This window comes from Clarias gariepinus, chromosome 4, assembly GCF_024256425.1.
Source record: "Clarias gariepinus isolate MV-2021 ecotype Netherlands chromosome 4, CGAR_prim_01v2, whole genome shotgun sequence".
Lineage (NCBI taxonomy): Eukaryota > Metazoa > Chordata > Actinopteri > Siluriformes > Clariidae > Clarias > Clarias gariepinus.
Window position 1 is genome coordinate 28,875,976 of NC_071103.1, and position 144,179 is coordinate 29,020,154.

The window sequence follows — 144,179 nt, forward strand, 5'->3', positions numbered from 1 at the left end:
GAGACTGAGACTGATATGGATGATGCAACATTTCCCGTTGTTCAAATTTAATTATTTGTCATAAGCAGATCAGGCTATAAATATAGAAGCAGGTGGGCTAATAATTATACAGTACCTTGCAAGAGTATTCCTACCCCTAGAACTTTTCCACATTTTTTCACGTTACAATCACAAAAGTACACTTTTCATATTTTTATTTGTAAAAATAAATAAATAAACAAATGAATAAATTTAAAAACCATGTATCATTTCCCTTCCACTTTACAATTATGTGCCACATTGTATTGGAGGCATCACATAAGGTCCTAATAAAATTAATATTGTAAAACAAGTGCAAAACAATATTAAATTGCAATTTGGAACAGGTGCTGACATAATCTAAGTTGCTGTACACGAGTCACATTCACTGAGATGCCCCAAGTCTAGTTTCCTTTATGTTTCTGGTGTTTGCAATATAGGGAAGCATTTATGTTGTTTTATTGGTTTTCATGCACAATATACTCACAGAATGATTGATAATAATGTGGTAGTTTGTGCACATGTGCACATATGTTTATATGTATGTAACATGGTTATATGATGTGCACAAGAGGCTCAGAAGATTTTCCCAGTGATGAGGCTTGGGCAAAGGACAAAAAAAAACCCCTTAATAAATAATCCATGAGCTCAAGCATAATGAGGGTGACATCTTGTCTGAAACATACACACCGGACAAGGGACACAATAACGATATTATGGAAGGCTTATTCCTTTGTATTTAAAAAGAAACTGGTATTCTTCCTTGAACCCATAGTCATATGTTCAAAAAGAAAAGATACAAAGAGTGCAAAGTGAATACATGTGCACACTTTTATCCTTCCTTCTCAGATTATGCTTGTTCAAGTCTTACATTGTTGTAAAAATAAATAAATAAATAAATAAAAACAGCGCTAGTATGACTGACATAGCCTGACACAGACTTCATGATGACAGACTCACTGGAGTCTGGCAGGGTCTGGCAGAGATTGGCTTTTTTATATAGAGCAGCTTTAATATGATAAGCCTCCTACAGCCATCCTGGGACTAGAGAAATCCTGTCAGCACACATCATGCAGGAAGTTGGCCATTTCCAAAAGAACAAGGAGCTGGGAGAGGTTTGAACTACAGGGTGACATTCATCTGAAGCCCAGAAAATCAAACCCAAAGCTAGGCAAAGTGTCTGCTTGAGTAAAAGCAACCCTAGGGCATTTTGAGAAGCCCCAGGCTGGGTGAAGGATACTAGAGGATGCAGGGTGGCAATAAAGGTGGGGTGTGTGGGAAGGTACATTATTGTCACTGGCCTCAGTGATGTACTGTAACTTTAGGTGTCAAGCATTCATAGCTACCCGAAAAAACTAAACAAGCAAAGCCCTTCAAACAGACAGATAGGCCTGTTGCTAGTTAGTATTTAAAAAAAGAAAGAAAGAAAAAAGGTTTGCACCCTAATTACAGTACTAATACACTAAGTGCACTCTTCACATCACAGGAAGCATAGGGATGGTTTCTTGGTGAATCATGGTTGAAACCCTGGTTCACAAATAAGAAATAATGAAATAACGAATACAACAGCACCCAGAAGGATCACACAAACACATGCAGGAAGAAAAAGCAGAACTTACACAAACAGTGGCATGAGCTCAGGCCTGGGCTAGGGACTCTTGAACTAGCACCATTTGTATCATCTTGCTGTTCATTTAAGTGAATTACACACACGCTGATCAAGCAGAATATTAAAAACATTAACCCTAAAACAACTTAGGATTTGTTCCCTCTGGGGAAGGCTCCTAAAGACCTCAGAAGCTGTGCTGTGGTGTTTGACACTAAGACATTGGTAGCAGATCCTTTGGGTGCTGTGGGCTGCGGGGTGGGGCATCCATGGATCAGACTTGTTTGTTCGGTGCATCCAATAAGTGGTTCATCAGATTAGGATCTGAGGAATCTGAAGGCAACTTTAGTTGACTTGGGCTCTTGGGGTCCGGGTGAGGTGCGTTGTGGTGAACTGGGTGTTCTGGTCCCTTACTGTCATGGCCAGCATTGACATTTTTGGTGATTTGTGCTGCATTAATTGGCAGTTTGATGGTGAATAGTGATGAATGTTCAAATCGCCTGGTGGTGGCGTTTATATTCAAAATGTAAATGTTCAGCCTAAATATTTTTAAATATTAAACAAGGCTACGCTTATTGTCCACTTTCTTCAAAGAAGTCTCTCTCTCTCTCTCTCTCTTTCTCTCTCTCTCTCTCTCTCTCTCTCTCTCTCTCCCCACACGTTTCTAAAACCACAGTGTGACTTGCTGATAGCTGCATTCCCACTAAGGGGCGCCGTTGCCGGATAAACACTTTAGTGACGAACCCCCAGGTTTCAAAGCCTGAATGTGTTTAGTGCGGACAGACGGACGGGCAGAGGGACACCAGGACAGAGCCGCGGGCAGGAATTCCACAGTCCCTCAGCACAGAGGACACGAGACAGACCCGAGCACATCTCTCCGGAGCCGGCACTCATCCCGAGGGTCACTTTAGTCACAAACAAACAGGACAACAATATCAGGACTTTCGGATTTATTTCACACACCTTGCTTTTGACACAAAGAGATTTCCTCAAGGACACACATTTGTTGAGAGGAGCTGACATTTGAACTGGCGCGGAGTTGCGCACTGCTCCGAATTTACGGATTCTTAATTTAATTGCGGGTTGTTTTGGGTTTTCCCTAAAATCCCGCGGAGGACAAACTGAACAGCTTTAGCCTGTTGAAAGAAGTAAAACTGGACATATTTTTTTGACAAGTTGGCGGAATGGTAGAGCACTTTTGGGAAAGGTTTTTGGACGAATGCGTCTGGCGAGTGGAGATGCCAACTTTACAGAGGTAAATCCCTGCTTCCCTCCCGATCTTCTACAGACGTGTGTGTGTGTGTGTGTGTGTGTGTGTGTGTGTGTTTAGAGAACTTCACCCATAGTCGGATGTGGTTATATTTTAAAAGTCTGTGAAGCAAGTCAAAACCTGATTAGGAACTGGGAATATGCATTTGTTCAGGGAATATTAATGTGGTGAACCCCTGGGCTTCATGGTAGCGCATTTAACTAATATGTAATTTTGGCAGATGTAATTTTCTTGCCATTTATATATATATATAATATTTTGAACGGAAATAATGTTCCTTGTTTGCTTATATATTGTTATTATACAGTAAACTACAGTATATATTTTATTATAAACTGGCGTCCTTCTGCCTATCTACATATTGAATAAAATTTCTTTCATGCGCAAAATGAACGTTTGAGTAAACAGAAAGTAAAATTGATTAGAAATTCATCGGAGAATGGTGCCATCTGTTTTCTTTTCATTTCACATTGTAAGGCGCTGCACTTGCTTCCTGACAGATCTCCCTATGGATCATCACCCTATAGTCTTCTTTTAAAAGTGTGAAGTCTGTCGCTTCCGACTCGCTTTAGCCTCTTTCATTCTTATTTTCCCCGAGTGACAGCAGTGGGACTCCGCGCCTGACGTTATAGCCATTTCGACTGATCTGATTTGAGTGCTTTAACAGCTCAGTTGACCATAAACGCGCACTTTGACACGCTGTTTTTGCGCATACAGGCTGTTGCGCGTAACTGCGGAGTTTGCGTGAAAAAAGCTGTACATATACAAATATGCTATTACTGTACTGTACTGTACTGTATTGTACTGTGTGTGTTGTTTCCATCCGGACCTGTTAGTTTTTTTTCCCCTAATAATTAACACACCTAGGTGACCCTAAGGTGTCTGTGTGTGTGTGTGTGTGTTGTAAATCCCCTAAATCTCCTGTGTGCTGCTGAAATGAAGCAACCAGTAAAAGATCGCACACGCATTGCATTTCGTGCGTCCCTGCGGACTCACACTGGACTAATCCAGAAGGATGACGCTCATTAAGAATAAATCTCTTTCTCCGGCTTTATTTTTAAACATTGCAAGCACCTGTTATAGCACATGTTGCGTTTATGATTCCGGCTCCAGAGAAAACGTAAGTGAATGGCACCGGGGACTGAGAGTGTGAGAGCGCAGGAAAGAGATTTTGTCGGAGCGCACGGACTCGTGGTTGTAGTGTCGGGTTTGTGCGATAGGGGGCGTGTATAAACGCAATATTCCCATGTTACCCAAAACGGGAGACACCTCATTGCGCACAACGTAGAGTCTCTGTGGTGCATGTGACTAACCTAATCTCTCTCTCTCTCTCTCTCTCTCCTTCTATCTCCCTTAAAAGACAAAATCCCCAAAAGGTCTCTAGTTCGTACGATTCTAAATATTTCCTCCAGCCGGATCTTTGCTTACACGGACGCTAACCTCACGTGGGCATATTTTTGAACTTTTATTCTGCGTCATTCAGAGGGAAATAATCGTTTAGTATGTCTAAATATAAAAGACTGTTACATGTATTGACTTTGCCTTTATAGCACTTTGGACCTTTCGAGGTAAAAAATATGCATACTGAAGGTCATAAGCGGTATCCTTGACTGAACCACATCAACAATTAGCAAATGTAGTTTTTAAAATTTGAGAGACCGCTTAATTGATTACACAACTGTAATGAGGTGTGATCCTGCTGAGCTATAACCTACTGAAACATACTGAAAAGACCCCGACCTAAATGATATCATACCTGACTGGAGTGGGGAAAATAGTAGGCTATGTCCTATAATAAATGAAGAGATTTTTAATTATTAGTTTTACTAATAAAACACCAGCCATAAGTTTGTGCTATGTGAAAAAAAATCATGAAATGACAAGAAACAGGCACAAAAATGAATTGTAACATACAGATTTATTTGAAATAGATGTGGTATCTCAAAAGGCGGAAAAATTAAAAATCCATGCTGTTTTATCAAATTGATTTTCCATAATGAATGACACATTGAGTTTTAATGGAATTAAACTATGGTAGAAAAAAATATTTTTGCAATAATAATATGTATAATATTAAATTATCAATAATAATAATAATAATAATAATAATAATAATAAATGTTTGTGTCGTTAATATGTTCTTAATATAGGTATTTTTGGTTTAATTATGTCAATAGTTTTATACACTATATAAATGATACTTTTAATAAAAATGCAGCTTCATTGCCTGCTTGAAGAGCAGAAAACAATAGATGCGTTAACAGTAAAAATAGCCTTTGCAAGAGCGGCCTTACAACACAGTTTTAATCACAGAAGGGGATGAGATGGGGCATGCCGGCACAGTTGGCTTTTGGAGGGCAGCCATGCATACCTTTCAGGCTAGATGTCTCGCTTTGTTTTTGTGACTGCCGCCACCTCAGACCCCTCTCTCTCTCTCTCTCTCTCTCTCTCTCTCTTTCTGTGTATATCCTATTGTTATATTTCCCACTTTTGCCATTTAGGCTCTTTCACCTTTGCAGGACCATAAAGAGAGGGACTTAATGTAAATATATGTTCCTTATTCTTCATTTCACTCATCAGCATGTGTGCCACAGGCATGCAGCCTTGAGACTCAGCTCTTGACACAAAGGTGTTTTCCTCACCTTTTTTTTTAAACCAGTTCTGGGAAATAATATCACTTCATGTCACACAAGGCGGAGATTCACAGCTGACGATTTAAGATCAGTATAACTGGAACTCGAACATCTGCTGATACATTTATATGTACAAATATACTGCAGTATGCGGTAAGTATTGTATTTTCTCTGTAAAGAATAAAAACAATAGGGCATGCTTTTATGGGAAATGAATCATGAAATGTTTTATTTCTCTTATACCACACATTTTTTAAATTTATATGAATATTTCAATTATTATTATTTTATATCTAGAAAAATAGACAGATCCATAACATCCATAAATAACACCCATAACCAGCTGATTAAAACAGCTGTCAAGGCAAGGATTTCTGAAGGTGTGCTGTTGTATCTGGTACCAAGACCATAGCAGAGGTGGGGCCTCCATGATCAAACTTGATTGTGCAGCTCATCCCACAGATGCTTGATTGTATTAAGATCTCAGTCACGTAGACACCTTGAACCCTCTTGTTGCCACTAATGCCATTAATGAATACCATTGCACAAATTGTACTTTGTCTGCAACAATGTATTTTTTGGGTGGTATGGTGGTATGGGTCAAAGTAACACCCACTTAAATGCAGGCCCCAAGGTGTTTGAGCTAAACCTTACCCAGAGCATGACACTGTCTTCACTGGCTTGGCTTCTTTCTTTTATATTTACATTTACACTTACATTTATGACTTTTGGCAGACACACTTATCCAGAGTGACTTACGTAAGTGCTTTAAAGTCTCTATTAACAAATACATCCTTACACTGGTTTACTAGGTTACTGAACCCAAGAACCACCAGGATAGAACACTCTTGGGATGTTTTATTTTTTTAAATCAAAATACTTAAGGAACATGTAGGTCTTTATAAGACTGCCAGTGACTCAGCTGTTCTGAGACCTAGAGGAAATTCAATCCACCATCTAGGAGCCGGAACAGAAAAGAGTCGTGACGCATGCATTTGTTCCCATTTATTCCATAGTGCATCCTGGTGCCATCTCTTCTTTAGTTAAGCAACATACACACACCCAGCCTTCCACATAATGTAAAAGAAAAACATCATTCATCAGACCAGTTCATCTTCTTCAATTGTTCCATGGTCAAGTTCTGATACTTATGTGCCTATTCTAGGCGCCTTTAGCAGTGGATGCAGGTCGGCATGGGCACTTTGACCAGTCTGCATCTATGCAGCCCCACACACAGCAAGCCGATTTGCACCGTGTGTTCTGACGTCTTTCTATCATATCAATCTGTGGAAACAGCCCAAACAGGTTAGCCTTTGCTCCCGACGAATATCAGTGAGACTTAGCCATCCATGACCCTATCTACAGTTCACCAGTTGTCCTTCCTTGGACAACCTTTGGTAAACACTAACAACTACTATAGGGTACACTCCACATGCCTTACTATTTTGTAAATTCCCTAACCCTGTTGTCTAGCCATGACTGGACATTGTAACAGTCACTAAAATCCTTATATCTGTGTATAGTTTATTACTGTTTATATTTACACTTAAAGTTATGAACCACGCATGAGAGATGTCAGTTCCTGTTATCATTTATGCATTCTAGCATTTGTTATCATTATTACAAGCCTCTTTTTATTCTTGATGTTAAAAAAAAATAATGAAGCTTGTCATATCACAGCGAAAACAGAAAGATCTAATTCTTTGTCCGGAACACTCTCTCATTGCAGCGAAATTATTGACTATTATACTGTAGCAGTTACTCTTCCCATAAATGACAAATAAAAAATCTTGTTGCAAAAAGCTTCACCATATCGACAATTATATGGCTTTCTTAGTTAATAATAGCTCATTTTATAAAGCTGTTTATTATTCGTCTTACTGTGTATCATATGGAGCATCTGTCATACAAGTTCTTATGAATCCTGACAAGAACCAGCATATTGATACAAATCTGTGAAAAACAGCCCACACTACTATCTGAGCAATGCTTTTGTTGAACATTAATCAACAGCCTCTGACCAATTAGATTACAAACAAAAATCAACAGTGTTGTCACATAAATGTGCATATAACACATTATGAACAGAGTAGCAGGACCTTAGCATACTGAAAGCGTAAGCATAATTATACTTGACTGTGAATAATACTTCCCTACTGCCTATGAGCTAATATGGCTACAATTAAGTGCATTCAATCTCCTAATTCTAAGGTCTGACATCACTGTTGCCCTGTACTATCAAAGGACATTAAGAATTTGTTCTCATTACACCAATTGAGCTTGGACACTCTGATGAAGCACTATGACCTTTTTGCTAAACATTTCTTGGGCTGGAATAGAGAGAAAGTTTGGGAGCAGGAGGCAGGTTCAATGATTTGTGGGTTAAAAACTCAAGAGAAAGGGTTTTGCAGCCTCTGGCCATCCTCAGCCCAGCAATCAGAACTAAACTAGATTGCATTTGGTGGCTCACTCCTCAAATTGAGATTCTATTCAGGGTCTGTGTTCGTCTAATGAAGCCTTGGTTGGGTGCTGCTGGACACTGAAGTGACCATGGGTACGGAATAAAGGAATGAGGGAAGATATAAAACCGTAGCTTTTTCTGTCCATGTCCCATGCCTTGTTAAGAAGATGGCGACTTTCCACTGTCACACAGAGACATCGAGATGAACACCGCACTTCTATGCGGTCTGCTCAAGCTGTCCTTAAAAGCGAACAAAAATGAGTTAATCCCTGATAAGAAACAGCACTGGAATTCATCTCAATTGAATACTATTTTAAATGAAAATTTGTGCTCATGCATTTCTTTGCTCTACTATGGGACAGAGAACATAGGTAACCCATGGCTGTGATACATTTATTAATCTGATTGGTTGTCCAGAAGTTGAAGCAAAGGCAAGTGCAGACTTTTTATTTTATGAAGTAACATTGTAAAAACAATTACCATGGCAGAAACTCCCCTTTAATGTGTGGCTCCCGATGGGCAAATCCCAGTCAAGAGTGGATTATAGACATGTCCAATATCTTTTTACTGGTATGGGTCCTAATGTCAGGAAAGGTTTTTGAGTGCTCTACTGAAAGCAGATGGGAGCAAACTCCAAGGTGGGGCCAGCAACAAAGGGACAGCACCATCTACCATGAAACAAAATGGTGGAGCAACATACACGGCAAAGCAGGGAGGACAAGTAATGACCTCAGGAAAGCAGAGAAGTGGCGAGAGTTCTTCAGCTGGGAGCAGGGAGATAAAGTGACGGACTCCACAGAGTGGAAAGGCAGGGTGACATGGTGCAAGGCAACTTAGGAACAATTGAGGCAGAGTAGGAAGATGGAGTGACTCCAATAAGAGCGCCAGGTACTGAAATGGAGGCCTCAGCATGGAGTTTGCGGGGCAAAGACTTCCTCTACAGACTTAGAGGGTAAAGGCAGATTGAATACAGGAGACTTTACTAGTGCTTCTCTTTGTCTCCTTGCTTTGCCTGTCTGGCTTGAATTACATTCTTTTACTCGGAAAATAAGGTCGCCGGTGTAAGGAGACCATATTTTGCAAGGTCAAGTGATACATTTTGTAAGGCAACATATCAGATTTAGATATATTTTCCCATCCTTCATCGATGCAAAACACAAAGAAAAAAAAACTAGGGAACACATACAGCGTTTGATAGGCACAATAAAAGCTTGAAAAACCTACACTTAAAACAGGAACATAAATAGAGGTGCATAAACAGGAAATAATTAGACATAGGTGAAAGTGATTAGTGATATGTGACATATCGTGGCTGATGGGTAATGTGGTTCTGTGCCTCTTTAGCGCTGTCGTGGTCCATTCCACGTGCTAATTCAATTATTTTAATGTGTTTAAAATTGGTACTTCAAAAGAGAAACCTTTTTTAAATACAGTATGATGAAGCTTTGAAACAGTACGATAAGCTAGATCTTTATCTTCATTAATGAATGGAGTCTGTACTGTCAGTATTTTGGAAAGCGCAGTAAGCGTTCTGCTACGGGAGTTTACAGGACTGATGAAGTGACAGTTTCTAGCTGCACAGTAACATCACAAGTTGTGATTTTTTTTTTTCTTATTAATGTCAATAAAAACTGATAAGGGAAGAACTGTTCATATCTGTGATGGATTTTTCACAAAAGTAAATGCAACTAAAAATGATGAAAGAAAAAAACATTATTAACAAATTAAAAATATAATTGTTGACAAATTGCTGTGATATAAGGAGAATAAAACATTTACAATGTGCTCTTATGGCAAAATAATTACTCCTCTCCATCACGGGGTAATGGTCCTAGAACAGCACACCCTGTTGTGTCTTATGCCTTGCTTAATGAAGCTTTTTCACTTAGTTTTCAGCCATGACTGTGTCTTTTTAGTACGCAAAAGCAGAGAGCACTAAAAATAAAGCTGTGAGGATCCCGTGAATGAAAACAAACCTCGATCACACTGTTTTAATTAAGGAGTATAACCCCATGAGGGGTAACAAGGTGAAATTCACATGTGCAGGCGTAAATTTTGGTGGAGAGACATGCCACCTATCTTAGCTAATTACAGATGCTAAAATCAGAAAGTTGCACATCAGTGGGGATGCCACATGCCTGCCCTTGTGCATGTACATGTGGTAGGTCCTCATTCTTCCTCTGCCACTGGGTGTGCGGACGTACTGCTGATAGCACAGCGAAGCATCCTATGCAGCTCATTTCAGGTCCCTGTTCCTCTGTGAGGCTGTCTGTTCAGCACATGATAAGCACTGATAACTCCCTGCTATAAGAGAAATAAAAATAAGCTCTGGAGATATTTCTTCAAATCAAGTCTTAGCCCTAATTTGTCAAGCAGACCCATATAGGGGTTAAAACGGCTGCAATTGCATGTGATTGCAAAACTTCGAGGAGCAGTGGGATGCGGAATTTGTGTTTATATATCTGCAACTCTATTATGAAATAGAATACTTTTCATTGTTAAAGTTTATTTTTTCGCCTTGTGGCATATAGGACATACACACTGGCATATAATCATTGTGTGACATGCTGGAGACTGATGATGGTTATTGTTCTATTTCACATCCATTTACTGTTCCATGGCTTCTGACCTTTTATTTACACCAAGTAACCGTGAAAGCAGTGAAATGCCTCACTGTTATCTTTTGTAGACTATATTTAATTATGTCTCGCTGTTTAGTGATTTATTTTGTATGTTTTTCAAAATGCAACTGTGTGCAATACATCCTAGGCTGGAAACCATTTCATTGGCTCTAAATCATTACAGCTCAGAGTGCCTGTGTAATTTTACACCGGGAATGAAAGGCCTGTGATTTCATTGCTCCTTGGTGTCAGTTTAAGATCAGCATGTGTACAAAATTCAATCAAAGCATCTGTAATAGGACATGAATGAAACATAAATGATCTTTTTACACTCTGTGTGTTCTGCTGTGGGAACAAGGATAGCTTTGATCTGGAGTGCATGCATAATCCTAACTATCTGATATCACCATTCTCTGTATAAATCTTACAGGACGTCGAGAGGCCTGAACCTCTGCAGAACTTTTATTAACTCTGCCATTGTGTTTGTGATGCAGTCCTGGTGCATAGACATGACATGGTTTTATGTTGATTCTATTCTATGATAAGAAAAGTTCAACATGCATACAGTATATCTGCAATGTATATACAGTAACTATTTTATTGTGAATTAGATTTTAAATATTGACAGAGAGAAGGGGCCATGACGGAGTCACAACTGTGTGAAATATAGGTTCCCCCATACAGTATGGCTGAGCAAGAAGAAATAATAACTCCTTTTTTTTAGTGACAAAGATAATTTAAGGTCTTTGTGTGTTTTTGACACAAAATTGGTGGAATACTGTAATTAGCCAAAGGCTGCCAAATGATAAGGTCATCCCAAATCCCCAGGATGGTAATGAGTCCTTAGCAATGTTGATGAGTTTTATAAATCTATTTAAAACATTTAGTATTGACTGATGTGGTTAGTATTTGTTCTTACAATGATTTACTTGTTTCTAGGTTTAACAAGAAAGTTTACACCTCATTGTCTAATCTCATATGGTACTTTTGTGATTTTGTTCCAACTACTGTAATTGTCTCATGCTGCTTCTTGCATGTTGGAGGAGGAACAGATGTACGCAAATGCATTTCATCCACTAATTCCTCATTCTCTAATGTGGCAGTAAAGAAACAGCCTTTGAAAAAAAAATAAAAAAAATAAATATATAAAAAAAGAATAAAAATCTGTCAGTAATCAGGCTTGGATTTATCTCCTTGTTTGCTATAAATATATTTTGCACATTTTCCCTTCAACAAAGGAGAAGAGAAAAAAGAACAGAAGAGAGTAGAAGCAGCTGTTTGCAGTAATGTAGCCTGTCCAATCTGGTCCTGTCAGCATTTTGAGACTCATTTGTCTGAGGCAGCTCGACCTCTGTCTTTCCATCCCATTAAGTCCCAAATTCTGCACAAATGTTTATTTTTTTTCTTTTTCTTGAGGCAAACTGCAGCTGCATGTAATGTTTACTGTGCATTTTAGTGTGTGTATGTGTGTATGTGTTTATATACATGGACATGAGACGTGTATCCAAAGAATGGCTGTTTTTTTCACATTGTGACTTTTTGTGTCTCCCCAGACTCCATGATAGGTCAAATATCCATTGTTACCATCAGGTTAGGAATGTTCAATCTCTCTCTCTCTTTCTTTCTCTGCCTGTCTCTCTCTGTCTGGCTTTGTGTGTCTCAGGGAGGACAGTTTGACGGATAGCACGGGTCATCCCTCAGTAACTGTAAGTGAACATCTTACTGTCAGCATTCAGATAGCAGCAGAGCTCTTATCCCTCTTCAGCCATATAGCAGTGCTGAGGTGACGCTGCTGTCACAGGCACTAAGAGTCTACAGACAGGACAGTGTAACAGCATGGCTTATTTTTCCAGAGTTGAGGATATGAAATGGGAGTCGATGGATAAGCAGACTATTGGTAGTCTACTCCGAGCCTGATGAGACCCTGCTGTGAGGCCCATGTGTGAGAGAACTAACTGTTGACATTGGGTAATTATGCCCTGAAGGCCTCTGCTTTATTCAGCTCTGTGATGAGAAATCGCATCAAAGCCCTCCAGCTGCCCGAGTTACAATGCCATCAGGTGCAGAGTTATAGAGGCTACTACACTTAAAGAGGAAAGAAAAGCTTTTTCAAGGGTCCTTTAAGAGTTTACTGGAAAAGAGTTCAAATGTATTGGAACTATTTTTGAGACAGAAGCTCTCTGTTGTACTCTACTGTTCTTCATAGAAAGTGTAAGGATCTATCTGTAGGTACAATCCAAGAACCATAAAGAGTTTAGAGAATCATTGTTTGTATAATGGCAGAATTTGTATGTAATAGACATTGTCACAATGCAGATTTACAAAAGCTAGATGTATTGTAGTCCTAAATGCTTAAAGAGAAAATCTTGACGAAATAAAACCCTGGGAGAATTTTAAAGAAAGAAACCTCAGAAGCCAGCTTGATACTGATCAACACAAAACTGAATATCATCATTGTATCAGGACATTACACTGTGTTTATTATAAAGGAAAATCTATTCATATACAGGGGCACCTCGGCATATGAATTCAATTAGTTTCGCAGAGGAGTTCTGTTACTGATGTACGCACAACTTAGCCGGCGTTTGGTTTGTCTCAGTTCGGTTGCTCGTATGTCGAAAATGCTTCCTATGCCAAAGCAAATTTCTTTGCAAAAATTTTGGTTCTTGAGATGAAAAATTTTAAAGCAAGGCATTTGTATACTGAAGTACCAATATATTTAAATGAGAATAAGATCATCTGGGTGAACATTTAAATGCTGATTACAGTATATACACAATTATATTTAAAATAAAAATAACTAGGTTTTCTGTTACGTTCTGTTATATTTCCTGTTACAATTTATGAATAACGTTCTTGTGATCTGTGTCAAAAGTATTAAATTGTAACATTTAACAGTTCATCAGTTGTTAACTTTAGTTCAGATCTCTGGTTCTGCAGTTCCTCAGAAAATAGTTTATTTAAAAAAAAAAAGAAAAAATCAAAAGATTTTTAATGTGCCCTAATTGAGAAGGCAAAAAAAAGTCACAATCCAAATTCAAAAAAACAATAAATAGTATAGCCACTGAGATTTGTGTTTCACAGTGAATGTGCCTTTGACTGTTTGACTAATCATTGTCACAGTGTGACATTTCAACTCACCCTTTTCTGTACACCACTGAGGATGCGTAACATGACCTATGAAGCTTGCTCCCTCACAAAAGCTCGCAGTGTTCCCCCTTTATCTGCTGCTGCAGCTCTGCAGTGAACACGTGTCTCGTCTTAATTTATGTGTATGTTTATTTAGGCCTGTGTACAGAGACATTAAAGTCCACTGATGCCTCATGTAAATTCCCCGATTGATTTCTATTAGATATGGATTTTCCCACTCTGTGCAAGGCGGCAGCTAAAATAAGCTGTGTTTGGTAGGTTGGACTCGTGTAAATCTGCCTGTGACATTTTGATAGCCGACCAATGCGCAGAGGAAAAGCAAATATCATTAGAGGAGGACAGGATTAAAAACTGTCACTCAGCGTCACCATTATCGGCCAAACCAGCGTGCCACACTCAGAGTTGTGGGTTGTGTGTATGTGTGTGTGTGTGTGAGTGTGTGTTTGAGAGAGATACTGTAGAAAGAGTAAGAAATTTTGGAGAAAGAGTATGATGAACCCATGGGCTCGTAAGTCAGGTTCTCTTTTGGGAAACAGCAAGTCGTAAATATTTCAGCCGTCATGGCAGAGTGTGGACAGATGTTCCCATCTACATGTTAATGAAGGCAGAGGCGAGAAGCCCGCGCTCAATAGCTCCCTTCAGCTTGGCTTTCCCAGAGATTTTCTACCCTCTATCTCATTCCCACATGCTCTCTGCCTCCCTCGCACTCTCACATCTCTCTTCCTCTCTCTCCCACACTCTGATTCTTAGTCCCTCTTTCTGTGTCCCCCAGACTCCCACAGCACTCGCACTGAGCTGGCATTGTGCTCCCAGCGCCCCCACACACATAAACACACTCAAACACTTGTTTTCCGCCAAGCCGCAGTGAGGTCAGTGGGCTACAGTGTCTCTTGCTTTGTTCAGGAGACACAGGTGCTTGAAGGAGGGCGGCAAGACTGTTGTGATTGTGAGTGAGGTCAAGTGAAGGTGAGTTCATGATACGTAGTGTTGCCTCAGGGTTCCTGTACCCGTTGTTTTCGAACGCTGACGTTAACTTCAGCGAAATAGTACAAGAATCATGGCTGGAATAATCAGCAGTAGCGGCAGTACGCTCACTATCTCTGCTGCATTGTCAAAGTGAATGTGAACGAGTAGCATTTTTTTCTGTGAATGTGTTCGTTCATCCAAGACAATTTGAACACATAGTAACAGACAAAGTGATACTTCAAAATTTTAGATAGAGTAAATAGCATATATGCAGCTGTCCTAGACAAGCATTTCAAAACATTTCCTTTTGCTAAGTAAAATGTGAAAATCTGTTCATTTAAAATGCGCTTATAATGGGAGTCAGGGGGCTGTTGTCAAACTCAAACACAGTTTTCTTTCACAATGTAATGCATTTCTAAGCAAAGTGGCATATTTTGGTCGGTTTAATGTAACACAAGACATATGGATTGCAAACGCATGGATACAAATCTAGAGTTTAGCTAGTGTTGCTAAGTTGACATACTTAAAATTGGTAGCTGTTTAAAGTTAGGAAAAACCTCATGTACCTTTGGCTTTTAAGTGTTTATCATAAATGAAAACTGTTTTTTTTTATGTTTTTGACATTTCATCAAAATCTATCCCAAGTTGACTGCTGTTTCAAGGTAATAAATTTTTGGTTACGCTGTCCATTATCACATGTGATGAGAGACAAGGTGCTAGTACAGTATGTAAAGATTATGCATGAGCTTTATTGGAGTGAATAAAATAATCATAATTTGAGTCCATAGCAGGAGTCAAAACAAACAGAGGGAAGATCAAACTAATTTAATCTGTAATCACTGTAAAACCACAGGTGAAAAACCATTATGAATGTAAAAAGAAAAAAAAAATCTCAGGTGAACACTATCCGCAAACAAACACACAACATGGTAGTGGAGGAGACTAAAAGATAAACCAAGAGCACATGACATAGTCAACAAAAGCACTGCTTATAATGCTAGGACCCATGAGATGCGTAGAGAGGCCAAATTCATGACATGAAGGTCAATGTAGCTTCAATTACATATAGAAAGGCTTTAGTTTTGGGCAGATTGGGAACTCTATGACGTTTGTTTTGGACTGTTCCATAAATTATGTGTGGGTTAAGTTTGATAAAATTGTCCATCATGCATAAGTGTGTTATTATTATTATTAATATTTCTTGATGTACGTCAGTGACGACCATTTCTTGGGGTGCTACACAAATTACTCAGTGTCAACTCAATATGAATTGATCCCTGGTGCAATTTTCATTTGTGAAGGTGAGACCTCAGTAATCACACACAGGTGCAGACTACAATAAGCAATCTGAGATCGTCTATGCAAGATGATCTCATTATGATCTCAGTTCAGGCTAACTCTATGTTCTCTGTCTTCAGTGTGAAAATGATTCGAACCTGAATCCAACCAAATTCAGGAAGTCAACCAGATATGCACTGCTTTTTGGGTTGAACAGAACATTTTTCTCTACTGTGGATTTGAGTTGAGATTTGACTACTGTCAAAATGTGGGTTCTGGAGATTTGGGATGACAAACTAAATGATAATCTATTCCCTTTTGCAATTCTTGTACTGTGTACTTTTGTTCTTTGAAATTTCTGCTCGCACTCAGTAAAGGTTTGTTTTTTCCTTCATCACTAATGAATGGAGGAGTTTTATCTATTTTTCGCTCTACACTCCCACTTTTGGTTTAATTATAAACAGTGAGAGAACAATTCAAACCAAACAACCCACAAGAATCAATTTCACTCTGACAATTTTCACTTATAAAGTGACTGGATATAACATCTTAAAAATAATTCACCATTTATCTTCTAATACTGTCTGTTTATTGAGCACTTAATTTTTTTAACTAGCATAATACTGTTTTTATTTATAGGACACTAGCAAGCTCTGTAAAAATGTTTTTTTTTTTCTATTTTACATATACACATATTCCCTTTTTTTAACATAATTATGGCAAATTACACTACTCCTATTCCTTATCTTCTCATGCAGATGTTTCTGTCAGTTACTCAGAATTGAGTTAACTAACAGATTGCGATTGTTAGTAATGTTAAGCTAAGAATGGAACAGATCCATCTGTGTGTGTATGTATGCATGTGTGCACGGTTAAGTAAACTGGGGAAGGGAAAACTCAATAGAGGGTTCTCTGTTTAACTATAACGTCATCTGAAGTGACAGTGGTCATAAAGTTACTTGACTGAAAAGCTCATGCTCTTCATAAATAGCACATTTCTTTGTTGCTAATGACGTCAACAATAAACACTGCAAGCTTTTCATGATGTTTTGAGCAAATATTCCGTATGTAGTGCATGTATAATTTGGAGAGTGTTATTTGCATAGAGGAATATATTGTGATTGCAGTATAATTTGTGGCATACCAGGATAACTTAGCATTGTTTTCTTGGCCCGACTCGCAATTTAACGTGAGCTTACAGTGATTCGCCTAAATGAGTCCATCTGATGTACTCTAGATAAGAGGGGCTACTGCAGCAGAATACAATACCCTAGAGTCCTAATCCGTTCCTCTGCCTTTAAAATGAAACGAGCTGCCTGGCTCATTTGATCTGAATGTGATATGGCTTGATTTGATTTGCTATCCAATACAATTCTCTCTCATATGTATATGATTGTGCTTTGGCACAAAGCCTTTATTATCTGTGCTATTATTTGTGATAGAGAGGAATGGACGTTTTGACAGTTTCTTCACCATCTGCAACATCTCCTTTGCGAGACATTTGAATTATGAGCGATTAGCCATTCCATCTTCAGAGAGCGCTCCCTAAAACACACACGCACAAACAAACACACACACACACACTTTCTTGGCAACAGACCGATAAAGGTCTTTTTTTTTTAAGGGCCGCTTCTTTCCAAAGGCTGGTGTCTAAAGTCTCCTGCAATGAATTTGTCATTAACACCTCATAAAAATGTTGGCAGTGCCACTTCTGTAATCTGCTTTGTGCTCTAGCACAATAATACAAATTACAAACAGATTTAGCTGGCATGAAACCCAAATTAGGGTTGTATTAAATGTACCAATCATATTATGCAGAAGGTAATTGCTTTCATTCATGTGAAGAGATGTCGCTGAGTATCACGAGAATATCAGGCAAATGGATGGACAAGGCAGCACAGATGGTGGACAAACCAAGGAAGATTTATTCACTTAATGAACTGCTGGTTCACATATGTAATTCTTCATAGGAGTCAAAGAACTGGGTGTAGTGTAAGATCTGATTGTTTTAGTTTAGAAGTTTCATAGAAAACCCGAAGGAAATAGAAACATGTTCTATTTGAACAACATACAGTATAATTATTATTATTATTATTATTATTATTATTATTATTATATATCTCAGAATGTACTACAATACATGCTTAAGCTTTCATAAAGAAACAGTTAATTTTTGCTTTTTTTTACAAACAAAAAATCATCCAAAAGTAGCCGAACAAGTCTTAAATGAAGCATATATTTATGTACTTATTTATTTATTTATTTATTTTATTCATTTATATGTTTAATTATTTGTTTTGCATTTCTTTTAACTTAAAGAAAAAACATTTCTTTGTTGAAGAGTGAGAAAGTGAGTAAGAAAGTGAGTTCTTAACAATGAGCCTAATGTTTGTAACACTTCATGTAAATAAAAGGACAAAATTTGCAGAGTGAAAGCCATAGTTGATTGAAACTATTAAGATCGCTTCATCACACGTACGCCATGACTGTTGCAGACGTTTGATCATGTATAGAGAGACCATGTCCCACTGGTACATCTTCAGCTCCATCCATTTGAGCAGACAGTTAGACACCTAATTGAAATTAGCGTCAGGTAAACAACCGGCTGTACTCTTGATGACAGCGAAAAAACAAACAGACTTTGGCTGGATGTACTGAGGGAAAGAGTGCGTGCAGACACCGCCTGTTAGATCATTTTAGAAACAGATGTGAAGCTCTCTTTACTCTCTACCAGCCAGTCTGCCCAGCTCTTCTCTCTCTCACCATGTCACAACACACCATCTCTCTTTTTGTTTCTTTTGTTCTCCTTACTTTTGTGTTTTTATTTTCTATGTATTCATTTCTGTAGGTACTGTGTAGATATTTCTTTAATTGTTCTCTCCATGCATCGAGACAAGCATCATCATCATCATTTTTTACACTGTACAGTTAGAAGTGTATGCTACAGCATATGGCTCCATGGCCTCTCTGATCACATAGAGGCTTATGTAGTTCATCTCTCTTTATCCTAGAGTGAGGACTTTTAGTGCATAAAAGAATAAAAAGAGTAAATCACAGTTAAGCTTTGAAACCAGCCCTGTGGGGTTGACATTTGACTTCAGTCAGGCTAAAACAGGAAACACTAATTACCATTTTAAACATAACTGTAAAACAAAAAAACAAATGCATCTCAATCTAAATCAAGATAACCTGTATGTACAGGGTTCTATCGTGCTATTAATAACATACTGAAATGTGACTGCACCAGTAATTCCATTCTGATTACAACAGTGGTCTATGGTTACTGTATATTACAGCCACTTTCTGAAGCAAATAAAGATGTGAAAGAAACAGACTCCTACACTCTGACAAGGTACGGTTGTGCTTTTTTGATAGTGTATATACAGTATAACTTCACTATGAGAGATTACGGCAAAACTGGTGTTTTAGATGTTCAAGCTGTAAGTGAGGTTGAGAGGCCACGTCTCACTGGGAAAATAAGTCTAAAGCTGCCATCTAAATTATTAAACACAGCAAGATCAACGAAGTGTGCTATAAGTAACCGACATGCCAATGGTCTATTATAAAAATGTCTTCCTCTATATCTCTTCTTAGTTGTTCATAGTGTCAAAGAATATATTTTTATGTATATACACAAGAAAATTAATGTCAGAAAACAAAATACAAAATCATTCAAAAGTGGAATGTTATCTGAATTTGTTTTCTAAAGTGTTTGAAGATCCAATCATGAGTAAAGTGTATATTGTTTTAAAGAACCAATAAAAACTAATAGAATGGTCTAAGATTGCTTAGTGAAATTTAACATGTAGCCTAATTTACTACATCACCCCATGCATTAAGTAACACATAAGAACACATTCCACTTTAACATCTCCCCATAGCCTCTCAGCAGCACAGACAATTGGCTCATTAGTCAATCATATTCTATTCCATCATTACATGGCGAGAGCTACAGGTTTAAAAAAACTTCCTGATATAACATGAGGAAGAGAGTCTGCCTTTATTGTGCAAAATCTTTCACATTAATATTGTGATGTGTCTTTCACAATATTCATTTCAGGAAAGAGCTGTAATAAATACGGCAATACTGCCTCAGTGTATCCTTCAAATTAGGGAACATTTTCTTTAAAAGGGAGCATATCAAATAATAAAAAATAACACTATTATATTTAGATTGTGCTTAATTACTCACTCACTCATCTTCTATACCGCATAATCCTGTATTCAGGGTCTCGAGGAGCCTATCCCAGGAGGCTTATGGCATGAGGCAGGCTACACCCTGGACAGATCAACTGCCAATCCATCGCACCCTGGACAGATTGGACAGATGCCAATTTATCGCAGGGCACACATACATACACACTCACACACTATGGGCAAGTTGGGAACGCCAGTTAGCCTAACCTGCATATCTTTGGACTGTGGGAAGAAACCGGAGTACCTGGAGGAAACCCACCAAGCACGGGGAGAACATGCAAACTCCATGCACACAGAGGCGGGAATCGAGCCTGCCCGGGAATCAAACCTGGACCCTGGAGGTGCCAGGCGACACTGCTAACCACTACACCACCATGCCGCCTGTGCTTAATTGATGATTTTATGATAATAATAATATTAATAAGTGAATAAGCACAAATTTGGAAATACTGTAAGCACAAGCACAAAACTGTCTTTATGATTACAGCAGCAGCTCTTAAAATATATGGCTCCACTGTATTTTTAGGGAAAAGCAAATCTTAAGGGTATCCATGTGGAACCATCCACAGCAGGGGAAAGTGAGTCATAAGTGCAGAGGCTCTAAGCAGAAAAAGTATCACGATGAATCAGGCAGTCCAAAGGGCAAAATGAGCTACAGCTTTAGAAGAATCAGGTTCCAGCATCACATCCGGCATGAGAACATATACAGCTCAGTGGAGACAGAGAGAGAGAGAGAGAGAGTGTGTTATGGATTATTAGACATGCTCTTGCCCTGCAGTGGCTTAAAAGGGTGTGTATTGTGATCAGAGTGCAAGCAGAGACTCCAGCTATCACAGCATTACCGAAAGGTTGAGCCAAAATGTAACATTTTGGGGGGGTTTTATGTGTTTGCAGACACAAGGTTAATAATGTGCTGCAATTTAGCTAAGTGTAGATAATTCTTTATCCGTTTGCCACAGTAACATAAGACTAAAATAAAGGGTCACTGTTTTAAATGGTTGTAGCAGGAGCATTGCTTAAAACTTTTTTTCCTGCCAAAGAGTAAATAATTGATCAAGTGTCTTTGACTGTAAAGTGGACATTGTAGGTTTGTTTTGTTTGCTTTGAAATGTGGAGCATGAGGAATTCCTTTGAGTCATTAATTATATATATATATATATATATATATATATATATATATATATATTTTTTTTTTTTTTTTTTTTTTTTGTCATAAAACCATTGGTGCCAACTGATTGTCAGTACAGTGATATACATTTTTTTGTCCATTGCACCTGTCTAATGCTATTAAAGACGTTTTGTAAAATCTATCCAGATTCATTGTTAAGTTAGTAAATCTTTCCTCCCCTTTTATTAGCACCTCCATAATTTTCTCTTTGGACATTCCTGTCACTTCCACCAGGAAGAATTTAACTTACTTCAGCATTAATATTAGGTGGGGGAGGCTATTTGTAATTTAACAGGGCAGATGAAAGAGCTTTGCTAAGCAGAGCATGAATTTTCTTTTCCGTTTGCTTCATTTTTTTTAATCACTTAATTACTAGTCTTCTGTGATTTCTGTTTCACCTCTTGGCAGTGTGCTCTTATTCATCTCAACATTGTACAAGCCTAAGGAATATCAGAGGTTCCCAGACGTGAGTGACACAAATCCAGATAAATGATGCATCTCTGACTGTTGGAGAAACATAGCATTAGTTAAACCACAGCGGCTGCAGGACAACCGCTTTCTGTCCCATTAATCTAAACTACATTCTATTAAATTTAGTATCATTGGCAATCACAGTACACCACAATCCTTCAGGAATATATATTTCTCCATACTGGCCCTTTTATGAAATTCTCCAACTATTGTTTCATTTGTGCACATGTCAGAGCTATCATAAGGTATATAGCACGAAATAGCAGAGTGCTGCACTGTAAACCCTAATGCTCAATGTAATTAAACATATTGATTACTGTTAACTTAAATAATTACAATTAGTTCAAATTAATAGACCTTAATGAGTATTTAGAGCTTTTTGGTATTTTTGAGTTTGTAGAAATGACACTTTTCAAGTTAGCTGAACAAATTTGACTCAGTGGTAGGTGTTTCGCCTGCCTGCCTGGGTTCGATTCCCAACAACTGGATGAAGTGCCTGTCCCAAGCCCAGATAAAATAGGATGATTGTGTCAGGAGGTGCATCTGGTGTAGATCCTGTGCCAAGCTTGTGTGCGGGCCGGATTGCATGCTGTAGCGACCCATTGCAGCCGAAAGACCAATAACAATTTATTTGATTTGCAACAACTAAAAAAAATTAGTTAGGATACTTAATAATGCAAGTAAAGAACGATTAATATGAATGAGTACAACAAATTCAAAAAAATATAGTTCCGTTAACTTTAAACTGGAAACATCATTACTACAACTGATTACCTTAATTTTTTTATTTTTTGCCAACTTATTCAGGTTTACAATGTTAATGTAATAGACTATTACAGTATATTCAGTCTGACTAACTCAGTCATGCTGCTCTGAAATACCTAAAATTATCCAACAGCTAACTGGTTAAAACTAAATCCTGCAAGTGGCATAACAGAGCATTAGTAAGGAACACCTGTTATGTAGAATGTTTAATTTTAGTGTACATTTAGTTCTGTAGTCATTTTCTTTTTTACTTGGTCAAAGAAGTAGGATTTAAAATACAACAGGTATCTAATATAAACCTCATTGTGAAGTGCCTTTTTTCTTCATTATGCATGTTCAGAATGTACTTTACAAGTACACTTATCAGTCTTGAAAGTGTGATAAATTACTCTTTGTAGTAGTAAGAAATTGTGTCTTTTCAGATGCAGAACAAGATGCTGCCTTTTATTTATATTAAAACTACATCCATAGACTGTACATAACTCACTTACTCTCACATTCATTCACCACTTATCTTGGTCAGGCTTGTAGACTGAAGTAATGACTATTTATGTATATAATGTGCTCAATCAAATAAAAAAAATGTTTGGTAATAACAGAATATTTCAACAATTAATTCATAAGAAAATACTGTTTTATAACTGTTTTTCACACATTTAATATATACTGTAGATATACCATAATGTTTGAAATGCACTCATGTATAGTAAAGGAATACTTTATTTCAGGCAGGCAGGCCCTGCTTAAATCTTGATTTCTGATAAATCATCAAATCTAGGGTCATGATTACAATTTATGTTATAATAAGACTTAAAATATGATACACTATTTTTTACAGATCAACCTGAGTTCCCCAACCCCATTATCTCATACTGCAGGTGAAAAGTTTTCGACAAGGAGTGACAGATTTTGAATTAATCCTTGTATCAGGGATAGAAGAGTTTAGATTTTTACACATCTTGACATACATTATCAGGCTAACCCATAAACTCTTGTTTTGGAAATGACCCCTGTTTAAATTTTCAGTCTTAGTGGAAACTAAAGTTTGATAGGTTTGACATGATCTAATCAAATCAACCTGTACCAACACAAGGGGATAGCTTTTCAAAAAATTCTATGAGTAAATAAGAAAACGTACAAATACTAACCCACCTTCAATGATTTTTACAAATCATTATCATTTTTACAAACGTTTTTGAGACTCAAAAACCTGGGTTTTATTTTTCAGATAATAATAATATGTTTTGGGAAACATTCAATATACTGGGTGACTTTTGTAATTAAGTTGTAATAAAATAATATAATACAATCAATCCAAGTGCTTATTCAGTTAGTTTTTTTTTTCTTTTAATCATATTTCATACAGTACGTATTTCATTATTCAGTTTGTTTATTCTTTTAATCGTATTTCATACACAGCACACATCAGCATTTTTTATTTTTTTATCCAGGACCTTGTTGTAATGGTTTTAAGTTAAATTAGATGCAGAATCCTTCCTGGCACATGTTACTACTGAACAGCTGACAACTCTTTATTGGAGTTGTGCATGTCCAGATTCTGTGTATACTGTACGTAATGATTTCTATAGCTCTGCAACTTACAGTATTATATAATGCCACATTTAATAGATTCTTAATGTTTTAGATAGATTTTCAATTAGATAAGTATTTCTGCTCAGCCTATTATTTGCTTGGCTATAAACAGTATAGCCAATATTGGCTTGTGTGTACTTTATTTTATGGAATAAAAAAATACTAAAAGAAATGAATATTGAATTTTTGTACATCACAACAAATTATTTTCATCACAAAAGCCATTAAAATACATGGCTTTTAGTGATGTTAAAATGTGAATTATGACTTGCAAGGTAAACATAGTCACTCAAAGTTCATGACCCTTAAAAACTGAGGAACAGGAATATGAAGTGCTGTGTATGGTAGCATATTATAATGCATTTTTTGCTGTTGTTTGCCTCGAAGTGAGAGGAGTTTCTGAGTTGATGAAAAAGCCCGACATTTAGCACAGTAAACACATTCATCATCAGAGACAGATAATTATCTCTTTAATTCCAGAGCAGTGTGAGGCCTCCCGTGCTGGTTGTCATAGACATTAGAGTGTAGATAGGGAAGAATGTGAATAGTCTTGAATGAAAATGTGCTGCTTGTTGCTTTCTGTTTTCTCAAATAACCTTGGTCACTGGAGTTGTCATTGGCACTTTTCATTTGGTGAAACAAAAATAAATAAATACAAAACCACAGCATCAACTAGAGTAAGAAATAAGATGAATTAGAGAGAAAGAGTTTTACCCAAGAGAAGCAGCAATCATGTAGTTTCTCTTTCCCTCTTACCTATGATCTTGATCTCTCTCCTTTTGTCTTTCTCTCACTGTCTGTCTATCTGGGTAAGGACTTTGATTGTAGTTGTTTGTGCCATGAAAGCTAACAGCAGCCACCATTAGGTAAGCAACAAGTGGCAGAAACTAGTACTAATACTGACTAGTACTATCCCACACTTGCTGCCCCATACTTCAAGGAGAATTGGCCCCAAATTAATCTTTCTTATTATAATACCAATAATAAAAAAAAAAAAAATCCTCTGGTTTTTCCCTCTTACAACACATTTGTGAACACATCTTCTAACACATGTTAGGAGTTTTATCTCATTACAGTGACGTCAAAGCGGTCTGCAGAAAGCTTGCTGACTAACGGTCTTAGAATGTCTATGACTCAACATGCCACCTGCCTCCTGGTCCCACCATGCTGCAGCTTTAATTTTTCACAGCCTTTGTTTAATTAACTGCAGAGTCATTAAGAGTTACACATGCCAGCAAGGACATACCATGAATCCTGAAAAATGGAAATGGACAGTTTTAAGTATAAAAACTGAAATTAAAATTAAGCATAATATTATGAAAATAATTAAGTCATTATTAATTATTTATTAATATAATTTCTGCAAACCCATGTTTGTTGTTTTTTTTTCATATGAAAAATTGTCTTGAGAATTGTCTAGAAATTTAGCTTGAATAATATTTTTGTAGTAAAATGTGCATAAAAATAATAGGCTCAAGTGTATTTTATTCAGTCAAAAACAGTGAAAGGGCACTTCATTTTGTTAAACTAGTATTACCCTTGGAGGCATTAGTCACTGAACTTTAGTTACTAATAATGTTCTGCTGTTTGTTGCGTAAAAGTGATTAAGAAAGAAAAGCTGCATTGGTTGATTTTCTTTTATATGAGTAAAGTGAACTGAGATCTTTGAGATAGCATTTAATGTGCATTTGGTGAAAATGTAATATACAGTAATGGGGTTTCAGTGCACTTTTTTAGATATATTGTTATTTATGATTATGATCCTAATGAAATATTGTATTTAATAACTATATTGTTGTTGTCATTAGTAACACTGAGTTTTTCTGACAGTAAAACTACCCAAATCACTGTTTTTCATTCACTATAATATGTGTGCTAAATAGACATGTGAATTCAGCACCATGGAGAGTGACTTGATGTTTTATTTGCCATAATAGCCTACATTTCATTGTCATGTATTGCCATGTAGATCCTTAAAGTTTAAAAAAATAAAAATAAGGTTTTATTATAAGTTGTAAAATTTCTTGAGCTAATTTCCACATCTTAATATAATCAGTGGTTTCAATACTCTAAGGGTTTTAACCTTTAAACTGCTTATAACTGTTTTGTCTTGAAACAGAACAATTTTAGTGGTGTTACAAGTTACTTTTTAAAAATGTGCTATCGAGAATGATGAACTGAATTTTTTACAGTCCAATGGGGAAACAGAAATGTAAATTTCCCCCTGAATGTTAGAATCTTGACAAGCCAAATCCATTGAGAGGATATCCTTTATTCAGTATCCATGGGAAGATTTTATTTAGTATGCACACTGAATGTGCACATTAATTTAGTTAGAAATTGAGGCTAGCTGGGTGTTTACAAGGACTGCCATTAAGAATCTTGGAACTGAAACCTAATAAGGCTCTCAACACATAAAGTGGTATTGTCCGTCCATGTTACTGCCAAAACATGCATTTTACTTTGCATCCCATAATTTCTACAACATAATGTCACCCATTTTTTTACCTGGTTCACATTAATCATGCAGTAACTAAGCTTGGAGATCATCTACCCACTTACTCTATATGGTTAGATGCAAACCATGGCGAGCTTGCTTAAGTGAGTAGATGTACTCTGTCTGCTGTTGGTGAGCCACTCCTAATTGATAAACTTCCTGCTGTCATGATAATACAAGCATCATACAGAAGCAAGAGCCTATGCTGTGCATTATGTGATCGCAGCATGCACAGGGCTGGAGAGGTTAGATAAGTAGAGATGACCATAAGCCAAGTATCACATTAAATGTTGTTTTAACAGGTTTGACTGATGCCACAGGCTTATGTCTGCCCCTGTGGATGTTTAGAGCTGCAGTAATGCTATGTTATGCCCAAAATTCCAAAGAGTATAGCTACAGATTTTCTAGCGGGATGTCTCTGTTTCTTATACTCTGCTACACATAAAAAGCACAATGTAGTTTTCTTTCACCCACTCATTTACCTCTAAGCCTCCACAGTGCATTCACAGAACACAGGGAAGTGGATGGCAGTGTGGGAGCATTCATGTGACGCTGAGTGCTGGAAGTCATGCTTTTGTGCCAGATCTCTGCCTCCTGGGAAACATGGCTTCTCAGGAAATGAGACAAGCCAAACAGCTATGTTAATACTCATCCCAGCCCCCCTTCCCTAATGCTGGGTGCATGCCACTGGACATTTGCCTCTGTTTCCAGGGGAATCATGGCCTGGTATTTTCAATAAAATAGTGTTCATGGCTGAATGGGTTTAGCACTACTTAGCTTAGTAAGTGCTGGCTTGTTTCCTCTTTAGGTACAGTGAATATTCAAATACCATGAGTTATGTCCGAAGGCTCACCTTCTTACTGACCATAAAGTAATTTTACTGATCACTGAGTCATTTTATTTTTGAAACCATTGTGCTAAAAAATCGTGGGATTTCTTTTTTTTTCTTACACCACACCATTCTTTTCATTTCAAATATAAACACAGCTGGATAATACAGATGGGTTCTACTAATTTCCACACATACTGGGAAAAAGAGAAGGAAAATAGAGCTTTTATCAAACGCTGATTAATCCAGAATAGAATCCCACATGGTGTGTGATTGCAGTGGTTCCTCAGTCCTTACAGTTGTTTTGGCAGCATGCTTCCATGTACTTAAATGCCGTCTGTTGTCCCTCCTCTATATTCACCACTAGAATAGCCTCAATTACATGCACCATAGTTTGTTACCCATTGTATCCAGTATATGCTACTGGAATTATTGAATTGTCAGTGGGAGTGGTGACACAGACATGAAGAGCCAGCACATTTGCTTTTAGTTTAATGATTCACCAAGATTTAGGCTATTGATCATTTTGCCAAGCTGCAAATGCAGTGTGGTAATGATTGACTGCAGGTGTTCATTTTTTTGTTTAATTAATTGCTTTATAATTGGATAAAAAATCAGCCGCACAAGTGAAATACGGGAGAGTGGCATTTCGTGAAAAGTAGCTGCCTCAAATGAAATAGGTTTTTGTTATAAGCAACAAAGGTGTTGCAAAATTCTTTTGCTATGATATACCATATTGTCTGTCAAATTATGTTATTGTAATCTGTAATATTTATCTATGTCTATGTAAAATATTTATTTTAAGCTATTAAATTCAAGGTTTTGTCCTTTATTTTAAAATTATTTAATTTACATGTTTTTTGTATGCTCTTATCCTACAGATTTGTCAAGGCCTAAACAATCATCAACATCAGTGAATCAAAGCAGATTCTCTTCCTAAACAAGAAGAAGCTCTTATTCATCATTTGTAGGAGACAGTTAACTTCCAGACAGGGGGGCAAAAGAAACCGAGCTTGATGTTTAGCACTTATTTTCATTGGAGAGAGTTAATGACCATGTTATCCAAAGTCTTGAGGACCTGTCGATTTTCGCTCCAGCTCCTCCCCCTCTTATTGCTGTTAAGGCTGGGTGTTCTCAGCGCTGCACCCTCTGGCCCAGAGTCAGACACCTGCTCTACACTAGTACAGAACCGTTTCTTTGGTTTCTTTTTCTCCTCATTTGCCTTTCCCAGTGCCCCTTGCTCCTGGACACTGCAGAATCCAGACCCAAGGCGCTACACCATTTTCATCAAAGTCACCAAGCCTACAGAAGACTGTGTGCCCCAGCAGTACCGCACTTTCCAATACGACTCCTTTATGGAGACCACACGTACTTACTTCGGCATGGAAAGCTTTGATGTAGTAATGAAGCTGTGTGATGCCTCCACTCACATGGCCTTTTTAGAAGCAGGGAAGCAATTCTTGCAGATTCGGAAAGGACTAGCAAGCGGTGGTTCAGGTCAAGACGAGGGGAATGGAGAGTTTAAGGTGGAGTACCTGGTGGTGGGCAAGCGGAACCCCAGCATGGCAGCCTGCCAAATGCTGTGCCAATGGTTGGAGGACTGCTTGACTTATAGCACTTCCAACCGGCCCTGTGGCATCATGCAGATTCCTTGCCAGTGCGGGTATGCTCCACTGCAAGAAAATAACGGATGCTACAGAGATGGAGTCTACCTAGAGAACTGTTATTCCACTGTGAAAGGAGCACCATCTGACACAGATACCAGTGGTGAGTTAGTAGCTAATAGCTGCAGTTTATTTTCATTACCATGGCATTGTTGTCATTAGAAAATAACTGCACATTAATTTCACTTATATTGCACCTCATTTTTCCAGTTGAAACATGTTCATAAAATGAAGAGAGTTTGTAGGTTTACTTAATAAACTGTCAGAACATTACAGTGAATCAACTTGTTTGTCCCATATACCTACTGTATATACCCTATTAGTAGAATGTGTTTGATTATACACCAAATACAGAAAGGTGAATTGGCTAAAAGTACAATATTGCCAAATACTGTATCTTCCTACAGTAGATGTTGTGATCAGAATGTGAACATTATGCTGAAGATGTGATGTGTCGCAGTTTAATTCGACCCTATGATATCATGCCTAAAATTAATTAGTTAGTGCTTTTGGTTCATGACAAATTGACAATGTATCAAAACACCCAAATAAATCCCTACTTACTGTATTTGGAGCCTTAGAAATCTGTCGAGATGCTCACAGAAAACACTAAACACAGGCTTTCTGCTTGTGCTCATTTTAAAATTGCAGGCTTCTTTGATATCAAAGCCACAAAGGTTAATAGTGGCATAATTATCAAACTGTATTTTCTAGCTCTACATTGCATCCCCTAAGCCAAGCAGAATTTTATACAGTCACTCAATAACTGCTGTAATTTTGCCAGTGAGTATACACTTGTACTACAAAATCCAAAATTTTACCACAAGATTTTCCCACAAATTTTCATTCAAAGCATCAACATACAAAGAAAGTATTAGAATAAACATTGAACATAAAAATAAATAAAATAAAGGTTTAGTATCTTGAATATTCTCAAGTTGTAATACGAATCAACAACTCTATTTGTGCGATAGATTATGCTTTCTGTGTGAGTTATCCTTTACATTTATACGCATGTATGTACAGAAGACACTGCTGGACTTCATCTAACATGGTTTGTCAGGTTTTATACAAAATTGTAAAGTCCATTCTGACACTATATAAAAAGAACCTTACCAGACAATATGAAATTCATAGAAATATTTCTATGATTATATTTCTTAATTAAGTTATTACTGATAATATAATTTTCAATGAACAAAATGTTAGCAATAATTTAACAAAAAAAATGCATTTTTATTTGTGGGCTCAAACCTTTGAACCACGATGCAAATTATACATGTAAGTTTTCCTACATACAACCAACAGTATTATCAATGTGCAATGTCAAATGAAACATAGTCTAAGTACAGTATACTAGGTATTGTTTCCTATTATTTGTTTAAAGTGTATACAATAATTGGTGTAAGGTGAACAGAGTAAAAAAAAAAAGAACAAGTGGAGGGCAGAAATAGTGGTTTTATATTTCGGCTGATGTGTCATGGCTGGGTGACCTTGGCTGCTTGGCGCCACATGCTGCCTGTGGAGGGCTCAGCTGGGGATATCAGGTGGACTTGTGGGAGCATCTCTTTGGCAGGCAGAGTCACAGACTGATATGGGATAGGGATGGTGTTGCACTGAGGGATTTGGGGAAGGGAAGGAAAAGCTGGTCACTGAATCTTTTGCTATGCTCTGATTTCTCCTAAGCGAGTGGATGCCGGTTGGAAACTCAATCCTTTATTGATACTGATGCCAGAACCATAGCGGTTTGCTGCCCTCTATGACCTCATAAAGTGGTTTGTCATTTAATCTCCTGCTTTTTCTTAGTTCTTCGCCTGTGTAGATGATTTTTTAAGTCAAACTTCTGAGGAAAATTTGTCTTTTTTGTTGTGTATATGAAAGATAAATTATATGTATTTAAAATTGAGAAGGTCGCTTGGTTGGACGGATGGATGGATGGATGGATGGATGGGTGAAGGGATGTCATCTGCGTTAGGTAGAGAGATACAGAGAAAGGAAGATAAAGCAAATAAATAATTGATTAATGTGGCATAAAGGTCCATTTTTTGAAGAAGAGAGCTAAGAGAGAGACAAGCAAGAAAAGAAATAACAAATGACTTATGGCAGACAGGTGGTTTATCAGTACAGTGCAACCCCCTTGGCTCTGTCTCTCTGCGCTAGCCCACAAGAGAATTAATGGAACACTGTCTATCTCACGCTGCCCCAATCAACCAAGGCCGAACTAAACCCTCCAGCAAAAATGGTTGGCTCAAGGAAGAAAAAAAAGGTTAGATTAGGGCATGCGCAAGCGTTTTCCTCGTTAAAATGCTAAAGGCATGTCTGTTGTTTGAGTGTGACCCATTGCTCAGAGGCGTCATAGAGGACGGGGAGACTCATTACACACTCAATAGCTCAGAGCAGAAACAGATTATTGCCTGTGCTGAAGAGACTGATTGGAGAAAAACTGAGTTTGCAGGGTTGAGGGTGGCTATGGAGGAATAAAGTGCATATTTGGAAGAGGTGATGTTAGTCCTTCTTCTGTATTCTGGTCAAATGTTCTGTAGAGGTTCAAGTAAAGTAAGATAAATGTGCATTGTGTTAATGTCTTTGCCAGCTAGCGTAAACCTGGTTCAGCTTAATACCAATGAGCTCTGCAAAAGAGAGAGAGAGAGAGAGAGAGCGAGAGAAAGGCCCTAAAAAAAACTAAGCATCTGAATTCCTAAGCTATGAATCCTCAAGCTATTGTACACTTTGCCATCTCTCTCTCTATCTCTCTCTCGCTCTCTCACACATTCAAACATGCAGAAAAATCTGGACAGATATAGTGTAGGTGTCTGAAAACGGTTGTGCGGGCACCACTCAGTGTGGAGGTGTGTTGTGGGACCATTTGGCCACCTGGGGCATTCTTCTTTAGCACACAGCGAAGACAGCTCAACTGCCTGTCTTCAATGAGTGATGAACACAGTGCTTATCTCAGTTAGATGAACAGCTCCTCTCTCTTTCTCTCTCTCTCTTTATCTCACTCTTTCTTTCTCTCAGAGGGACGATGCCTTATTGCTTACTTTCTATCTCACTGGCCTTCCTCACACCCCTGGGGCTCATTAAAAATTCATGTTTTAATTAAGCAATTTTACTGCTGTTTCTTTGCATCTGATAATAAAGCACTGACCCAGCCATGTGTCAGAACATGTGAGAGTAGCTGAGTGTGTTGATATCAAGATTTTCTGTGTATTATTAAGGATATTGATTTTTTAGCTATAAATAGTGATCAGATAGGCAAATACAAACTTTTCGTGTTGTCAGTCTTGCTGTCGGAGCAGCAAGTGAATCGAGGATAATACGCTGGAAAAGCATGCTGAGCTTGGCTGGGAATGCAACAAGAATTTCAGCTCTTTCTTGATGGGAGGGGGGGTCATGTCTTTTCTCCATCTCTCTTTCTCTGTTTTACTCTTTTATTCTCAGTCTGATATTTTTCCACTCCACATATTTTTGCTCTTTCATCAGATATTTTTTGTCATAGTAACATCTATTTGTGGTTTTTTTTTCCCTGTGCATGCTCTCTCTAGAATCGGCATTATCAATAGTAAGACATTAGAAGTCAGATCTATCTAAATAAACATTCAGAGACATTTGAAAAGGTCACCTTTTATTTCTAACAGCATCTTGCAGTGGCAGTTTAAAGCCAATTTAACTACTAAGCTCATCCAATTTTGCTTATCAGTCTCAGGAAAAAGTAAAAGGGTAATAAAATGACTTTTCCAAGGTTATTCTCTCACGGTTTTTAAGAGGTTGGGTACCAGACTCTGTTATTAATTGCAATGTAATTGAAATCTCAGTGCATACTTTAGGTCACTAGTGTACAGTTACCTCAGTGATAGGAATCATGGGAACTATATGTACTGTATATGAATTCAAACAATGTGATTGAATTGAGTGAGTAACAGTGGGTTTTGGGACGACGAGTAAAAATGCTTTTATTCAACATTATTTTTAAGTTTAATACAACAATTTTCATCAAATATGATATTGTTGACTAGCGGAAATATCCGTCGGTAAAGAGTTTTCAGAAATAGCTACAAGGTTAAAGCTATACAGCTTTAGTGTAATCAGTGATATTAATATTTCAGGTTGAAGCCCATGTACATGTCTGCCTTTCTTTCCGTAGACTTTCTGTAATTCTTTTGTCAGCTAAATACACTCCCTGTTCTGTTATCGGAGTGTGAATCACGAATGAGAAATCGGAAAAGTAGATCGGATAAAGTTTAAGTTTTCTCTTAAAATGACTCCAAAGTGTTAAAATTAATCAAATTAAAGGTTATTTTTTCTAATTAATATCTATTAATAGCTTATTCTAAAGTAGATTATTAAATCTGGCACATAACTGTTTTGTTAAGCGATTTTGTAAAATCGCTTTTTCCCAACATATAGAATAAGATATTTATGGAAAAAGTTCATCTTTAAGTAGACATCTAAGTACTGCAAAAGTTTAATTTAATTTTGTCCAGTCAGTTTTGCATGACGCTGTGACATATTCTGGCACATAACCTCTGTGAAACGTAAGGACATATTTAAAAGAATGAGTTCTGTCCAATATACAGACAAAGCCTTTCTTTTATTTATATTTACAAACAAATTGAGCAAAAAATAGAATCTACGAAAGATTTACATGGTCTTCCGTGGGTTTTCTTAATATTTGGTGTGTCACCTTTATGCACATAAACGAGCATGGACTCTGAAATTTAATGCAAACCCATATAATCTATTTTAAAATAATTCTATTGGAATGTGATTTTATATGCTTCAACAGAGGACATTAGGCACGAGAAGAATCTGACCTTTTCGTACAAACCAGTTAATGTGGCCAATCCAATGTGATTATATTTAAATGGGATGCGAAATGGTGCATAATCTTTAATGTTAAATAATTATTCATTAATTGTCTTTACCGCTTAATCCTGTATTCAGGGTCGTGGGGGCCTGGAGCCAATCCCTGGAGACTTAGGGCAAGTGGACAGGGTGCCAATCTATCACAGGTTAAATAATAAAAAAAAAAAATTTTTTTCTTTTTTTAACATTCTAAAATCTGTTTTTCTATGTGGTCTGAGACTTTTGAACCTTTATGTCTCTAATGCTAAATTTGTCAACGTTTTTATTATATGAAATTAATGTTCATTTAAAAATTTTAACAAAAATTATATTGCTTAATATAATAATGTTTTTTATATATAATATTTTCTGGATTTAAAGTAGTTATTAACAATTTACCCTATTATGATACATTGTAGTTCAAATTGTATTGTGTACTGTGAATATAAGCAACCTGTGTGTAGTTGGTTTGGACAAAGTGTTTAAAGCTTGCATCAGACTTAATTTCTCCTGCACCATTGCATCCTCAGTTCCAGGGAAAGAATGACTGAATGAAGATAAATTGTCTTTGTATTTATCAGGGTGTATATCACAGCCACTGTAAACACACTTACCCCTCCTGAGGACTGGCATTCAGGTGTGATCCCTAATAGAGGAACCACCTGCCCACACACACATACACACACATTTTAGCATGGTTGAGCTCAACCGAAGAGGCCCTGAAGAGCACTTCCTAATGAACACATGTCCCCTTTTTTTTCTAGACAGGCCTGCAGCAGAGCCCTGTTATGATTTTGTTTTACGTGTGTGTGTGTGTGTGTGTGTGTGTGGAGGTGGGCTCTCAGCCTGCCTCTCTGGGTGAGTCATAGCTCTGGAGGTGGAGACATGTTCAACACACACATGAACCCACATAGACACACAAGAACTTGTATAAACATCCCTACCTCTGAAGACCTTTAAGAGAAATAGACACAGGCAAAGAAAATGTAATCAAGTGAGTGAGATAAAAATAAAGGATAGAAAGGAGGAATGATGAATTCAAACTATTTGATGGGGTGGGTTCAGGATGATGTGTGCGTTTAAATTTTCCACTTATCCAAAAAGGTCATACAGATGGACATGTAGGAGTTCATATCCTCCAACTCACAAACGTACAAACGGAGGTTGAGTGGTTTCCATAGGAACATTAGCTTTACTGCGAACATAAAAAAATGCACACTTGTTTTAAAAGTTTGACTCACATCATAGCATCTTTATTTAGTTACATTTGGATTTTAGGGGAACTGCTATCTAACACAGTGGAAAGAACACAGTTTATATCACCTCCTATGATAAGGTGGTGGGTTGTCATATTTGGGATCCGAGACAGAAAGTTAGCAAAAAAAACCTTCATCATCCCAATTGTGTGCATACACATTGGCTAGAATAAGTGGGAGCCCGTATACTTGCCCAACTACAATAATATAGCGGCCAGCAGTATCTGCATATGCAGTAGTTGCTACAAATGGTAAGTCTTTATTAATCAGGATAGCAGCCCCCCTCGCCTTTGAGCGGAATTTGGAGTGATATACTTGTCCGATCCTCCCCTCCCTTAATTTAGATTGGTCACATGTACGTAAATGGGTCTCTTGAAGAAAAGCAATATCAGCTTTGAGGTGTTGCAAATGAATGAGGACTTTTTTCCTCTTTACAGGATGGTTAAGGGATTTAACATTCCAACTAACAAAATTGATCAAACATCCATTAGTCTGTCTAAAGCAAAAACCTGTTTTTGTCATAAAAAGTTAATAGCAATAGTGAAGTTGCAGATTTGCAAAAAATAGAATAGAGCCGGAAAAAAGAAAGCAAGAAAGAAAGAGAAAAAAAGGGAGAGAGAAAGAGATTTTTAAAAAAGTACTGCTGACTGGCCTGAACCCTAATCACCCATTAAACCCAGGTGATTAACCCAACCCACACCAACAAATCCACACACTGTGCTTATCTGGATCCTACTGAGCCAAAATCAGGCTCTCACTGAACCATCTTATAAGCTTGTAACAATAAAATATATAAACAGGTCTAAACATTAACTAGTCAACGTCATCCTTATTATGGTTATGAAGCGTTAATTACAAATAACTTTGTACTGAAACTAAAATGGAAACTTCAACATAATTACACTAACTTGCAATAAACCACTATAGTTTACCCCGGTCAGTACTATGTTTACCGTCCATGTGCCAACTATACGAAATATGAACGTTCTTCAGGAGTTAAGGACTGGCTTCTATGGGAGTAATAACACTATGCTTAAAGTAGTGCATGGCTTTATCCGGATCTGTGAACATCTTGTCCTCGCCCTTATAGGTGATACGGAGTCGTGCAGGATACAAAATGCTGAAGCGCACACCGTCCTGTCCTTGTAAGAGTTTTCTAACCCCAGTAAGGAGGTCCTTGTCCATCTGCAGAACTTCGCTCAGTAATTTAGAGACAGACGCAGTGGAGCTTGACCCCGGTTCTTCTGGAACGGCCAGGTTTCGAATGTTACATCTCCGCATTTTCCCTTCCATATCATCATACCTGGCTTTCAGTTCAGTCATTCCTGCCTGCAGGCTCGTTATAGTAGTTTGCATTGAGACCACTTCATTTGACCATGCAGACAGTCCGCCCTCCATGTCCTTCACAGAAGCCTTAATCTGGTCCATTTCTGCGCGGGTTGTCACAACGCAACTGGTGATTTCGGCCTTGAGCGTCTGTAACTCACCCTTAATGGAGTTCAGTTCTTCAGTCAGTGCACTTTTCAGTTCTTCTTTAATTACAGTTATAATGTCACTCTTGAGGGATATGAGAATTTGGGATCTAAGGTCTTCAACGTCAATTTTTTCCAATTTTGAGGAAGATAAAGTAGCAGCATCTAGTGCTGGATGATCCGCTGAATTTGTATTTTCTCAAGCTCGCAGCCATAGCCGACACGAAAAAGAATTACTTAACTTGTCACCAAGTTATGATCACATATTACCGACCAGTTAATGAAATAAACTAGAAATTTAAAAAAGGATTTTAACATATTAAATGTTATTGTTCAGCAAGAGCCCGACAAAAACGTGACCTACTCCATAATAGGCTCTATAGCTCCCCTCCAGTTATATTTAACATATGACAATTTTTTGTATAAAGAAATGATACAGCAACCAACCACAATACTAAAAAAAAACAAAAAAAACATTACAACCCAATATAGTGTAGTTTCCCCTTGGTGCAGCTCTGACTCTATTGGGGCATAACTCCACAAGACCTCTAGACATATGCTGTGTTGTCTGGCAATGGAGGTTAGCATCAGATCCTTTGGGTACCATACATGGCACTACATATAAGAATCAGACACAAAATAGTTATACTGGCAACAATCTTATTATATTTTTGGCCACAATCTTACTTGAAGCCCATATCCCTCAAGTTTTATAGTGTACATAGTATATTTCTATTTCAATCATACACATATATATACACACACTGTGATTGCAATATAAATATATCATATACACTATAAAACTTGAGGGATGTGGGCTGAAGAAAGATTGTGGCTAAAACTGTATAACTACTTTGTGCCTGATTCTCATATTTAATGGCATGTACTGTATGTTTGACTGGTAATCTTTTGTGAACAGTGCAATCTCTTCCCCAGGAGAGCTGTGTCTACTACCTAAAGCCTTCATAATCTGAGGCTAGTCTTATCATGGTGCTCGAGGGGTTTTGCAAATGAACTCGACAATACTTTTTTTAGCAAGAACTCTTCTTCCATAATAGCTGATATTGTTGTTGTTATAACTTAATTACCTAATGTCATATGTGTTATTTCATTGTTTTAATTTAGATGTAGCAATATACATTTATTATACTAGATGTGCCTGTGACTGTTGAATTTTCAGATGAATTAATTATTTTTTTCAATGTATATATTTTTTTATAATATAAATGTGTTTTCAAATTACATTTTAAAGTTGCTTGTTTTCTCGTCCCATGGGATATATCAGGCAGCAAACGAACAGTAGGTTCTTGGATTTGATGTGTTGGAAGCAGGAAATACAAACTAGTGTGGGAATCTGTGTGACTCTGCCACAGACCAAGTTGTCATAGCTACAGTAGATGACTGAATCAGAGCATCTGCAAAACAGCAGGTCCTGTTGATTGTTTTTCCTACGCCATGGTACCTACCAAAAGTGGTCCAAAGAAGGACAACTGCTGACCTACTGACAGGGTCATGGTTACCCAAGGCCCATGAAAGAGCTACTGTGGCATAGATCACAGAAAAAGTTAAGGCTGTTTATGATAGAAAGATATTAAAACACACAGTGCATTGCAGCTTCCTTTGAAAGGGGCTGTGCAGCTGCAGAAAGACCAAAGTCCACATTCTGGCCCCTGTCCACTGCTGAAAGCTCCTACAATGGGCACATGGACATCAGAACTGGACCACGGAGCAATGAAAGAAAGTGGCTTGGTTTGCTAAATCCCATGGTGTATGTGCGCGCTTACCTGGTGAAGAGATGGCTCCGGGATGCACTATAGGAAGAAGGCTAGCCAACAGTGGCAGTGTCAGGCCCCAGCCAGTTGTCTATTGGTAAACATTGGGTCCTGGCATTCATGTGTATGTTATTTTTAAATGTTCTATTTACCTATACATTGTTGCACGCCAAGCACAACCCTTCAAGACAACAGTATTTCTGAATGACACTGACCTCTTTCAGTGGGATAATGTTCTCTGCCACATTGAGAAATTGTTCAGGAATTGTTTAAGGAGCATGACAGAGTTCAAGACCTTGAAATTCCCAACATCACGATCCAATCAAAAATCTGTAAGAAGTGCTTGACAGACAAGAAAATCTTCTGCTTACAAGCGTACACTTTGTAGAGCCCATGCCTTGATGAGTCAGAGATGCTTTGATGGCACAAAGGGGACCTAAACAATATTAGACTGGTATATATATATATATATATATATATATATATATATATATATACCAGTCTAATATTGTTTGGGTCCCCATTGTGCCATTAAAGTATATATATATATATATATATATATATATATATATATATATATACTTATATATAAAAACTATATTTACTGTAGTTTACTGTACTTTTTAAGGTTGATGAGAGTATTTAGAAAGTTATAATTAATAAGTCATGACTACCTGTTTTTCTGTAATATAAATATGACATGACACAGAGGCCTATGTCACTTATTCACTCTTTAAGATGGGAATGACAGGGGAACACCCCATTCAAGTAAGACAGATGTTTGTGGACCTGATAAGTCAGGCAATGGCTACAAGAAAATTTCCAATTGCCTAAACTTGCCCATATCTACAATCAGAGGAATCATTACAAAGTTTAAAACAACTGGAACAGTGACAAACAAGGCTGGATGAGGACCTGAGTTTATCTTGTCACCACGCACAGTGAGGAGGATAGTAAGAGAAGTAAAAAAAAAACTTCAAAACTTACTGTTACTGTAGAGAACTGTATCAAAGAGTGACATCATGGGGTGACAACGTCTCCATAACAACCATTAGACGCTATGTACATGCCAACAAGCTGTTTTCTCACCGAATATTGCAAACTTAATTGTTTGGAGCAGTACTGGGATATCATCTGGGACCGAGTGCTGTGTGGTCAGATGAGATTGATAGGAAGATTTTTGGCAACAAACACTCTAAGTGGGTCTGTGATGCTGTGGGCCTGTTTCTCTTCCAACCGCTCTTCTAAAATTAGAAGAACCTTGTTAGGAACCTTGTTAGGAACCTTGTTAGGGACATGGCATCATGAACTCTTTAAAATACCAGGACATTTTAAGTCAAAACCAACTTCTGTCAGAGGATGCGTCGTCATTGGGTTTTTCAGCAGGATAATAGTTACCAGAAGAACTCGTACTGTATTCTCCAGCAAGCTCAGTAAAACAAAAAAGTATGTTCTCATTAGTTATATATGGAAATACTGGATGATTTTTGTACAGAATTGGTACAGCGTATAATATGGTGCCTAAGACTTTTGCACATATGTATTACTGCTAATAACGCCCATGCTGTTTGTGACGGTTATAGTGCTTTTTTCATTTTGAATTTGACAGAATTGCAGACTTGTTCAGTTCTCAAACTTTTAAGTGCCTTTGTAGTAATTTAAACTTCTGCTGTCCTAACTTTCACACCAATGCCTGAATTAGGAAGTTTCAGTATGAAATTAAATGGAGCACGTCTGATTGTCTGTGTACACCATGTGGAACAAATCAGAGACAGAAGCATACATCTGATCACATGCACTCATCACATACTGCTTTTTGTCCAGCTGTTATTGTTATCTGAAAATTAAGACTACTTTACTGATAAATGATTCTGCTTTTAATACAGTGTGAATACAGTAGTGTGTGGGTATGTATGGTATATTTGTCGCTCACAGAACACACTGCACAGTATATACTGTATGTACTAACAAAAAACCCTCATGGTGACCAAATATGTCCCTGATGAAGCTCAATCTGTATGAGAAAGCATTGTTATTTTGTTGCATATCTCTGCCCTGTCTTATCTGATCCCTTTAGCAAAGGTGCATTTGATTTTTAGCTGATTTTTTCCTTTTCATTTCTGCTGAGGAGAGGCATCCATCTTCGAAATTGAAACGTCGACTTGCCTGACCCACAGCTGCAACCAAAGAACGCTCTACCAAATACATGTTTTTATTGCCATCACATTCTTTATCCATTTGACTTCATTCTCATTTTTATTGACAATGACAATTTGTAAATTTGTAAATATTTACAGTATGTTAAAAATATTCTATATGATAATTAGTTTGAACCCCAATCACCATAAAAAACACAAGTTTATTTTGTTCATAATTCTGCTCATGTACAGTAGTTATTCATTACGTTAGTATTTGAATGACATATTTTCTAATTCAATTTACTTGGTTGTATTTCCTGAGTATACAGATTACCTTTAAACCACTGCAACCCTGATCAGGGACTTACTACACACATTCCTGTTTATGTTAGTTCCTTGAGCTTCAAATCTGACCACTCGCTCGCTTGAAGTAAGTAAAGGTTAAAATCTCGCTGTTTCTACAAACTGTGGCTTATTGGTTAGCCCAATCCATGCACCTCCAAGGGTGAGGTTCGATTCTCATCTTGGCTCTGTGTCAGTGTAATTTCCATGTTACTCCAGTTCTTGGTGGGTTTCCTCCGGGTACTCCAGTTCTCTTCCATAATCCAAAAACATAAACATTAGGCTATTTGCTGTTCCCAAATCACCTGTAATGTGTGTGTGTGTGTGTGTGTGTGTGGGTGGGTGTGTGCGCTGTGATGAATTAGCGCTCCATCCATGGTGTGCCCTGCCTCGTGACCAAAGTCCCCTGGGGAAGCTCCAGGCCCCCTGTGACAACAGGATAGGCGGTATAGAAGATAAGTGAATAATGAGTCTGTTGTATTTGTTTACCTCTTGTTTAATTCTGAATATTGTAAGCATGTGTTCTATCATCTGGACATTCATCTGCAACTTCTAATTCTGACCATTTCGAAGCCATCCATGTCCAAGACCAGAAGAGACCATAATTAGTCTAGCTCTCAGGGTGGAGAGGCTGGCAGTACTCTGTCTGTTGTCAAGCAGAGGGACAGTCATATGGAAAAAAAGGCAATTTGTGTCTCCTCCAAGTGCTTTCAGATGCCTTTGACAATCTATGAACAAAAAAAAATACATTCAGCTATTTCATGTATTTCAGAAGGAGCGCATGGTAGCCTTTGCTATTCCAGGTCCTGGGTGGTCTGTGATAGGGTACAAGCTGCTTGTTGCTGAGAAATGGCAATGACAAAAATTGGGGGAAAACTGGGGTAAAGAATTGTGTACACATAGAGTTTACAAGATTTGTGGCGAGAGGCAGAGGGCAAGAAGAAGACATGTAGACATCGGAGCAGCACAGAGATTTGCTTCCTCCCCCTGGAGTGAGATTAATCGACAGCATGCGATTGTGCGGGTACAACTGTTCAAATATTTATCCTGAGCAGGATAGAGACCATAGGCACACATACAGAGAAAACAGTGGATTGGACCTGTGAGCATTTTCCAGTTAAGTAGAGAGAGAGAGAGAGAGAGAGCTCTTTTCATCATTTGAAGGAGTCTACATGTGGTTTATTTATCTGCTTCTGCAGAAAGAGGAAAAATGAACAATTTTATACCTTCTTGACTATTTTTACAGAAAATGATAAAATTACTTGTATAAGAATGTGATCGGAAAGATTATGTGTTTTGCGTTTATTTTGCATTTCATCTAGCGTAGGCATCTGTGATTCATTCTCTTCCTCTCTTCTTTTCCCATCATAGCTCTTTTTGCTCCCACTTTACCGCCTTCTCCTTTCTCTCTTTCAGCCACTTGCGTGCTGTCTCTTTTTAAGTTGATGGTGTGGATGTGTGTGTGCGTGTGTGTGTGTGTGTGTGTGCGTGCAGTAGACTGCGACTGTCCTCTGGGTGTCAGCAGCAGCCGTGTGTTGAAGAATCTGCTACTGTTCTTTGTGCTTCTCACTCGTCAACTCACAAAAACTGTGCGAATGTATAAACATTAGATCCTATTATGCAGCACATCTAACGCCGAACGTAATATGATTATGGAATGATATGGGAATGAGTATGGAAGATCCTATAGCAATGTGTAACCAGATCCTCTGCTCAATTTCTGCCAGACGCCATACGGGAAACAGGGGTGACTTTGAGGCTTATTTGAGCAGGACGGACACACACACATGCCCAAAAGGACGCAAGTGCCAAGCTGATGAGCAGCATGACCCACATGGTCCCGGCAACATGGTGCATATATACAAGGGAGAAGGCTGGACAATGGACAAATGCACAAAGGGTAGAGAAACACAGGCGAATGTGAGTTTAAAGATGATAAAAACTACAGAAAGCCTGAATTTACAGGAGGGACCATTGGGCAAGTGAAGCACAGTGAATTATTGAAGGCATAATAAAATGTCCTTGGGGTGAGAAAAAGAAAACATTACATTATTCTTCCTCCCTTTTCATGCCGAGCCTGTGATTACTGAGCCGAAAAAGTTCATATTCGCAGACCATTTTTCACCAGAAGAGAGAATCTTATCTCCAAATGGAGTTTGTTTTTTTTTCCTTCTCATTTCTCCTGAGAGCTTTCATTTGACAGAAAGCTTTCCCCTCCTCATCCTTGCCGTATTAGCCAACTCTCTCTTGCTATTCATAAGACCCATTTGTTTTAAATAAGCCTGAAATCATTCTGAAGGAAAGCTGAAGGTTATTTCACTCAGGTTTTACTTCTTTAGAATCCCCTGTGAAAATGTGACAGCCCTCAAAATGATTCGTATAATCCACAAGTGATTGGCCAAGCTTGCTGTTTATACTGTTTACTTACGGCATTATCATTCGCAGGAACAATCTGATTGTGGGCGCGGTCGGCAGACGAGGTTAAGCAGGCTGCAGCTAGAAGCCTTTAGGGTTCATTTTTGGCTCATAATTGTCACTGGCTGTATGGATTAGATGTTTTGTTGTGCATTCAAAGCTGGCCATTTATGGATTGGGATCAATCATGTTGTTTAGCAGGTGAATTTGCCTGCAGCAAAACCAATTCCAGCATCAGGGGTAAACAGTGCGCATTTAATCGCTCAATCTGAACAAACAAAATAGATATTGATGCTGCTTGTCAGTGCATGTTTAACAGCCAGAGGCCAGTTTTCCTAAAGGGACAGAGCAGAAGGATCATTTATGTAATGTGGCATGGTATTTTCACCGATGTGTTTTAATCATTTACATACAAGATCCATTCAGCATTTCTGGATTCCTATGGATTCCTATCTGGAGTATCTAAACTCACACTCGTCCATATCCTATGGCTTGTCTTGAAATATTTAAAGTTGCATTTACATCACCAAAACATTCATTTCGTCATCTCTCTCTCTCTCTCTCTCACTCTCTCCCTCTTTCTTTTTCTCTTTGTCTTTGGTCATTGAGGCTGCATTATGATATCAGCTCTTGTCCTCCCACATAGTTGATTTGTGAGTAATTAAAATTGTCTGTGCCAGAACATGGGCCAGCTTCATGTTCTATTCATGCAGATTAATACATATTTGTCGGAGCCTGTGGGAGCAGACAGGCGGCACTGTCTGCTATTAAACATTCATGAGAGAACAGGACACAGAGAGTCACTTTCTACTGGTATTTATGGACCTATTCTCACACCCTTATGCTATCGTAATGGGATCGGGAATCAGGGGACATCATTGCTGGACAGGGACTCTTAAGTGACAGTGCAATTTAATTCATATAAATTAGGAGCGGAAAAAATTGGGTGTGCTTTAGGGACACTGCAGTAGCCAGCTAATTGTGCATGCGTGTGTGTGTGTGTGTGTGTTGTAACTCAGGTGGCTGGAGTAGCTGGGGGAACTGGGGAGAATGTAGTAGTGAGTGTGGGGGTGGTGTTCAGACACGCACACGTGTGTGTCAGTCACCACCAGAGGAGGCGTACCTGTGTGCTGGAGTGCTGGAAGAGGGCCATCCCTGTAACCCTCAACCCTGCATTGGTGAGTTCGGCTCTTTTTCAGATTTTGCTGTGGATTCAAAATCCATTTAAAATCAAACCATTCATACAAAAATTGACATTGTATACATTGGATAAGAGTTGAGAATGGCAGTCTCTAACTCAAACAGCTGATGTCAAATTTTGAGGAAACTTTTCGTACTGAAGCTGCAACACTCATGTAAAAGCTACCAACTGGAAGACAACATAAGATAAACCAACAAGAACAACAATACATTATTACGTCGAGCTCACTTTGACAAATGAACATTTCACTTTGTTGTCAGGATTGCAGAGGCAGGATGCAAGTACAGACTTCCCTTTATTTACATACATTGTGGACACAAATAAAAAATGAACAATGGAACTGTGACAAAACAAGAAAGTAAAAAAAAAAAAAAAAAAAAAGCAACAATATAGCATTAGCATTAGCAAAGCCAGAAACTAAATTGAATCCCCAAACCTCAAAATACAACTCAGTGTCTTGGCATGAATAAAGATAACAACAATAAACCTCAAACAAATTACTAAAAAAATAAATAAATCCACAAGCACTTAAATAAGGATTCAAATGACTAATCAACACAAAACATGTAAATAGAATCAAGAACACCTTACAGAACAGTAATATATGGATAAACACTATATTACCAAAAGTATTTGCTGACTTGCCTTCACATGCATATTAACTTGAGTAACATCCAATTCCTAATCTATAATATGATGTACGCCCACCCTTTGCATCTTTCATGTTGGAACTGGTGTGGGGTTGTTTTTCAGTCCTTGGTCTTGGCCTCTTACTGTGGTTCCATTAAAAGGAACTCCTAATGCTTCAGCATAAAAATACATTTTGGACAATTCTTTTTTGTGGGAACAGTTTGGAGATGGCCCCTTCCTGTTCCAACATAAATGTGCACCAGTCCACAAAATGTCCATAAAGACATGCATAAGTGAGTTTGGTGTGGAAGAACTTGACTGACCTGCACAGAAGCCTGTTCCCAACCAGATAGATGCAACCCAGGCCTTCTCGTCCAACATCAGTGTCTGACCTCACAAATGAGCGTCTGGAAGAATGGTCAACAATTCCCATAAACACACTACGTGTGGGACTACGTACAAAATTATATGTTACCCACACATATGACTATAGGTAAACAACCTATATAACTCACATATTGTTACATACATTATTTACATAAAAAAATAATTAATACAAAATAGTAAAAATAAAGTAAATTAACCAGCACTTTACCTTTAAATGAAATTTTAAAAAATCTCAACGGACAAGTGTTTCCTTTTGTGCGCACAGGTGCTGTGTGTGTGTGTGTGTGTGTGTGTATGGGAGCATGTCATACTTGAGTCTCCTCTTACTCTAGCCTCACACACACACACACACACACACACACACACACACTAACGGAAAGACTGTTTCGTCGGAAAAATTAGCAAGGAACATCGCTAATGACACTCGTGTGAGCGCATACTAACAGAATCACTGCTGTAAAGTAAAACAAACAAACAAATGAACCTGCACTTTACCTGTGGAAAGAATCGCGACAAAGCAGTGTTTCTGTGTAGGGCAGAATGTGTATTTGTGTGTGTGCGAAGCACCCCGTCTGTCTAAAGACGAGAGAGTGTGTGAACCGGCACGGTGTCAAATTACGCGTGCGCACATAATGGACACACATAACGACAGGCTGAATCAGAGAGGAAGCGCATGGATTTTTAACCTATAATCAGACTTTCTTTTGCTTTTCACACGCGTGTTATTAGAAACAGTACATGCGCGCTGTACACACGTGCTTACAAACACAAAATAAAATATGCTTTACACATACACAGGGTCACAGTTGTATAATAAACAGTACACGTGTGCATAGATGTTAATTATACCAGTGAGAGATGCGCACTAAGACCCAGCAGGGGAGCCGATTACCCACAATTCCGCAGTGCAAGAGAGAGAAAAAACATTGGCTCAGTTGTGATCGCGTGATGCTCGGGGTCAAACAAAAAGCGCATGCGTGATACATGATACTCAGCAAACCAAGACTTGCTCATTTTTCAAGTCAAAATTTATTTAAAAATTTAGCTCGTCTTGCGGAACATTCGCAAACCGTGTTACTCGCAATCCGAGGTTTTACTGTACATTTGACCTTCTATTACACTTTTTTATTGGGTACCCAAAACAGACACAAATAATGCTGCAAAAATTCTTTGTTTCACGTACATACAACCTGACCCTGGACTTGGATGGTAGAGTGGTTGCCCTGGGCCACCTGTTAGATGCTTTGGTGGAAACACAAAATATGTTCAACATTGATACAATGCACAGTTCCCTTAGAGATATGTGACAAAACCCCTTTCTTGAGGTGCCCCTCTTAAAGTACCTCACAGGTGACCTAGGGCAGGTCCTCAACCCTACATTGATCTTCTGACACGGAGGCTGTAATAACAAAAAAAAAAAAAAGGCTTTAGCAACATTATTGGTGTCTAAAGCAGAGTAAAAGAGTTGTTTGGAATTGAGCATTAAGCCAGAAGGGAGTTTCTCATGGAGGCTCTTATAGAACTTGGCATAGTGGCTGGGAGTAAACTTGGCATGCCTGCTGGACTGGTAGTTGTCATAAGAGCTGGGACTGAACTTGGCATAGGTGGGGTGTGGTGCTTGGCTTGTTGGGATTTGGTATGAGCTCTAGACTTAGATCTGACTAGGGCGAGGAGCAGGAGAGGCCAACACCTGGTCTTTCAGTAAAAACTGGACTGGGCTAGAGCTTGGGACTGGAATGTTTAGCATCTGGATCTCTGGCATGTGTCTTAATGAAACATGGTGACTTTAACGCCAGCTGACAGGGTAAGCTGGCAGGTGGTGCCAACATGACACATTCAAAAGCAGGCTAAAACCTTTGGAAACCTGGAGCAGGAGTCATTATTATCATCAAAGCAGGATGCGGAGCAAGTCTGACATGTCCAAAGACAGCTGGCGAAGCAAGCATAAAGTCAAAGATGTCATGTCACGGGCTGTCTTCAGATATGACTGGAATTAAGCATAGCTGGGACTAAGCAGGACATACTGTAGCTGGGATTAAGCAGGGCTTGTGAAGAAAACAGCAAAACTTGGACGTACCTGACATGGGAGGCTACCTGTACCTCATTGACCTCTGCAGACTCAAAGTTGACCTCCACAGCCTTTGTTTGAAGCATGGTGTGGGTAGCCAACCTGTCAGGTTGGATTGGAGCACAGTACTGAGAGACATTGAACACTGGAACTATAGAAAGAAACAGAAAACAGTAGCAGCTTAACATTTGCAAGAATGGATGCATAAGCTGGAAACAAAACAGAGATCTAGCATCCCAAAATAAACTTCAGTGTAGAGACATGAATGACCATAACAATAAATAACAGACAAAGAACTAAAAAAAAATAAAAGAGGCTTACATAAGGATCTAAATTACCACTAAAATGAAAACAGCTTAACAGAGCCAGGAAGTAAGAATCTTTATTGTATAATTTGACATGGGGAACAGTGGTACTGTATATACTTTGCCAAGATTTTGAGATCATTTCTTACGGTGTAATAAGCAAAAAATCTTAAAAGACAAAACCACACAGTCTGTTTGCCTCTCTACATACATATTCTTTTTTTTAAATTATGAACTAATAATTTTTTCCCTATGTCTGTTTGATTAATCTAGGCTACAGCCAATACTCATCTAAAGCGAAGGTTTTAAGCACACTGAAATATACTGGGCCGGAGGATACGAAACTTGGTAAGCTGAGTTCTGAGATAATGACTGAGGCAGTGTGAATAGGGCTCACACTCTCACACTTCATTGTAAAGAAAAGGTCACGAGTTAATTGGCAGATCTGTGTTCCGGGTCATCAGCTGTAAATGTCTTCATTTATATATGTGTTCCATTCACGCATGCTCTACGTTTGCATCCATCCTACATCCACCGCTCACTCCATCTCACCCTGTCAGCCTTTCAACACACCAGCATGCTAAAACTGCCGAGTCCACTTTCTCATTCTCAGATAATTATACTCAGATTTCTTATCATGTAGACTCTACTGATCACACATGCACAAACATACACACACATACACACTGAGAATATTAACACCTTTGTGCCATTGTGAGACCACAGGCCAAAAAAAAAATCCCCAGGCACACATCCAATGCACACTTCTTTTTAGAAAGAGCATAGCATATTTCCGTCCCCCCCGAGCATGGCAGATGCTGTTGAGTAGTCACACACAGCTCTGTCCAATAGGTCCAGTCCAGTCTAGTCGCTAACCCCACCCCATCCTGCAGGCAAAGGCCGATACAGCTCTCGTAGCCAATCTCTACGATCGGCGGACAGCCGCAAACGAGAGGATGTGGACAAGAGCCGTGCTGGACAGCAGTCTCCTCAGACAGGTAAGAATACAGTCATCAGCCTCCATTATAGCTTGGGCTCATGCACACACACACACACACACACACACACACACACAATAGTAGTAGGGTATTAATGTGGTAATATTGATGCTGGAGAGATTATTTTTCACTAACATTTATGTAAGAGAATGCATTATCAATTTATAAAATTATATATATTTTTTACAAATATATTTTAAAATTCTTACAGTTTTTGATACAATTATTTCTCCAATTAATAAAAAGTAAAAATCTAGGTTTAAATCTAAGTCAAGTGTCGAGTCATCTGAGCCCTACTCAGGTTATAAGTCATGAATATCATGACTTACAGTAAGTCACACTTAACATAAAACCATACCATAAAACATGTATACACACACAAGATTAACACACATTTTATTGGTGGCTAGGGATCATACATAAATACGCACAGGGGTGTAGATTGGATGTGCATGTGGCTATGGCCTCATCTCCTCTGAATATGAGTGGGATGTGTGTGGCCCGTGATGTGTCTTGGCATGGATCATGGTGAGACAGCAGTTTGTTTATGAATCATACACTCAATATTTAAAAATATTTTTTTAATATCTGAGAGCCTGTTGAGCCAACAACTCCACTTCATAATCCTTAAAGGCAGTACATGGCATGGACTCTAGTCCTACTGTCTTTCATCTTTGCATGATTGTTTATTTTGAACTGTGTTTAAGCTTAACGTCAGATTACTGAGTCACATTGAAGTAAAAGTGCCTGCATGTGGTTATGATAAATATTGCATGAACTACTCGTGTCCTTAATGATGCTCAGGACAGCCAGGGTAGGTGTATTTCTTAAAATATGTTTTAGGTTACCTTAAAATACTGTAAAATGTTCTCCCAATGTCCTAAAGAAGTTTTCTTCTATTCTATTCTATTCTATTCTATTCTATTCTATTTAAAATCTTCTTACATTTAAAAAATGAGACCAATCCCCCCCTTGCTTATTTTGCTGAATCCTTTTACAAAATTTGATGTAGAAATTAGATTTGCCTTTATTTAAGTGGGGCTTCCTAGCTAGCACATCCCGATTCCTTGCTCTGACAGCTCATATCATCTTACTGGATAGGCATGACAGCTCAACACGTCCTACTGAACTCTCATAAAAGCTCATATTTCTGCTTTTCAAGCACACCATCCACATCTGCTTCATGGACAGTTATGAAAGTCTAATACCATTTTATTGAACAATTAAGACAGTCTTCTCTTTTGCATGATTACCATGATTTCCCTGCTTCACCAGCTGTGCTTTGTCAGACCGCTCTGCCACTTGCTCTGCTTCCCTACTTGGCTGCAAATCACAGGTGTCTAAATCATCTGCTGAATAGCCATTTATAATACTACTTGACATATCCTGAAAAGAAGCATTCACCTTGTTCCCGAGATGAATGCTGTGGATATGTAATGAGGCTTGGGGGTGTTGACACCTCTTGCTGTTAGCACAGAATGCTGTTCCTGCATGCTGAACTCCTGAATTTTTTTGGCCCTTTTTTTCCTGTTCCGTTATGAACTTGCCTCTTCCTGCCCCTACTCCCTTTCCTGAACCCCGTCCTGCCCCGGTAGACTCTCCTGTGGGTGAGGAGTGGTCCCCGTGGAGTGTATGCTCAGCTACTTGTGGCGAAGGCTGGCAGAGTCGCACACGCTTCTGTGTTTCAGCCTCGTACAGCACGCAGTGCAGTGGGCCACTGCGTGAGCAGAGACCCTGCAACAACACCGCCGTGTGCCCAGGTAAGAGAAGCCCACCCCACCCCCCTTTCCAATACCATCAGCCTCTCTGTTCCTGAAGCTCCAAGTACCTACAGTATATACCAACTGTCCAGCTGAGGCCCATCCTCCCTGAGCACTGTTTGGCAAGATAGTAATGGGATTAAATAGAGCATAGCATGACATATACTGTACCAGCAGTGCCAAACTTTTTTCCATGGCATGATGTTTGGTGTCTCCCTCTCCATCCCCTCCTCTTTCTCCCTTTCCCCCTTTTTACTCCTTCTTTCTCTCTGCTTTTTAAAAGAAGCGCACATCAGACAATACCCATATCTAAACACCTCTGATATATACATACAAAAGCCACCCATATAAAGAATACACAGAATAGTTCCCAAAGTACAAAGAGTCATGCCTTATATAACATTTAAAATGTTAAATTGCATCATATATGGTGGTTTGCATGTCTCAGCGTTTTAACAAAATACATGTGCAGTATTGTTTTTTTTTTTATTTGTTTGGGTAGTTTATTTTGGGTGAGTGCCGATGTGGTTTTGTGTGAGGACCGGTGTTTTTCTCTCTATAAATCATCCCCTAGCCGCTCTGATTGCAGTGCACGGTGCGTGGGATGAGTGGTCTCCATGGAGTCTGTGTTCTTCTACCTGTGGTCGTGGATATAGGGACCGCACACGCACTTGTAAGCCACCACAGTTTGGAGGTGATGAGTGCGTGGGCCCAGAGAAACAGACCAAATTCTGCAACATCGCTGTCTGCCCAGGTAAAGATCTTTAAATAAAGAGTGGCTCATTTAGCCTTAATGACTTCTATCAAGTGTCACAATTAAAGGCAGATGAGAGTCTGTGTAGGAGGGGGGTATTGAAAGGATTTCTCTGCCTCATTCAGAGAGATGGTGACTAAGGGAGCTTTTAAACCACTCTAAAATGGACTTGGCAACAAAAGGCTCTCTTTGTATATCCTGCCCATTTTTTTTTGTTTCCCCTCCCAGTGGATGGTGTGTGGAACGAGTGGTCCAGTTGGAGCTCTTGCTCAGTTTCATGCTCGAATGGGACCATGCAGCGCACACGTGAGTGTAATGGCCCATCATACGGTGGCTCAGAATGCCAGGGTGAGTGGCTGCAGATGCGTGACTGCTTCCTAAGGGAGTGCCCTGTTGATGGACAATGGCAGCAGTGGAGTCCCTGGTCGAGCTGTACCAAGACTTGTGGTGGGGGGAGCCAGCAGAGGCAGAGAGTGTGCTATGGACCCTTCTTTGCCGGGGAGCCATGCCCAGGAGACCGTGTGGAAATACAGCGTTGCATGGAGAAGAGATGCCCAGGTGCAATGCTAATAATGCCAGACAATGTTTTACTTGTCTATCTATCTATCTATCTATCTATCTATCTATCTATCTATCTATCTATCTATCTATCTATCTATCTATCTATCTATCTATCTATCTATCTATCCATCTATCTATCCATCTATCTATCTATCTATCTATCTATCTATCTATCTATCTATCTATCTATCTATCTATCTATCTATCTATCTATCTATCTATCTAAATCAAATTATTTTTTATATGTACCACAGAACCCCATGAGATTTGTGACGAGGAGAACTTCTCAAATGTAGTGTGGAAGAAAACTCCTGCTGGAGATACAGCAGCTGTGCGCTGCCCACCAAATGCTGCTGGTTAGAGGCCAACTTGACCTCAATCAAACATACACCTGCATGGCTCATCACTATTCTTAGCATCATTCAGCTTCAGTGCTGTCAAACTGAACAAACCACCTACTTCACATTTAAGAAACCAAAAAGGAACCTGACTTATTTAATGTAACATTTAATTAGTAATTATGGCATTAGTTCATATTGGTTCTTGTGAACTTATTTTGATTCATGGACAGAATAAGAAAAGGAAATAAAACATGACTGGGTGGTATGATACTTTTACCATACCAAAGTTAAATATTTTTCTATGACAGCATATTCCAAAGTTTCTTAATATACCGCAGTAATGTAACAACCATTATTAATTTTTCAGTAAATGTTTATAGTTCTTTATTAACCATTTGCAGTTATGTTGTAATGTTGTAAAATTTCAGTAAAATTAGCTATTTTTTCATTATAGAATTATAGCTGCCTTTCTTTTTTAGTTAATATTAGTTAGTCATGTTACCAAAGAATCAGAAAGAAAGAATTGTTGCAGATCGCTGGCAATGGCAAGTCCTTATATATATTTTGCATAAATGTCTACTTATATATTTCCCAAATATATGATATAATTAATGTTATCTAATGCTGTATAATATGTAAAATAATGTCCAATAATAGAAGATCCCTCTACTTGGGTTCCCAAATAAAGCAAAAGAAGTGTTGTTGTAGGAGTTCTAAACACCAAAATTGCATTATCAATTAAAAAAAATAATCACATGACTCATGAAGTTATGGTTATTTTCAGGGATATGTCTTGTATTTGCACCTTTCCTTGTATTTTGTGAACTATTCTTTATATGTGTTACTGTGTATTACTGCTTCAGGCACAATATTTCGTCGATGCTCTTTGGATGAGGAAGGAATTGCCTACTGGGAAAGCCCTTCTTACATGAAGTGCATCTCTAACGATTACCGCAGCATCCAAACACTGGTGAGCACTCAGATGACAGTACACTGACCAAAACTTGGTCCACATATTTGTGAAAACTTAAAAATGCTTAGAATGCAAATCATTTCCTTAGACCCGAGACCACCTGTCAAAGGCACAGAGAGGGCTTGTGGGAGACGGAGTTTCAGAGGTTATGAACAAACTGAGGGTGACTTCCAGTGAGGGGACAAGCTACAGTGGAGACTTGCTGGCTATAATCGACATCCTGAAGAACATGACAGAAATATTTAGGAGGTCTTACTACAGCCCCAGCAGTGCTGACATGAGGGTTAGTGCAGCACAGTATTTTACTCAGAGACAGACAGTGGGACAACTGATCTATACTGTTACACTATATGAAACTGTATTATGTGCTGGTTTGGTCTACAGAATTTTGTTCAGTCAGTTAGTAACCTGCTGATGGAAGAAAACAGAGAGAGATGGGAAGAAGCACAGCTGGTGAGTTTTGCCTTCTACTTTAGTACATACACACATACTGTACATACATACATACATACATACTGTACATACATACATACATACATACATACATACATACATACATACTGTACATACATACATACATACATACATACATACATAGATGGAACTCCTATTTATTCTAAATTCAATACATGCATAGTGAAATATTTCACTCTAAGTTTTTAAAATAGAGTTAAATCCTATTCATACAGTACTAGAAAATTGTCCAGAAAATGATCATCGTCACCTTCCACAAGCAGGGTAAGAAACAGAAGGTGCTGTATTGATATTCATCGACAGTTGACTAGAAGGAAAAAGTGTGGTAGGAAACAGTGCATAAGCAAAAGGATGATTTATTTTGCAATGTTCTGCAGTCTTAAGAAGATTGTCCAACAAAGACGATTTATGAACTTGGCAGAGCTTCACAAGGAGTGAAGTGAGGCTGGAGTTAGTGCATTAAGAGCCACCATGCACAGCTGCCCATAGGAAATAGGCTTTAATTGTTGCATTTCTAGACACTCCTAAACTATAACTTTAGTGAACTGCATTTTTAGTGAACTTTCCAACCTTATAGTCAACTATCAATAAATATGCTTCGATGCAACACTCTGCAAACAGTCAGCCCTTTCAATGATTAACATTGTGACTTACCCCTCTTGTGGAAAATTGTGTTCTGTGCAACTGTCAAGTCAGCAGTCTTCTTCCTAAAAGCGTTTGTGTGTACTGAACTAGACAGAGAGATACAGGGCATTTATACTGTACCAATAGCAATCTTCTTAAACTCGAAATGTAATATTCTGATATTTTGATATATAAATCTAGGAATAACAAACACATTACTTTTTTTCAAAGGTGTATTACCCAAGGAAGAGTCTTGATTTTAGAAAATCATGACAATGGTAAAAAATTTTTTTTTTAAAAAGCAGGACAAAATGCAGTATTAATAAGGTTAACTTACCTTTAAACTTAAAAAGTTGTTTTATTTTTCAGTTTGATGTTGTTTAAACAAATTGAAACTAACATTAAAGTCTGTCATTTGGTTCAGAATTCAAAGGCCAAGTAGATAGTGTAGCATAAATGGAACCCATTATTTATGCTTCTTAGATCCAAGCATATTCTCAAATGAGCTGTTTTGGTGGCACAATAGGAATCTACACAATATAAGGGATAATATTTTTGGTTTTAATGTTATGGTTGATCAGTGTATGACTAATTCATTATTACATTAGGTTCTGAAGCTGTTCTTATCACTTATTTAACTTTTGTTCTGGTACAAATTTGTAAATGTCAGAGAGGGGGAGACAAAGTGAGAGGAAGAGAGTGCAGCAGGTATGACTCAGATGTGGTCTGGTGTGGGTCTGGAAGAAGAGTGTGAACTGGTTGAGCATTCCAGAGAGATGAGCTTTCGTTTTCCTTCTTCAGTCCTTAAACATTTAGACATTCAATCTGCATCAATACGAATCAGTTGTAGATTAGGACCACATCTGTACCACACTATGTGACATTTTTTATTTGAATCTACATTTGACTACACTGATAATTTATTAATAATTTATTTTCACTTGCATTTGGGTTGATAGATATGCATAAGTGTATGTTTAATTTAACACAAAACAATAAACATATTAATTTATAGTTGCAATACAATGTTAACTGTTTATTATTTATGTCACAAAATTTAAATATTTAAAATAAGTCAACAGTCTCATTTTAAATGTACACACTCATTTGATGCAATGGAAATGACAATTAGTCTTTGGAGTGTGGGAGGAAACCAGAGTATCCGGAGGAAACATCCACCAAGCCTGAAAAAGGCATGTACCCGTTTCTTTGTTCAGGTGCGGGTATGATCGGACGGCCTTCACTTCCTGCTCTTGTGGCTTCAAAAATCCATGTCTGATTCAATACCCAATGTACAGTGCTTCGGTCAGTGCCAAGTGGTTATGGTTCGTTAACTGTTAGGCCTGCTTTCCTCAGTTCGCCCATTACCTATTTCAGGTGTTTTAGATCCTGCCAGCTACGTGAGTGGATGATGACATTGTTTAAATAAGCAGAGACATAGGTGGTGGTTTCTCAGGACGATGTCCATGAACTGCTAAAATGTAGCTGGGGCACCATAGAGACCGAGGGGCAGAACCCGATACTGCCAATGGCCATGATCATTCGTAAAGACGTTTTTTTTCCTTTAGCCTCCAGGGTAAGGGCTGTCTGCCAGTAGCCTTTAGTGAGGTCGAGGTGGTCATCCTTTTGCCGACTTGGGCAACACCCCAACCTAGTCCATCCCAATCCAATCCTGTAAATGGTGATATTTTCTGGCACACATGATAGCGCATGCAGAAGTTGCAAACCTTCACATTAAGCTTTTCAATACTGTTGGTGATCCCCGAGTCGAAGGTGCCAGATGCACGACTGTGTCAACTTTGGCCTGGGAAACCACTGAAAGTTCAACATCGGTTCCTCTACGAGTAGTATGAAAATATAGCAAGTTATTCTTTACCAGAAAACACAGGGCTGCTGGGTTGCTCCGGCTGCACCCTCTATTATTACTACCTGACCCCAGCAGTTTTTAAGCTGCTGGTCCTCTTGCTGTACCTGGGAGAAACTACCGTCTTTCTCGACAAGTTGTGATATAGACACAAGGGGAATAGAGGAATCACTTCACCATCCGAAGGCAGTTGCACCAACAATGCCAGCAACATCAATGCCATCTTTCTCCACTGCACTCTGCAGCGACTATGCAGGACACTTTTTCCGTCAGTAAGCCGGAACAGGCAATTCTGGAATTATGCCAGGTTTAAGATTGTTTTTACCCAGGTGGAAACTTCCACCAATCGCCATGGACACAAGTGATGGGCATGGGGTTGCATGGAAGTGCATTGGATGGCACCACTGAGGGGCATGCAAGCATGACATCACTTCCAGTGTCGAGCTGCGCAGAAAGCAGTGCCCCTCAACCTTTACCCAGTGTGTTGGAGGGGCTTTGGCTCATCAGGGGGAGACTCAGGCAGCAGCGGAGGAGCCAGTTCTTTTTGAAACTGGGAGTAAAGTCTGGGCAAACTTCTGTCGGGAAACTTTTGCTTTTCTTGTCACAATGAAAGCATGGTTAATGCTCCTTCCAGCCTATTGACCATTTCTCGCATTTTTGCGCTTGTTGCTGGATGCTCATTTCAAGCATGTGTCCCCAGTATTCTTTGTGGGGCCTTTGAGCGCCTGGTTCTGTTCCATGTGCTGCATTATCCACCAATGTAACAGGTCTAGGACATGGAAGGAACACACAGGAAGCAGATGTTAAAGTCACACAAAATGAGATTTTTTTTAATAAGCACTTTGAAACAACTTATAATCTTGCAGTCTTAATGAAGTTAATATCTGTATAAGCAATTTAGCTCTGTAGGAGCCTCAGCGAATGGGTCCATGGGTCGGTGCTCAGATGAGGACTGGGATCATGGGTCGGTGCTCAGATGGTGCGGTGTCCTTGATGTTGCACAGAGGTGTGCAGCACAGGTGAAACAAGACAGCGTTGAGCAGGTGGCGTGATGCAGGCAGAGACAGCAGGGCGCATGCAAGAACAGGAGGCCAGCAGCTTTTTTCTTGGTGAAGTGGATTCAGAATGAGACAGGTGTGAGTACATGCACAGATACTCTCTACCCACTGGACGGAATCGGAGAGGCCCAGACAGTTCTTGGTCCTCTCCAGGTGCTGGACTTATTCCACTCATCAGGTGATGTGGATCCTATTGACTTCACTTCATATGACATCACTTCATATTGGAAGATGGGTGATCTTATCCTGGAGGTAGTTGAGGCTTCTTCCTCATCATTCAGGTGCCCTTGAGTAAAGAATATATTAGGGGGTGAGTTGAAGTCATCTGAGATGTAGGCTGCTCTAATAATTCACAATCCTCTGTCCTTAACTGGCCACTCTCTTTCCTGAGGTCGCAAGGAATACATGCAGGGAAATATTATTTTATCTGTTCTCCTTCTTCTGACTGGGAATATGATGGGGCATCGACCTCATCTGTAACCACGGTGTGGGAGATAAGTTGCTCTTTTTGACTTCCATGGGTTTTGTAGGGATTCAGGCCCTCTTGTAAAGTTCTTATCAAACAGTATGTTGTACAACTTATCTATCTGTCTTGAAAGACCATGTAAAACATTGCTATTGAATAAATTATGTTGTTTAGTATCTGATGGCAACCTTTAAAAAACTGTTTGATGAGAACTTGGCAAGAGCAATGTCCTTTTGTAAAACATTCTACTTTTATTTTTTGTACTTCTATTTCTTGGCCAGTATTAATATTTTAGTCTTAAAAATGAATCATCAATATTTCAATGTTATCTGCATTTAAACATACAGTACATTCAATACAACTAGCGAGAATAGAAACTAATCAAAAAAGAAAACTAATCGCAATTAGCACTGTAATGCTAACAATTAGTAACCATATGAGCTCACATAAACTATTACAAAACAACTAATGTAACACTCACTTTAAATGTGTGTATGCCTACACATTCTTGATGTTTTAGGGATTTGGGAGAATTAAAACAGGGGACAGATTAAGCAACGGGAAAGTGTTTTTCTCTTAATATAAAGTAAAAAAGAATTAATCCATGAGTCCATATACAGTAGATATTTAATGAATGTAATACTTTAGCATTGTAGTAATGTCAGTAGTAGTAGTATTAATACTGATTCAAAGTGCTATTTAGTGCTCTTGTGTGCAGGCACCCCCTAGTGGCCCTTCGGACTCCATGCATCCTATTTACACCCTGGTCATCCCTACCCACAAACATTCCTCCACAGCTGTCATCTTCCTTTAACACCCCTACCATTTCAAAGGCTTGGGTGGTTTCATCCTTTTCTTGGCATTGTTATCTTTCAGCTAGGTCCTAACATTAAGGAACTCTTTCATCTGGTGGAGGATTTTGTTGATGTCATTAGCCTCCGCATGAAGAACTTTCAAGATAATTATGAGGTCACCGATAACCTTGGTGAGTCATATTATGCTCTGCTGTTTTTAAAACATGTTATGCCACGGTTGTATTTAAAAGTGAATATACTGTACATGTACAGAGAATTCATTAAAATCCCTTCCTGTCAGAGGAGTTCTTTTGTTTTGTTTTTGTTACATTATTTTCTGGAATTGGAAATGTCGTGAACACTGTTTTAGAAATTTCTCAATGTGAAGTAAACATTCCCCTGAGGTGTTAACGCTTCTGCTGGGAAAAGCAGGTGTATATACATTTGCCCAGATCCTGTAGCTCTGGGCATTCGCAGGGCGTTCATATCCCGCTGTGATCCACCCACAATTCCACAGCACAGGGCCCACATGGGAGATGTGCTTTACTCATACACAGAAACTGGCAGAGACAGGCAGGAGATGAGCTGTTTCTCACTAGGACACTCAGGGGGACCAAAAATGGCAGATTGGAGAGAAGCAGGTGGGGGTGTGTGGGAGAGCAGTTCTTAACCATCACCTGTCAGAAATGCATGTCCAGCTAGGGAACTGTCATCTGTCCCTGAGCAAATGGTTTCTTACTCCCACACCTAATTACATGCATGCAACACACAGGCAGTAAAATAAGCATTTTAAATACATTATGTAGAGCTAATAAACCTGAGGAATTATCTGAATTTGCTGAAGCACTGTATCTGTTTATTTTAGTTTTAATGACTATCTGTGTGTCTTTCTACAGTGTTGAGCCTTCACAAGCGACCTGTTGCAGGCAACTCTGATATCAGCTTTCCAAAAAGAGGGTGGATGGGCTTGGAGGACTGGGCTCGCAACTCTGAGGACAAAGTCACCATCTCGAAGAGCATTGTCTCCTCTGGTAACCCAGGTGGGTAGCTTGGACATATTTTATGCAACACACACAAGTAAACATTTATGTTTTAAGGCTATTATTTTGAGATCTTCAAATTTAAGGGTGTTTCTGCACTTAGCCTGCATACCTCTTTCAGGACCAAGGAGCCATTTGAGACCTATTTATGGAAGAGCTCAAAATCGTGTTTGCTTTTACGTTAAAGAATTGCTTCCATATTTGCCTTTGAGTGTGTAAGCTTGAGAGACATTTACATTTATGTTCAATTTCATTGAAGCACAGCAATTTTTATCATGGTGCAGGAATATTTGAACACTTTGACGGCAAAATGCAATAAACACCATTTTTTGGCAATGGCAAGTTATTTACTTTTCGAACACCAGGTTGTATATAACAAAATGTTACATCTCAAAACCTCTACATATCCTTATTTTAGCCACTTTAAACTTCCATGTTTTTGGCAAACCATGACATTGGATGCCCGCACTTTAATAGCACAAGTTGACAGAAAGCCAAATACATTGTTGTTTTTTTATGTCAGGGAATTAAAACAGCGACCGCTGTGAGTGAAATAAATGAGTTCAGGGTGGATTTAGATCCCCCCCAAAAATACTGTTTATACTCTTTTCCTGCATTGCAGTTACCCCCGCATGAACTACAGGTAAGCATCGCTTAAAGTCTATGATATGTTCTGTGAAATAGGAAATTTTGCGACTTGGATGTTGTGCAAACACAATATTAAATATTTAAAAAAGCTAAGTGGGATATTGCATTGTAACCTTCTGTTTCACTTACACCTTTCTCCTTTTTCCTCCTACGGCTGTCCAGTCAGTTTTTTTTTGTTTGTTTGTTTGTTTGTTTGTTTATTAGCACTGGTTCATGCAATAGGGAGCCATGATCCACTTACAAATATTAAGCAGACAAATGCTGTTAAAACACTCTAAATACATGCAAACTTTGTTTGCAAGAGACATGTGATATCCGGTGCATTTGCTTTAAATGAATGCAATATACAACATGATTGTAATATACAGCTCATCACTCTACTCTTGATAAGGTGCTGTCTTCAAGTACTGAATTACTGTAAAGTGTAAAACTGGTGAAGATGTTTTTCTATTTCTTCTAATGTTTCTCATCACCTTTAAAATTCTTTGTAATTAAAAAGATTTTAATTGGAGCAAAACTCTTTTCCTTGATCTAATTTTATAGTTACTCACTACAAAAGCACAGATTCCTATATTTTATTTCCCATGTTTTTATATATTTATTCAAACTTATTCAAAATATTATTGACTCCAAGCTGAATACTTAAACAGACACAACCACAACTGCACACTGATTTATCCATTGTGACCAATCTGTGAGAGGTGTAGTTATACCTGTTTGAAAAATCACACAAAATTAACATTGATGTATCCAAATCCATTTTGACATAATTTTTTGGCAGTTGTGCTTTTTAACACCCTTGTAACTCAAACAAAACATGTACAAAATATAACCTATTGGTCAGATTTTTCACAAAGATTCACATTCATGACTATACGTGACTTTTATGTGACTCTTATATGGATCCGTCTGTCACTTTGATACAGTACGTCTTTGCTTACATTATCTGGGTTAAAACACATCATATTTGGGTGATCCCTCATTTTTTTTTTTAACCAACGGGTGTGATTTTACCAAAAATATGCTTAGGATTTTGCTTTTGAGGATGGCAAGCAATTTGTTGAAGGTATTTGCTGAGGTCCAGAAATAGGGAGAAAGCCAGTCACCTCTTTTTACTGTTTCAGAAGCTATTGCTAGCACTGCTATGAAATCTCTGCGCTGCGGGTGCTGACTGGAATCAGCGAGAGCATGTCACATGTCTGTGTATCAGATAGCTATCCAATATAGAATCACACACGAAAATGACTTAGAGCCGATACGAAAAAACATTAGATTTGTGCATTTAGACAGCCATAAAAAAGCAGATCTGTGTCAAATAAGGGTAAAATATTAGAATTATGACGGGTAATGTGAATGTAGCTCTATTTTTGCAGAACCAAGACTCAGACATACTGTACATAATACATACATACAAATGCCGGTACAATACATGTACTAATAGGTGTCCAAAAGTATCCATAGTCTTATACAGACTGAGATCTATTAAAAAGAAAAAAACTTTTGTTTCATGTATAGGAGGAGCAGTGTGCTGAGATTTGTTTGTCCAAACATAGACAACATTAAAGAAGTTCCCTCCCCTGTGACTATGCTAATAGGGCAGTTGCTGCTTAATCAGGAGTCAACAGGAGCCAATCAAGAGCAATTAGGTCTAATTTCCACTCCCAATAGGAGCTCCGTTTCCATGACACTCGGAGTAGATTGATAACAAGTCAAGTTTGGGGCATGCTGAGAGTGGTGCTTATATGAAATAAACTTTGTGATCTTTGAGAGCTCAGACAAAAACTCCAGAGGATATTTTCTCCATGACTCTACTGTTTCTCCCATAGCGGCTGTAGCTGTTTTGTACTGACAGATAGAGTGAGTGGAAGCAGACAAGAATAAAAGTGTCCCCAGGGATTGGAGGGAAGTATCTCAGCCTCTTTGTGTTCTCCTCCCCTCCATAACCATGCAGGCTCAGCTGCAGCCCCAGAGGTGTAGTCTGTGTACACACTGCCTGGCTGCCAGTCTCGCCCTCCTTCCTAACTCACTCTCTCTGTGTCTGCCAGCCTCACACTGTGAGTGTGTGTGTGTGTGTTTTGTTTGCATATATTCAAGCCCTGGGCTCTGTCCAGCTCTGCTACTTCTTCCTTTCCAGCTGTGAAGCGTGTCTCCATTGTGGGACGTTTTCCCACGCTTCATGTGTCTGCTTTTTTTATTAGAGGTTCGTCAATGCTTTGAAATTACAGACCTAATATGCAAATATGTGCCACCATTACAGCCCATGTAAAAGAGTGCTTATGTGATTCAGATGTCGCTGTGCATGACAAGCATATATATCGACCCTTTCACAGGAAGTATAGAAACACTGAATGAAAGAAATTAGAGCAATATTTTCCTGCTTGCTTTTACATGATATTGTGTGTTGCATTCCTTGAATTCCCTAAATTCCTTGAATGGTCTAGGTCAAGGTAGATCTGGAGGCTATTCCAGAAACACTAAGTGCAAGGTTTAAGAAACCCTGTACAGTATGATATGCCAGTCTGTCACAGGGAACCATGTACACATTCAATCATGGGACACTTTAGCAAAGCCAGTCATGTTTTTGCAGGGGGCAGAACCTGGAGAACCTGGAGGAAACCCACATAAGTCAGTAACCAAAGCTTACTCAAGAACTCTTGAGCTGCAGGGTGGCTGTCTGCTGTCCCCTTGCCAATTTAAGCTTTCCTTTGTGTGTGTGTTTGCATTTCAGCTGAAGATGAGGCTTCAGCATTTGTTACCGGCATTGTCCTCTACAGAAACCTTGGCAGTATCCTGTCTCTTCAGAGGTAAGCATCTACATCACTTCACCGTCTTCTTGTGATTTATACAACTTTGCTCGGTCTTTTCATGCTTCTGCTATTCTAGGCTGAAATGCAATGAGCAGGAACTGATTGCAGTTCTGTGGGTTATTAATTCATTCAGTATGCTGTTTATACCTAATACACAATTACAGGAAAATTACTTCAAGGTTAATAGCTGGGAAGGTAGAAATAGGTCTGATGTTTTCTCATTTTGTTAATTCATAGTAGTATTTTAAATTTTTAATTAATTTCCTTTTTGTGGTATCTTCCTCTTGCCCTTGAACACTGCCTTTTTTTTTCCTCTCTTTTTTTTATCATTCTGAATGTGTTCGTGTGGGTTCTGGGAAAGACACCAGCTGACAGAAACACTCATTCTGAGTGATTATGTACTTGTACGTGTGTGTTTGTGTGCGTTCATGTGAGTGTAAGCAGACATATTAATGTGATATGAGTTTGGAAATTTTGAATATTTGTGTTACATGTTTTTTATATATAAAGTTGCAGTAATAATCAGATTGAAGTCTGGATAGCAATGATCAAACTGAAGCTCAAGGTCAGCTTCTTCTTTGTCTCCTTCCTCCTTCTCTCACTTTCTTTTCTCTTTGTCCTTATAGAAACAGCACTGTGTTGAACTCCAAGGTGATCTCTGTGACGATCAAACCCACCCCCATTTCTCTCTCTGCCCCAGTGGAGATTGAATTTGCACACCTTTACAACGTAAGCCTTTCTGACCTCTGAACTCAATCAGATGAAATATACACAGAATAAAAGAAAGAAATAATGTTTAAATAAGTTTGTCTTCTTTATAACCCTTTATTGGTGGTCCATCAACAACAACACCAATAATAATAATAATAATAATAATAATAATAATAATAATAATAATTTCACACACAAATACAACCTATAGAAAGGAGCATTTTGTTATTTGGTTTTATTACCCTGAAGGTGTAGCCTAAAAACCAGAAACAAAAAACACAATATATTTTTGCACACCGTATGAATTTGTTTAAGTCTTGGAAGCAGGCCTTCCTACTTTCTCTTTTTCTTTGTTTTTGATTAGTGCTACACTTATCGCATAAAAATATAAATATTTACTTGTGCACTTATTTAATCACAAAATGCTGCAATAATTTAAGTATTTGTTTATTTGTTTAAATAATTGTTGGCAAATATTCTCTCATTCACACATGTATTTGGTGTTAGTCTAGATAAATATGTCTAAACATAAAATGGTAAATTTAATAGTCTCGTGTCGCAGTTTAATTAAATCGCAATTGCAATATGTGCAATAATCGCATAGTGATTTCTTGATCATCCCCAAATCACAATGATTTTAGTATTTAAATGTAACTGTAAAATGTAAGTATTTCATTTATTACCACTTTTAAATGCCAAAATGTTTGACTAAGTCAAACAAATCATAGTTACAGAAATGTATTCAGCAGTCTACTAATAATAAAAATCAGATTTCTATATTTCCTTTAAATTCCTCTTCCTATTTCAAAATGGTGCTTCCGATTTCAAAAGTGTTAGCGATGAATATAACTTCTTTTGGTTTAAAATATGAAAACCTGTCATTTGGTGCTTAAAAGGAAGGAGCTATCCAGAAGCACTTTAAAGCAAAGTGTACAAATCTTTCCGATGTAGCTAACATGCTATGACGTTAGTACTGTATGTCTTATTATGTCTGAAATGCGTATAGGTTATTGCGTCTAAAATGGCACTTACTTAACAGTAATATCTTGTTTATAGAAATGTTGTATAAAAGCAAGATCATTTTTACCCTGCAGGGACATGCATCATGCTGATATTCAGTATAATTAAACCCTTGCTCATGTGATATTGCTTATATACAGTATACCACCCACTACTATTGACAGTTTACCTGGAACAGATTTATAATCTGCTTCCAATATTTATGTTTTGCATCATGTTCATGGTAGGTGATTTCAAGAATAAGAAGCATATAGAACTAAAAAAAGGACTTCTTCCTGGGGTTCAGTGACACAAGGTAATAGCTGTCTCTCTTTTGTTCACACAGGGCACGACCAACCAAACGTGCATTTCCTGGGATGAGAGTGACAGGTAAGCGGCTTGCTCTCATTGATCCGATCTCACAAACCCTTATTTTCTCTCTTTGCCCTGTCTGCTGTGAGAGACTAGCACTCAAATGGTAGTCAAGAGAGAGTGATTTTAAGAGGCTTGTCTTAAAGGATACTGAAGTGTCATAGTGGAAAAGTTCACTTGGCATTGCTTCTGTACTGCTAGCGATCAGACAGAGAACACAATCTGAGGCACTCACTGTCGTCCTTCTGCCACACTAACACAAGCAATCACAATTAGGAGAGGATGCCTATCACATATAGAAAATAGGGCCGGATGGAGAGAGTGGGACAAAACAACAACAAAAAAAAACCCTGAGTGAGTGTAAGCAAGAAGGACAACGTAAATCAAGCTGAGAAATGGTAGTATTATTCAGTGTAATCCTGTGGCCTGTGTAGGCCTGTCTTAGACCAGCTTTCACTTCATGCTCTATACTTTCATCCCTGTGCTTTCTTTTTTTATTTTTTGATTGAAACAGAAAGACTGCATATATTGCATTGGCTAGACCATTTGCATTTAAATGGGTAAAGTGCACAAAAACGACAAGTAAAATGCTTTCTGCATTGTCTCTAAATGAGTGAAGTGAGACAGCACAGAGTGACGAGACAGAGAAGGACGAGAGAAAGAGTAAGGGGGACTAGAGAAGTCACAATGTGATGAAAATACTAAAATGCAATTAAGGTGTCTATTAAAGAGAAGGCCAGTGGGGGGTAGGAAGTGGGTTTGGTGCAAAATTAAACATTAACTTGGACAGCTGCTATGATTAATGAGTTAATATTTTGAAAAGAAATTGCCATGTGAAGAGACACCCTTGTCACTGCATGTTTTCTTGATAAAAGCTCGAAGGCATGTGGTCCTTGTGGTGCCTCACACTCTTCAATCTGCACAATCAATATGACTGACTGCTACCAAGACATCCACTCGCACATACATTATACAACACACTTTTACACATACTTAATGTTTAATGTCTAAGCTAAAAAAAAATTCATTAGGGATTTGTGTACTATCCCAGCAGGAAGGTTTGGTTGTCCGAATGTTGTGGCAATGTAACTTTCAGTTGTTGGGACACTGTGGGTATTAGGTAGTTTGCCCAGGTAGTTAGAATTACTTTAATGAAATATCATTATTGACTGGATGACTTTGGGATAGCGCTGAACAAACAACCCCAACATAATGTGGCAAATAAGACTTCAAAACAATATTTGTTTATGACTTTTTTTTATCTCCCAACTGAAATATCCATGAAATGTCAGGGCTAGTAAATACACATGGATTGTTCTGTCAAACAACAAGTGCCACATTATAACTCATCCTAAGTCCTAATATAGAAGCTAAAAAATAATAGACAACTGCAATTTACAAAACTATTAAATCGGGAGGCAGCTAAGAAGGGGGAAAAACATACGCCTAATGTCTAAGATCTATTTTTTGTGAAGTCAGATTTAGGCAGCTTGGACACTGTATGAGCACCATACTACACTACAGAGGTGTAGATATTTGACAAAGCTCTATGGGATGTTGCAGTGTATTTTTCTCAGCATGGTTGCAACATTCCAACGTCATTACCATATCATTCAATGACCTTTTTGAAATTTGTGTTATTTTAAACCCTTTTGTTTCACCTCCAAATAGATCATTCTTTGCTGTTATTACTAGTTCTGGTTTTGCTGCAATTGGGACCCCTGATTCTCTCCCTAATTTAGTCATATCCAATTCATCCCTGTCACATTACATTAGGGCTACGACGACCACCCAGTCAGGATGGCTGAAGACTATCAGGTGTTTCCCCCGAACCACGTGATTCCAACTGACCGCATCTTTTAAACCTGCCCGTTCACGCACCAATGGGGGCGGCGTAACACATTCGGAGGACAGTGCTAACTGCTCCTTTCACTTGCATGAGCTCTCAGACACCTGATTGGCCGTCGAGCTGTAATTAATGTGAGAGCACTAAGTGCCTCTCATGCCAGCACGCTGAGAGAGCTCGGCCAATTAGCTTTCTCTAGGCCCTCGGCTGCGAGAGGCTACAGCATCACCCAGGGCCCTGTAATATTTTTAAGAGAAAATTAAACTGAGAGATAATGCTACAAAAGCAATAGTCATTAAGCGCTTTGTGTACAAGAGGCATGATATAAACTTAGTAGATTAAAATGTTCTGGTGTAAAAAGTTCTGGGAGCACAGATATGAAGTTGAAAGTTGTGTGAAAGGACATAACTTGATGAAAATGAAATATAATACTTATAATGAATACTATAAGTAAATGTTGCAATGTTGTTTTGGGATGATTCATTTAAAATTATCATTCAAAACAATGTCCCACTGTTGTTGTTGTTTTTTTTTGGTGGCATAACCTAATTACAATTATATGAAAATGTCATCTAACATTAATGTTTCTGCTAGGATCATTTTCTACCATAAATATGCAAATGTGCTTTTCCTTATTATTTTGCCTACTGGAATTATCCATGGAAAATAATAAGTATTATTAGAGTAGTATTATTAAAGTACACAAGCTGTAAATAACTGAAAGTGGGGGAAAGTGAGTGTGGTGACATTATGCCCTCTGAGGCCAGCCAGGAGATACTAGCCCCATTCACACAGCCAATTCAATGTGGGAATATTGCACCATTGTTGCGCCTCGGCATTCTGTATGAAAGGAAAGCTGAGTTATTCTTGGATCGCGTTATATATATTTAAGTGTTTCTAAGTACAGTTAACAGCACTGAGCTCTAGCATTCAGAGATGCATAAAGATGTACTGTATAAATAACCTTATGATTGGTTACATGCATTCAGCTCCATCTATGACTGGTAAGGTTACCAAAGCGCTAAAATAGAAACCAATCTTAGAGTGTGTAGACAGGACATAGAAGTACCTCAGTTAAGTCCGTGTTTAGTGAGAAATGGAAGTGAACTGGGCTGACAGCGAGCTACGATCAGAGTGCCTCATTTGTTAAATGATAATAAAAAAGGGCAGAGATCATACCGAACACTTAGATCACCCACGCTTGTTGTTTTGAAAGCAATATGTTTGGGGTTTCCGATGTATGTGGTACACATCACACAAAACACCACAAGCATTATAGCAGCAGAAAACCATGTGCTGCCTTAAAACACAAACCCTGAAGCGACTTGGCACCAAACTAGCCAGTAACTGTGTAAATTATTAAAAGATTTGAGAGGCTCTTATCATTGCTTTTATGGCACGATTTCTGTAAGAAAAAGACTACCGTCTCTCCGGCCTGGCATCAGGTGTGTACTGGAGGGTGAAGCTCATGTGGAGAACATTCTGTTGCAACAGTAGAGCCGGTCGAGTGTGAAAACTCTGCTCACCAAATGAACATAGCAGTGGTTGTGTTCCTAAGACTACAAAAACTTGTTAATAAGCTTGATCCAAATTGGAATTCGGGTGAAACTAGCCCTGGTACAAGCTTTCCTACTTTTAGCCTCTGCAACACGAATTGAATTTCTAAAGTGTTATTTTTTGGTCGAGATTAGGTGATAATGATGGAGTTGGACCAGTTCTGGAAGCTAGGCAGACCATTGAAAATGATTTCACTCGGTTACAAGAACTTTGCAGTAAGGCCTGTCTCATGTTTTAGTAGACAAGATTTTAAAAAATGTTTCAGAACATTCAGGAAAATGTAATTATAGGTTTAATGTTTGCATGTGGACAGTAATTACACCATCTTTGCTGCCACATAATGCTTTATCTGTGAGGATACTGGACACAAAAAGTTTGTCTGTGCGCAAGTACTGTGTAGCTAGGGAGTTTTGAGAGAGGGTTCTCAGCCACTTTGCAGGAGCAGCACCTGGGGGTCAGAGCCTGGAGTGAGTGATGCACTGAGCAGTGATACATTGAAGCCAGAGAAAGACTCTTTCTCCTCGACCAACACTAATGCTAACAATTGTGCCAACATGGATATTACTGCAATCAACATCACAGAAATTGGACATGGTGTAAGCACTAAACCTGACATAGATGTTAGGGTTAGTAATGGCCCCAGCCTCAATGCCTGCACTGACCTTGTAAAACAACAGCAGCAATAGCGGAAGAAACCACAAAGCCGAGATTATAGACAATAAAGTAGAGCAGAATATACAGTACAGAGGAAGAGGAGATGGACAAGTTAATGGAATATTCCAGACAGCCACATCAAGGCACATGAAGGTTTTGATTAAGAAAATAAGCTGCACCTGCAAGAACATGAGTGGAACTGTGGAATTTTCATACAGACATATGAATTTTAAAAAAAATTAATACTGAACGGATTTTTTTTTTTTTGAGGAGGGTATGGGTGTGAGGACTGATGGTGGTTCTTATTAAGAATTTAAATATGTAAATATGCTAAAATGATGCTGTAAGGACATCTTAAAATGTTAAAGGTTGTACTGTATACTGTATGACAGAATTATATGAGACCACCAGGAAATCAAATGAGTGAGGAATTGAAGAAATGTTAGACCTCATATGCCATGAGAGCATTTAACATAATAATTCAAACAAATTTTTGCTTCTTCATAACATCATATGTAATTTGCATATTTACATAGAGAAGAGAAGTTTAAATGTCCTGCTGTCACTTTGAAGCTTGCCACTTTCACCGAAATCATGTCTCCGTGTTGTGCACATCCAAAAAAAAAAAAGCAATGGTCACCTGCTGGGTTGTTGTTGCTAGTGTGAATGTACACAAACACACACACACACTCATGCACATTTATACACAGTACACGCCACAGCACTGTCGGCCTAGTGATCTAAAAATCCAGTGGTGCTGTGCTGAGTGTAAATGTCTGTGTGGTCGACAGAGTTAATTGCATCATCCACACAGACTCCGCTAGGGGTAATAATATATTGGATTTCACAGAAAATGCTGTTAACATTGAGCCCTCCCCTGGAGCTAAAGGCATGACCCTTATTGCCATTCCATTTGCCCCAGGCTGTTCTCTAAGCCCCATTGCAACATGGGTAATGTGGACTCGGGTTATTTGCACTTACTACATGTAACCCTGTTTGGAGCTGTGTGGCATCTCAGAGTCTCAGCTGTCCATACATGGAATTATAGTTTTGAGTTGATACACTCCATTGTAAAGCATGTTTTCCTTTTCATTTTTCATGACTCTACTTGTCTCTTTTTACCACAAGCCAATTCCCATCAGCTAGATAAGTTATCTGTTTTGCACCACCCACCTGAAATGATAAAAAGTAAAATGTGCATCATTGTAGGCAGGTGATCAATCTAATGCATATTTTTACCATCATAAAGCAGCTAAACCTTTTAAAGAAAAGCCTTAACTGAACTATCTTCAAATTGCTAGTGTGGCTCTTTACAACAAGTGTAAAAAAATGCTTTCCATCCAGCATAAGCACTAAAAATAAATAAATAAATAAACTTTTTATTTTTAGATAATTAATTTAGCTTCATATCAAGATGATCATGTTCAAATGTAGGCAAAATGCAATTGATGTGTTAACTAATTTAGGTCTGGACTAAGTAAATGTGAAACTAGTGCCATAAGAAACATTATACTGGATTATGATTCAGGAAAGAACCTCTAAAGCTGTTGCTTTCAATCTGTCACAAATGCCTAAAGCTAAATAATGAGAGAACCTGGCTCAATAAGTTGGTGCTAATTTTGCTTGGCAAATACACTAACCAGGCCAAACATACTAAAGTGAGCCACCAGTGTTAGTTCTTATCCAAAACATAATCTAAGTGGACAAGCCGCCAGTCACCATTTAGTTATCAATTTCTGATATTGAGAACTAAATGGTAGGAATAATTGCTACAGCATAACTAATAAATGTAAGCCATAACCATAGCCACAGAGTCAGCACTGGGGGGACCAAATCAGACACAGACACCCCCACCAATTTTTACAATAATATCTAACAGTCCATTGTAATACATTCTCTGTTTTTTTACATTCTATTTCTTTAATTTGTCATTATTCAGTTTTGATCATCAGTATTTCCTTTGTTTTTCCCTGACCTCCATGTCACCTGCTCTCCCTGCCCTGTGCCGTGTCATGCTCTCTCTCTCCATCTCCTTCCCCCTCTACCTTTTCCTCTGTACTTTGAATACACCAAAGTGAAAGAGCTTAATATTATTAGTAAACTAGTAGTATTTTTACCATAATGTTAAGACATGGCTTGTTAACTTTTTTTGATCTGAAGGACAATTGTTAATCAAATAATTACTTACTGTTTGTAGTACTGTATGTTTTTTTTTATCATCTGTTGCTGACCCTTCTTGTTGCTTATGATAATACTTGCTGTAAAAGAAAGCTGACTGAAATATGGCTTGCAAATCATTCATATAAAAACTAATAATTAATAATAATAATAATAAAATAATAATAATAGTAATAACTATTACACTGTGATATTATTAATATTAATAACTATTTATCATAAGCAAGGTCAGCTACACAGTATAATATTAAAATGCATGAACCGTAAACAAAAGCTACAATCTTCATAAATTGCAGTGCAACATAAATAATTAACACTTAGACTTCATGTGGATTTTCTGACAAAAACAACATAATACAGGTATTAATGTTAGTTGTGCCCATGTGCACCTTTGATAGTCGCTGTGTGCATATGTGGATAATTAACTTTCCAGCAGAGGTGAGCAAAGTACACAAATCTTGAACTTGAGTAAAACTAGAGATTCCCTAGGGTAAATGTTACTGAAATAAAATAGAAGTCCTTAATTTACTTCTTTACTTGATTAAAAGTACTTACCTTCACATTAACTTAAGTATCAAAAGTACAGGGCTTGTATTAGCTCACAGTAGCCTATATTCTCACTTTAAATACCATTCATCACTTTTGATGGGTAACGCAATGCCATGCAGAAGTGTAATAAAGTAGAAGTGCAGATATTTCCTGTACTTTTGAGTGCAGTAAATGCAAAAGTTACCCACTAATAAAATTACTGAAGTACTGATATGTGAAATATGTACTCAAGTATGGTAATGAAGTAAATGTACTCAGTTAGCCCCCAAATCGGCTTTCAAAGTTAATTAGTTCCTATGATAGCAAACAAATGTTTTTGGTAAAAACAGGCGTATTGCCGAGTACTAATAATTCAAACATCTACTGTATGTGGTGCACATCTGTGTTGTGCATTCATGTTAGTCACTTGGATGCACAACACAGAGGACTGCAATACACCATACCACTTGAGGTGGTTCTGTAGTAATAAATTTTTTAATAACAATTTAAAAAATGTGTTACATTTAATTTGATCATGGTTACATTTACTAATTATTATTTCAGGGAGTTCTAGGTTGTTGTGTGTTGTGCTATACCAGAAACGTGCCAGAATACACAGTACATCACTGCTTGCTGTGTATGGGCTGTATGGGACCAGTTAATGTGCCTGTTATCCCTGTTCACTGTTGAAAGCACAATTGGACTACTGAGCAATGGAAGAAAGTGGCCTGATCTAATGAAGCATGTTTTCTTATACATCATGTGGAAGGCCAGGTGTGTGTTGCTTGATAAAGAAAGAAATTGCACCAGAATACCCTATGGGAAAAGACAAGCCAGCAGAGGCATGTGATCCCCTGGGCAGTGCTTTGCTGGGACAACTTGGGTTCTACTATTCAAGTGTATTTTATTTTGACATGTACCACCTGGTTTAAGAAACTTGACAAAGAGTTCGGGGTGTTAACTTGGCCTCCAAATCCCCCAGATCTCAATCTGATCACACATCTGTGGCATGTACTAAACAAACAAGTCAGATCCATAGAGTCCCCACCTTGCAACTTACAGGACAGATTAGAAATCTGCTAACATCGCAGTGTTCTGGTAATAATTTAATTATCAGTGTATATACTGTACACCCTGAGTATACTGAAGTACACTTTTATGTGGAAATATAACACTGATCTATGCATGATTATTTTTCACTGTGCTGTATAGATCTTAAACTTAAAATTGATTAAGCACTTATACAATCACATGAACTGGTTTTATTATTATTATTATTATTATTATTATTCCAGGTGGATTTTTTTGTCCATAGTTTAACTTAAAAAAAGCACTTCCCTGATGTTCATCATTCCCATAGCTAACCTGTCCTTACAGAAATACAGTCGAGCATCACAACGTTCGTCCATTCTCTCCTCTCTCTCCCCCTCTTTTATTTTTTCTCTTTTGTTCTCCGACTCGGCAGTGCTGAAGAGCTCTGAGGGGTTTTGATTTTGTCCTCTTTGTGTGATTGAGCTGATTGCCGCTCTCTTTCCTCTGTGTGTGTGTGTGTGTGTGTGTGTCTCCTTGGTCTTCGGTTCAGCTCGTCGCCGCTGGGCTCGTGGTCGGCGCGCGCCTGCAGAGCTGTGCCCGTGCACTCCTTCAGGACCAAGTGCGTGTGCGAGCGCCTCTCCGCCTTCGCCATTTTGGCCCGCCTGAGTCCCGACGCGGTAAGTGCATCTCCTCTTCTCGTCTCTTCGACACCGCAGGACGCGTTTGTGTGAATGTGTCAGTTGTTCTTTTGGCTGTTTTAGGCGCCCTCGTTACGTATCCACACATTCCTGTGACAGTTCTCCCACCCCTTTACCCCCCCCCCTCCATTAAGCGCACTCACCAGCTCCAGAGACATTTTTTTGTCGTGTTTCTGTAACATGTAGCCGCATAAAATAATAGCGTATTAAACAGCATTTTTTTTTTTTATAGGAACCCGTTGGTGCGCTAGAATATAGATTTGAGCGTAGGCTTTGTTTAAGGATGTCTATGGTTTAAGAAAATTAGCTAATGCAAATGACTAGTCTCAGTGAATTAAGGGGACATCTTTTGTTCAGAAGGATTTGATGTGCATAAATTAGGTGCTGGATAGAAATTGTGTATAATACATTCCAGTTCAATGCTACAACGTTCCAACTGCATTATGTTTCCTAACGTGTACATACTGTACTCACTGCTAAATATTGATTGTAAGGCTGTGGACGTCTACATTTATTTTTTTTTCTGCATATCTAAACACGTGCTTGTTTTTCATACATGACTGAAGAACCCGTTGGTTATGATGTTCTCCATTTTAGTAAAACAGTGGTTTACAATAAATAAAAATCCAGATGTGGCCTTTGATAGGCGGTTCTACATAAACATACTGTACAGTGCTTTGACCTTAAAATCAGTGCTTTTTTAAAAATGTGAAAGCATCAGATGTACATGCACATTGAATGATTTTTCATTCAATGTGATTAGTTATTATTAGACTGGAAACTGCCTTTAACGCAGTTTGTTCACCAGTTGCCCTGGTAACAGCCTGGGCCGCCAAGGCTCTTAAAGCTATACAAGGCACAGTAATGTTGCCTTTATGCTGCTTGGCCCACTTAACTGTTAGGCCACACAGCAATGATTGGGAGAAAGACACACAAAAACCTTTCCTGCTACTTCATGAACCAGAGAATTTTATTTATTTATGTATTTATTTATCATTTGGTCAGAATAAAAAGATTTCTGTCACAACAACAATGCATTTGTCTATGCATTATTATGGAAGCACTAGTCATTTTATTCTGCATGCTGCCTCAACTTGGTTTTACTGCATCAGTCAGGCGTTTGGACTGAATTCAGTCTGCAGTGCTTCAGCATAAGGTATAGTATGTCTACACTAGACATGTGCCAGTATTATTATTTTTTTCATATGTCATGAATGATATTGTAACAGGTTCAATGTCTCTGATGAAGACATGCTCACTATAAACACACAAAAACATACATACGTGAAATACATTTCACTACATTTCGTACTGTGTATGTTTGTGTATGTGACAAATAAAATTTGAATTTGAATTTGAATTTGAATTTGAATTTGAAAACAAGCTTGCAGCTTGTCTACACACCTTTCAAAATCAGGTTCAAATGTCCCCAGCGTGTCCCTAAGCGTACATTTAAAAGTGTAAAAGCAAGCATAAATTGGGTTGTGTATTAAATTCATGCTTTTTAAATCTATGTTGGTTTGTTTTCATGCTCAAGTGGACAAGTGTATGTTTTTACTTTTGCATCCTTGATTTGAATTTTGATTCCTTCCTCTATTACAAACTTCATGTTTAAAGCTTGTCCAGTTTTGGAACAGGCTCATTGCCCTCTGTAGGCATATTGGCCTACCTGGGCAGATGGCAGCAGACTCGGGGAGGGTGGCACTTATCTTGTTACATTCCTCATGGTGGAGCATATTGGGCCGTTTTGATCAGTCATGCCACTTGCCAGCAAAGAAGCTTGTCCTCCTTCCCTGTCCTCTCTCCTTTCTGGCTCTCTGTCCTGCCCCCCACCACTGCACTGCTAATTATTCCTGCCACTACACTAACCACCTCCTGAATGCTCTAAATGATGGACCCTCTGCTGCAACTAACCTCCTACAGCTTCAGAATAAAAATGAGCCAGAGGAAATGGCCCATAGACTGTCTTAATTCATGTCTTTCTTATGTCTATCTCATCCTACTCCCTTTTTGTGTGTGTGATGTGAAAATTATAGAGAAAAATCAAACTTGCAGACAGTGTAGTCAGTTACTGTAGATACTATGCAACCTATGGCTCTCTTGTGTGTGATTGCTTTTTTTTTTTTTTTTTTTTGCAAGATTGAGTAATTGAGTTTAATAAGTTATTTCACCCTGTAGCCTAGACTTCATAATTGCAGCTACAGGGGTGGATAAATGAAAAACCCATTAGCAAGCCCACTGGATAAATGTGCTTGATCATTTCTGTGTTTTGGGAAGTGATTGTATAGCCATAGTCCTTATTCCCATCTGATGAAATTTTTAATAAAGCACATCATATTTGCACCATCAGCAAAAAGCACCAAGGTGCTCCCTTCTGTCCTTGCATGTCAAGTAAAAGATATCATTCAAAACTACCCACTATTTTTTCTTTGATGTGATGAGTGTACTTTGCTTTATTTTTGTCAGTTTCGTCAGTGTCTGTTGTCTAGTGCACCATCGAACCTACAGTAAGTGCATTATGTTTAAACATACTATATGAATATTATTTACATTGTACAACTATTTATCAAAAGTCAGTAGACAGGTAGAAATGTTTTTTCCTACCTACTTCCTCTAGACAACTATGAATAAAAACTAGATGCCAAGACAAAATCTGCCCACATTAGTGATTTTACCCAAAACTTTGTCATTTAAGGGGTTGCAAAAAGGGACTGGTTAAGTTTGAGGATGCTTGAAATAAAACGTACCATTGTAATGTCATGTGCTTTCCCCCAATAAGATAAAAAAATATATATATATATAGAATTAGTATTAAGGAGTCTAGTCACAACAACCATAGTTTTTACGTCTTTATTTTGTTGCTTTATATTAAAGCATTTTCCATTGAATTTCAAAAGATCATTGATTATTAAGAAGGTCTGAGTCATCAAATGTTCTTGCTCATATTATTACAAGTGTTGTAGTAATTCATTAACTGACCGTTTATTATTTCTTCCAGTCTAAATGCATTGATCCTCTAAAAGGATCAATTCAGCTGTATTGAGTTGCCTAAAGGAATTGTAAATTAGTTTGCTGTACCCATCTGGCCAGTATTTCTCCAAACATTTTTGTTCTATTTTTTTATTGTTTTTTTATTGAGTTCTTTTCCTATTTTCACAAAGTGAAGTAGTGTTAAAATAGAGTGCGGTTTAGGACTTATGAATGTTTGAATTAAATGAAAGTGTTCAGTACTGTGCAAAAATCTTGAGCCACTTCTGTTTCTTCATATTTTGTTTCCCAAAGCTAGACTTTTTTTTGTATTTGTTAATGTAGTTTTGAGTAATAGGCCTGGAGGACTTTTTATCTCTCATTTTCAGTCCAGGCTGTCTCAAGACTTTTGCACAGTTCTGTAGCTAGCTTAACATGTATTAAGGTTGTCCTACATTCCAAACACTTATACTCATATACTGTACTCACCATCCACTTTAATATCTGCTCATTCATAAACTTATGCAATCAGAAAATCATGTGGCAACAGCATAGTGTGTCATGCACATGCAGGTCAAGAGTTCAGTAAATATTCATGTAAAACATAAGAATGAGCAAAAGTGTGATCCTAGCATGTTTGTTGGTGCCAGGCAGGCAGATTTGTGTGATTCAGAAACTGCTGATCACCTGGGATTTTTAATTACAGTGGTCTCTAGAGTTTGCACAGAATTTTGTGTAGAATAAACAACAACAACAACAACAACAACAATAAAACAGCCAGTGAGTGGCAGTTCTGTTCATGGAAATGCCTTATTGATGAGGCAAGTCAGAGAAGACTGTACAGTAACTTATACTGTATACAGTGAAATCTGGAATTGTGAGTAACGCGGTTTGCAAGAGCAAAGTTTTTCATTAAATTTAGACTTGGAAAACAAACAACTGTTGGTTTACGAGTACCGAGTATTATGTATCACACATGCGCTTCTTGTTTTGACGCAAAGCATCAAGTGATCACAACTAAGCCAATGGTTTTTCTCTTTCTTGCGCTCAACATTGCGAGTTAACATCCATGCGCGCGTGTACTGTTTACTATAACACCGTAACCACGTGTGTGCGTAAAACATATTTTATTTTGTGTCTGTATGCTTGTGTGTACAGCGCACGTGTAAAGCAAAAGCAAGTCTCATTGGAGAGGTTAAAAATCCATTTTCTCTCTCTATATCAGCCTGTGTGTGTGTGTGTGTGTGTGTGTGTGTGTGTGGAACGTTGTCCAATGACGCGCGCACACAGACACTAAGCAGGCTGATAGCTTTGAAAAAAATCGCTACTTTCGCCTTTACAGACACACTTTTTCTCTGCTGTACACAGAAACACTGCTCTGTTGCGATTCTTTTCAAAGGTAATATGCAGTAATTACAGCAGTAATACCGCTAGTGTGTCGCTCAATCGATTGTCATTAGGGAGATTTCTTGTTTATTTTTTCGATAAAACAGTATTTCCGTTGTGTGTGCGCGTGTGTGTAAAAAAAGTGGAGGAAGGGTAACTGTGTAAGACGAAAAGGGGGGGGGGGGGTCGGAGGGGCTCCATACCTTAGCTTCACACAAACATACACAGTGCCTGCGCGCACAAACGGAAACACTTATTTGTCGGGATTTATTTGTACTTTTTGTAAAGTAAAGGTTAATTTGTTTTATTTTTACTTTATATTTTGTGTTAATTCTATTTATGTATTTTTTGGGGGGGGCTGTCGAACGAATAATTTGAGTTTCCATTATTTCTTATGGGAAAAATGTATTTGGTTTACGAGTATTTTAAAATCTGAGCCTGCTTCCGGAATAAATTATGCCTGTAATCCAAGGTTTCACTGTACAGTATATAGTGCACTTAGAAAGTCTCTCCACGTCGGCCACATAGAATAGTAGTACTATGTTGACACACTCTTTGTTTGTTGCCACTGGCCCTTTGCTTAACGTCAGCCATGTATTTTTGTTTGAAAATGTTAACCATATTATTCCAGTGTAGCACGTTTTTAAAGCTGACAAAGAATACATAGATTTAGTTCATGAAAATTTTCAAGTAGCTTTTCCAGAAGAAAACCAAGAATACAACATGATACTGTCCGAGACTCAATAAATAAATACATGAGTGAAAATAATAATACGTTTAATTAAACTATTAAAATTTAATATTTTCTCATAACTTTTTTTGAACCCACGTTATAACAACAAATTACAACCATGATGAACAGAAACATGGTACAGAACATAAAATGTTGTGATTTGGCTAGAACAGAGACTACGTTGGGTTCAGGAATTTGAGGCAACACAGTGTTCACAGCATCTTTTTTCTGTGTCTTTTTATAGATAATTTATAAGGTGTGTATTGTTATTGAGAAACCACAGGAATCCGTGCTGTTGTAGACAATTAGGCTACGTTTACACTGTCAGGTAAATGTAACCCAATTCCGATTTTTTGCTCATATGTGATACATATCGGATATGTTCTATGTCCGTGTAAACAGGAAAAAAACACATGTTTATAAATCAGATATAAATCAGATCTGTGCTAATGTGATTGTCGTGTAAACAGACAGATTGGATTTCCTAAGGCATTGTGTTCTGTACGTCATTAAAAGTGCGAATTCTTCGCGGTTTAATGACGTGATGTTATTCTCTGGTGGAAGCGCGTGTAGAATTATAACATCACAGGTGACATGAAAAAGGAAAAGCACCCAGACCCCCCCCCCCCCCCTTTTTTTTTAGTGCTTATTTGGGCTAAATAACATTAAGAAATCAGTATTTGGTGAATGAAGCATATGCGCAGGCTGCAATTATGCAGTTTTTTTCCTCCTCCATTTTAAAACCATGGTGACGTTTCGCAAACTTTGCATATATCGCAGAGCGTCAAGCATACTTCACCTTCGTCTATCTTGGCTAGTGTTTAGCGCAAGAACCTCCCTTTAAGTATGCGCGATGTTTCAAATGGTATGGCAAGTGTAAACACGTGTATTGGATTTGAGTCATAGTTGAAAGAACGTGTAAACAGACGGTCAAAAAAATCAGATATAGGCAACAAATCAGAATTGGGCATCGAGACCTGCAGTGTAAACGTAGTCTTAGTCAACATCTACTGACCTGTTACAGTTAAACAATAAACAACACGGTGCTATAACTTACAAAAAAACAATTTTCGGAAACAAAACCACCTCTCCAGACTCCAGAAGATGGTTCTAATGGCCTATTTATGCAAAATAAAATTTGCATTATTTTGCTTGTGGTGAGGCAGATTGTTTCCCCATTTCCAGCTTGTGTGTTTCATGTTAGAACGTCTCCAGTGCATAGAGCACACTGCTCAAAAATATATATCTTAATTTCCAAACAAAAATATCATATTAACCTGCTAAACCGTTCCCCTATTTAAGGAAGTAAAACATGTTCCCGGTACAAGACAGTTATTTTGATCAAGTGAAGCGTATAATTAGAGATGTGCTGAGGTGGGATTTGCTGTCGTTTTTCAGTTGGCATGGCACAGAATGATCCTTGTCAATTATGAACATTGTGTTGATTCCCTGTCACTGTAAGTTTTGCAATCTTTAGGATTTTTTGGGATGGTCTATCCATATAGTGATGTGTCAAATGGGTGCTTACAAACAAGTAGGATTGCAGTGCTTTGGGCATTATGCAGGAATGTATTAGAATTGTTCAAGAATTATACTTTTGGTAAGTAGTTTAAACTTCATGCAAGTATTCATTAAATATGTGTTAATGTTCTTAAAAGTTTCTGTAGTTTATCAGCATTAGATAGTCATGGCTTAAATAATACAGCTTCTTATAGACTTCAACTCTCTCCAAGCCATTTTAGACAGTTCCATGTGTATCATATATTTCTATATAGTACACGATGTGTAAATGCATTTTTCAGCGTAACGAGAACTCGCTGCAGTGTTGATTAATCTGAAGGATTTAATTAACTTCGTTCTGCTTGGCCATTAGACCTGGAGATGAGACAGACTATAAACTTAGCTAATTATTTGTGTGTGTGTGTGTGTGTGTGTGTGTGTGTGTGTGAGAGAGAGAGAGAGAGAGAGAGAGAGAGAGAGAGAGAGAGAGTGATTTGCAGAGCCCTGAAGTGTCCTGTCCTTCATGCGACATGTCTGAGTGCACATAGCATGACCATGTCCACAGTCCCTCTTAAAAGCACACCTAGGACACAGAGTAGCAGTTTGTCCTGCCATGACTTCATCTGTTGATCAATCTGTTCAGTTTTAAAACATCTGCTCATTTTTGTTTGCTATACATTCAGACCCATGTTTACCTAAATATTTGACATTCACAATTTTTTTGTTTGTTTCAGAGCAGTTTTTTTTACAGTGTTTTCTCACAATTTGTCATTCGTCACTTCCCATCCACCTACTAGCTCTCTCCTACCAAATACAGATCATATCATTTGATGGTGAAGGCTAGCACATGCTTCCCCCTTCGAACTGCTGCTCATAATGCTATGTCACAGTGACGCAGAACACATTATGAGAAAAGCACAAACTGTTCTCCTCAGGATACATGACCTCATATGGAGCCCATAATTTGCCAGTGTCTTTCTGATTGACAGTCCTTCCCATCAAGAGAAATGCCATCCTTCCTCTCTTGGGCTTCTAGGCATGGATTGCTGCGATATACCTTTCTAGATTTCTAAAGATTTATGATTCATTTATATTGAAGAACTAAAATCACTGTCCACTTCCATTGTGTTATCGGAATAAAACCAGCCTCTTGTTCTAAATAAAGATATATATTCTCATAAGAGTTTTCAAAGTTATTTCACATCACTTCTTCTTTGTATCGCAGTTTTCAACAAGGAACAGAAGCACACAAACAGATATTCTGACATAATTGGACACGCACACACACACGCGCGCACACACACACACACACAGCCACTCAGCACACACTGTAGCTCATGTTGAACGCACAAACAGCCACCTTTAGTCGAATTAATGCTGCATCCACCACTGCAGTGGCCGCTGTTTCTCAACTCCATCACCATGGAAACTGGAGCATCGGCTGCACCAGCATGGAAATGGCGAGATTCGTTTCACAAGGATGATGGTGGCAGTCTGTTTGCTGAATTTTACTTGCATATCAGTATTGCAGGCATTTGCAGCAGGATTGTATGCGAAGACTGCCGTGACGGTTTTGCATTTTGGCTCTGGTGTGTATATGCGTGTGTGTGTGTGAGTGTGTGTGTGGCCCTTCAGCAAGCAGATCCTTATTGAGTCACCTTGAGTTGACCTTGCTCCTCAGCCAGTGCTTCGTGGGCAACACTGATCTCCCTGCAGCTATCTGAAGAGGAGAAGAAGACAAACCTGATGCTATTCAAGCACTCCATTAGCTCTAACACAACCGTCTTTTTTTTCTCACTGACAGAGTATGGATCCATCCAAGAGCCAGCTTCCGTCTGTGACGCTGATTGTGGGCTGTGGGGTCTCCTCGCTCACACTCCTGCTCCTCATCATCATCTATGTCTCTGTGTGGAGGTACGAAGCAGTTTGAAAAATAAATGGAGAAAAGGGGCTTATTTAAAGGATAAAGCAAATGAAAATGATGTATGTGTATGTATATATTCATATAAAGTATGCATGCTTATCTATGTATTATCATGTTCCACAAAGGAACAGGTGAAAAGATGGAGCACATATATTTCCGTATTGTCATAATGTTTATCTAACCTTTTCAGGTTTTGACTAGGTTTCATTCTGTTTAAAGATTTAAAATAATTTTTTGGAGGATGTTTTAACACTGCTCTTCATTAAAGGTGTGGATTTTGCACAGAGGTTTAGAGCAGGGATGTTTACCAGCAAGCTTGTTGGCCAAACACATCACAATGTCCTATTAACGTGTTCGTGAAGAAAAATGATCAACTTATGAAAATTATGGACCGATAAAGAACTTTTCTCTAAAATGTCTGGAAACTGCACTATACTTCACGTTTGCTACAGTCATATATTTAAACTAGACCGCAATTACACCTTGCATTCTTTTAGGTTTCTATGTGATAGATAGGCCACCTGGCAGGGAAGTTAAATAGGCCTGACTTATTCATCAAAGTCAAATATACCTAATTAACAGCTTCAGTCAACCAAAGAACAATCAAACAGCTCATACAAAACATGCTGAGAGCAAACGGGCCAATTTCAGATTTCTGCTGAGCGTGCTGGTGAATCATAGGCATTCACACAGTTTGACAAATGCACAGTCGTTGTTCAGCCATATTTTTAACAATGTTATTTAAAACAGTTCTTTATCCATATATTTGAAGCAGTATTGTTTTATCACTGTATGCTATGTTATGCCTGATAGATAATTGCAGGGCTCTAGAGCATGCAGCATCTGAAATAATTATGTCTAAACACTTTAATGTGAGCTTCGGGCATTGTTTGTTGGTCCACATGATTATGTCAATGTAATAATGTGCATGCAGTAAAAATGTCTTGCATTTATACAGTACTTGGTTTACACAGGTGCTTTTTTTTTTTTTTTTTTTTTGATGGCCCAGGCCAGAATATTAGGATTTTTAGGTGGGATCCCTTGCATTTTAAGCTTAAAATAGAAAAGAAAATGCATACTGATGAACAAAAAATGTTTAACATTTAATAAAATACTACTTAAACACCTTTTTGACAGACTCAAAGTGTCAAGTAGAGCATATGTCTTACGTCTAAGCCACAACTTCTAAGTTAACTCCTTAATACAGGAATCTAAACTTGGATGTTTATGAATGTCATCATGATATCTGCTGCCTGGATGAGTCATTGTGTGGAGGCTGCAGATTTTCTTAAGCAGAGCTCTCTCTTTCCTGAAGGTACATCCGCTCCGAACGCTCCGTCATTCTTATCAACTTCTGCCTGTCCATCATCTCCTCTAATGCGCTAATCCTCATTGGTCAGACGCAGACACGAAACAAGGTAACTTCTACTGTATATGAAGCACACACACACACACACACACACACACACACACACACACACACACACACACAAATACATGTACAATTACTGCTTTAAAAGCATGTTGTCTTTTTCTGCTCTTTTCCTTGTCAGGTTGTTTGTACTCTTGTGGCTGCTTTTCTCCACTTTTTCTTCCTTTCCTCTTTCTGTTGGGTCCTGACGGAGGCCTGGCAGTCTTATATGGCTGTGACCGGCCGTTTGAGAAACCGAATCATACGCAAACGCTTCCTCTGCCTGGGATGGGGTGAGCTCTGTCTGTCTGCACTATATTTAGCAGTCTTTAATCAGCAGTTGTTGCTTTAATCAAGTTATTTTTGCATGCACAAACTAGGCACTATGTGTGTAGTCTAGACTGCCAAGCACGCCAGTCTAAGAGGTCTTTTTTATTCACTTGACTTTTAAGATGCACATGTACTGGAGTCATTAGGGACATACTGGAATGGTGGTAGACAGCTAAAGTGCGGACCAGCAGTAATAATATACTCAGTCAAGAGGGAAGCAAGGAATGCAGGCTCCTTACACACATGCAAATTCTTCCTTATCACAAAACAGCTGCCGAAAAAATGGGTAACACATGCTTTTTTTTGAGAAAAGTGGCACACACTTAGAGGAAAGCACTATCCTCACATGTCCACATTCATGAGGTTAATGAATAGCCACTAATTCTGTGATTGACAAGGGAGATAAAGTACCAGAGATCATTATCATTATCAGAGATCAGAGATCATAATGTTGTTTTCTTGAATCCTCAAGATTGTTGTATTGTTGGGATCATAATTTTCAATTTCATTATTTTCAGAAATACTGCATTGATAAATTGCCTGTTTTCTTCCTGGATAGTAGTCTTAATTTCTAAACCATCCAAACTGTATAATATAAAGATAAAAAAAAATAGATTAAAATATTTAAGAGAAGAGATTTGGCGAAGACAGCTATAGGTGGGTTAGTGATTAATACTGTCGCCTCGCACCTCCAGGTTTCAGGGTTTGATTCCCTCCTCAGGTCTGTGTGCACGGAGTTCTTATGCCCTCCTTTTGTATAGTACTCTGGCTTCCTCCTACAGTCTGAAGAAAGGCAGATGAGGCTAATTGACATTTCCAATTTTGTGAGTGTGCAAATGTGTGTGCACGCTTGTGCCCTGTGATGGATTGGCACACTTTCCAGGGTGTAGTACACAGTACAGGATAGGCGGTATGGAGAATGAGAAAGATTTGTTAAAATTATGTTGGGAAATCAAGTAAGGTGACTGATACATCTGGATGTTCAGTGTTTTGCCATGGTTGCTAAGTAATTGTGAATAGATCTGCCTGTCTTCTTAAATTTAGGCATAAGTATTGTTATCCAGTAAATCTTATCTAATCATTACTTTCCTTTTCTTTTCTAAAGGTTTGCCTGCACTTGTTGTGGCCATCTCTGTTGGCTTTACCAAGGCTAAAGGATATGGTACAGTTAACTAGTAAGTCTAGTATTTCCATAGCCTTTGCTGTCTGTTGCATCCTTTCACACGCATTCAATAACATAGAATAGATTCTTGAATTTATTGTTTCACAATCACTTATACAACTTCTTCTTTAATGTTCATAAGGAACATACACTATAAAAATTGCTCTTTCCAAGTCTGACCAGTTTCTCTTACCTGTCTTCTCTCACCTTTCTGAACCTCTCGCTCTCTCTCTTTTTTTCTCCCTATTTCTCCTTTTTCTCCTTACCATGCTAGCTGCTGGTTGTCTCTGGAAGGAGGACTCTTGTACGCATTTGTGGGACCAGCTGCAGCTGTAGTCTTGGTACTTTCTTGGTCCTCGCTTACCTGTTTGAGAGAGACAATCTTCTTCCCAGCTCTTCACTTAGTTAGCTGCTAAAATACAATACTTTAAGGCGCACAATGAGATTTTTGTAAAGGATAGAGGCCTTTGTTTGCTTATCTATAATTGACCCTTTACTTAGCTAAAACACTAGTCCCAGAAAGCCAGCACCACAATATCTGGTGGAAATCATTCATGAAATTCGCTGTCTGTTTGAACAGAATAGCATAGACTAATCCCTCTAATTAAATCTAGAAAGTTAATCTCTGCTTTGTGTAATCATGTTTGGCTTTTTTTTTGGAATCAATGAAAGTGTTTGGTCTTGTGCATGTCCATTCACCTCTGTGTTCTTTCTTTTCCAGGTTAACATGGTTATCGGGATTCTGGTTTTTAACAAACTGGTGTCCAAAGACGGCATTACTGATATGAAACTGAAGGAGAGGGCAGGGTATGCCTCATATCATACATCCATCAAAGCAGCCGGGCATATAGGCTCAGTAGCCAAGCCTCTTTCTCTCTCCTTGCAAAGACTGCACACAGAAAAAGTGGATCAGTCATAGATCAAGACAAAAAGTAGACTAGGAGAGGAAGGGATGAAGAGTGAAGATGGAAGAAGTGAAAGTGAGACTGATTGAAACAGAATAAAAAGGTCAAGACAAAAGTATGCATCATTTGTTCTAGTAAAGCAATAAGAAGGATTTAATGGTCTCTGAAGGATAGACGTAGACAGAAGACGTCAGCTAGGATGTGCAGTGGATAGAGACAAGAGAGAGATCAGAGAGGACTGGCTGTTGATCCATTTAAAAGCAGCACAGCACATGTAAACAACCTAGCGTTCCTTTGATTTTTGTTTCCCGTCTGTGTGCATAGCTTCTCTTAATTTCCAGGTGGTGCTACTTGCAGTAGATGTTATATTTTGTACATTTTCATGGCAATTGTTTTTTCTTTTTCTTTTTTTAGGGAATGGTTGTTTAAAGGCAAGCGGTCAAGCCCAGCAAAGGCAAACATAAAACAATAATTTTCCAACATTTTTTATATCTAATCGATACAGTTCAGCCTGAGCAGTTTTCCCATTACCTTTCATTGATTACAAGAGGCTTTAAATCATATAACTTAAAGGTGTTACTGATCCCAGTATAAACTAAGAATTGTTATTATAGCCTTAAATATACTCCTGTATGGATTAGTAATATTGTCTAACTTTATGCTTGTGCAATCATGACAGTTATTCTGTTGTGGTCACAGATCATTAATACCTTGGACATATAGTCTGGTACTCCTATAGTCATTAATGTTATAGCAAATATGTAACACTGCACTGCTCCTTCTGCTATTTCTTTCCTTTACTGGGTATCTTGCCTGTGCTTTGTGATTGGCACTGCCATTGTTTTTGCATCCAGCAGCTTCATTTTTATCTTTTCATATTTTTTCCTTTTTTAAATTATTTTTCCCGAACAAATGTTTGTCTGTCTGTGCAATGAAACCTATGACAGATTATTTTTTATTTATTTACTTACTTACATATTTATTTACTCTGCTAGGGTTACCACAGCATCCCCCTTTGCTCCCACTCAGGGCTGATCTTTCTGCCCACCTGGGCATTGATTGGCAAGAACAATGGCCCCTCAGATCACCTTGATATTTTGGCTAATTTCGATATTACTAGATCTTGGTAGGGTACTTGGATTAATTCTCAGACCCTTTCCACAATCCATTTGACAAATTAAGTGGCTCTCAAGGCTTTTAATTATTTGATTTTTTAGAATTTAACTATGTCAAATTAAAGAATGCAAATTAATCCAGGAATGAGACCAGGAGGTACATTTATATTAATTTCTCTTTCTCTCTCTTTCTCTCTCTCTCTTTCTCTCTCTCTGTCTCGCTATGTGTATGTATGTGTGTTGTTAAGTTTTAGAAGAACATCTATTCCTTTAAAGGCTCCCTCTCCCCCTCTGTCTTTCCCTTGGCCTCATCGAGGTTCAAATCCATAGCATGCTTAATTAATATAATGAATGTATGTGACAAACCTGCACATGGCTAGTGTGCTAATACTTAATACCTCAGAGAATTGGCAGTGCAGCTTGGGATTTTTTTTTTTTAATCAAAATTATGTATAAAAATAGAGAAAAGGCCAGGCTAATGATATGCAGTTTTTTACCTTACATATCTTTGAGGCTGAATATTATTAAGCAGTTTCAATTACAACACCAGCATATGATACATAAAGGATTTCTAAAAGGTAGACTTAATTTTATAGACTGAATTTTACTGTTAAAAACCACTCAACCAACCCAAAACGTAAAAGAAAAATAATGAACATTTCATAGCTAGTCTGCAAACTACTGAATTGCTGGAGAAAAGTGTAGACTTGAACATGAGTCATCAGACATTATTTTAACAGACTAAACGGAGAACATGAAAAAGTTTTAGTAAAGCTGATGTAAGAAGAAAAATGTTGTAGCAAATATTCTGTTGCAACTTAGTTTACACAAATGCATGTCATTCAAGTGGCATGCATTTGTGTAAATTACGTCACAAGAGGGAGCTCTTCAGAACAGCGACTAGCTACAAGGCTAGAGACCTTAGGTCAGATGAAAACCAAAAACCTTAAACCATTTATTCAGGCTAACATCCCTAAAAAATGGTGGGCCACTATGAACTATGACTCTCATAGTTGTGGTCATTGTTAAGAGGAAAATATTTTTCCTAAGAAGAGTATTTTTAGTGATTTTTTTATTTTATTTTATTAAGTTCTGGTTAGATAAGAAAATGCATGGCATGGTTTGGTTTAATTATGAACTCATATATGCTTTTTGAACATACTGTTTCAGATTTACTCTCCCTTTTCTGTTATGATAACTGGTTATTTAAAAAAAGGATGGCTGTAAAGATTCAGCGACAAGAGCAATAGTGATGTTAGACAGCGATAGAAAAATAATAATTTATTCACTTAGCTTCAAATGCAAATTAAAGTTTCTCATCTTTTTAGAGTCAGGTTCTAAAACATGAACGGCCAGTGAAAAAAAAAACACTTCAAAATGTCTTATTTCTAGCCATAAACTAGTCACACATGTTAAAATATTAATGTTTGTAATCACCCAGTCACATTAGCTGCTTATCTTAATTGTTCATAGAAAGCTTATTATAATTAAAAGTTTTTCTCCATCTGGCTTAATACAGTTACTAAGAAAGATCATAAGCCAGATGTTTTAATAACATGAAATCAGGCATACGCCTTTAAGACCTTCTGGAGGCTAGATGTAGTGATGGAAAAGCAGTTACTTCCATCGCAGACTGGTTCACATGCCTTTAAGCGGGTGAAGCTCCAGTTGGCTTTTTGAAATTCTAGCTTTAAGAAATCCAGGGTGGAGGGAGGATGTGTTCGCTATGTAACTGAAATCAGGACAATGGGAGATGAAGTCAGGAGGAGTGCTATGTATTAAAGTTGATCAGCATTGTGCTCCTGCAGTAAAGTTGTGCTTTTGAAGTGCCTCTAGCCTTCACTATAAAGACTAGTAAAATGACCTTGTAATTCACAAAAACACTGATTGCTTTTTAATATCACTGCCTGCAGCCATCTTTTATTGGTTGGATTGGCCTTTAGCATGGAATTGGATTTTTGATATTATGCGGGGTATAATTTACATGTCTGCCAGCTGCAGGATCGATTCACTGGCCGTGAGGCCAGCCGTGTCGTGCTGATGGCTTTAATTGCTATTTCACAAATAGCCATTTTGTGTCTGTGGACAACAGTATGAATCAGCAACTGAGCAGCATTTTTCAAACAAGAAATGACTACATAACGTTCTTTATTTAGTTCAGTTTGTAAATATTTGGGGTGGTAATTTTTGGTTATATGCACTTAGTAACTAGTAACTAAAATATTTTTATAACGCATTCTCAGAACAGCAGTGGCATTGAGTATACTTATAAGGAAATGGTGGCTATATTAAATAAACCTAATTCTATCATATTTCAATTACATTAGTTTTATCAATGATTATTTCAATGAGCACTGGTGGCTTAGTGGTACCAAGCCCAGATGAAATGGGAGGGTTGCGTCAGGAAGGGCATGCGGTGTAAAACCTATGCCAAGCTTGTATGTTCGGACCAAATGGTCTGCTGTGGTCACCCCTTGCAGGGAGCAGCTGAAAGACCAACAACAACAATGAAATGATAAGGCAAACGTGTTCATAAATATCTGTGTATTTTTTTTAATTAATTTATTTTTTTTTATCTGTACTGGATAGGTGACTGGCCCCATAAGAAAAAATGTTATTGGGGAAAAAACGCTAATAGATATATTTGGTTACTGTGGTTTAGACTTGGGTTAGATGTATGTTAGCTATGATCTTTAATTAGCATTAATAATAATGTAAAGTAAGTAAGTAATGTAAGTGTGTGTGCTCAATATGTACTGTATGACTGGCTGTTTGAGTGCATGTGTGAGGTATTATCTTGTGAGTTCAGCATGTGATGAAAGTCTTAATGTTGTGCATATAGCTGCAATAAATAGGAAATAAGTGTAGATTGTGTAGTAATAGCCTTCAATTTGACAAGAACGATCAACTAATTCCTATCTAATTACAGCTTTGTAACTATAAGGAATGACAATGACACAGTAATCGAAGGTTCTCCAGTTTAGTTCACCACTTCTCCTGTGCCACATCTGGAAACAGGCCAATTAAAAAAACATAAAAGTTAACAGTGTCATTTCTCCTGTCCCTAAAACACATATCATAGCCCTGACAGAGAGCTGGAAAGGGGATACTGTGGCCAAAGGTTCAGTGTCTGTATGTATTAGTGAATGTGTGTATTTTCAGTGTGTTGATTTGACTTTGCAGTCAGATGACAGTGCCACTGTACAATATGACGCTCAAATGTGCCAAGTGCGGAGTTATCTCATCGGCAGACCTTTCCACCACAGCTACCAGTAACGCCATGTTAGTCCTGCTAATTATTTACCAATTCTCTACCGCTCGACCTTCAGTTCTCTTTTTCTTTCCTACTTATTTCTTACGTCACTCTTCTTTGGTTCCGGTTTTCTCCTGATACATTCTCCACTCCCCTTTGGTTCGTCTCCTCGAGGGAGCTAGTGAGAAACACACCCATGTTTCATGTTAGGAAATACTTTAAATGTAGGATATGGTACCAGGGGTTATAAGAACTTAAATGAAAAACATATCTGTGTTTGTGTGCATGAGCATGTGAGTGGTACCATGTGTTATCATAATAGATCCCAGTGTGAGACAGGTCATTACTTGCACACAGTGTGTAGTTAAAATTGCAGTGCAGGTCAAAGTTTACAGTGAAACAGGGAGTTTACAAAACATTTAGATTGGCGAAAAAGTATTGTCTTTCCTGTTTCTCTGGAAACTCGCATACAACACTGCACTTTTATTACCTTAACACTAGTTATAGATTATATATATATATATATATATATATATATATATATATGAGAGAGAGAGAGAGAGTTCTTTCTGTATTGTATGAAAAAATAGTGCTAGTTACTGTTACAATATTGTGTAGTAGTCCTTTATGTGCATTTTGTTGCATTGTGTGTGTATGTGTGTGTGCGTCTACAGTATATAGTCAATATGTAGTGGTATTAAATATATTATACACTGTTACCTTATGTTACCTGAAAAGGTTTTATATTAGTTTTACTGTATATGTACTGATACACAGGCTCAAAGTGAGGACATGGAATAAATAGAAAATTAATTATTTGTTTTCCGGTGAAAAATTCAGTTTTCCTACGACTGAAAAGTAAGGAATTGACAATATTTTTAATAATAATAATAATAAAAATAAAAATAAATTATAATATGTACAATTCAAGAAACTTAAATTTTTTTTTTTCATGCTATGGATGAGGATAGGGAGCTTTTCATGTTCATTTCTGTGTCAAATTTCCTTCAGGTTTTCAATCACCCTTTCATTTATCTTTCTCTTGGGTTCCTTATTGTCCTTTATTTAGATTTGTTACTCTTCTACCTGCTGTTTCTCCTTCCATGTTTTATTCATATTTAAATTTACATACATATTGTATATGTGAATTATTAATATATAATTATAAAATTAATTACATGAATGAATATATAAGTATAGACAACACAATCCCATGTTAAAATCATACTGAGTATTTCACATTGAATAAATTGAAATACTGAACACTCAATAGTTCTAAAATGGAAAAATGAATGATGTATTTCTATCACATGTTAAAGTTGTCCAACAGAAAAGGCAGGAGTGCTGATCTGTTTTGAACCTTCTGTATTTCCCCTTCTTTTGTGCAGGGCGTCTTTGTGGAGTTCATGTGTGGTTCTGCCATTGCTGGCACTCACCTGGATGTCCGCAGTGTTGGCCATTACTGACCGCCGTTCAGCTCTCTTCCAGATCCTCTTTGCCATATTTGATTCCCTTGAGGGATTTGTTATTGTGATGGTACACTGTATCCTGCGCAGAGAGGTGTGCAAAAAACTATATGTACGACTATGAACTATATGAATGGCTAATAGAAGAAATAAAATCTTGTGAAAATTAGTGTGTAATTTTTGTCAGGTTTTGACCTCTGTTTATATGGTGTGTTAGGTTCAAGAAGCAGTGAAATGTCGCGTTGTTGATCGGCAAGAAGACGGAAACGGTGACTCCGGTGGATCTTTCCAGAACGGTCATGCGCAGCTCATGGTAAGTAAATCAGTAATTTTCCACAGTAAGGATTTTAGTATACTCGCATTATCCCTTCTACCACTTTCCACTAAAAGTGCCTTCTTGCGTTTTCCTCAGACTGACTTTGAGAAGGATGTTGACATTGCCTGCAGATCAGGTACGGCATCATACTAGATATTGCAGTGCCTCTGAGTGAGAATTGCTTTCTCTTTTTTTAACTGCTTCACCTACTGAGATCCAGTGCAATTTTGACAGCCTCTTGAGGATGCGGCTGGCTGTTTTGACAAGAAGCACAGCACATTACATACCCATAATGCAATTTCTGCCTTAAGAGCCACAGTGAGTTTGCTGCTGAGTTGTAATGTTCAGGTAAATAGGGCTGCCTGTCCCTTGTTGTGTCTCAGATACGCCGCTCCTAATTAATTCCCTCCCGATGTCTGGCCATCAAAAGGCACTCTCTCCTCTGATATCCATCAGAGCCGTGAATCTGATTATCTCTGTAGATTCTGTATCACACCGGCATCTAGCCACATAGCATGGCTGAGACACAGCAAGGCTTACAGTGTGCCTAAAGAGTGATATTTAGAGAAAGATTGTGTTTTTGTGTGTATAAGAAAGAGAGAGAGAGAGAGAGAGAGAGAGAGAGAGAGAGAAAATTATAATGAGTTGAACGGACATAGTCCACTGGATATCTTGCCAGAGGCATCAAAGATGGCTGTGTCAGGAGTGTTTTATAGTGGCAGCACTCACATCTGCTTGTATTGTCATTGCTTTCATTGGCAGCATTGCTTTCACTCACAAGCTTGTAGCACATAATGAGTATTTTTTCACGGCATCTCTTGTCAATGCTGAAATCAAGCAGACACAGCAAGCTCAGTGCACTATTCTATATTAAATAGCAGATTACTTCACTGTCTAAACAAAACTGGCCATAAACAGAGGCATTACAGTTACTTGTTTATGTCTTACAAATGAACAAAAATCGAATGAAAATGTACTCAGTCCAGGCCTCATGATTAAGATTCAGAGCAGCCGTAAATGAACTGTTAAAAGTCTAACCGAACTTTTAAGCATTAAATAACCATTTAAAAAACGTTGAATTATGGATTTAAATTTAACTTTATTTATGATTTGAAATAGTTATTAATGTAGTCTATTCTAATATTGATGAAAACATCACATAGATGTATGTTGCATCTCTTAAAATACTAGATACTACTAGATAGTTTGAAAAATAGTGTTGAAATTAAGAGCATAATTTTCACAGCTTAGGTAGTTAAATGTTTTCCCTGCTGCTTTAGTGTTATATAGTATGGCATTTAATGTTACCATGTTGTAGTAGTATGTGTGTGTGCACGTGTGTGTGCATGGTGTCCTACAGTTTTTACTACAGATGGGGAAAATTTTTATTTTTTATGTGCCGATTCATACTTTGCAACACAAAAATATATATTTTTTTCCATTTCTGATATAAATACTTGGGTCCATCGGCCAGTGACCAAAATTGGCAGGTTTTTAGTAGGAACAGGTGTGATTGGTGATCAGCCAATGAGCCTCAGACATAAATGATACTGTATATGAGTGAAAAGCTTTTAAGTGGTGCTGAAATGCATTTTATTGTGGTCCATTTATCAAAAATCACACACGTTAAAAGCCTCGGATCTGCCTTTTACCTTACACTCTTTAAGCGAATTAGTCTCAGAATCCACTCATTACAAAACACCAGAAGCTCTAATTAGTCTTGAAAATCATGTGTGTTAAAAGCCCAGCGTGCACGCGTTGGAATCCACGCCGGTTGTGAAGCCTAAGAGTTCCTTACTGCCAAGTTGAGATTTAAAATTTTCACTGCATTTGAGGCTGTAAAACATGTCTGTTTCTATAATCCTACAGATGATACGCTTTAAACAATTCATATATTTTTATCCTGTGTAGTATTTATTTGCCATATTAATTTAAAAGTCATAATTATAGCAGATGACATGGACAGGGATAAAAACTGCTCAGTAAAAAATGCAGCTTTTGTATTTGCAGTTGGTATTGTTAAAATGCTGCCCTTGGTTTTTAAAAGAGAAAAAAACTTGTGTTATATGGAATAGACTACATTTATAATCAATGTTTAATTCACTTGAAGCTGTTTAACTAAGAAACAAAAATCTACTCATATACTACATAAAATTTTTATTATGTTTCATTTTTACATATAATAAAATCATGTTGTTTACAGAATCACAATATAAATTGAATTGGCACATAGATTTTGTGATAATAATGTATCAGGTGGTCACTGGTGATTTCCATCCCTATGTAGAGTAGGTGAATGAATGAATCCTGTTGTAATGTCTGATACAGATCAAACAGATACTGCTCCACCAAAACCTTTGACACTACATTGTATGGTTATTGGACCGTTACAGTGGGTAGAGGGAGCTAGTCCTCTCCTTCAGGAAGTGTAGACTATGTATTGATCGATTTGAAGGATAAGCAGTAATGAAGTGGTTTCTGTGGGTAAACATAATAAAACTGCTGATGCCTGTGCCACTAGTAGTTACTGTCTGTAACAATATAATGGATGTGGTTTTTTATATATATATATAAATGTGTATAAATAATGTAGTGGTCTAATTGTATTTTATTGTTGTTAAGCTATTTTGAATTCTCTTGCTGCAGAAACAAAAGGTGGTTTATGTCAGATTTGATATAGCCCAGTTACCAGGGCTGAATGAAAGCAAAAATTCAAAGGTGTTTTAGGTGTTAAAGGTTGAGGTTAATGTTATAGGAAAAGTTGGATTAGGTCCGGCTACACCTCAAATCCATCTTGAACTTGATCTTGATGCTGTGACTTTTTCTCTGTCAGGTCCTGGCAAGCGCTCTTCCCTTCAGGGTGAGGAGAAGTTGGCCTCTCAGCAGCTCACAGTGCAGAAAGGCTCAAACTTCAACACAATGCCTGCCAGCATGGCCAAAGTTCACTTGCAGAATGTGGCAGAATATGGCAGCCACACACTCACACTTCGCCGTGACAAAGGAGCTACAGCCGGCATCAGCACTGAGCTGCCTGGTGCCAAGGCCATATACGTATGTGATGGAGAGCTTTTCAAACAATTGGAGGGAGACAATGCAGGATCTGAGGGAGGTAAAGTGACACAAGGCTACAACAACAATACAATTACTGCCACTACCCTCAGGACGACCAAGCCAACCAAAGAGGACTCCAAGTACAACATCAGCATCGAGCATGTGCCACAGACCAGACTCATTCATCTGAGCAACACAGCTAGCACAGAGCCTGTGCCAGGGTATGGGCTAAAGAGTTTTCCTGCTGAACGGGTGAATGTGCAATGCTCAGAGAAGGACTCCCCTTTGCAGAACATCTCCAGTGACGCTCACAGGACTAACAGCGTATTAGAGCCTGCGGACTCAGGAAATTCAGGCGTGATGTCGAAGAGTGAGACCATTTCTACACTGTCCATGAGCTCTTTAGAGGTAGGCCTGTTAGGCTATGTGTTAGGATAATCTAGGATTGCAAATTGGTTTTTCAAAATGTAAATTATAGACTGTTTGTACACTGCTGTACAAAAGTTATAATTATCAGCTTTTTTATCTAGGATTGTAGTTTATGTACAAACTTAACACTTAAGGCATGGAATTAGATAGATTGGTTACATGTTCATACCATTTTTTAAAAATTTGTTTTTAAAGATATTTAATTTAATTTAACGCTTGTAACTTATTCCATGAGGTTATCACATGGGTCCTGACTATGAAGGCTGATTGGCGTTCCCAAATTGCCTGTAGTGTGTGACCGAGCGTGTGAATGTGTGTATGTGTGTGCTCTGCGATGGATTGGCTTCCCATCCAGGGTGTACCTTGCCTTGTGCCCTATGTCTCATGCAATAGGCTTTGTACAGGACAAAAGCAGAATAGAGATGAGTGAATGTATGAGTGAAATTATTTAGCTTGACAGTAAATACTGTTTCCTACTTGACTGTTTACATGGATGCTAATCCGATGTGCACTGAATTGCTTGAAGAATTTAATAAGGATATTCCTTTTTTGACGTGCAAAAAAGTGGTTCTGTCTGCGTTTAATCTAAAATATAACAGAAATAGACCAGAGAAGAAGACTTACAACTTCTTGTTCATTTAGTAGAAGAATTAAGTTTATTTAGTAGAAGATAATGACCATGATGGACCTAAAACTTATCAGGAATCACAGAAGCACACAAAGCTCTTGCACTTTTTATAGGTAGCGAGTACAATAGAACATTTATAGCTTATTAAGAATGATTAACGCCTTACTGCCCATACCAGAAAACTTATCGAATGTAATCTCATGTGGGTCTTTTCCACAAAGAGGGAAGTAATTGTTTAATTTTGGGCGGATCAGGCCAGTCTGTTTTGATCGAGGTGGTTAAATAATGCATTTTTATTCTGATTGGGCTTTTATTTCAAATAGATAGTGGAATATCGGGGTTTATGTAAATGGCATCATGCATTAAAAAAAGTTTAGATTTCTTTTGCATGCAGTGTGTACATAAAAGTATATATATACAAATAACTATGATACCCTGATGTTTTTTTGAATCTGTGTGATGTTACAAGAACTTAAATTTCATGAATATAATAAAAAAAGAAAAGAGTATCTAACATAATATTGGTAAACCGTGTAAGGATGAAACTTAGCTACTGTGACACTGTTTGCATGTAGCTTAATTAAGAGGGGATGTGCAGCCTGAATTATTCATGATTCCGGTGACAGGGTTGTTTTCTAAATGAATGTGCATTAACTATATATGCCAAAAGGCACCATCAAAAACTCTAAAATTGTGTTCAAAGTGATAGTCAGGTTTGTTTAATTGTTGCTATGTCCTTAATTCAAACCATGCCTGTTTTATTTTTTCATGAATTATTTTCTCTCAACTGTCTTTAATAGTTGTAGTTTATTAGTTTCCTAATACACACCTTCAGACATTTCACTTTAAAGTTTATAATATATAAACAGTTTGACTGCAAAATCAGAGAGGTTTAAACAGTTTTGAAAAGATTCTAAATTATTTGAATTTGAAATTATAAACGAATAGAGATTACTTTGTGTCTCTGCTTTTTTTAGTCATGAGGGTGTTGGTAAAAAAAGAAAATGGCAAAAAATTTGGCAAAATTGGTTTGTTTACGTCCATTTCAATTTTGTTTAATAGTTGTATGAACATGGTATATCTCCACCTACTCCATCAGTTTTGTAACAATGGATAAATCAGCCTGCAGCTGTTGGCAGTGAAAATATGCAAATTAGTAGTAATATTACATGGGTTAAGTTTTTATTTAAAAAAGTATAGCAAACTCATGATTTAATTTGTAGTGACTCATTATATTATAACACAGCTATATTATAGAGCTTCCCTCTTTGTGGATATTCTATGTAATTAAAAAAAATAATCTTGCGTGCTTAAGTAGATTTTGCCAAAATTTGTAAAAGCCTGAAATTTTTGTTTTTTGCAGTAAAACTGTTAATATATGGAATATGAAGAATCATACTCAAAGAACATATCTAACCAGCACTCTTTCCTTTGAGGAATCATTAGGTTTTTAAATTAACAATGTCATATCAAGAGCATTTTCTGGAGGAATTTAGTAGCAGAACACAAAAAGAAAGGTGGCATTTGCAAGTATTGCTCATAAATGTGCATAAAAGTAGGCACAGACACCCAAAATTGGCCTCTTCATCATTATGGGTGTTCTCCAAATGTCACTTCTTGTTCACCGTTTTTGAATGTTAGCCAATGACTAGTGTGGACAGCACATTGACCACAGAGCCAAGGGTGCTTTTTCTGACCTCAGGCCAAACATGTTTCCAGAATGCAGTGCAAGCTTGCAGTTTCAAGCAGAAGGTCGAGCTCTCCTCAGACACTTTGAGACAGACTGACAAAAGGCCACGAGGTCACAAGCTGTTTACTGTATGCCCATGCCAAGTTCCTAGTAAAAAATACTGTATAGACTTTGCCCCATATTACTGCCTTTGTAAGTTTTTTTTTCTTCTCCTGGTCTTCTGACAATTTTATTTTCATATTTACTCATTACAGAGACGAAAATCACGCTACGCAGAGCTGGATTTTGAGGTACCTTCAACATAATTTTTTTTACATGTAATCTCCTTAAAAAGAGTATGTTTGAAAACTGTGTACAAGGTGACATTTGTATTTTCCTATGTACTCTTGCACAGAAGATCATGCACACGAGAAAACGCCACCAGGACATGTTCCAGGATCTGAACAGAAAATTGCAGCATGCCGAGAAAGACAGAGACTCTCCGCCAGTGGACAGCAAACCCGGGAAGAGATGGAGCGTGTCGTCTGGAGGCAGTGATAAGACTAACCTTAGCGTAAGCTTTGAAGCCAATCACTTTTTTAACAATCCTATTTTCCTTTTTGCCAAGGTGGAGAAATATCAGGCGATTATCAGTATTCTTGGTGAGATGTGTTTCTGGAGGGAAGTACTGGTTCAGTGAGCAGCTAACGTTAGCCAGATGCATAGTTTGTTGAGTTGTGAGTGATAAGACACCTTGTGACTGAGTAGCAAAGCAAAGAAAAGCACTCTGTTGAGGAGAAACAGTAAAAAAATGCAGCTCCTACATGTCAAGGCTTTAAGAACTCCCAGCCCTGCACTTGCTTTCTATTGAGCCAGGTTTCGAAGAATAATGGATTTAAAGGCTTAAACTGAGCATATAATCAGAGGAGGTTGATGTGAAATTACCTGCTCCTGGAAGTGGATATGTTTTTTCTTGTTACATTTAGGAACATTCTATTTCTTTTTTTTTCTATATCTCTGTTTAGATTTGATTATTTTATTATACTTTAAGCTTATAAGACTGTACCTTATACCTTTATTTATATAAATTGGAACACTTTTTTAGTTTTAAAACACCTCAGTGGTCTGACGTAAAGTCAAGTCACTCAATCATTTACTCATTCAGTTACACATTCACTTCACATACATAGGCACTCACTCTTTTGCTCAGTCACACACAGAAATTATATTCACCGCTCACTCGGTCACTTACTCCCTCAATCTCTCACTAAATCACTCACTTGTTCACTCCGTCAGTTTGTGACTGACACTGACTCGTTCCGTCATTTACTCACTCAGGCATTTATCCATTCACTTATTCAGTCACTTGGTCATTTATTCTACCATTTAATTTCAGTCACTCACTTTGTCAGTCACTCTGTCGATCACTTAGTCATAAACTCAGACTCTTTCTTTCTTACACACAAACACACAAAGTTGGTTTGTGTGAAAATAAGAAAAGAGACACCAGGGGTGCTATTTAGCAGCAGAGTGGCTTTTTATCAGTGATGCTGTGCTCTTGTTTCTTCCTAAAAAATCTTAAAAATGTTTTATAGTTAAATTTTTAATTAAATAGTAAAATTTTTAAATGCCTGGAATTAAATATTAAATGTTTATCCTTGTAATGATAGATCTTAAGGTTTGCTTCCCTTTTGTATTTATTTTTCTATGAACAGGACAAGCAACAGACGCCCAGCAAGCGGGCATGGGAAGGCATCAGGAAGACTCACTCTCCACCTTCATGGGTGCGTAAGGACCTGGAGCCACTTCAGGCTTCTCCTCTGGAACTGCAGGCCGTGGAGTGGGAAAAGACCAGTGCCACTATCCCACTGGTGGGCCAGGAGATCATGGACCTCCAGACGGAAGTCTGAGTAGCCTACAGCTCCACACAGAGGTGTAGAACAAAAAAAATTGAAAAAAAAAAAAAAAACCTTCACTGGCAGGGAAAAAGAGAGACATACAGGGAGAACGAGATGTGAAAGAGCGATGAAACGGCATATTTGCTGGTGTACAATTTGTTTTATTTTGATGCTGGAATGGCAATCATAACTCTTCGGGAAAGAAAGACATGGCTTGACCATGTCATGGCATTGCTCAGACTGTTGAGACTGGGTGAGTCTAGTGTTGACATATTGGGGTGTTTCTAAAATGGGGTGGGGACTGAAACGAGAAAAGGAAATTAGACGTTTGGACAGAGGATCCTGAATGTGTGGCCTTCAGTTTCTAACTTTTTTTGGACTCTTTCTCACACACACACACACTCACACACACCCTTGTTTTGGACCATTATCGGTAAATGATGTTTGGATTACTATAACAACATGCCTCTTTGTAAAGATATCTTGAAAAACAAAAGGCATGAAAAGCCAGAACACATTGTAAGCAGTCCTTGTCCTTAAACTGTTATCATGAATGTAATGTTTTATTAATATTACTATGATTATTATTATTATTATTATTATTATTATTATTGCTCATGTGCCACAAAAGATCCTATGCTGCTTTGGCTGTGATGGTGGCATGATGGTTAGGTCCCCATTACCCAAAAAGAGCCCTAAGCCATCAAAACAAGACTGTTAATGAGAGGAACAGCTGCCCATACCCTCAGTACCATCACAGAAGGAAAGATTTGACCACACAACCCTCCTCAACCTAAAGCACTTCTGTCAGTGCCACTCCTGTTTCCAAATGAACCAGCGAGCCATCCAACACACGCCAGCCATCCACGGAAGCTTTAGGAACGTCTGTGCAAATCTACGAATTTACTCAGCAGAAGCTCATCGAGTGACTCTTATTCGATCCTGTGGATTCTTCAGTCCAGATGTGAAGAGAAAGATATGTCGTAGTGGATGACAACATATTACCCATCTGTGATGTGCCCATGGCATGTTAGCATGATGCTCTTCACATTATGATGATGCCTTGACACACTTGTCAGAAATCTTAAGGGTGTCCATCATCATAAGCAAAGAGAAAGTAATATAAAAGTACACAGTGTGTGTTTTGAAGGCCAGGGGACTATATGAATATATAATATACATATAATGTATCTTATTATTACATATGAAATGAAAAGTATATGAATTTAAAGAAAGTTTATGTGATGAAATGATGGTTGCACACAGAGAAAGCACAAGGCTCACTCTTCAGAGTCCTGTTGTATTGTACAGCATTGTAATTATTTCCAAAAGAGTTATACACTATGAATTTTAGCATATAAATATCTTTCTTACTGTGCTTGGGGAATATTGTTATTCTTATTATAAAAATCATTACGAAATCCCCGAATCTTGTCAGGTTACTGGACTATATGAGTGTTCTGTAACTTTATGTAACAGTGTGTGTTTTAATATCACTGACTGTCACTCAAGAAGATCTGTACTTGTCTAAACACCCCGTTTCCACCATTTCCTCCCCACTCTCTCTTTTTTTTAGTTTATTGGGTCTTTTTTGTTAATGTACAGTTTTCAGAGCACAAAATGAATGTGTCATATTTCTAATAAAATGTCTATATAATCGTTTGTAATGTGGTATATGCTGGCTGTTTCTTTTATTATTATTATTATTATTATTATTGACAAGTGCAACTCAGTGCATTTGTGGCCCCAAACATTATATAAATAAAAATGAATAAATATAGAAAGAAAGATAAACTGACAGAGGCAAAAATTCATGATGGAGAATATGAAGGTCTAGAGTTGCCACTTGTGTGATTACATCAGGCAGAGAGGATGACTGGAGTGGCCTTGGAATTATTTACACTCTGTGAGCAGGAATCCAATCTGAACGGCACAGTAGTGTGGTGATTTAACCAATCATAAATACAGGTTTGAAAAATTTGTTAGTATTAGTTTTAAATAATATAGTTGATGTACTCTTGCATAAACACATAAAATTGCATTTTTTAATTTTCTTTCAGACAGGCTTATGTCTTGCCTAAATGATTACATTTGCTTTCCTATCAACAAATTAAAGAATAAATAAAGAAGTAAGATATACAATGGAAAGGAAATATGCAAAGGTTAAGGCACTCAGGGCTCAGAGGTTGGTGTCTTACCTACCATGCAGAAGCCCATTTTGAGTTGTATCAGGAAGGGCATCTGGCATATATATCCCCAATGTAAGTAGCTAAAAGAAAATGATAAAGTGGCGTAAGTTGCTATTGTTACAGTACATTACATTAATGTCATAACTAGGTTTTTTATAAACAATCATAATACTTTCTGTGGAGTTCTCACATGAAGTCCAAATGAGGGCCTGTTTAATCTGTCCATACACACACACAGCTGGGAGGACTAAAGTCACTGAATTAAATGAAAGCAATAATTAAATGGACATTTCCCCTTCAGCATATTTTATAAGACAATTTTTCATAGTCGACTTATTAATTCATGAGGACATCTGCTTTCACAGTTTCCTCTTCACTTGGTTAGACCAGATCTAGCTGCTACAGTATGTGTTTGTACAAATGACTGTTCTGCTCACTGACCCTCTGGACCTTTCGTTGTTCAGTGTTATATGGCGTGAACTACTCTGTGGCTTTCTGGTGAGCATCGGAGTTTAATAGCGATTTATTTTATTAAATAATGATGACCAAGCTTATCATTTAGTAATATTAATAATACTTAATATTTGCAAAAACAACTGGGAGGAAGATTATTTTTTACTTACATAAGGACTTGCGAGAGTTCTGCTTTGTCCTGTTTTAGGTCCTTTGTCCTTTTTAAATAATACATTTAAAGAAAATATAATACATGGCATATGTACATAAAGGTTTTAAATTTTTTATTAAAATAAATAATTAGACCCCTTTTTTATACAGTAATGTGAGTCTTAGCTTGTTAAGTCACGTCCTTCTTGGAAATTTATGGATAAAGTTTGGAAAATGTGTGCAGACTTGATAGGCTGTATGTACAGTAGTATCGTCATGTTATTCAGCCATTTCTGACCCATTTCACTGAATGTGTTAAATATTTGCAAAAACAGCTGAAAGGGAGAATTTCTTTTTGTCAAACCATGTACAACTACAGGGGATATGGGGAGGGAACAATAGAACTATTTTTGAAGCGTTGAAAGTGCCCATGAGCACAGTAGCTTCCATCATTCTCATCTGGAGGAGATTTTGAACAACATTTTTGGATGCCCAGCCAAACTGAGTAATCTGTGGGTCATAGATGCTTTGACCAAGTAAAAAAAAAAAAAAAAAAAGACGGGTCGGAATCATTATGTAAATGCAATATTGCTGTCTTTATTATTTTTGTATTAATTAATTGTAAAATAAGTGAAAACGTGAAAATTTCCATCTATCAGTATTGTGTAAATAAGTCTGTATTTTGAGTCCTGGAGTATGCCTGTGATCCTGGAAGAAAACTTCTGTAGATGTGATAATTTTTTCCATTGCTTCAAAGACCAATCTTTCTGATCTAAGTCTCACTAATAAGTGGTTTTCTTATGGCCACACAGCTGTTTAATCCCAATCCTGTGAGCTCTAATGACATACGGTGTGCAAATGCTATAACAGTACTTTCACTATTAAACATAGGTATGATTTCTACAGTAATTTATTTTTTTTTTACCATGCATCTTTACTAAGAATTTGTTGCACTTCTTGCTTTGTTTTAAGGTAAAATAAAAACTTTAACTGCAATAGACATTATTGTGGTGTAAAACAAATGACTTTTCCATTGTGATTTCTATTCATTTTGAGCATATGCATGCAAAACAGAGCATGGCTGGATGGGACTATAACACTGGGCCACTTTGTAAATGGTTGTTAGAGACTTTATCTGTGTGTCAATACAAGGCAATTGGGAAAGCACTTCTTTGAAATTGCCTGTTTTGTATTAGAGTTAAGGGTGGGCGGGTGTTGAAGTGGATGAGGGGCCCTGTTTGAAAATGTTGTTTCTCTGTCCATAAGGTTTAATGGCTGATGCATCTGTTTATACAGTGGGAATATCTCACTTTTACACAGAAGACAGGGGTTCCCAGCTATACGTGTGCAAAAGTCAGTGCAACAAAGCCTGAATAAAACTGGAGGGTGTGCTAGGAAAGGCATTGTGGCAAATAAAATATGCAGATCAGATGCTAAGAGAACATTTTGAATATGTTTATTATTGGTTTCTATTTTTTTCTGAAAACATTGTCTACAATTTTCAATAACAATAAAAAAAAATGTAGCATTATAGAAATGTTTTCAATTATATAATAATTTAGATTTTTTTTGAGCATTACCAAAGCACTTTTACAATAATAATGCAAATACAGCACCAACCAATAGACAAGACAGGGGAGGTTGCCGTTGAGGTTATTCAAACAACCAATTGTATCTTTAGGCACTTTGTAGCCTGTTGTAATAAAAATTTGGTCCATTTAAAAAAAAATTAAATCTATATAATAAAATTTGATATATACCTGAACCATAGACTGATGTACAGATGAATCTTAGAACTTTTCTTTAATGATTACTGCAATAAATGGCACAAAAGTATTTTTTTTTTTGCAATTGTCTTTGTTGACAGAAAAAGAGTTGACAGAAAAATGATTAAATTCTACTTTTCTCTTAAACTTTTAAGGCTTTTCATTTAACTTGTTACATTCCAAAAATTGAAACCATGCTTGGTAATGTACAAGTGCCATTATCAGTACCTCACGAAAAATATAGTACGTTTTTTTTGCACGTTTATATTTAAATAAACATGTTTTTAACTTAATCTGTGTTATTACATTTTTATACAGTATATACTTTTTAGAAAACTTGGAACTACTTCACTTTACTGGTCATGACTTATAAGAAACATGACAAAAAAATAAAAAATAAATTGAGAATATTACAAATGTGAAATAAATCTTGGGAGAAGTCTTGAAATTGTCTTGAAAATTACACATGGCCTACATTTTTTTTCTTTTTTTTAAATAAATTCTAATGTCTGGTGTTTTCAGTGAAATGCTTGAGCTCATGCCAGATAAAATGACTAATTAAATGTAATCTGCATTCAATTATATGGAAATCATCCCTCTCAGTACATCTGCTATGTAATTATGCCCTGCATGTGTTTGCTCATCAGGTGAAATCAACAAGATTACTTTGAAAATCCTCACCTCTGATGACTTGATTAGATCCCATATGATGAGGCCTATAAAATTTGGGAAACAAAAAAGACTGTAAGAAGTTACAGAGGAAAAATGAACATGAAACTATTAAAAATGTGACCTGTTACCCAAAACAAAATCTAATTTATGCTTTTTTTACTGTTCTCATGAAGGGCAACCATTAATGCAACCATAATCAAGTAAAAAAAAAATTCTAGTTCATTTTAGCTGTTATAGGTGAAAAAAAAAGACCGGTGGATTTGAGTTTGCCCCCTTTAAAATACTTTGCCCAAATCCATTGTGCATCTGGTTTTGTTCTTTAACATTTTGTTTTAAAGTTTAAGCAATATACAACAGAGAAAAATTAAAGAGTCCCTAAAGCCATTTTACTTTTAGCCATTTTTTATTTTTCTTTCTTTAAGATTTGTTTTCTGTGGTTGCTGACCTTCCTCTTGCCTCTGTGGTTTACTTCTGTGGAAAATCCCGCTCAGATCCATCTACTGTGACAGCCACAGACAGGCTCTGATTTACAACCTGTCATTCTCACTCTCTTGACTAGAGTGCTTCCAGAGAGACCTGGACTTACCCATCCACAATAATCTGTGTCTACTCTAGTCAGTGATTAATGTTCCCTCTATTTTTAACACCTACTTAGAAAAGCCCTATACACTCCCACAGAAAGACATTCTCTCTCTTTCTCTCTGAGTGCATGCCGGGAGTGAGTGGGTGTGGTGAGCGGTGGCGTGAGAGCGTGTGTGCGTGAGTGACCTTTCTATCTTTTCTTCTTCTTTAATCGCTGTAAATATATATTTTTGTCTATATATCTGTAGAGATTATTTATTTACAGTGTGTGGTGTGTATATATGGGTTGTAGGAAGTAGCGTGTGTTCTTTTCCCCGGCAGGCCGGTCGGTGTGTGTGTTTAGTGAGATGGCTGCAGACTTCACTCAACCGTAGTGATGGGAAGTTTGAATCATTTTAGTGACTTGGTTCTTTGAATCTCGTTCATCAAAATGAACGAATCTTTTTTGAGTCATTTATTGAATTTTTTTTTTTTCAGAAATAAATTAAAATGTTGCATTTTCAATAAAAAAGACCCCCAATACCTTTACATACACAAATTTTGGCTCTAGTTCCAGTAATCAAAATATTACAAAGCAGCTAAGGACATATTATAATAAATAGAATGGGTAGCTCACCTCTCATATCTTCCAGTCTGAATCGTTCGTTTTTTTTTTTTTTATCTATTGCGCCGCATAGTGTCTATGGTAGTCAAGTTACAAAGGAACGAATTACTTGGAACTCGAAGACTTATTGAGGAGAATCGTTCAATTCTGTTTCCTGTGTACTGCACTGCATAGCGTCTATGGTAGTCATGTGACAAAAGAACGAATGACTTCAAGTAATTAAGAAATAATCGCTTAATAGATAAGATCTCCGCTGGCTTTTCATGTTCAGTGGAACAAGTTGCTTTGGCAGTGGGGGAAGTTGTAGGACACAGCAGTGTTAAATCCGCCACTTGGATGAACAGCGCTGTTGTGATCTTTATAGATAAGCTAGAGAAAGTGAAGGCAGTGATAGAGGCAGGAATCACAGTAAATGAACACTTTATTTCTGTTCACCCGCTCTCTACACCAGCTAACATCCCCCCGTTTATTAGTGATGAATTTCCTAAAAGTGAACTGTCACAACATGGGAAAATAGTTTCTCCAATTAAAAAAAGTACTGTCTGGGCGCAAGTCCCCTCTCCTGAAGCATGTTGTGTCTCATAGGTGTCAGGTTTATATGATAGACAATAACCCTATAACAAGAGATCAACTTGAAATTTCATGTGAGAGTGGACAATTTAACTATGTCCTGTATGCTACATCTGACACCATGAGGTGCTTCGGCTGTGGACAAGAAGGGCATGTGATTGGAGCTTGCCCTGAGAAAGCAGTTCAAAAAGAGCCTGATCCAGATGAAGTTGTCAGTGGACAGGACAAAACTACTGTAGTAATGAAAGCACTGAGACCGATATGGAGAGAAAAAGGTCTCCGAAAGGATTGAAAAGAACAGACAGACAGTCATTCACAAAACCACGGTACTGTAAAAACTGAAGATAAGAAGTGTCTAACGCACCCGAGAGCACTGGGAATGTTAACTCGGCTGATTCGGTGCGGGAGCCTGCAGGTACAATGCAGTCAGTGCCACAGACATCGAGCTAACCAATGCCATAGATCCTCCACTGAATGAGGCAGTGCAGTGCAAACAGGGCAGACATAAGAAACAAACGTACAAGAGAAGAAAAATAAAAAAAATAAATAAAATAAAAAAAAGTTCCAAGCAGACCTTACCCAAAAGAAAAACAAAGAACACTAACAGCAAAGTGCAGATTAAGAAAAATCAAAAACTTGAAGTGTAACAACAGTGAATGGAAATACATTGAGTGTGACCATCTACCATTTAATAAACGAAAAAAAAAACACACCTTGCCTCCGAGTGGCGCAGTAGTAAAGTGCTCGCTCTATTATCCAGAGATCGCTGGTTCGATTCCCGGGTGATGCTGTAACCTTTCGCAGCCGGAGGTCTAGAGAGAGCTGATTGGCCGAACTCTCTCAGAGGGGAGGGATGAGAGGTTCTTCGTGCTCCCACATTTATCACGGCTCTACAGCCAATTACGCACGCGCAAGGAGCGGATAGTGCTGTTCTCCGAGTGTGTTACGCCGCCCCCAATGGTGCGTGAGTAAATAGCTTGAAAAGATGCAGTTGGTTAACATTACATGGTTAAGAGGAAACACATGATAGTCTTTGGCCCTCCCGACTATGTTGTAGTAGTAGTAGCCTTCTTGTGGGAGCCCCCTAGTGACGGGGAGGAATTGGACACGACTAAATTAGGAAGAAAATCTGAAAAAAAAAAAACCCAAAAAATCCCCCCTCCCTTTCATGGGAAACCAGTCTACACAACACAACAATTTCTAAAGGCTACTTTCAATGTAAAATGTCAAGAAAAAAAAGTGCATTTCTTTTTTCTGATGTTAATGATTTTTGCAAATCTGCCAAATTATATATAAACAAAAAAGATAACTGCAGATTCACTTAACAAGAGGTATTCAGTGAATACTTTCAAAACCACCTCTTTAAATTTAAATGGGGCCAGAGAGGCAAAGAAGAGGGCAATGATACTGTATATGAGCTAACAAAAATAAAATGTATTGATGTTTTGCTTTTACAAGAAACACATAGTGATGCAGTGGATTGGGATAGGGCATGGCCGGGGCAAGTTGTGTTAAGTCACAACACTACAAACAGCGCTGGTGTGGGTTTTCTGTTCTCCACAAGCTTTAACCCTATATCATATACTGTGGAGAAAATAATAAAAGGGAGGCTTCTTTTAATCAAAGTCAAACTTAAAAAATCTTCAGCATTAGTGAGTTTTTAAATTTTTAGCTGGTGATTTTAACTGTACTCTTGATGAAAGTATAGACAGAAACCACAGAAAGCACCACCCAGCCTCACAGCGAGCTCTCAATCAACTAATCCACAGCCACAGTTTGGTAGCTGTATGGAGAAGGTCAAATGTAAGGATAGACAATGTAACTGGTCCCACATGCAAGATAATGTAATCTCCCTAGCTAGGCTAGATTGGTTTTGTTTTAAGCATCATTATAATATTTTTAAAGGGTGTTTAATAATGCCTGTTGGTTTTACAGACCACTCTCTGGTCCTATGTAAGGTTTTCATTCAAAACGCCTTTCCAAAAAGTCCCTATTGGCATTTTAATAACTCCCTCACTTTTGACAAAAGTTTTGAAGATGCCTTAAGTTTTATGTGGTCGGTTTTTAAAACAAGAAAGCTAGAGTTCTCCCCTCTCAGACAGTGGTGGGACTGCGGTAAAACTAAAATAAAAAATGTATGTCAACAACACACTCTTAATGTCATACGGGTCATCACTCAATCCATGAAGAACCTGGAGAACGACATAGATGTAGAACTATCAAAAAAGGTAGAGTCCACAGGAAACCGAGGACAAATTGAATGGGGTCCACAAAGCCAAAAAAAAAACAGCTTTATCAGACCCTCTGGGCACTAAAGCACAGAGAGCAATGGTGAGGTCCCGTTTTCAGAATGCCACAGAAATAGATGCGCCATCCAGCTACGTCTTCAGTCTGGAAAAGAACGGTCAGAGCCGAATTATCCACTCCCTGCTATCAGACACAGGGCAGGAGCTGACGGAGCCTGCTGACATCAGAAGACGGGCTGTGCAACCTCTATACAAGTGAGTTCAAAAACAATGAACAGATTTTTAGCGAAAATCTCCGCAGAGTTCAACGAGCTCCTGGATGAACCTCTAACTGTGAATGAACTTTATGCTGCACTACAGAGTATGCAAGGCCGTAAGGCTCCTGGAATCGATGGACTAACGGTTGAATTTTTAAAAAACATACTGGAATATTTTTGCTGATGATTTCTTAGATAAAAGTGAAATGAAAGTTTCACTGACAGATGTTTACCACTGTCCTGTCGGAGATCAGTAATCACCTAACTGCCAAAAAAGGGAAATCTTCAGGATATTAAAAACTGGCGTCCTGTATCTCTACTCTGCACAGACAATAAAATTATGTCTAAAGGCTTGGCTAACAGGCTGAAGGAAGTTATGAACTAGGTCATACACCAGGGCCAAACCTACTGTGTACCCGGAAGGACAATGGTAGACAATGTCTGCCTCATTCGAGATGTTTTGAATATATCCAGCTTGTTGGGCTCAGACACTGGTCTTATTTCTCTAGACCAGGAAAAAGCTTTCAATCGTGTTGTGAACCCCAGTACCACTGAAAATTCATGGAGAGACTTGGGTTCAGCACTGGTCTGGTCACTAGGATCAGACCTCTGTACCAGGACATTGAGAGTGTGCTGAAGTTCAATGGCGGATTGTGTGCCCCATTTAAAATAAGTAGAGGAATAAGACAAGGATGTGCACTATCAGGGATGTTATATGCACTTTCCCTTGAACCAATGCTACATAAAATATGCAACACTCTGACTAGTTTTACTGTACCTAATTTTAACAAAAGTAGTGTTTTATCTGCCTATGCTGATGTTATTGTCCTTGTAAACAACCAGACAGAGATAAACATGTTAAAACATAGAAAAGAAAACTTTGGGCGAATTTCCTCTGCTAGGGTCAATTGGAAGAAAAGTGAAGCTCTAGCAGTAGGTGATTGGAAGGTCTTTCTATTCTACAACAAAGTTTATCCCTTGGCACCGTCTAGTTTGTATGGAACCTCCTGCTCAGATACTGTCCTACCTACAAAAAAATTTTTTTTTTATTTTTTTTATTTAACAAAAATATTTTGATTTTATTATTTTATTTTATTAAAATATATATTTTATTGTATTTTATTCTTGCAAAAAGAGGAGGCCAGTTGCTTGCTGATCATTTTGATTCATGCATTTGTTTCTATAGGACAGGGTCTGATCCATCTGGCGAGCAGGACTGCAACCTTTCGATTACAGTTTGCTCAAAATGACCTGACAGGCAGAAAGAACTGGTACGGCAGGAGGTGGCCAGTTGTATTTTAAAAAGAGTAAACAATTTAAGATTAGATACAACAATATTTTTAACTGAGCCTGTCTTCTTAAAATACAGCAATTTACCTCCTTTATATTAAGGGCTTTTTAAATCATGAAAACTTTTTAAATAGAGTTAAACCCACAGACTCTGTACACTGGCTCCTAGAACAACCTCTAGTCAACGGAGCAAGGTTTAATACAGGAGAGATGGCCCCATCTGGATTAAACACAGAACTTGCCAAGACAGACTCCAGCAGATAGTAGACATAGCAGGCCCTGACATGAGGGATACCGAAGATGTAAGCACTTTTCTGGGTCTATGGGGGCGGGGGATAAGTAGTGCTTGGGCCCTAATAATCCTTAAAAGAACAAGAGGGCTCTTCATGCACAATGACACCAGCACTTTCAGACATCAGCACTATCATAACAATGACGATGACAGAAAGGCTATGACATCATTGTACTGATTTCATAGTGCTTGGGCCCTAATAATCCGTATAAGAACAAGAGCACCCTTCACTCACAATGACATTAGCACTTAAGAAATCAGAACTATCAGACATCAGCATTATCATAGCAAGGACGAAATAGCTGTGATGTCATTATGCTGATGTCGTAATGCTTGAGCCCTCTCTTGTTATATTGACCTTCCAGCTGCCTAACACACAGTATGACTACAAAAAAAATCCTATCCATCATCCCACAAATGCAGATGGGTTCCCTGATGAGTCCTCTCAAGGTTTCTTTCTATTGCGGTCTCATGAAGTTTTTTCTTGCCAGGGTCACCCTCTGCTTGCTGATAATTTTAATTCATGCATTTGTTTCTCACACATTTTTCTTTTTATTCTGTGAATCTGCTTTTGAAAAAATGACAACTGTTCACTGGTACTATACACATAGAATTTCATTGAATTGCATATGATAACTTTGTCATTCAGCATCAAAGAAACCCCAGATGATAACACTGCTTGTAGAGTGGGGATTATACATGATGGGTGCATCACTTCATGCATGTTACTTCTTACACTAAAAAGGCCATGGCTCTGAAATAGGGTCAATTTGAAAATTGCATATTTATGCCCTCCAATATGGCAGATGGCAAAACACTTCATACTGTGCTCAGGCACAGTTCAGCACACCATGTTAAGGTAAAGTACAGAGTGTTTATTACATGCAAAACTTTGGGGCCAAGTGTGATAACATCCCTATTTTCACTAATAACACAGCTGTGTTATCTGTTGGCATTTTTTTACTGTAATCCCCTGACAAAGCATCCAATATTTTTGGCATTTCTTTCATGAAGGTGACAATCCAACATGGTCCATCAAAGTATTAGTAATTTGTTGTCTTTGTGGCTATATGTAACCCCCTCTATGAATTGGCATTCCCAAGCAGGTTGTGTGAGCGTCTTGCACTTTGTGATAAAGTGAAAGCAGATACCAAATAGTTCATTTTTATTCCAAAACACCCAAAGATGTGTATTCCAGCGATTCAAATTTAGTCAAATTCAGACTTATTTCATCCTAAGTATTGCCATAATACAACACATTTAGCTGTAAGAGCTTTAATGAATTTATAGTACATACAGTGCAATGTATAGCACATCATCCATCCACTTGTTACTTTTTCCATTATTTCAAAGTGAATGCTGTATTTCCAAAGCATAGAAGGAAATAAAATGAAATAATCTATTACCACTGTTGTCCAACTGCTTTATTTGGCTGTATGTACTCTTCTGGATATAGATGTAGATTTCCTAATTTATAGCAGCAGACTACTCGGAGATAATCAAAGTGATGACAAAGCTAACTACAGAACTTAGCTCCAATTGCACCAGCATACGTCAACAATAATGTCTAATGGATACTGTTGCTTTCATAATTGGAAAAGCCATTAAAAATAAATCAACAATAGTGCTTAGCTTCACAGCCATAATAGCCATCCCATCAGCCACTCATTCATTTGAGACGCAATATTGGAGGAGTATGCAGTCATTTCACAAGACAAACAATGGGTTGTTTAATCAAAGGACATTCAGCAACAATGCCAGACTGAACCTTCTAAAAGTAAAGACATTTGTAATTAAGATATAATTTCATATACTGCCTAGAAAAAAAATAATCCAAAAAGTCACACAAATTTTGTCCAGCCATCTTTAGCTTTGATCATGGAGCAAAACATGGTGGCTAATTTACATTTGAAAATGATTCATCGTGGTCCAAACCATTTATTTACAATCTGAGTTCTGGAATATGCCCATCCCATTAGGGAAGAAAACATTAGGGTTAGTCTTTATTTTCTTGCCCCATAATTTTGCACAATGGGTGTATCAGTGTGCGTCCCTTCTTACCCTTTTGTGGCCATTGCTTTGAAAGATAAATCCAGACTCATCAGACCAAGTGACCATTCCTCCAAAGTCCAATGTTTCAATTTCCTCTCAAGCAAATTGAAGTCTTTTGTTTTGATTTGCATCACTAACAATTTTTTTTGTTTATCGCCACACGGTAGTTTCGTCTCCATCCTGTGAGTTTTTATTACATTGTGTCCAGTTTTCTTTGTTGTTTGAATCAGTAGTCCAACACCTTAACCAGTGAGCTACACCTGCTATACCTCACAAGGCAAAAGAGGAAGCAAAGTACTTTATCCTGCAACAAGAGGAAGTAAAATACTTAACTCTGCAAAGAGGAGGGAACAAGGCTCTTAGCAGCACTGAGGGAATTGTTGTTAGAGGAACATTCTCAGCAGCATCTATGATATCACAGGCAGGGTAGGTAGATGAAAATGATATTAAGCATGGGAAAGAACTTCTTGCCAAAAGCAGGTCTTGGCATGAGAGGCAGGCTCATCAGCCTTTGGGATCGCCTTCATTGACCTGCCATGCCACTATTGATATTTGGTTGCCTCCCCCTGGCCAACATACCACCTACTGCCCCTTGCTCTCTGCCCCAAAAAACTCCTTTGGATGAACAAATGCTAGTCATGATGGTCTTAATGTTGGTCATGAGCGATCTGCTGCATCAATATCTAGGTTTTGCATTCTGTCACAAATGAGGGGTGGAGAGGATGCAGGTTAAGGAAAACTTTAATAAACATCATGCCATTACAACAAAACAAATCAGGACAAATATTCAAATCAAATAAAAAAATTTTTTGTCACATACACAGTCATACACAGTACTATATGCAGTGAAATGCTTATACAACCGCCAGTGACCTTAAAAAATAAAAACTTATATATAAGAAATAAATATAAATAAAAAGAAATATGAAAGAGAATAAATTTAACGAGTAAAATAAACTGTACAAATAAGGGCATAAAAAAATTACAAAATATAGAAATATAGGGAAAAAAAATATATATATATATATATATATATATATATATATATATAGAGAGAGAGAGAGAGAGAGAAAAATTTAAAATTTGAAAGTGACAATGGTTGTGCAAATATGCATAAAAAGTGACTTATTAAAGTGTCTTATTAAAGTGTCTTGTGCAATGGTACAGACATTAAAATATAAATATATAGTGCAAGTGTGCATGAATGTGTCCATAGTGTCCATGATTGTCCAGTCAATGTTGGGAGTTTAAAAAGATGTTATTAGTCCTGTGTGGTGGTGTGGTTGAGAGACCTTATCGCCTGCGGGAAGACGCTCCTCCTCATTCTCTCTGTATTGGCCTCCAGGGAGCGGAATGGCTTCCTAGACGGCAACAGAGAGAACAGTCCATTGTTGGGATGGCTGAAGTCCCTCACGATCTTCCTGGCCTTGGTCCAGCACCGCTTGCTGTAGATTGAGTGCAGGTCAGGGGGCTCGGTGCGGATGATGCGCTCAGCTGATTGCACCACCCTCTATAGAGTTCGTCTGTCCTGCATGGTGGTGTTTCCAAACCACGTCGTGATGTTTCCCATCAGGATGCTCTCTATAGTGCAGAAGTAGAAATTTCTGAGCACCTTAGTGGGGAGTCTGAAGTCTCTCAAGTGTCTGAGGTGGTAGAGACGCTGTCGGGCCTTTTTCACCACGGTGTTGATGTGACAGGACCATGACAGGTCCTGTGTGATGTGAACACTTAGGTATCGGAAGCTGTCCACTCTCTCCACTGGGCTCCTGTTGATGACTGGCGTCTGGTAATTCCTCTCCTGCTTTGTACTAAAGTCCACTATTAGCTCCTTTGTCTTGCTGAGGAGATTGTTCCTCTGGCACCAGTTCTCCAGATTTCCAATTTCCTCAAGGTAAGCTGACTCATCATTGTTGGTGATCATGCCCACCACAACAGTGTGGTCAGCAAACTTGATAACGGCGGTGGAGTTGGTAGTGGCCATGCAGTCGTAGGTGTACAAAGAGTACAGCAGGGGGCTCAGAACACAACCCTGGGGGGCTCCAGCGCTGAGAGTGAGTGAGGCTGAGACATGTCCGCCCATCCTTACTGCCTGTGGTCTGCCAGTTAGAAAGTTTGAGATCCACTGAAACAGAGATGAGCTGAGTCCCAGGTGCTCCAGCTTGGTGGTAAGTGTGGAGGGAATTATGGTATTAAATGCTGAGCTGTAGTCGATGAAGAGCATTTTAACATAATTCCCTTTTCTAGTTTCCAGGTGAGTGAGCGATGTGTGGAGTAGATAAGAGATTGCATCGTCTGTGGAGCGGTTCGGGCGGTATGTAAACTGTAGTGGGTCGAGTGTGTCCGCTAGTGAAGAAATGATGAAGTCTCTGACCAGCCACTCAAAGCACTTCATCACTACTGAGGTGAGGGCTACAGGGCGATAATCGTTGAGGGAAGCAGGATGAGGTTTCTTTGGGACAGAAACAATGATGGACTCCTAGACGCATGTGGGGATCACCGACTGAGATAAAGAGATGTTGAATATCTCTGTGAACACAGGTGCTAGCTGGTCTGCATTACCATTGCTCGCGTCTTTAGCTGCAGCCTTAAAGCGAGTATAGAAAGTGTTCAGCTCGTCTGCCAGAGTCACATCCGTGGTCGTCATACCGGATGTTGGTGCTTTGTAGTCTGTTATTGTCCTTAGTCCCTGCCACAGGCTCCTAGAGTCACTCTGTTGGAGCTGTGACACTAGTTTCCTCCCGTAGCGCTGCTTCCCGCGTTGTAGGTGTGAGATCTCATAGCATCGTCCCTGTCTGCATCATCAAGTGCGTTCTGTAACGCGGCACCGAATGGTCCGTCCAGCGCGTGACCACTCTCATGAACCGGAACTTCCTGTTTCAGCCTTTGTTTGTATTTTGGCATGAGGAAGATTTCCCAAACGGTGGACGAGATTGTGCCTTGCACCCATCCTTGACTGTATTGTAACAGTGGTCCAGTGTCCTTTCACTCCTGGTGGGGGGGTGATGTATTGATGAAGTTCGGCGCTGCCCCGCCACAATGAACGCAGCGTCCTGGTGTTGTGTCTGGTGCTGTGTGAGTTCATGCGGTGAACCGAGAAGAATTCGACCGGCTGGATTCAGCCATGTCTCTTAGGTCTTAGGTCATGTCTGGCCCTTAGGTCATCGAGTTTGTTCTCCAGTGACTGGATGTTGGCGAGCAGGATTCTAGGCAGAGGTGTGCGGTGTGCGCGGGCGCTCAGCCTGTTTCTGACGCTGGCTCTTTTCCCTCTGGGCCGCCGCTTCTCATCGCAACCTTTCTTTTCCCTCAGAATCTCACTCGGCCAGCTCGGATCCCGAGTTAAAAACGTCGAATTGTGAGTACATTGTGTACTAATAAAAACAAAAGTGTCTCTGTGATGGAACAAGTTTAATGTAAAAAGATTTTATTTTGTGTTTAATTTCATAAGGGTTAAATGTTCATTAAGTACAAACAATTAATGGTAGTATTTTCCCTATTAATTAATGGGTTACAGCCCCATCTAGTGCCGGGTTTAGTGTTACTTTTACATTGCTTTTTCAGGTGCTCACGTGATTCAGCTAAAAAAAAAAGAAATTGCTTCATGCGGACAGCGATAACTATGCTCTCTTAATCTTCATGCATCTTTGTAATCTTTAACATTGCAACAGCATCGCTTGTAAGTTTTACTTTATTTACAATAATGTTCATTATATTTGTGTATAAATTTTATCTGTTGTTGTTAAGGTTAATTGATTAGCCATTTTAATTAAGCTGTAGTATTACTGTAGTCACGTTGTGTGTTGGCGTCACGTAGCTGTGCTGTATATTTGAATATAGAAAGGATTTTTGTTTCCAAGTATGATGGTTATGACTGTTCATTTGTTTCTGGACATTATTATTTAATGTGTTCATTTATTTATTTGTAGTTTCACTCCATACCCAAGAACATTAAACCTGTGGACAATCAAACTTCTTGTCTTCAGTTCTGTGTGAGGGAGAGGAGTTTATCTGACTGTTTATTCGAACACCAAAGCTTTGTTGAGGACAGTACAGTCTCTATCATACCTAATGTACTTAATGGTGGTGATTTTGCAGATTTTAAAACGCTAAAAACTAACTTAAAAAACAAAGAAAAGGTGGTCAGAGCAGTCGTGACGGCAGCCGACCTCACCGGCGCCATCTTGAAGATAAACAGGAACTATTGATAAGAACTGTGACTTGAACTACACATAAGCACAGCAACACCATTTACAAAATAGAAAAAAATACATACTTAAAATCCAGACCCTAAATACGCAAACTTAACAGGAACAAACAGAAGCAAGGTATATATGATAAAGGACACTTCTGATAAATGATGAGTGGTGCATGCCTTTTTTTCTGACAGCTGTTGATTGATATTGATGCTCATGTTTCTATGTGAATAAACAAAGTATTTCTTTATACTTATTTATTCAAATCAAAAGAACAGTGATGTCAGTCACCTTAACTGCTGCACACATTTATAATGTTAATTTGCCACATCTTTAGTCTGAAAAATGAATTTGAATAGTCTATTCTTGTAAAATAAATAGAAAACAGCAAAATATAAAGTCAATTACAAATAATGGCATCTGTACCATGCTTAGATTTTTTAAAATAATGTGGCCACTGAAGCTACAAATGGATGTTTTTGCAATGCAGCTCTTTGGAGAGTGCAAGGTGCCAGAAACCCTTTCATGCTAATAAAGAAAAGTGGAGCTTTATTTGACTCACAAGCACTGAGGTTTTACTAAAGCAGCAAGATGTTGCAAGTAATAAGAAAAGGCAGAGCCCTTCTATTCATAATGCATTTCCTCTCTGTAAGACTTCAATTTCTACCTGGAAAATGGAGACAACTTAAAAGGAACTTCATAAAACTGAGGGATATTTCATTATGTGCCACTTTCAAGTCAACAGAGGACGAGAAATATGCTCATAATCATCCTCATCCTAGTGAAAGACTGTTTACATGTCACAGCACCTTCCAACATCTAATTTATTGCATTTTGACACATTTTTTTAATACACGCTAAAATGTCCAAAATGTAATGTTTGTGCGTTTTTCATCATCTTTTTAATATCCTTTAGTGTACAATATAAAATGCATTGTATGTTATCTTGGTCATTTATAGAACTTAATTTAGTACTATAATAATAAAGTATTCTTTTACCCTAAAAAAAAAAAAAAGTTTTCGCTAGACACAGGAAGACTTACGTATTTTAATCAAAGGCTGGGCTTTAAATTGCAGGCATACTGAATGTGCTTTTTGCTTTTTGAAAGCTAATTTACTATTGAATAATTAAGCTGTAGGGGTGGTAATTTGGAGAATGCCACTTAATGCGAGTATAAAATATAACATGTAAATATAACATTAGCTAATCAAACTGGGAAAAATTACTCTGGAAAATGTCAAGCTGTGGTCCTTACTGAAATTAATTAAAACTATCGGTTGTATTAGAAGTTAGTGAGGTTATGATCATTCATCTCAGTAAACAAGATAAAAACATTTCAGTGCTTTTTATTTATGCAACTAACATCCACTTTATTAGGACCACAAGTAGACTTACACATCCTTGCAGTTATCTAATCAGCCAATTACATAGCAACAATGCAATGTAAAGAATTAGGAAGATACAGGTCAAGAACTTCTGTTAATGTTCCCATCAAATATCAAAATAAAATTGTTGGTAAAAAAAAAAAAAAGTGTGATCTCCTCAATTCTGATCGTCACATGGATGTTGATAACAAAAGGTCTGAATTGAGGTTTTCATAAAGGTGATGGTCTCCTGGGAATTTCACATAGAACAGACACTAGAAATCATACAGAATTGTGTGAAGAACAAAAAAAATAATATCTTGTAAGAGGAGGGCCTGCAGACTGAAGCACCTTGTTATTGAGAAAGATCAAAGGAGAGAGTAATAAGACATCTCTGAGCTGTCTGACAGCGTGGCTCCACCCTGGCACGAAAAACATCATGTTCCTTGCTTGACTGCAAGTATGGTGCTGAAGGGACTATGCAACGTCAGCAGCATTTCAGCAGCAATGAGGAGGCTACTCCCAACTTACCAATTTTGCTGCCTCATTACCTACGATCACTGCCTGTTCCTGGCTGGACACCTGCCCTTACACACCAAAAAAGCCATTACACTATTCCCTCTCTCTTTACTCTCTCTCTTGCTTTTTCCCTCTTTTTTCCTATGCTCCTCTCCTCCCTAGGTCCTAAATAAAAGAGTACTTTTTTCTGCACTTAGAACTTCAGCATACATGTTTGTGCTTGTCCATCTGCTGGTGTATCCATGCTGAAGATTATGAAGTCAGCTAACACAGTCCTCAGCCCCACACCCACCCATAAAAAATAGCTCACATCCTGGAGGTGGCAGGATGAGCAGGGCACAATAAAGAAGCTAGCTTGAGGCCTTCACGTTGGCCTGAGTGAGCTGCTATGCAACCACCAAATGAAAGAGATTGCCACCACACTTGTACCTTCATTCTGGTGAGATGATTTGTGACCTTTGCAGGAATTCACCCCATATGACAACATTTAGGATTTGAGTGCATGGCATGACAAGAAGGCTGATTACAAGAGGAATGGGTCTTTGCCACTGCATCCCTACTCTCTGGGAAGGCTTAGTGGGTATACTGTATTCCAACTCCCAGGCAATAGAATTCAAGGATTACAGAAAGCTCAAAGTTAAGGTGCTTGCCAGGCACAATTTCTCTCCTAGCAGTTTTGCCCCAAAACTTTCACTGGTGATCATATCAGAGGCAATCTCCTAATGGCCCATCAAATAACAAAGAGACTGGCAACTGGCACCTCAAACTAATCCAACCTTTAGTACCACCTCAAGCAACTGGCCGTACTAGACCCAACCATTTGGGCTCCACAGGACACTTATGGCCTTCCCGCACTTTAATGATTTTGTTTGCAGAGGTGAATATGATCAATGTCATCATCCAATCAACCACCTGAGCTGATCACAAAAGTTCCCAAAGACCTGAGAAAAGTAGGGCTGATAGCAAATCCCTACAAATACCATCTAGAGCTGATCAAGTCACAGTACCTGTGCCCTAGTGATAAGGAACCCAGACTTTAAATGACTATTCTTTGCTGAAACCAACGCCTTAAAGATAGGCCTGATTGCTGTTATTTTACAAATATCCATTGGTGACAAATACCATAACATATACATTACAGCAGAAAACTCACATTCATAAACAGAAGTATGTTACCATAAAATGTTAGGCTTAAAAGATAAAATAGGGCAGAATAGAGCTTAGTACTATATGGCAGGTCAACACTTAATGTTGGTGACAAATCACACTTCTTTTTAATTGCAGAATTTCTCATTTCAGGTCCAACAGTATGCCGACAAGCACCATGGAATTGCTGATGGCTCCTGCCAACATGCCTGGGGTGCTCAGCTGATACAAAACTAGGGGGTGTGCTGTGATGATAGGGGTCCATCCCAGCATGAAAACATAACATGCTCCTCACTGGACTGTTGGCATGGTGCTGAAGTGACAGCACTATATCAGCACCACTGCTTTGGAAAAGACAACAGCACAAGCCACTAGGTCAGTCGGAGCATCATGGCTGGTCCTTATTCTTATCATTCATTTCCCTAATTTCTGTAATTTTCTTTTGATTCTATAAAGCTGGTTTGTGACAATGAGCATTGTTAAAAGTGCTATATAAATTAAATTTAATTGAATATATTATGCAGATGCAACCATGCTCTGTGAAAGGATCAGGTGAATAGTAGTCTTCAACAAGCACCTATGCACCTACTCATGCTGGAAGACCCAGCTCAGAACTTACTTTAACATGCTCAACCTGTTATAGCTACTCTCATCTTACCAACCTTACCAATCATTAAGCTTTTTTATTACAATTGCCCCCTGATTAAAGACCTTGAGCACTTTTCCCTTACATACCAGAATAGTCACTGCACCACTGCACCTACACAGCCATTCTCCCACATCTACCCCTATTCTTATCCTAAGTTTTGTTCTTCAATTAAAGAGTACTTGTTCGACTCCTATATCTTAACACAACAATTGGAAACAGCATGGAAAACATCAAAGCTTGAGGTGGATCAGCTAGGAGATTCACTCTGGTCAGCCAAGAACAAGAATCTAAAGCGACAATGAGTAATGACTCATTAAATCTGGACTAAAAGAAAAGCAGGGCATTTTTAACTAATCTTTAACTATCCGGTTTGGTGATTTTGTCCTTATAAAAGGCACAAATAAATAAAAATAAATAAATACTGGTGGTCTCACAAGTTAAAGGACATGCACCAATTCATGTCATCCTGTATAGTCTCTGCACAGTCCAAGGTCCTATGAACCGTGTTTATCAGGATAATGCATTTCTGTGTGTGTCAATGCCACTCCTACTGTAATCTGACATCTACCTGAAATGCACAAGTGTTCATTGTAGAGATCAGGAAAATAATTGTGATTTTATTTTGAACACCTTCTCATACCACTGAAACATTTTTTTTTTGCTTACACCACAGGCAGCACAAAACACAGCAAGCTTCTGAACCTATGTTTGTGACTTACATTAATCTTAGCAAAGAGCCCACGTTCAGACTGCACTCAAACTAGCCAGAGTATAAACTAAAGTGCATGTACTATATACACCGTATAAAGGTATCCTCTGGATATTTTAAAAATGTTGATAAATATGTTGTGCTGTGACCCTTCAGTTTTGGTTATCAGTATGATACGTGCTTGTGTGTTCTATAATGTAAGTCTTAATATAATGGATCTCCTGTGAATTCTGTATAGTGTAAACATTTGGAGCCATATTGTAGGCATAATGTGCTGTGGCTTTTTTATAGTTTATGCATCACATTTGTCAAACACAGCGTCAATATACATAATTTGTAATTCCCTGTGAATAATAATTATTATTATAGAAATGATAATGCATTTGAGCTATGCATTAATATGTACCTTGCGTTTGAGTTATAGCGGGTACAGCTGTCAAATCCATGCTGTTATACAAAATTAATTAGAAACATCCAACAATTTGGACCACTTTTCAGAATAGAACAGTGCTGTGGTATAATATATAATTTAGGACAGTTTTATGATAATGTATCATATAATTTTAGCGTATAAGTGTATTTTAATCCTACTCTAATACTAGGCTGAGATCAGGTAATGTGGCGCAGTAAAGTATATCTGTAAGTTCATTTTAAAGCCAGCACCACTACCAATTAGGAGTTAGTTAAAAATAGTTAAAAGGTTAAAGCTAAAAATAAGCGGATCAGCTTTAATATAATCAGTGATATTATTTTAGGTTGAAGCTTATTAATACAAAGAAATAAAATGTTGTAAGGTTGAGTATCTTACTCTTTGTTTACACAAGTTGTACTTCTTTTATCATCCGGCATTACTGTTCATAACACCACTTTTACTCAACATTTTTATTTTAGTGGCTAACACTCTCAGTTTGGGTATTTTACACGCCCTCACTGCTGTGGATATGTTTGCTCTAATGACCCATGTTTTTATCCCATAGTGGCGCTTCACATTACTAGTTTATTTAGCACCATGGTTTCGGAACACATTTTTGATAGAGTAATCCATGCTGTGTCGTTTGTTTGTTTGTGTTTCATGAGGATTTGGGCAATGCATTAAAGTAGTTTTTGTGTCCTTGACGTTACCTGTATTTACAGTAAACTATTTTTGTTGAGTGAAGGGTATAGCCACATCCACTTCGAAAGCAAAAGCGCTATATTTTTGGTTGTTGATTATGCAGAATTTGGGTGCCCCCTAGTGGATAGATGGTATCCAAAGGCCACAGGTTAGTACGTCCCCTGAGTGGCACAACAGAAATGCGTTCATCCCATAATCTGGAGATACTGATGCTACAGCCGTCTGTATCCAGAGTCTAAAGGACAGATTGCCTGTACAGATTGCACCTAGAGGCGTAGTGATGACATACCCACACTCTTGCATCAATCATAGCAATATTAGTGTGGGTGTCTATGAGCTCCCGCAAGCGCAAGTTTAAAAAGATGTGGTTGGGAGAAGTTAACTGTCTCGGAGTGTGCCGTAGTGAAGAAATGCATCAGAATTGGTTATGTCATGTATACAATCAGGAACACCCGTGCTTTTGAAGTTATGGTTTGGGTGATTTTTGGTACATTGAAGGGGAAAAAAAATTATGATTTCAACGTAAATTTATAAGTAGGTGGAAATTGGCTGTAATTTTCCGAACACATGAGAAGTGCACATAAAGACACATATCTTAATTAATATATATATATCTATATATTTATATGCTATATACAGTGTATATATATATATATTTATATGCTATAGGGACAAACTGACCATTTTGATTCATACAAATTCACATTTCATACAAACCTAAATAATTCTTTTGACTATGTAAAGCTGCTTTGCGGCAATGAAAATTGCTAAAAGCGCTATACAAATAAAATTGAATTGAATTGAATTGATATACAGTGTATATATATATATATATATATTTATATATATATATATATATATATATATATATATATGTATAATTATGGTATTAAAAAACATAGGAATGTAGGTGCACTCAGATTTTCAAGACTAGTAACAGCACTATAACTATCTATAGTAAATAGTGCTCGCATATTAAGCCCTTTATAATGGTTCTTTTAAATAAAGAATATTTAAAATTCTTTTAATTTTTTTTTATAGAATTTATTTACCATGTTTGCCTGTAAACCAGTCTTTCTTAACAGAGTAATTGGAGAGCTTGTCCTCCTTGACATAAACTGCCACCACAGCTGAGAAGTCAACTGTAATAGTTGAAAATATTGTTCTTAACTCCGAGTTATATTGTATACGAGTATTATCTGTACATTAATCAACATACAGACATATTTGTTAATTAAATCTAATACACTGACTACCATTCAGGCAGCCACCTTTTCATTCTGTCTGTTAAATGCCCTGAAGTCAGAAAGGATAATTCTGTGTGTAAAAGCTTGGGGGTAGTGGAGGCTGACAGACCTTTTTATCAGTTTGAGAAGGCTGTGTTTTTTCTTCATGTTTTTTTCCCCTTACAGCAGTTGTGGAAGTTTTAATTAAAACTAAATCATTAAGAGAATTACCCAACACTAATTAAAGCTAGTGAATGGTCCCCTTACCGAACAATCCCCCTAATGGTGAACTATGTTTACCAAATTCAGGGCAAGCTCTCACAATCCTCTTAACCTTAAGCAACTTCTGTAAAAATTTGGGTTTGGATGTATATGATGAGGCTTTTAATTAATTTTGCTTTGGATTACATCCTTAAAGTTTATGAAATTTTATCAGCCATGTGGCTTGACCTCAACTCTTTTTTGATAAATTATAGGCCAAAATGTACTCTAAGACACAGCGCAATAGGACCATCACCAGGGCATAACTTAAAGTTAACATTAATTTAGGTCTTATATTTAGGCCTCTTGTTGTCTATTCTCTTGCAGTATATACTTATTATTATTATTATTATTATTATTAGTAGTAGTAGTAGTATTAGTATTATTATATTATTACTACTACTACTAATAATAATAATAATAATAATAATAATGATAATAATAATAATCCTAGCAAACTCAAGAGGGTTTGTGCCACCCCAAAATATATTTAATTATGACTGCTATATTCAAAAAAGTACCAAAAAATTTTATTGTATATCGATTCACCTGCAGAGAAAACATATAACAGATAAATGCAGCATTGGTAGGTTAAATTAAATTAATTTACTTTCTTTCTTTATATGAGCAGCTCGCATATTAAGCCCTTTATATTGTTGTCCTGTCTAAAATGGTCTGAAGATAGCATGTTGCTTTTAACCGACAAGGTACCCTTTCAGTGTATCTTGAAGTGCAGACTTGTGCTTTTTGCCCCTGAGAGATCATTAGTGTTCATTAGCCACTCGGGATGCTGTCAGTGGGCAGATGTTGCCACTGACCAACGGATAAAATTCCTTTATTCCCCAGATAATTACCCTGGCTCTGTCAAAGACTGATACATTTAGCAAGGCATTTTTGGACATGGCATTTCTAAACCCCACTTAGACCAGTTTTACTGGTCTAAGGGCCACATTCACAAATTATTCACTATTCTGCAAAATTCTAAAGTATTTATGGATTCAGAGGCCCAAAGCGCTCTCTCTCTCTCTCTTTTACACACTGTATATACTGTGTATTAGACAGGACTGTGTCAGTTTTGATACACAGCAAGATATTATATATGCTATATGGCCACATGTTTCTGGATATCTTACCCTTATCCCAATGTGCAGTGGTACATAATTTTCCATAATTAGTATCCTTTTTGTTATGTTGTTATACAAATGACCTTCACTTTTCTTGATTTTTTTTTTTTTTTTTACTAGATTTGGAAGTGTGACTGTAGAGATTTGCACTTTTAGCAACAAGCACATTAGTCAGGTCATGCACAAATCTTAAGTATGGGGTGAATTTGTGATTTCAATTTATTACAAAGGTGTTACATTTGGTTAGGGTGAGACGTCTACAGTATGCAGGTCACACAGGTACTTCCACACCCACTTTTTTAAGTCATGTGTTTTTGGGCCAAATGTGCACAGGAGAACTGCCATGCTAGAACAGGTTTAGGACCGGTACTTTCACTGAAGGGACATTTTAATGCTACCCCAAATAAAAACAAGAATGTACAAAATTCCGTACAGTTATGTGCTTCCATATTCAGTGATAAAATTTTAGGAAAGGCCCACATATGGCTGTTATGACAGCCTGACACAATTTTAGTACTTTTTTCTCTGTACACCATCATGATGGATATAAAATGAAACAATCAGGATGTGTAGACTTTAGAAAAGTGTAGACTGTCAGGTTTAACTCAATGTGTTTAACAGAAACATACCATTAATTGTTTAAGTATTACAGGCAAGTCCCTCCTTTTTCCTTTAAATGAAAAGCATGAAAACTAATGCTCAGTGGAAAGCAGGTGTCAACTTCTCAACAACAGTTCTTTAATGAAAGCTTTGGTTAAGCAGCAAAGTATGCAGCTCATTGTGCAGTACACTATGTGCAGTGAAGAATTAGGCTTTACAGCCGTCTTAGTGTAGGTCACGGCCATTTGAGTCAATCCTCAGCAGGCGCAGTAGCAGCAGAGGCGCACAGACTTGTGCAGAACAGGTGAGACCAGAGGCACTGAGCAGAAAGAGCATTGTAACCAGAGACAGCAATGCAGGCACATAGGCACACAGCAGGTGGCTTCCTCCTATGTGAATAGGACTCAGAAGCACTTGAGTCTAGGGGAACAGGAGATGCATGTAAGTTAGAGCTTAGAGAGAAACTACTCACTGGAAACAGGTGAGGGGGGCCTCTTAAAAGTCTACGTGGATGCTGAGTGGTGATTCGTTTCCAGCCAAGGTGAGTTCCATGGGCACACTGCCTTGTTAAGTGTGTGTCACTATCAGTGTGTCAATATGTGTGTGCAAGAAGCGCCTGCACTGAGTTACCCACGGTCACTGAACTGACCCCCCCCCCCAAAGCTTTGAGCTCACCCCTGCTGGCGAATACAGGCCATGGCGTCGTGAGAGGACATCTGCATTTCCATGTTCTGTGCCAGACCTGTGAATCACAGACAACAAGAAGTCCTGTATGGAGAGAAACTTAAGAGTTATTTGAGGGTTAGTGTCATAAGCTTGCCAGCCATTGTAGAGGAGCATGATGTGTAACAAACATGAAGTGCCGACCTTCTAGATAAGCTGAGCTCCTCTTAATGGCAACCCCACCCCCGTTCAATTGTGGCATACAGGACTGGATGTCCTTTGCCCTTAAACTCCTGATAAAGAACGGCCCCAAGTCCAGTGTCCGATGCGTCAGTTTGGACACCAAAGGGGTGGTTGAAATTGGGGAGCGGAGGGACTGGGAAACTAGTGAGGTGGGACTTTAGGGTGTTGAATACCTGATCTTCTTTCGCTGTCCAGCAGAACTTTTCTAGTTTTACTTTTCTTAGGAGGACGGAAAGGGGTGCTGCCAAAGAGAAGAAAAAAGGCACAAAATGGCGGTAATAATTATATTATTATAATTAAACTCTATTTAATAAATACAATCTCATACCTTCATTTCATGCACTTCACAGTAACACCTAAAAAATTTAGTTCAGTTAAAAAAAAAATAATTTTAAACGCCCTAATGAGTGTGCAAATAAAAACGTGTATTGTACAAAAATAGGTGCTGCATTGCACCGGATACCAATATTTACAATTAATATACAATATTTTCAGTGTGTACAATTAATACACAGTGCATCACTTTTTCCACATTTTGTCATGTCACAGCCTTATTTTGAAATAGATTAAATATTTTTTTCCCTCAGAATTCTACAAAGAACACCCCATAATCACAACATAAAAAAGTTTACTTGAGATTTTTGCAAATTTATTAAAAATTTTAAAAATTGAGAAAGCACATGTATAAGTATTTATAGCCGTTGCCATGAAGCTCAAAATTGAGCTCAGGCGCATCCTGTTTCCCTGCAGCTTAATTGGATTCCAGCTATAGTAAATTCAGTTGATTGGACCATATTTGAAAAGGCACACACCTGTAAGGTCTCACAGTTGACAGTTCATGTCAGAGCACAAACCAAGCATTGAAGTCAAAGGAATTGTCTGTAGACCTCTGAGACAGTAAAAGGAAAAGTCAAATGGCAGCCCGTCTGGAGTTTGCCAAAAGGCACCTGAAGGACTCTCAGACCATAAGAAACAAAATTCTCTGATCCGATGAGACTCTCTGGCTGTTCTTAGCACACTCTGTTTGTGTGAAATGATGCACAATATGGCAATATTTTTGAAAGAATCTTTAACAGTTTTAACAGGAAATACAGTGAGGTCAATAAGTATTTGATCACCCAGTGATTTTGCAAGTTCTCTTACTTAGAAATCATAGAGGGGTCTACAATTTTCAGCATAGGTGCATTTCCACTGTGAGAGATGGAATCTAAAAAGAAAAACCTAGAAATCACACTGTGTGATTTTTTTTAAACAATGTATTTGTGAATTACTGTGTCAAATAAGTCAAATAAGACTCACTCATGAGTCTTAATTTTTAGCACCTGTTTAAAGTCGTTAGCTGTCATAAAGACACCTGTGCACCCCACAATCAGCCAAGGTCTAAGTAGATACATGGGGTATCAATGATGCTAAGAATGGTGAAGAATCAGCCCAGAACTACATGGGAGGAGCTGGTCAATGCCGTGAAGAGAGCTGGGACCATCGTTTCCAAGGCTATTCTCAGTAATACACTAAGAAGTAATTTTTTAAAAATCTTGCATCGCACGGAAGGTTCCCCTGCTTAAGTCAGCCCATGTCCAGGCCCGTCTGAAGTTTGCCAGTCACCATCTGAATGATCCAGAGGAGTCATGGGAGAAAGTCCTGTGGTCAGATGAGACCAAAGTAGAACTTTTTGGTTTTAATTCCATTCGCCGTGTTTGGAGGAGGAAGAATGATGAGTATCGTGCCAATAATACCATACCTACAGTGAAGCATGGGGCTGGAAGCATCATGCTCTGGGGGTGTTTTTCTGCACAGCGGACAGGACGACTGCACTGTATTAAGGAGAGGATGAACAGGGCTATTTATTGTGACATATTGGGCAAAAACCTTCTTCCCTCAGTTAGAGCATTAAAGATGGGTCGTGGCTGGGTCTTCCAACATGACAATGACCCAAAGCACACAGCCAGGAAAACCAAGTAGTTTTCCTGGCTGTGTAAAGCAAAATATGGACTATTTAAAAGCAAAATATGTGTTTCTAATGGTGTACAATAGAAATTAAATTCACTGATCAGTATTTTTGACCTTTGTTATAAAATTAAGGGACCAAGAATGGATATGTGGCCTAACAATCTGCTAAATAATGTTTTGAGCCTGTGAAAATTCGCTGTAATTGCTAAACAATTATACAATATTTTTTCTAAACCACATAAATTAAAACTAAAAGTCTACACTTTTATCATGTTTTGATTTCTTTATTTTAAATCATGTGGTTGTTACAGAGGCAAACAAATAGAGGAAAACTGTGTAATGACTAATCCTGATAAAATTCGATGAACCTGAGAGGCAGCATAGTTAAATTTATAGTTTTTATTTGTTTGTTTGTTATTTTTACACTTCATTAAGGCAGCATCAAGTCCATACTAACTCTGACTAAACAGAGAACAGATGGCTGCTACTCAGGGAATCAGATGTGTTCACTATAAAAACCAGCAAATGCTTACATGCTATATATCAACAGACACTGTGTGTGGCTTTTACAAATGGATGTGAGTACTTCAAGTAAGTTCTTCAAGTATCTAAAGAACTAGGCAAATAAATAAAATAGTGCTAGGCAGAGGATCAGTCACTATTTCCCTGTATTTGGGCCATCAATAGACTGGACAAGGAGGATTTGTGTCAGTGTTTGTGAGGACACAAGATTCCTAACACCCCATGAGACTCTAGAGCGATCGCTGAATAAGCAGTTCAACCGCTCACAGCAGTCCAACTCTACACAGTTTGTCTTACTTATTGAAGTACAGCAGTAAGTGTTTTAAGTGTATAATGCAAGTTGATGACTACAAGTTGTAGTATTGTGTAACGCAGAGCAGTAGAGTGGGCTACTGCAATGTAGCAGCACATCCTCTCTGAGCACGCCACCCTAAGTGCCTTGTTAAGGCACTTAGGGCCAGATTTTACCATCCGCATATGACGAGTAGTGTAGTGTTGCCCCTCGTTTTCATTCGTCAAGAGGGGGGATCAGTTGCAGACTACACAGTCGAGTTTTATACCCGGGCTGCCAGTTCAGGGTGGAATGACACAGCCCTTATGGCTGCGTATGTTCGAGGGCTCTCCAAGCGGCTGAAGGATAAGCTAGCAATAAGTGATCCTCCACAGGATCTGGAGAAATTTTATAGGCTAGTAATCCAGGTGGATAACCATCTTCATGAGCATCTGGCCGGACGTCCCGGGAGCTCCAGGTGGGAAACATCTCCTCCACCCAATAAAAGCTACTCCAAGCACCTAGCGGGTTGCTCACCCGGCTATAGGCGCGAAGCTTACCTACGCTCATAGAGACTTCATATCCCGTCCCATTTTGAGCCTAAATAAGAACTAGAGCTGGAAGACAAAGGAAAGCCCATGCAGATAGGCGTTGCCACACTTGTACCTCAGTGTAGCAACCCAGAGGGCTTTCAGGAGGCAAGCGACAGGGTCACCTCAGGAGGAGCGGGGGGGTTCAGTTTTGACCCAAAAGTCAAGATGCTGTCATGCAGGGCTCTTCCTACCAGCTACACTCTCAGGCAGATTCGGAGAGCCCAAATAGAGGTGCTTATTGATTCGACGGCAGCGGGAAATTTTATTGATGGGAGGCTACCTGCGGCACTTGGCATTCCAGTAAGCCTTTTGCCATACCGTTGGTCTCCCTGGCTGGCCAGCCAATTAAGTCGGGTCGGTTTCTGAAAATCCCTTTAGGCAGGTCTAGTAACATTCTAGTAAATGGTCTTCTTGTGTGCTGCATGCCAGAAGACAGCTCAGAGAAGAAAAACTACTTTGGTAGTTGAGAATTGTCCATTCTCAAAATATTACCTACCCATTACTGTCAAGCTTTCATAATGACAGCCTCGATGCCTGAGAGGCTGGCTGTGTGCAGCACTGCTGTGTTTGCTTCATGCCATAGAGGAGTGATGTAAGCATGACTGCTCTGCAGACAGACAGCCTTGTGGCCAACCTGATGCTGTGCTCACTTCTTCAACAATCCCAAGTTCTTATTTAGTACAGTAGCCTGCCTAACAAAACCTAAGATGCCTGCAGAGAGTACTCCACAACATTTTAGTAGTGAAGATTTTATGGACTTCTTTAATGAAAAAATCGATAGCATAAGGAAGAAAATAACAGAGGTTCAACCTCTAATAGCATCTCATGATCTAGTTCAGCCTAGAGCTTCACATTTAGATTTTCAGTGCTTTACAGGTATAGGACAGGAAGAGCTGTATAAACTTATCACCTCAGCTAAATCAACAACGTGCCTGTTAGACCCAATACCAACCAGATTTTTAAAAGAAGTGATGCTTACAGTTGGAGAGCCACTTCTAAACATTATTAATTCTTCATTACATCTAGGTCACGTCCCTAAACCTTTGAAACTGGCAGTTATTAAGCCGCTTCTTAAAAAATCTAATTTGGACGCGAATGAAATAACAAATTATAGACCGATTTCAAACCTTCCGTTCATATCAAAAATATTAGAAAAAGTAGTATCAGCTCAAATATGCACATTCCTTCAGGAAAACAACATCCTAGAAGAATTTCAGTCAGGTTTCAGGCCCCATCATAGTACAGAAACTGCACTAGTTAAGATTGCAAACGACTTGTTTTTAGCTTCAGACCAAGGCTGCATCTCAATACTAGTCTTACTTGATCTAAGTGCTGCATTCGACACCATAGATCATAATATTCTCATAGACCGCCTACAAAATCATATAGGTATTTAGGGGCAGGCATCAAAATGGTTTAGATCATACCTGTCTGATCGATACCATTTTGTAGATCTAAATGGAGTACCGTCTGATGTAATGCCAGTGAAATATGGGGTCCCACAAGGGTCAGTTTTAGGACCTCTCCTGTTCTCAATTTACATGCTTCCCCTGGGAAACATCATTAGAAGGCATGGGATTAGTTTCCATTGTTATGCTGATGATACCCAATTATACATCTCAACAAAACCAGATGAAATACCCAAGTTGTCTAGATTAACAGAGTGTGTCCAGGACATAAAAGATTGGATGACCAATAACTTTCTTTTACTAAATTCAGATAAGACAGAGATATTGCTCATCGGCCCAAAAACCAGCACACAACAGCTTTCACAATTCAGCCTGCGTTTAGAAGGATGTACTGTTACTACTAGCTCAACAGTAAAAGACCTGGGCGTGATATTAGACAGTAACTTGTCTTTTGAAAATCATATTTCCAATATCACAAAAACAGCCTTTTGCCATCTTAGAAATATTGCCAAACTTAGGAGTATCCTATCCGTATCTGATGCAGAAAAACTAGTTCATGCATTCATGACCTCCAGACTGGACTATTGTAATGCATTACTAGGTGGTTGTCCTGCATCCTCAATAAACAAGCTACAGTTAGTCCAAAATGCAGCCGCCAGGGTTCTCACTAGATCCAGAAAATATGATCATATAACACCTATATTATCCTCCCTGCACTGGCTACCTGTTCAATTTAGAATTAATTACAAAATAGTACTACTTACATACAAGGCTTTAAATGGTTTAGCTCCCTCATACCTAACCAGTCTTTTGATACGCTATAATCCACCACGTCCCTTAAGATCACAAAACTCCGGACTTCTGGTAATTCCCAGAATTTTAAAATCTACAAAAGGGGGCAGGGCATTTTCATATTTGGCTCCAAAGCTTTGGAATAGCCTTCCAGACACTGTTCGGGGAGCAGACACGGTTTCCCAATTCAAAAGTAGGCTCAAGACGCATCTCTTTAATCTGGCATACGCGTAACTCATCCCATAACCTCATACTCCAGTACACCTATCCTGAATGGCAACTACGCTAATTCTCTCCATCTTTTCTGTATTTTACTACCCATCATGAGACATCTGGAGATTGTGCCAGCTTCAGTAGACAAAGGCCAACCCTGCGCGGTTTCTAAGGCATCTTGAGAAGGACCTGCTCCAGCTAGATTCTGCTTTATGATGGCTGGAGCTACACATCCTGCTCCTGTGCTTCCAGTGATCTGACCCCATCTGCCCTCTGCACCTACTGCTGAACTGAATCTACACAACTTCTGATATATTGAACTTTCACCTGCACAACACACTTGATGTTATTTCTATCTGTTATCACCCAGATGAGGATGGGTTCCCTGTTGAGACTGGTTCCTCTCAAGGTTTCTTCCTATTGCCATCTCAGGGAGTTTTTCCTTGCCACTGTCGCCGTCACCCTTGGCTTGCTCATCAGAGACATTTCATTCATCATTCATTCATTTCATTATTATTTAGACACATTTTTCTCACACATACACACTTCCAAATATTTTCTTTTCTTTTCTAAAAAAAAAAAAAAAAAAAAAAAAAATCTTTAATTTTTTTTTTTGTGAAGCTGCTTTGGGACAATGACCATTGTTAAAAGCGCTATATAAATAAAATTGAATTGAATTGAATTGAATTCTTTATTGTACATAGCCTAACAAAAGACAAACCTTCTTTTGGATGAGTGGAGATCTTTTTATCCACGCTGCAGGTTCATGAGAGGCAGCTACCTAGGTAAGTGAAGTTCTCCACATTGTTCAGCACAGTGTCTTCTATCTCACCACATGGTTATGTTTGGGCAGGAGCATGACGTTTACCTTCTTAGGCTGATGGTCAGGCCAAACGACATGTCAGCAGATGACGGATCCCTTAGTGCTGCAAGTGCACAGTTGTCTGCAAAGAGAAAGTTTCTCACAAGTTTCTCATAGTGGCTGTCAATCCTGTACCAGACAGTGATCCCAGCAACTGTCTTGAAGAATGAGGAGAGGAGCATTATAGGGAAACATGAGGCTGAAAAGCATGCTTATAATTATTGTTGATTAAAATTATATAACCTAACAGTAAGTAAGGGTCAAATAGGACGCATAATCCCATAAAGACTTGTCATCTACAAAACAGACAGCAGACAAAGGGGCAGGGATAAAAAGCTTGAAAAAGGTAAAAAAAAAAAAAAAAGTTAGGTATAGACAGGTAAGGGCACAAAGACCTTTTACCTGTTTTGTCTTAGACCTTTTAATGTTTTGTCTTTCTGCTGTTCCCATCGGGGGGTCTGGGAGGGTTTAATTAGAAAGGGCATCGTGGCCAGGGGTAGCACAGTGGTTAAGGCATTGGACTACGGTTCGGAAGATCCCAGGTTCAAACCCCACAACCACCAAGTTGCCACTGTTGGGCCCTTGAGCAAGGCCCTTAACCCTCAACTGCTCAGATGTATAATGAGATAAAAATGTAAGTCGCTCTGGATAAGAGCGTCTGCCAAATGCCTAAATGTAAATGTAAATGTGTAAAACCTGTGCCAATGTAGATGTGGAAATAAGGTTCTTAAATACTGTGCGGTGGTAATAGTTTTCAGCTGTACATTATCAAAAATAGGTAATGATGAACATGACAAGGTACTTGAATGTTGAGGAGTAGTACTTTAAGGTGTTCATATTTGCCATAAGCCATGATGTTTAAATCTAGTGTGACAGATTCTATGACCTAATAGTACCAAAGATAGTAAAGAATCAAATCAAAACAAAAAAGCAGAGTTCAATTTACCAGAACAGGTTTTTTTTTTTTTAAATAAAAAGATTTAGGCCTTTTATTTTATTATATATACTTTAAGCCTTCAATACTAAACAGGTTTGTTAGTTATAGAATTCTGTACAGTAAGCTTAATCAGCATTTTTACCATTTGACTTCTGATACAAACATAACAATAATGTATATGTAATACATGCTGTATCATGTAGGCCATGTGGATTTGAACTAGGCTTTTTTTATATTATTTACACATTTGATGCTTAGCTGCTCCTGTCATTTTCATTGTGTATCAATGCTCAGAAGTAATTATCTTGAGTAATTAAATTTCAGAATCTATTAGTAATCAGAATCCTTTAATATAGGGAAAAACTTACAAATATCCAAGGCAATCACTATTTGTTTAAAGATCTTTGCTTTATCCCTTTTCTTTTTTTTATCTTTGATCGAATTGTGAGTTGATCTAATAATGTAAACCAAAAGATTTGACATTTTCCTCCTTGTCTGTTTTTGTGATTTTTGAGCAGTATAGCCCAGAGGCTATAGGTGCCATTAGGGTGACATTCAGGATGTTCTGTGGTATTATTTCCATGGAATGTTAAGGCAAGGAATATAAAATTGGAAAATTAAAAAAATATGAGTTTAACAATTATATGACTCTAAAAAATCTTGCATTGATACTAATTCTAGTTTTATATACATTCTAATTCATGACATTCTTGCTGGTTGCTCCCTTCTAGCAGAAGTAACATGATAAATGCAATGATAAAATACTGAAGTCTGAGTGATTTAGTTGAGTGCATGAGTTATGTCATGAAAGTCTGTGTTATTATACTGCAGTACCACCATCGGGAGTACCTCCAGATTGCATCAGGCTCCAGACCTCCTGTCAGTCCTCCAGCTGCACCTGAAGCAGTTCCTTAAAGCTCTCTGCCTGCTTACTAAACATCTGGAGAAACTCCAGATAGATGGATCTGTTAGATATGGAATGGCCTTGGTGATCTCAGAGAGACTGCACAAATGCATATTTCCTTCACTGTCCTTCCCAGGTTTTGGCACCAGTGTGACAAAAAGGGGCATATTCTTATGTGCTTTCGTTTCCACGCGCCTGACCCTCTTTCCCATCACAGAGAGACATTTGACAAAAAACCCACCATCACAATCATTAAAACCATAACCCATAACCCATTGGTATATGATATGGCCAAAACACTTTTAGGCAATAGGCAGAAAAGCATTTAGGCAATAGGCAGACAGATTTAGCTTAAACAAGTCCGCCTTTGCTGATATAATAACATCCCCTCTTTTAGTAAATCCTACTACTAGATTTTGAAGCTTGTCTGTCTGGAGCATGAAAATGCATTAGTTTAACAATTTAACCTAAGAGAATACCTACCTTGATGCTTTCTGGTTAGTTTATTTGTAATACAGTGGTTAATCAATCGGACTGTAGGTCCTACCGTCGCCGCGCTCGGCGGTACCGTTTGGCTTTGTGCATTTGCTGGCTTTTACCATTGAGTGGCGCTATATAACTATAGACTGACGCCTCATGCCTTAGGTCATTCTCTGCTGGATTAATGAGACACGGAGTTTTAGAACTGCACGTAGTAGCGGATAAAATCAAGTAAAACATTGTAGTTAAACAAATTTATAATCACAGAACTAAAATGACGATACAAATGTAGAATTTAAATTAAATTAAATCTTATTAGGATCAAATTTAAACAAAATAAATGTTAACACAGTGAGCCTTTAAATTTTATCACGTGTAATTAGAAAAGACACGTGTAGGGTTTTGTGTCGTCTTATATCTTATATCTTGTGTTATAGTAGATTTGGGCGTACACCCATCACACGCGCACGCCGTGGCAGATCATCATAATTGTCCTAAACTTGTATTTCATAAGGTTTTCCGAGCGGTGGTACAGCGCAACGGGGGTCATTATTTACTATTAAACATTAAACGAATTTACAAAACCTAATGCGTGCGATTAAGCGCTGATTCTACGTAGGAAAGTAAAGAAGAGGATCCTGATGCTCAACATTCCGGAGACCAAACCCCATTTAAATTAAATTAACAAATATTGCATGTAAATAACAATAGCCCACGTTTAAAAAAGCATTTTATTTAGATTATAAAAAAAATAATCCTGCATCTGTTTTAGGTGTTCCAGCTGCCACTGTTCTAGAATTCAAATTAAATTAAATCTTATTAGGATCAAATTTAAGCACAATAAATGTTAACACAGTGAGCCTTTTGATTCTATCACTTGTAATTAGAAAAAAAGCGTGTATGGATTTGTGTCATCTTATTTCTTGTGTTCTTTAAATTTATAGTAGATTTATTAACTGAAATAAATTACCATAAAATTAAAACAGTGTTAGGACGTTCTACTGCGTCAGCTGATACCGGTCTTTCAGCCCCGCTTGTGTTTTTGCGTTATTATAAGAATGAAATGCAGTAGACTGTTATGATTTGTAACGGGTTCGACCCATGTTACTCAAACAACTCAGTTCAGGTGTAAGTAAATGGATAGAAAGTATATGTCTGTGCTGTTTGGGGGAGGGACGTGCTAATGATTTGGTCGGCTCTGTGTGTGTGTGTGTGTGTGTGTGTGAGAGAGAGAGGGGGGTGTCGCGGTGGTTGATTATTCAGTGAAACAAAGGCTCAGCTGAAAAATGTTAGGCACATCAGTCACTTAACCCCCAATAAAAGGTATTTGAGTGTTATGATAGTTGTAATATAACAGATGCGCACTGAATACTAAACCTAAACCAGGCACGGAGATTAATGAACCAAGATAGCCCCCATACCCGTTTAAAAAAAATAAATAAATAAAAATACCAAAGAATATTATTGTGTATAGACTGATTAAAAACAATGCAATTTATGCTATCATAAGGAAAATAACAAGTTCTTCCATTCCAATGATTAAAAAAGGTAACAATGTCAACTTTAGAATCTAGATTCCAGGAGATTAAAATTACACAAATTGAAATCACTGAAAGTCTCCAGAAGAGCCTCAGATTCAAGAGGTTTTTAAAGTGGGGAGAAGTGCATTTCAGTTCCTCTAAATGTATAGGTGAGAACAGCCGATTCACACCTGGGGAGGGTGAATAATTTGTGTTTGAATGTTGTCTGGCATTGTAAAGCACTATAGTGACACTAAAAGAACAACCCAGGATTAATAGGAATTCTTATACTGCATAAACATTATTTAGCACAAAAAAATTCCTCGCGCTCGGGAAAACTATGCGTGCGGTTGAGCGCTGGTTAGACTATAGGAAATTAAATCGGAGGGTTTTTATTTAGACTATTAAAAAAATAACCTGCGTCTATTTTTAGGCGTGCCAGCTGCCACTTTTTAGTTAGAAGTTTTCAATACAAAGCTTATAATGCCCACATGACATGACGGAATAAGGCACAGCTGGTGATGATTGGGGTTTGTTGGGTTACAGTGGATTTTACTACGCGGTGTGAGTGCAATGGCCATCCGTCTGCTCGCGCTGACTCTGCTCTCCGCGGATGGCCGTACCGCCCCCCTCCCACCTCTCGCTCCTTTGAAGTCCCCTGGGCGCGTTCCATTTGCCCTGCTTGCATGCCGCACTTCCGCGTTGTTGCACGCGCGCTGCATACACAGCGCGTAGTAAAATCCACTGTAGCCCAACAAACCCAGAGTATTTTATAGCGCGGGGTGCAAGCCCGAGCAACGATAGCTCACCAGTCATGTGTAATTCTGCGGTCCCGCTGCTTCGCATGTCTGAAGGGGAGGCCGCCTAACTAGTGAGCGAGGAGCGATATTGATTTGGGCGCACACCGTGACAGGCTGAAAAAACTGTGTCAGATTAATGTGCAAAAACTATATAATAAAACTATATAAGACTACATGCCTTTATAAGACTTAACTTTTATTTAAGCGCACCCACAATAACGAAAAAACGTTGTGATTTTGTAAGTGTTGTAAGCTGTGCTGCTCTGTATTGTTTTTGGTGAACTTGAGCGCGTCAGAAAATGAACGCAAACGTTTTTTTTAAAGTCTGCTTGCTGTTTTCCCGACGCGTTCATAATCATTAGTCTACTTCTGCCGGTGCGCTCTGGAAAACTCCATGCATGCGGCTGAGCGCTGATTAAAACTATGGAGTAAATTAAAGAGGAGAATCACGATTCTGAAGTCCTGAGCCCAAACCTCATCTAAATTAAATTAACAAATACTATAAGTAAAAAAAAAAAAAAACAATAGCCCACGTTTAGAAACCGTTTATAAATTATTTCCGACATGAGTTGGCCCGGTGTTATGCGCAGAGCGCCGGGAGATTTCCTGAAGCTCAGAAATCGGTGGGGCATTTTTTCTAAATAGCCGCTATCTTTAATAACTGATGGAGGTTTTGAGCTGTATACACACGCATTCCTGCCTAAACAACTCTTAAAACTACACCTGTGACACAATAACAGTAATATTTCAAACATTCTGCAGGCTGATATTTGGAGAAAGGAAAGAATAATGAATAAACCAGTTGTTGGGTCAAAATAACCCAACCAGGTGTTCATTTGTAAATTACATCTCATATGAGCCAACATGAGCAACCCAACAATGTGTTTAAAGTACCTGAAATAATCCAGAACTTAAATAACAATAAACAGATACAGAGATACGCTGTATAACGGTCACTGTTGTATTTACGGCAACGAGCGAAAATGTCACTTTGCGCCACCTGGCGGCCATTTTACGAATGACTTTGAAATGCAACTAATTTATTTTGGCCGCTGACGTTTTTACGCGGCGGTGAGCGCAACGGTAATAACCATTCCAATTGATCAACTACTGTACATTCAGATAAGTCCACCTCTCTCATAGTACTTCTGCCGGAGTTCTTCAAAAAACAGCACAGTTGCTAAAGTGATAAAAAATGTGCTAGGAAAGTTTCTGTTGAAACCAGGTAGCAAGAGGGGGAAGTGAATGTGAAGAAAGAGACAAATTGCTCTGTGAAATGAAAAATGCATGTTGTATTGAAATTTATTCAGTAAAATTGACCAAGCAAATAAAGAATAATCACAGTATTAAAAATCTTTTTTTTTTTTTTTTTTGTACTGCTACCATGTCTATGCTTATTCACAGCCAGAAGCTCATGGAAAAAGCTTAACAAGAGGGATAAAAGTGTAGTCCAAACAAGGAAATATTTAAAAATCAAAGCTAATGAAGGAAATTTAGGCCAGTTTTAACAAGTCACACCATTTAGTGCATTTGACTCATGTTATGGTTTGTTTAAACAAAATTTAATAAACTGCTGACACCAATTTCATGGTCTAACTGATGTATGAGATAAAGAGTTGACTATTTTAGCTCTCAAATCATTACCTTTTCAGCTCAACCAGACAAAATGAGTGTATTATGACCAGTGGTTTTAAAATGCTTTGCAATTATTCGGTCTAGTTGAATTTTAATTATGTTCTACATAATAAATTTGCATTAACTTCTACTTCTTCCTTGTCTTTTGGCTGTTCCCTTTTAGGGGTCGCCACAGCGAATCATCTGACTCCATCTAACCCTATCCTCTGCATCCTCCCCTCTTTTTTCGACCAACAGTAGCCCAATTTCCACCGGCACCCTGTAGGTCAACAGCACCGGTGGCGGTCGTTGTTAACCCAGGCCTCGACCGATCCGGTATGGAAATGATATTTGTGATTAGCATCATTGATTTGGTAATTGTTTTACATCGAATGCCCTTCTTGACACAACCCTCTGCATTTATCCAGACTTGGGACTGGCACAAGAAGACACTGGATTGCACCCCCCTGAAGTTGCATTCATTAACTTCTATTTATTTCCTCAGTGACCTCAGTGCAGCTTTTGACACTGTTGATCACGCTATTCTTCTTCACAGATTAGAAAATGTAGTGGGAATGAAGGGTACAGCCCTCTCCTGGCTCAGATCCTATCTGACACATCGTTATCAGTACAGTATGTAGACTTAAATGGTGATTATTCTGCATGTTCTCTAGTGGAGTTTGGCGTTCCGCAGGGTTCAGTTTTAGGGCCACTGCTTTTTTCCCTTTACATGCTTCCTCTGGGCAACATAATCCGTAAGCATGGTATTAGTTTTCATTGTTATGCTGACGATACACAGTTATATGTCTCAGCAAAACCTGATGAGAAAAAACAGCTTACTAAAATTGAGCAATGTGTGCAGGACATAAGAAATTGGATGCTAATTAACTTCCTTCTGCTAAATCCGGATAAGACAGAAGTTCTAGTCATAGGACCGCATAAAGCTAGGAGTAAAATTTTAGATCACACTGTAACTTTAGATGGCCTTTCTGTTCCATCAAATGCAACAGTGAAAGACCTTGGTGTGATTATTGATTCCAGCCTTTCATTTAAAGCACATGTAGATAATATTACCAGGGTAGCATTCTTTCACCTCAGAAATATTGCCAGAATAAGAAATTTATTGTCGCTAAACGACGCAGAAAAACTAGTTCATGCTTTTATCACCTCTAGGTTGGACTATTGTAATGCCTTACTGTCTGGTTGTTCAGCTAGATGCATAAATAAGCTTCAGCTAGTCCAGAATGCAGCAGCGAGAGTCCTCACCAGAACCAGAAGATATGAGCACATCACCCTTATCTTATCTTCACTCCATTGGCTCCCTGTGAAATTTCGCATTGATTTTAAAATACTACTCTTGACATATAAAGCATTAAATGGTCTCGCGCCGCAGTACCTGAGCGAACTGCTAGTGTCTTACGATCCGCCACGCCTACTTCGATCAAAGGATGCAGGCTGCTTGTCAGTACCGCGTATTATGAAAAATACAGCTGGGGGCAGAGCTTTTTCTTACAAAGCCCCAAAGTTATGGAATAGTCTTCCAAATAGTGTTCGGGACTCAGAGACAGTCTCAGTGTTTAAGTCCAGGCTAAAAACCTATTTATTTAGCCAAGCATTTTTATAAATAGATTTGCCATAGGTAAAGGAGCAGATCTGGGGGACTCATGGACGTAGAGTATTATGGTGAACTGGTATGTTTGGATGCTGTCTTCCTCACTCTCATTGATCACTCAGGTTTGCTGACGGTGAGGTGATTGTTTGCTTTACATGTCAGGAAACCCTCATGTTTGTGTTTCCTTCTGGCTCTCCCTTTTAGTTATGCTGTCATAGTTAGTCCTGCCGGAGTCTCTGCTTGCACTCTACAGTTAATATACATTCACATTATAGATTGTGTGACTGTGACCATACCTAACTGCCATCTCTCCTCTTCTTCTCTTTCCCCCCCTCTTTCTTTTTCCTCTCTCCTCCTGTCCCCCCCTTTCACTCTTTCTCCCTCTCTCTGTCGAGCTACACATGTCGTTTCTGAGCTGCCAGTGATCCAGACTCCCTCTGCCCTCCGGACCTGTCTGACCCATCCTGGTGCCCCGCTTCTGGCTGAAGATTTCGTCACATGGATGCCCCGTGTGTCTCTCTGGGATGCGTCTGGTGTCTGGGAATGATTCTCTCTACCTAGAAAATGGTTCTGGCCTTGACTGGTGTTGGCAACTGTTTCTCTGGGGACTTGACAGTTCGATAGTTCATGACTGGAACTTCTTACAAGTCTACCTGGGTCTTCAATAACTACCTGGACTCCATATTAACATCAATTAACATCAGCTATTATAGCTGAACTGCCTCCCACCCTACACACTGTATAAATGCAGATCATTTACTGCTTTCTGTTTCACCCAAATGAGGATGGGTTCCCTGTTGAGTCTGGTTCCTCTCAAGGTTTCTTCCTATTACCATCTCAGGGAGTTTTTCCTTGCCACTGTCGCCCTCGGCTTGCTCACCAGGGACAAACTGACCATTTTGATTCATACAAATTCACATTTCATACAAACTTAAATAATTCTTTTGACTATGTAAAGCTGCTTTGCGGCAATGAAAATTGCTAAAAGCGCTATACAAATAAAATTGAATTGAATTGAATTGAATTTCACATAATATATTTCCATATATACTGTATCCTGTTAAATCTGTATATATATCCTGTTAAATCAGCAAAACAATAGAAGTATACATTGTCAAATAATCATGCAATAATGTTATTGTGTTTACTGTGTCCGCACTTTATTAAGACAATTCATTCACTGTCTGCTTTAATGCACCGACTCAACTACATGTGACAAAACTTCAGCATTGCCCATGGACCCTCTCAGCCATACCAAGCAAGTGACATTCAGAGAATTGACACAGCTGAAAGTTAAACACGTCCAACTATTCACACTAACGAATAGTTCAGATTTTGCAAAGAGGTTTCCATGGAAGCATGTTGATTAAATTTCACAGCAAAAGTAATGTCACTGGTTACAAAGAAGCTCATATAGCCAAGGCACTCTACATTTAACACAAAGAGGCAACTAAAATCTCACCAGACAACAGAATGGAGTTTCTATTTCTTTTATTCTCTTTCCCTTTTTGAAAAGGATAAGTCAGACAGTCATTCAGTTTTATACTCCAAAGATTTATATGGCTGCCCAAAAATGGTGGATGAGGAGAATATTACAAACGAGCTAATATGACTGGACTAATAATTTATCATTCTTTCTGGGGATGGAACAGACAGATTCAGTTTATGGACAGAGAAATATGAGGTGACAGTTAATGTTTCAGCTCCACAACCAGACAAACTTAGTGGCACTTCTCACTCTCTGGCATCAAAGATGAACTATTGATTCTAGCCTACTAATGTCCACTCAGTCTGGGAATATGTCTTTTGCTTTATTCCCATCAGGGACAAAAGGCTTTTTGAGGTACGAATCTATGACTCTTTCATTCACTGGGGCACTTAAAATTCTACAGTTGTTATGTAGTATTCAGACCCAGTCACACAATAATTTCATCAAACACCATGTAATGATGTAATTGCTTACCTTTATTTGCTCAAATGTCTAATTATTATCTCTTTCTTCACAATCTTATCTGTGAGATATGACTATGACCTTTAAAAACACCTTCGTGTTTTACTTTTAATTGAACGTGCACAAATGGTGAAGATGGGATGTGTGCATAGAGACATTCATAAATATTCAACAGTGCCCATAATAATCAAGTTATTTTTTAGGGAAAACCTCCTGACTGTTTAGGGCATAGCTTTTAAGTCAAGAACAATATGTTATATGTTACAAAATTGTTGGGAAGTAAATACAGTACATCTATACCACTGTTTACTGTCCTCAGATAAATACATTGGTCACAAGATTTAATCAAATGATTAAAAGTATAATTCATTCATAAGTTTTTTTTTCACAATGATGCATACAATTCAGATTAATGGTCCAAACTTCTGTTATTTGCAGTATAGACCCACAAGCCTCAACGTATCATAAAGGCACAAGCCCTGTGGCATCCTAGAAGTCATCTGAAAAAATTGGAATTTTCATGACCAAAGAGCAAAACTCCTCTTCTTAGGTCAACTAATAGAAGAATCAATTCACCCTGGTTCTCCGTAAAGACCACCTACTGTCACAGGTTGCCATGGTGCAGGAAGAATTTTTACATGTGTTAAACCAATCTCATAGGGCATCAAATTGGCACACTTTTCTTGGTGTTTTTTCTTTAATGCAGCTGCCCAGAAAGGTTACCGAAACACAAGAAAAATCTGAATAAAGTTAATGTGGTGTCTGAATGTGCTGCATATCCAATGCTGCACATTAATGAACTGTTCAAAGGGTTAGACACAGCTTACTTTTATTCAACACTTGTTTTGACTGAGTGTTGATAGATACTTTTTCCCTTTGATATACTGTTTAAATAATGCAGTTGAATTCCCTCTGTTTC

The 144,179-nt window shown here is 38.2% G+C and overlaps 1 protein-coding gene across 4 annotated transcripts; it reads left to right on the forward strand.

Moving 5' to 3' along the window:
• Window positions 1-2,432: 2,432 nt before the first annotated feature.
• On the forward strand, window positions 2,433-101,539 carry adgrb1a (adhesion G protein-coupled receptor B1a). Of its 4 annotated transcripts, none has more exons than XM_053494580.1 (32): window positions 2,433-2,879; window positions 28,405-29,290; window positions 44,447-44,605; window positions 48,292-48,366; window positions 48,912-49,016; window positions 50,612-50,776; window positions 51,351-51,530; window positions 51,759-52,088; window positions 52,346-52,447; window positions 53,296-53,402; window positions 53,494-53,688; window positions 53,790-53,858; window positions 58,768-58,876; window positions 59,582-59,725; window positions 63,102-63,177; window positions 63,807-63,909; window positions 65,237-65,280; window positions 73,608-73,734; window positions 82,146-82,255; window positions 83,581-83,683; window positions 83,819-83,969; window positions 85,112-85,181; window positions 85,443-85,509; window positions 85,890-85,975; window positions 90,372-90,470; window positions 91,830-92,001; window positions 92,125-92,220; window positions 92,320-92,359; window positions 95,057-95,682; window positions 98,276-98,311; window positions 98,416-98,574; window positions 99,716-101,539. In XM_053494580.1, exons 2-32 carry the CDS (start codon window positions 28,540-28,542, stop codon window positions 99,908-99,910), a joined length of 4,851 nt encoding a protein of 1,616 aa, XP_053350555.1. In that variant the 5' UTR covers window positions 2,433-2,879; window positions 28,405-28,539; the 3' UTR covers window positions 99,911-101,539. The 4 variants fall into 4 exon arrangements, with proteins under 4 accessions (XP_053350555.1, XP_053350556.1, XP_053350557.1 ...); XM_053494581.1 differs by having other exon boundaries at window positions 51,366-51,530; XM_053494582.1 differs by lacking the exon at window positions 90,372-90,470.
• Window positions 101,540-144,179: the final 42,640 nt, after the last annotated feature.

Excerpts from the sequence above, each read along its gene's own strand:
- adgrb1a (XM_053494580.1), top strand. The coding sequence starts at position 28,540 with ATGTTTAGCACTTATTTTCATTGGAGAGAGTTAATGACCATGTTATCC. Across the intron at positions 49,017-50,611 it reads ACAGCAGTCTCCTCAGACAG|ACTCTCCTGTGGGTGAGGAG; the intron begins GTAAGAATACAG and ends CTGCCCCGGTAG. Across the intron at positions 53,403-53,493 it reads ACCGCAGCATCCAAACACTG|ACCCGAGACCACCTGTCAAA; the intron begins GTGAGCACTCAG and ends TCATTTCCTTAG.